Here is a 144,179-nt window from a genome sequence, read left to right as displayed (position 1 = left end):
GAAATACTATGATCTCTGAGACCAAATCCTTACCATGACAGACACATGGTTAGATAAACATTGACTCTGACGTAGAATCGGTAGAAGAACACCGTATATCGGGCTTTTATTTCGCGTATTTGCAATTATCACTTTGTTTGCAGCAGCTATAAAATCGCGAAAATGAAACCCATTGAAAATGTCATTCAATGTATCGCTTTAAACATTCAATATACACTCATGAAGGTAAGCAAATAACTAAAATACAAGTATGTGAACTTTAAACAAAAAACTAAAGGTAAAAATAATGATAATATCTGTATATAGTTTGTGAAGTGTGTTGATCAGATTTGTCAACAGAATATTTGAAACATAATGTATCCCACGTTGGTCATTTTATAAAAAAAAAATCGACGTTTTCAAACATAAAATCAAAATTGAAGGCTGCATCATATTATTCATATGTTAAAACTAATATCAACATATTATCATATCAGGCAATTGTAAAAACAATCAAATCTGTTTTACAAATGTTAAAATCTGATGTAGTGAAACCTGACTAAACCGAATCCTGTATAAACAGAAAACCTGTTTAAACCAAACATGTTCTTAAGCACGGTCATATCAAATTATGTGCTTTGTGAACCTGATAAAACCGAACATTAGCCAAAACCGAACAAAATCTTAAGTCCCGATGCGTTCGGTTTAAACAGGTTTCACTGTATATTGATTAAGAAGAGACAGATGCAGGCAGCATTTTAAAAACTGATTTAATATGAAAATACAGATGATCATGTTTCCAGAATTTTGGCTCGTTAAATGTAATCATCGAGCCAAAGGGTGTCCTTATATTGTGTTAAGCTCATATTGTACATTCGTCAAGTTATTTTTATGATAAAATCCAACAACTTATTGCTACGATTTTAGTTAAGTGTGATTATAATAGAACTTATTAGAAAAAAAGAAATTGTTTTACCAGAATAACAGAAGTCGAATGGATAATTTCGGAAAACTTTCCCCAGTCTGTTTAATCAGAATGTCGCACAAATTTTAGATCAGAGATTTTTAATCCATGTCAGACACTTTGACGTCGCGATGCCTTAGTTAGTTTTACGCTAATTAGCGTGACATATGCGTGACATTCAAAGCAATAGAAAACAAAATATAAAAACAACCATTAAGGAGAGACAGATGAAGATAGCATTAAAAAACTGAGGGGATCGCTCGACCTTCCAAATGATCAATACACATGAAAAAAAACTTTAAAATCTGCCTCTTATTTTAGGTGGAATATGATAAAATATTTGTAAAATAAAATTGAAACGTAGTTAATGATAACATTGGCATAAAAACGAACAAAAAATGTATAAAAAAAATGTTTTCTCTAACCAAAATGTTTATAACAAAAAGTGTTTTATGTACAAAAAAATGCGTTTTACAACTTTTACTGTAGTCGAATTATTACTGTTGTCAGATATGTCAAAATTAATCTTAAGATGACTGTTCACATCATGGTTGATCGTTATACGCCAAATAATTAGTACTTTGTGCGCAGCATCTACTCAAACGGATAACTGCATCTTAACGTCTTCTGATTCCTGCCATAAGTCGATTAAGTAGTTGCTACGGTAGCAGCAACCATTCCTGACGAAGGTTGTTGTTTATTACATGACGTGTTTGAACTGGGGTGTCCTTTCGTGCACTTTACGCCCAATAGTGTCGCATATATGCTTGATATGGATCAAATTTTGGCTTCGATCGAACCAAGGAAGATAAACTGAATTCCATTGGAACAATGGATCTTCCTCCTCGATGATAATTTCCAACTTTGGAATGGTCGGCACTATATTGGATATGGGCAACTGTGTGTCTGTATGAAAGCAAAGGTCCCCGAAATGGTCTTACGGCACGATAACCAGTACTCGAACAGTTTTTGTTTAAAGGCTCCTGTATGGGCATCACTCTCTTTTTAGGATTGTATTGTTTGCAATGGGTTTCCTTCTGGCCAACCTTCATTATGCTTGATTTTCTCTAGCAGATGTTATAGGGTTCCTCTTGATCTCTTGGAAGGTCTTTAAAATCGTTTCTTGCGTGATTTTTATTCTCAAAACGACTTATAGTGGAATGGTGAGGATCAACAATACGTGCAATTGTCCCAACGACATAACTGCTTCTCTCATGCTGATTATCTGTTATCTTGCTGCAGTTATGAGTTGTGAATGACCAACTACATAACTTTATAAACATGGTTATTTAAAGTGTTGAAAACAATGAGGATAAAAACATCTGTTTTATTGTTTACTAGTACAGTAGCTGCATGTGCAGATAAGAACTTATCGAGTCAATATTTATTGATTAAGCTCGGGAGATATTTAAATAATGTTTAGCTTGTTCTATTTCAACACATTATAACACAAATAAATAGAGTGTTTTTTTTTTTAATTTGAATTTCAATTTGGTGTCGCAATACTTTTGTCCATGTGTGTAGTATAAAAGTACAGATAATCATGTGTGTAGAATTTTGGCTCGTTAAATATAATCATCGAGCCAAAAGGGGGCTTATATTGTGTTAAGAACATATTGTACATTTTTCATTTTATTATATTATGATAAAAAATAGTTTTTATTTTAGTGTGATTATAACAGAAACACGGAAAGAGAATTGATAACTTCGGAAAACTTACCCCAGTCGTTTTAAGGATGTCGGACCAAATTGTAGGTCAGTGATTTTAAATCCATGTCAAACACATTGATGGCTTAGTTTTACACTAATTGGCATGACACATGTACAGGAAAACTAATATGTTTGTGTTATATCTTAATAAAGGTTTATTTTATTATACCTCAATAATTGTTTTTCTGTTGAAAAAAAGATTTCAAGATTTCCGCTATTTTACTCCACAGATGTTTTTCCGGTCAATAGTTTAATAAATATATTTCCCGTTCTTTTTCATACACATTTGTCATTGAACAACAATGCCGCCATGACTATTCTGCTTTGATTTGTGAGTTTTGCAATGTGTAACTCTAAAATATCGTATCCGGTATAAATTCTAAATACAAATGTACACATTTTTTAATAGAACCGCGGAAAACACTTACAATATGTTCAAGACACAAAAAGGCGATACAATTTTAGAGTGCTTGACAACGCAAGGGCAAACTAATATAACAATTGCATGAGCAACTCAATTATGTCCACGCCTTTTTTTTAAATCACTGTCAACTTGTGATATAACTTGTGAAATAACTTTATAAAAGAGGAGCGAAATATACCAGAGTGACAGTCAAACTCATAGATAAGCTATGCATATAATAAAGTGACTTTATGAAAGAGGAGCAAACTATACCAGAGTGACAGTCAAACTCATAGATAAGCTATGCATATAATAATTTAAAAATGTAAAGTAGCTTTGTTGTAAAATAACTTTATAACAGAGGACGAAATATACCAGATCAGTGACAGTCAAACTCATAGATAAGCTATGCATATAATAATTTAAAAATGTAAAGGTTTGGATTATACAACGAGCTACCCAATCAAATTATATGTTTTTATTTAAGTTGTAACCAACTTTTAATCATATGAGCAAAACCATACATATATGAATTAAGACCTATAACGTAATAATTGATTGACATTAGTCATCTTTATCAATAGTCCATTTGCCAATTACCGATTTGATTCTGTTATTACACACTTTTTAAACAAATTACTTCCTTCTGTCAATCGTACACTGGTTCCATACCGAACAAAAAGATCCTTCCCCAATGAATTGCAAGGGATGTTTCGGCGGTTTAACTAATCTTTCGTGCAAAATAATTTCAGATGTCAAAAGTATTAGGCTTAGCAACAAATTAATAAAATTAACAGATTTGTAAACCTTAAAGTTTACTCACATTACGCATAGGTAAATTTGCTCTTTCTGCTAGCTCTTCGTTGTAAATAATGTCCCTCATAATGGAGAAAACAAAAAAAAATGGCATTAATTACAGGGTCAAAAACAGGAATTGGCAAATAAAATTGAGAATGGAAATGGGGAATATGCCAAAGAGACAACAACCCGACCATAGAAAAAACAACAACAGCAGAAGGTCACCAACAGGTCTTCAATGTAGCGAGAAATTCCCGCACCCGGAAGCGTCCTTCAGCTGGCCCCTAAACACATATATGCTAGTTCAGTGATAATGAACGCCATACTAATTTCCAAATTGTACACAAGAAACTAAATTTGAAAATAATACAAGACTAACAAAGGCCAGAGGCTCCTGACTTGGGACAGGCGCAAAAATGCGGCGGGGTTAAACATGTTTGTGAGATCTCAACCCTCCCCCTATACCTCTAGCCAATGTAGAAAAGTAAACACATAACAATACGCACATTAAAATTCAGTTCAAGAGAAGTCCGAGTCTGATGTCAGAGGATGTAACCAAAGAAAATAAACAAAATGACAATAATATATAAATAACAACATACTACTAGCAGTTAACTGACATGCCAGCTCCAGACTTCAATTAAACTGACTGAAAGATTATGATTTCATCATATGAACATCAGGCACAATCCTTCCCGTTTGGGGTTTAGTATCATACGATCATAACATATATGAGAAGATCATAACCAATAGCCTATTAACAGATAACAAAATTCTGACTTGTTGAAATTCTCACATTTTATTATCCAGGTACAGATATATGTTTGTGCCAAGCATTACCGGTAGAGATTGGCCTATTCGAAGACGATTGTCTATTAAGAAATGTCTCGTTTTAACATATGAATGTCTTTGTTTTGTTATTATTTGTATTATGTTGTGATTATAATGAGAACTAAAGGAAAAGCTAAAAATGTCTGAGGTCATCATTGCATGAGACCATCTTTATATTTAAAGATTACAATCAGGAAATATTTGTTAAACATGTTTTAACTTGATGAACGGTATAGTGTATTTAGTCATAGTTCTTGACGCTTATAATAACAGCAGTTGAACGTCCTACCGACTTTTACAAGATATGTATGGTTATATATATTGCTTATATTCTTTGTCTCATTTTTTGATACAATAGAATTGATAAAACAACGCACTTCGGTCGTTATAGTTGTCAAAGGTACCAGGATTATAATTCAATACACCAGACGCGCGTTTCGTTGATATAGTGGCACTCAGATCAGAACAGTTATTAAGCCAAACATGTACATAGTTGAAGTGAAAATAGCCATATAATTGATATTCATGTCAACACCGAGGTGTTGACTACTTGGTTGGTGATACACTCCGGTTACGAAACGTCTGCCACCAATGACATCGACCTAGTGGTGCAGATAATTATCAAAGCTACCAGAATTATTATTTAATACGCCAGAAGCGCGTTTCGTCTACATAAGACTCATCAGTGACGCCACTACATTCCAATGGTGCAACATCCATCATGCAAATGTTCAATTGATATTAATCTTCAAAGAAATAAAACTAACAAATGTCAAAATGTTCATACAATATGTGGTCTAACAAAAAAAAAACCGTTATTTTGATTTCTCATTAACTTGAAATAGAAATATGTTGCATCACACGTTAGTATCTTATAAAATAATTTTCGTAGGATTCTAGCATCACCTGCCATTAAAAACTATATCATGGATTATGCATAGATTGAAATCGATATTAACATTCTAAAGCCTCATTCATAACTTACGGGATAGCACAGACGGACGTCTAACAGTTGAAAATAAAATTTGTCCGTTGACAAAAGTTATCTGTTCGGAGTCCGTTGATGTACTGACCAAATCAAATGGACACGTTACGGATGCATAACGAACACACACCCGATAAGCAACGTAGGAGATACCTTGTTCATCCGTTTTATCCGGTACGCTTCCGTTAAGTGTCCGTTTTAAGCGGTTCTCATCCGTTGGATGTACGTTTGACATCCGTTCTGTCCGGTACGTTTCCGTGTCTCGTACGTTACATATCCGGTGTGTGTCCGTTGTGCATTCTTTACGCGTCCGTTTTGTTTGATCAGTACATCAACGGACTCCCAATGGATAACAATTTTGTCAACGGGCATTTGTTATTATCATCCGTCAGGCGTCCGTTCGTGCTCTCCGGTAAGGTGTGACCGAGGCTTTAGGCATCTGTTAGAGTTATCCGTTAATGTGACCGAGGCTTAAGCAATTGGGCAAACAATTGTCAATGAGATCGTACAGTCTTTGGTTTGATATTTTTTTTTAACCTTTGTCTCGTTTTTTAATATATTTGTTGTATAAATCTAATGCATCACATGTTGATCCTCTAATAAAAAAATCTTCGAAGGAGTCTACCATCACCTGTCGTTACAGGCTGCATCATGGAGTATGCGTATGTTGAAATTAATATTAACATTCTAAACCAATTGTACAAACAAATGTCAAAAGGATCGTACAATATTTTGTTTGGTATCGTTTGCCCTGTATATCGTTTTCTAATGTACGTTTCGTAGAAATATAATGCATCACATGTAGTCATTTTATGAGATAAAATTGTCGACAATATCATATGTCACTATCCTATGCTGCGACATAGAAGATTGACATTAAGAGCAATCGTACAAACAAATGTCGTACACTCTTTGGTTCGGTCTTATTCCACCTTTGTCTCGTTTTCTAATATACGTGTAATAGAAATATAATGCATTACTTATTAGTCATTTTATGTTAAAACAAAAACATCCTCAGTTTTGATATCTAATTGTTCGTTTCTTTGTTTAATTGCTGGGGCTTTTTTGTTGCACGTCTGTGTTCTGTTATTTCGTTGTTTACCTGTTGTTTGTTTGACTTTCCCTCTGGTATCTATTCCGCCCCCCTTTTGCCCCTCATAGTTCATGTGTTTCCCTAGATTTTAGTTTGTAAACCGTATTTTTTTCTCTCAATCTATTGATAACTTTTGAACAGCGATATACAGTACTTGCAACCTTTGGCGTTACTGTTTGACGTGAACTTGACTGATCGGTGAATGATCGGTGACGGATGTTTGACTGATCGATGAGTGATCGGTGATCGGTGACCCATAGGATCCGTCAGATAAGTCAAATAACCTATGTGAGAGTTACCCTGACAACTGTCACCGATCGATCAGTAAATTAAATTTATGCACGGATCGGACGGATACGTATATATTTAAAATTCTTATGTAAACCGAACTCCACAGTGTTTACAATCTATGAACGCGGACCTCTACGAAGACACCTTAATTTACACGTTATAATTTGTAATAAAATTAGTTGCAATACAAAAGTCAAAATAGTTTAACAGAATAAGATGCTTAGAGCGTTAAATTGTTTGTGCTGATTAATATTTTCGTATTAAATATTATAAACATCAGAAACATATAATACATAATTGTATTATATGACTCTGTTAACATGAACTTATTTCTACGAAAATGGTTATTGTTGACCGCCATTGGATTTTTGAACTTTTAATAGTTTCGAATAGGTTGTTTTTTCATGAAATTAAAAGAATGTCTAAGAAATGATATTAAAAGTTTGTTCCCATTGTTTAGAATTACCAAAATTAATATTCTTTTTATCAAATTTTGTACTATTTTATTTGCAATCAGTTATCTTTACCATCTTGAGACAAGTCTTCTAATTAGAATTGAGATATAATGAGCAATAAAATACTTAAACTTTTATTTTTGTGGAATAAGAATGCAGTTATTGATTTATTTTGATGCAAATTATTAACCGTCATATGATTTCAGTATTTTTTGTACCATCAGAATTGGCTGTTCTTCATAAATAAAATTGAGAATGGAAACATGCTTACTTTAAGGAAAAAGATATTAAATTTGTGTACGCATTACCTAAAATGCAAATATTTCTTCATTTTACTGAAAATTATTGACCGCCATTGGATTTTGTACTTTTTATAGTTTAGAATAGTTTTTTTGTTCATAAATTTAAAGGAATGTCAGAGAAATCATACTAAAATTTTGTTTGCATTGTTTAAAATAATCAAAATTCTTCTTCTTTTTATCAAAAATGATACATTGTACTATTTTATTTAAAATCAGTTATTTTTACCATCTTCAGACAAGTCTTCTAATCAGAATTCAGATATAATGAGAATTAAAATACTTAAACTTTTATTTTTGTAGAATAAGAATGTAGTTATTGATTTATTTTGATGCATATTATTAACTGTCATATGATTTCAGTACTTTTTGTACATAATGATTGGCTGTTCTTCTTTAAGGAATAAGATATTAAATTTTTGTACGCGTTGCCTAAAATGCAAATATTTCTTCATTTTACTGGAAATTATTGACCGCCATTGGATTTTTGTACTTTTTATAGTTTAGAATAGTTTTTTTTCTCATAAAATTAAAAGAATGGCAGAGAAATCATATTGAAATTTTATTCGCATTGTTAAAAATAACCAAAATGATTCTTCTTTTTATTAAAAATGATACTATTTTATTTGAAATCAGTTATTTTTACCATCTAGAGACAAGTCTTCTAATCAGAATTGAGATATAGTGAGAATTAAAATATTTAAACTTTTATTTTTGTGCAATAAGAATGCAGTTATTGATTTATTTTGATACAAATTATTAACCGTCATATGATTTCAGTACTTTTTGTACATCATGATTGGCTGTTCTTCATAGAATAATCTTACTTTAAGGAAAAAGATATTAAATTTTTGTACGCGTTGCCTAAAATGCAAATATTTCTTCAATTTACTGAAAATTATTGACCGCTATTGGATTTTTGTACTTTTTATATTTAAGAATAGTTTTTTTTCATAAATTATAAGAATATCAGAAAAATCATACTTAAATTTTCATTGATATTGTTCGCATTGTTTAAAATAATCAAAATTATTCTTCTTTTATCAAAAATGATACTATTTTATTTAAAATCAGTTATTTTTACCATCTTGAGACATGTCTTCTAATCAGAATTCAGATATAATGAGAATTAAAATACTTAAACTTTTTTTTTTGTGGAATAAGAATGTAGTTATTGATTTATTTTGATGCATATTATCAGAGACATATATACACAGAGATTGGCAACTCCGTGAAATCCCGTAAAAGATCGCGGCCCGGGATGAGATTCTCGTCGATAAATATTAGAACATGTAATCAAGTCAGGGATGAATAACCTCGATAGATAATCAAGAAAAGCAATGGGAAAATTATTTCAGATCATATTATAATTTCTTTTCTTAAAAAAAAAACTACTTGAAATCGTTATATTCATTTTTATGTATTTATTGAGAAAAATATTTTTTTCTGCATTTCATATAATTTAAAAATTCAAATCTGGTAACGATCAATTGTTATTACAAGAAACTTTTCTTTACCGCATATCTTTGCAATTGTTTGCTCCTTAATTACAAAGTGAAATTATGTGTGTCCGATTTTCCGGTAATTAGTCCTTTTAGAGTTGTGACTGTTGATTCACAGGTGTGCGATTACTCAATTTATTGCCCTCCGATCACCTGAATTTTGCCGGAGGTGAAGTTCTATGTGGATTATTACTTAGTAATTGTTTTTAAAACTAAACAAATTCTGACATATTGTTTTAACCATGACCAGAACTTTATCTTAACAGAAGCACTGGCCAATACTATAGTATTCAATCAGGAAAACAAAAAGTCTTTTAACATGTCAAAAAAAGAAATGAAGCAACTTTTTCATATATAAAAAATATGTAGCCAGTAGAATTTTGTATCGTGAGAAACTGATTTTATATCTGTTTTAATTTAATTTTAATTGTCGATTTGACCTAGAATAAAATTATTTATGGAACCTTTGCATAAATTTGATTTTCCTAAATGCACATACATTATACTGTTGTCGAAATCACTATTTTTGCTGCCATGAAATATTGAATTTGAATCTGTCATTATTTGTAGGTTTTTTTAAGACTTAATATCACAGACTCTGATTAAAAACAATTTGTATCATAAGTACATAAAAATGCCCTGCTGAACTGTAGAATTTTAATGTTTTGTTTCATAGATCACCAGAGTACTACAACATTCTTATCTTTACTCTTTCCTATCGGGTAGTGAAACTTGAGTTTGAAATTAGAAAGATTTAAAATTGTGCACAAGTTTTATCTGATCTTTTGTGGGTTTATGTTGTTCAAGGTAATTTTCGGTGCAGTTATTTTCTTTTCATTTGTTATTTTTTCCTCTGTGTTACATGACCTTGTACTTTTTGTATTGCCCCTTGACATCTCCTGCTTCTGTTTAAACCTTTTCCACCAATATCTTTTATTTAAAACAGATGTCATCTGTTTTAAATAAAATTGTCTCATTCCCGGACTTTGTTATACAGTAATTCATTTTAATATCAGCTTTTTTATAAGCATATAAACTGCTTGGTCTCTTCACACAACTTATGTTTAGGACGGAATGCATCAATAGGTACATACATGTACCAGGTTATGGATATATAAGTACATGTTATCATATGTGCTTTTGACCTTCACAAGAATTCTTAAACATTCATAGATGTGCAAAGAATATTGTTGTCCTTGGGTTGTTGTCTCAATGACATATACCTCACATTTCTGTTTAGTCATAGCATCTGTGCCTTTTCAATTTATTGCAGAAAATATTTTCAAAACAGGAGAGGTGAAATAGTGATCACAGAATGAGGACATGTAAGGCCAATAACAATTAATTGATAGATTTTCATCCCCGCCCGCCCCTCTGAAATCTTCCCGCCCCAATTTTTTTATTTTTGAAAAAATTACGATTTCCGTATTTTGTTCATTTCCGTTACCGGTAACCGTCGATAATTTCGTTTCATGTGAAACTTCCTTTTTCTAATTTGGATTTTCGTTTTTCTTAGAGAATTCTTACTGAATGATTAAGTCGATATATTCTGCTGATATATGATGACAACATCATTTACCGATAATAGAGATTGAATACGAGAAGGGCGTGAAATATTCGGGTTACGAGTAATACGCTGTGTCCAAGAACGCAAATCGCAGTATGTCACAAATGACACAAATGTTTGTGAGAAAAACACCTTGGATTTCTTTTATTTATACAATGACTTTGTGTCAAGAAATTTGGACTGTGAATGAAACCCAAAAGCGTAAGAATCGTGGAACACGTTTGACTGGAATACAGAAATTGACACAAGCATGAGCTTTATAGATTGGTGACCGTATTTTGAGTTCAGAAAATCGACAAACATACACATTTTTAATTTATTAATTTATAGCAAGCTCTTAGATTTAGATTTATCCATGCCTTTCTTTTTTTGTAGAAAAACAGCAAACATCCTCTGTCCCAATACCCACGATAGAGTCATTAAACAACTTTATGTTCTACATTGTAATTATATTTGCATCTTACATATTAAGGACCAACCCTATTATTTCAACTCTGTTTGAGTTTTCATTTTATTCCGTACTTATCGTGCTCGTGTTGCATACCAATGCCTTTGTTTCATTTTATTAGGACAAAAAAAACATTGCTTAGAAAGCAAAATACATTTGATATAGATAGTCCAACTTAAGAGAGCATTTCTCCACATTTCTGTTGTTTACTGTAAAATAGGTTTCTAAAGTGGCAATTACATGTAGAACAGTGGTTGCCAATCAGATATATATATTTACGAATTTGAAAAAGCACCATCAGCATATGGAGATAATGGAGTATATGTGTCTCAATTGATACGTTACTCTAGAGCTAGCTAAAAGTACCTTAATTTTGTTGAACAAGGAATACTGCTTTCTCAAAAGTTGCTAAGACAGGGCTTTGAATCAATCAAATTAAGGTCATTACTCAAGCAATTTTATGGTCGCCATCATGAGCTGATTGGCCATTATGACAAAAGAGTGTCAGAAATGATATCTCAGTGATATTCTTCCTCAATCATAACAACCTTCCATCATTACCGAACTGAACAAAGAAATAACATGATGGGTGCCATATAAGGTGCAGGAAATGCTTACCCTTCCAGAGCACCTGATTTCAATCCTGGTTTTTAGTGGAGTTCGTGTTGTTTCCTAATTATTATTTGTAACTGTTGATGTAAATGTCTTTTGGTTTTATGAGTCTTTGGTTACTCCTTGGTTTTGATTGTTATTGTCTTATACACGATACATTATGGATGTATTTACATGATATAAGCTTATTATTACACTTGCATATATAAAATAACACGTGACAAGAAGGTTTCATATGAAATAAAATTTAAAAAATAAAATCCTCCCACCCGCCCCATCTTTTTCAAAAATTTGGATGAAAATCTATATTAATTTTAGTTGGCCTAAAACTGAAACAGATAAATATAAATAAGCACCATTGACAATTTGTTAAAGGACTGAAACAAACATAGATGGTGACCAATGTGAGCGACTAGTGTACAGTAGTAGAGTGAACATTTCTTGCTTCTTTTTCTACACATTTGGTCATTTCATGTAAACAATTAAATATGTTACTTTCCATGGAGAGGAAGGAATTTGTGAAAAGATATATTTTGCTATTTAGTACTGTCAAGATAGATTACAGGGGTGTTGTAAGATAAATGAACAGTTTCTCTTTTTTTACATTATGCTACCTTTATGCTACAAGGGTAGCATTGTCCATTCTCATGATGTACAAAGATATTATAGAGTGGCCTTCCAATGATAGTCATACATGTAAATCATTGTCTCATTAGCAATCATACTACATCACCATATTGTTATACATGTACATGTACATGTATGTAAAAACTATGTACATGTATACTTTGTAAACATAAAGAAGACAAATGAAGTTGAACACAAGATATTTATTTGCTTGTGTATCCATCTGCACAACTGCCACTGTATTACTTCTGCTTCAAATTCAATAGATTGAATGCAGAGTCTTGTATTTGTTTTTAGTTCAATGGTCTCGCCATCAATTGCACAAAAATCGCATACACATGTACATCAAGTTTGGCATATGAACTACAATAGTATGGTGTTTTTACAGTCAGGATAAGCACATGTAATTTTTTCTCTTACAAAACCATTGTTAAGTATCACATTGATAGTAGTAATCAGTCCACTACATGATAGTGCCGTCACATTTGGATAAAGTCATCACTAATAGTTGTTCCTGTTTGCCAGGGAGTCTTATTTTCAATCAGAGAGACTTGGGAGTCCTACATTCATGTATGATAGTATATCTCTTGTATGCTTCACTGTTAGGTAAATTTGATCAACATCTTTGTTCTTTTAAAACATGCAGGATCCTGTTAAAAAAAAAAGCTGTCAGATACTGAATGTAAATATATATATAAAATTGTAAATGTCATCAGAGTGGTGGAAATAATGAAAAAAACATTATTATACACAAATCCAGTGTCTTGTGAAATTAAATCATGTGATGGGTACAATTTTTCTCTAAAGATGGACAAGTTTATAAACTGTAGCCATGGACAGGGGTCTGTCTTTATATTGAAGAAAATTAACATGGCCGACCGCTTGAGTACTGATTTTTAATTGAAAATTGCATCAGACTATACAGTATGGGTTTTGCTCATTGTTGAAGACCGTACGTAGGGTGACCTATAGTTGTTAATTTCTGTATCTTTTGGTCTCTGGTGGAGTTTTTTCATTGACACATTTTTAAGGCATTTTAATATACCGCTGTAGCTGACTATACAGTATGGGTTTTGTTCATTGTTGAAGACCATACGTAGGGTCACCTATAGTTGTTAATTTCTGTATCTTTTGGTGTCTGGTGGAGTTTTTTCCTTGGCAATCATACCACATTTTTTTTTATATTATAATATTAAAACACAAATTTAAAACTAGTATGTCATAGGAAAGTAATTCATTCGATAAGTACAATGATTCTCTGAAGATGGACAAGTTTATAAACTGTAGCCATTAACATGGGTCTGTCTGTATATTTAAGAATATTAAAATGACCAACAGCTATAATACTGCTTTTAATTGTAAATTGCATCACAGTTGGTGAAAATATGAAAAATACAACTTGTGTACACATATCCAGTATGTCATAGCAATGTTATTCATGTTATTGGTACATTTATTCTCTAAAGATTGACAAGTTTATAATCTGTAGCCATTTACAGGGGTCTCTCTAAATATTGAATAAAATGAATATGGCTGACAGCTATAATACTGATTTTTAATTGTAAATTGCATCAAAGTGGTTGAAAATATGAAAAAAAAACAACCAATATACACAAATCCAGTATGTCATAGGAAAGTAATGCATGTGCTGGGTACAATAATTCTCGGAAGATGGAAAAGTTTATATAGTGTAAACAGACAGGGGTCTCTTTTGATATTGAAGCAAAACACCATGGCCGACAGCTATAATACTGATTTTTAATTGTAAATTGCATCAAAGTGGTTGAAAATATGAAAAAAAACAACCTCTATATCCCAATCCAGTTTGTCATAGGAAAGTAATGCATGTGCTGGGTACAATATTTCTCTGAAGATGGAAAAGTTAATAAAGTGTAAACAGACAGGGGTCTGTCTTGATATTGAAGCCAAAAATATATGTATATATGTCTCTGATATTATTAACTGTCATATGATTTCAGTACTTTTGGTACATAGTGATTGGCTGTTCTTCATAAAATAATCTTACTTTAAGGAAAAAGATATTAAATTTTTGTACGAGTTGCCTAAAATGCAAATATTTCTTCATTTTACTGAAAATTATTGACCGCCATTGGATTTTTGTACTTTTTATAGTTGAGAATAGTTTTTTTTCATAAAATTAAAAGAATGGCAGAGAAATCATACTGAAATTTTATTCACATTGTTAAAAATAACCAAAATTATTCTTATTTTTATTAAAAATGATACTATTTTATTTGAAATCAGTTATTTTTACCATCTAGAGACAAGTTTTCTAATCAGAATTGAGATATAGTGAGAATAACATATTTAAACTTTTATTTTTGTGGAATAAGAATGTAGTTATTGGTTTATTTTGATACAAATTATTAACCATCATATGATTTCAGTACTTTTTGTACATCAGAATTTGCTGTTCTTCATAAAATAAGCTTACTTTTAGGAAAAAGATATAAAATTTTTGTAAGCGTTTCCTAAAATGCAAATATTGTTTCATTTTAACTGAAAATTATTGACCGCCATTGAATTTTTGTACTTTTTATAGTTGAGAATATTTTTTTTTCATAAAATTAAAATTATATCAGAAAAATCATACTAAAATTTTGTTCGCATTGTTTAAAATAATCAAAATTATTCTTCTTTTTATCAAAAAGGATACTATTTTATTTGAAATCAGTTATTTTTACCATCTTGAGACAGGTTTTCTAATCAGAATTCAGATATAATGAGAATTAAAATACTTAAACTTTTATTTTTGTGGAATAAGAATGTGGTTACTGATTTATTTTGATACAAATTATTAACCGTCATATGATTTCAGTATTTTTTGTACATCAGGATTGACTGTTCTTCATAAAATATGCTTACTTTAAGGATAAAGATATTAAATTTTTGTACGCGTTACCTAAAATGCAAATATTTCTTCATTTTACTGAAAATTATTGACCGCCATTGGATTTTGTACTTTTTATAGTTTAAAATAGTTTTTTTGTTCATAAAATTAAAGGAATGTCAGGGAAATCATACTAAAATTTTGTTCGCATTGTTTAAAATAATCAAAAATGATACTATTTTATTTGAAATCAGTTATTTTTACCATCTTGAGACAGGTTTTCTAATCAGAATTCAGATATAATGAGAATTAAAATACTTAAACTTTTATTTTTGTGGAATAAGAATGTAGTTATTGATTTATTTGGATACAAATTATTACTGTCATATGATTTCAGTACTTTTTGTACATCAGGATTGGCTGTTCTTCATAAAATATGCTTTCTTTTAGGAAAAAGATATAAAAAATTTGTACGCGTTTCCTAAAATGCAAATATTGTTTCATTTTACGGAAAATTATTGACCGCCATTAGATTTTTATACTTTTTATAGTTGAGGATAGTTTTTTTTCATATTAAAAATTAAAATAATATAAGAAAAAATTATACTAAAATTTTGTTCGTATTGTTTAAAATAATCAAAATTATTCTTCTTTTTATCAAAAATGATACTATTTTATTTGAAATCAGTTATTTTTACCATTTTGAGACAAGTCTTCTTATCAGAATTCAGATATAATGAGAATTAAAATACTTAAACTTTTATTTTTGTGGAATAAGAATGTAGTTATTGATTTATTTTGATACAAATTATTAAACGTCATACGATTTCAGTACTTTTTGTACATCAGGATTGGCTGTTCTTCATAAAATATGCTTACTTTTAGGAAAAAGATATTAAATTTTTGTACGCGTTTCCTAAAATGCAAATATTGTTTCATTTTACTGAAAATCATTGACCGCCATTGGATTTTTATACTTTTTATAGTTGAGAATAGTTTTTTTATATAAAATTAGAATAATATCAGAAAAATCTTACTAAAATTTTGTTCGCATTGTTTAAAATAATCAAAATTATTCTTATTTTTATAAAAATGATACTATTTTATTTGAAATCAGTTATTTTTACCATCTTCAGACAAGTCTTCTAATCAGAATTGAGATATAATGAAAATTGAAATACTTAAACTTTTGTTTTTGTGGAATAAGAATGTAGTTATTGATTTATTTTAATGCAAATAATAACTGACTTTTTGTACATCATGATTGGCTGTTCTTCATAAAATATGCTTACTCTATGGAAAAAGATATTAAATTTTTGTACGCGTTGCCTAAAATGCAAATATTTCTTCATTTTACTGAAAATTATTGACCGCCATTGGAATTTTGTACTTTTTATAGTTTAGAATAGGTTTTTTTTCATAAAATTGAAAGAATATCACAAACATCATACTAAAATTTTGTTCGCATTGTTTAAAAAAAATCAAAATTATTCTTCTTTTTATCAAAAATGAAACTATTTTATTTGAAATCAGTTATCTTTACCATTTTGAGACAAGTCTTCTAATCAGAATCGAGATATAATGAGAATTAAAATACTTAAACTTTTGTTTTTGTGGAATAAGAATGCAGTTATTGATTTATTTTGATACAAATTATTAACCGTCGTATGATTTCAGTACTTTTTGTACATCATGATTGGCTGTTCTTCATAGAATAATCTAACTTTCAGGAAAAAGATATTAAATTTTTGTATGCGTTGCCTAAAATGCAAATATTTCTTCATTTTACTGAAAATTATTGACTGCCATTGGATTTTTGTACTTTTTATATGTAAGAATAGTTTTTTTTTCATAAAATTAAAATAATATCAGAAAAATCATACTAAAATTTTATTCGCATTGTTTAAAATAATCAAAATTATTCTTATTTTTATCAAAAATGATACTATTTTATTTGAAATCAGTTATTTTTACCATCTTGAGACAAGTCTTCTAATCAGAATTGAGATATAATGAGACTTAAAATACTAAAAATAAATGATTGCATTACTTTTTGTCCATCAGGATTGGTTGTTCTTCATAAATTATGTTTACTTTAAGGAAAGAGATATTACTTTTTTGTACGTGTTGGCAAAAATGCGAATATTTCTTCTGATATTAAGGAATTTAACTTTGTTTTATAGCTAGCGAAATATCTCACCTCTGTGACAGTTGGATTGAATTGCATTATCATGTCACTAACGTGTGAGCAAAACAAAGACATCATAGGTAAAAACATCAAAATTGCGCTACAGCAGTCAACACTATAATGTGATCTTAATTATTATAAAAACAAATAATTGTTTAAACAAACAGTTAATGTGTAAACACAGAATTCACGGACGGTTATATCTGAAAATTTAAATGTCATTTTTTAAGTCTGCAATTAGGTAAACTTCACAAATCTAATTGTAAGTTTTAAAGTTTTTTCCTTGTTTGTTTTGAGATTTAAGAAACTACTTGTTTTTGCTCAATCTTTTGTTTTCTATGTTGGGTCGTGTTTGCTATTATTTGTCTGTTTGTCATCTTTTTTAGTGATGGCGTTGTCAATTTATTTTTCGATCTATGAATTTGACACCAAAGAAAGCAAATTATCACAATTTCGAGGCATAAGCTGTCATTTCAAGGGGAAAACTCAATTTGCATTATTTGTTTCGGAAGTTTTCATTCTTTGTTTAACATCTAGTAAAAGTTTTTTCACGCTAACTTGAACTAGCACAAATCTTGACTTACATCTAGAAATTGACATTGAGGTTCAATTACAAACAAAACCTTACGACAACAGAGAGTATTTCAGATTCCCAATTGAGAACTTTCCATTTCTGTGTAGCAATTATATATATAGTCGAAATCATCACCTCGTACATTTTACGGACGCCATCACGAGTTGGTTGATCGTTATAGAATATTCGTTTCACAAATGATATCGGATATTTTCCTTATACGGTAACTACAAACCCGTTTCCTTTTCACGAATGTGACTTACCAAATTAGATTATTTGCCGGCTAAGTGATAAAAGAGGGACGGAAGGGTCCAGAGGGACAGTCGAACTCATAAATCGAAAATAAACGGCAAAAAATGAAAAAGACAATCAGACAAACAATAGTATACATGACACAACATTGAACACTCAAGAATAAACAACAACCAAAAATTAGGGGATTATCTCAGGTGCTCCTGAAGGGTGAGCAGATCCTGCTCCACATGTGGCACCCGTCGTGTTGCTTATGTTATAACAAATCCGGTAAATAGTCTCATTCGGTAGGTCACATTCATGAAAGGAAAGATGATAGTAGTTACGACGTAAGGAACATATCCGATATCATTTGTGAAACGGTTATTCCATAACGATCAACCAACTCGTGATGATATGAGAAACACGACGGGTGCCACGCGTGGAGTAGGCTCTGCTTACCCTTAAGTAGCACCTGATATCACCCTAAGTTTTTGCTTGGGTTCATGTTGCTCTTTCGCCCCTACTTTACAAGAATATCTTACAAAGGTACTAGTAGCAGTTACATTGGAAAGTTCGGAATAAAAGATGATTTCTTTGAATCTATTTGTAAAATTGTTTGCATGACAGATATTGGACGAGGTAAATAACACCACTGCAAAAGCTATGTGACGGTAAAAGAACTTTACATTCCAGAATTATTACAAGCGAGACCGGAAAACATGTCCGCAGCAGTTCCCTTTACTAGGGGTTCCATCAGATTATTGCAGTAGAACGATTAACATTTGTTTTTAATATTTCATTTAATTTATTTATACATGGTATACATTTTATGCAATAGTAAAAAATACACACATTTGAAAAACAATATATTTGATAATTCAAAATATTTCAAAGTATTCAAAATCAAGTAATCTCAATCTTTTGATTTATTCATCACTTTCAAAACTGCTGAAAAACGATAGTTCTATCGATCGTGTTCTTTCAAATTTCGTTTGGGAACTTACTGTGTTGAATAGTCCACGACTTTTTAGCAACTGTATGGCGTCGATACATTCTGAGTGTAATGCATACATAAGCGCAGTTCGTCCATTTCTATCAACAGACGCTAGTGTTGCATCATGATTCAGTAGAGATTCCATTAGCTGGATTTTCTTTGGTATATCTTCAATATCAACCTTAAGTTTGCTAGCCAACATCAATGGTGTTGCGCCTTTAGAGTTGCAGATATTTACGTTCTGGCCTCCTTGTATTAAAATATTCGCCAGCTTAAACTTTCCTGAATGAATGGCGTTTATCAAACCTCTATCCATGATCGCAGTGTAAGGTAAAAACAATAGAAAACACTACCAATTCACCCGATGAAAGCTCGCGCAATCTTCTTTAATTTTATCTTAGTCTTGTTTTTTCTTATATACTAAAAAAAGTAGGGCATTACACGTTGATCTAAGTGACAACAATCAGTTTAAAATTATCCAAAAGGGCAAATCATCTGATCATTCGTATTACTCTACATTATCTAATGTCAAACACGTATACATGATTAAAGCGAGGCCGACAAAGTATTTGTTTTATACCAGATTGAGATATCAAAGTTTTAATTCAACACTACTTGCAGTCAGACTTATACATAATGATATTATTCTGGAGCAGACAAAACTAAACTGATAACAGGAGTGACCATTGATTTAGTTTTTTCAACCCCATACATGTTACAAGTTACAACTGATCAAAACTTTAGTAACCTAACAAGGTTTTAATCCGATAAATAAGACCTTAATGATTAGTGTAACTGTATATAGAAAATCATCTGGAAAAATGAAATAGAGGGACGACGGGTACCAGAATGTTTGTCAAACTCATAGATTGAAAATAAACATGCTAAAAAACGAAAAAGACAGCAGACATGTAATAGTAAACACGACACAACATAGAAACAAAAGACTAAGCAACAAGAATCCCACCACAAACTGGGGGTGATCTCAGGTAATCCGGAATAGAATGCAGATCCTACTCCATTAGAATCCGTCACTGAATAATTGAATCCGGAATAGAATGCAGATCCTACTCCATTAAAATCCGTCACTGAATAATTGATGCAAATCCTTTTCACAATGTGTATGTATCAGATTAAGAGATTGCCATATTGAATTAAGACTTTTACATACATTTTGACATGAGGAACAAAAAACATTGTGAATTATGTTTTGCCTTATTGTCTTTTAATTTCGTTTTATTCATTTGAAGTCAAAACCAAACCTTATTTGGTATTATAACCCCGTAAGTTTGCTTAGAATTAAGAAGCCATTTTTATTCATTATTTCAAGATAATTTGTTTCACTATAGGTTGCATTTCTGTAAATATTGACAATGCAATTTCCCATAGAAACTCCTTTTACGGCTAAAACTGTACAACTTTTACTATGAAGTTTTGAAAAAAATCTTATCCTACATGTAGAATTGAAAGTTCATATTCACCGCAATCTTTTTCAAAGGTCAAAATATAGGGCTGTGCGGCATATTTTCAACGTGTATATGCCATGAACTTCTCAGATTTAAACTAAAAATAATTTTCTTAACTACCCCTACCTTGGAATGAAAGGTTACCACAGATTTCAATGTAAACAATATGCACATGTTTATTTACTGGTAACAGTCCCAAGTTCTGTCTCTGTGAGATGGAACACAGAGAGCATAACTGGTAACCAGTATGTAAACAAAATTTATGTTCTATAAATATAAAGATCTCCCCAAAAAAGGCGTGTTTTGAGAAACAGCTGTATTTACAAAGTGCAACTTATAGTAACCTATAAAGGTTTCTAAGCATTTATGATGTATTTCGATCATATAGGTGATTTTTAGATCGTTAATTGAGTTAATAGTTATCAAAAGTACCAGGATTATAATTTTATACGTCAGACGCGCGTTTTGTCTACATGAGACTCATCAGTGACGCTCAGATCAAAATAGTTAAAAAGCCAAACAAATACAAAGTTGGAGAGCATTGAAGACCCGAAATTCCAAAAAGTTGTGCCAAATACGGCTAAGGTAATCTACTCCTAGGGTAAGATAATCCTTAGTTTTTCGAAAAATTCACATTTTTGTAAACAGAAAATTTATAAAAATGACCATATAATAGACGTCGTTCATCGTGATCATAAATTTACACAAGAAATAAAGTGATAATTATGAGTTATATGATACCGTCATTTGGGTTAATATAACAATCTTTAATAATTAAGTATCAATAGTTGCACTTAGATAGAGAGTTAATGTATTAATTTGGCATTAATTTCAACATATGCCGGTAAATATGCCTAATATTCCCTTCTATGCAGTGGTATTTGAAATTTTGAATATCCTTTTTTCCCCTTGCGAGCCTCTTCCCGCCAAAATTATTCGATATGACTTAACGTAAAGACAGCACAAACGAGTGTTTGTACATGCATAATTCTCGCGTTACTTTGATGGTATCTACTCATCCTCAAATTATACATAAACATTGTATTTGTAGTATTTGTATGTTTATCCATCTGCTGAGTTAAGCCTTTTTCAATTATTTTTTATAATTCGTTCTTATGTTGTACTGTTATACCGCCTTCTGATGGTTGGGATCCCGCAAATATGATTAACCCCGCCATATTCTCTATATATGTGTTTGTCCCAATTCAGGAGCCTGTTATTCAGTGGTTTGTTTATGTGTTACTAAATTGTGTTTCGTTCATTTTTTTTTACATAAATCATGCCGTTAGTTTTCTGTGAATTGTTTTACATTGTCATTTCGGGGCCTGTTATAGTTGACTATGCGATTTTGGCTTTGCTCATTGTTACGGTGACCTTCTTTTTTTAATTTCTGTGTCATTTTGGTCTCTTTTGCAGAGTTGTCTCATTGGCAATCATACCACATCTTCTCTTTAATATGTTTATGGATAGCGAAGAAAAAAAATCCTTTCAGTTGTTCAGAGTTTCCATCATAATATGTTTGGTGTAATTAAATAGATATATCATCTTTAGGAAAGCAATTGCGAAAAATATCAGTAATGGAATCACATTTCCCTTTTTATCAAATGTATCGTTTTTCGAATATAGAAATATCTATTATACATATCAAATGATTAAAATTTCTAAGCAGCAAATTTGTTGCAGCACTAGTTTACCGAAATAATTTTCTATTCTATTTTTGTAATCATTTAATCATGATAAGGGTAAAAGGGATAGAATAAATTGCAAAAACTACTTCAACACTAGCACATGTTTATGTAGCAATTTTCAAGTCAAAACTTTTATCAGAGGATGCCTATTTACCTCAATCTTGGGATTTTATGCGATATAAAGACTTTTGTATACGTTAAAATCGCTGATTGTTTCATAACAAATATTCAAATATCTTCAAAAAGTGGATGAAGTATAGTCAATTTAAAGTTTTAAAATGTGCACGAATTATTGTCTTATGAACTTACATTAGCCCCTCATACATTTTATGTTTTTTAATGCTGTCTGATTGACATTTTAACACATAGAACTTGTTTTATTCATTTACTTCTTTTAATAGGAGTATTAGTTTTTAACACTTAACATAAAAATTCCTCAAAAAGTTTATAATGTAGCATTCTTTAAGAAAATAATTAGGTCATTTTGTCATCGGATAAATATATTTAGCTGCTTGAAACAAGATACGAAGTGATGATTATCAATTATGTAACGGAAATAATTGGGTACGTAGGGCACCTTTTTTTTTAATTACAAAGCAATTATAGTCGCACACGAGATAAAGCGCTAATAGACATTGGTGTAATTCTTTACCCGTCTTATAGATGGATAGATACTTTTATTATTAAAGTACAACTTGGTACATATACATGAAATACAATAGATTGCAGTTTTAAACATAAACATTCAATAAACATGTATAACATGTATAATTATACCAACCAACCTTTAGAGGCTTATGCCATATGATGCACTGTGATTTATGTACGAATAATTATATGAATACATTTCAAATCTATTAATCAATTTTATATCTGAGGCTTAATTCTTATTAGATACAATGTACTTTCAATATATCAGTTGTGTTTAATAATTAAATGAGAAAATAAGAATGAAAGTAACTTACTAGCTTTTGTTTGATACTGTAAGGGTTGAACATGGATATTTAGGAAGATAAGAGTTGTCTCTCTTTATATGTATTTACATCATATTATGAAAACTAGAATTTGTAATTATAAAAGATAAGAAAAAGAAATTATCACCAAGTTTTGACAAAATTCTGACAGTTGATCTTTATAATAATAATTTATCCCATTTGCTTATAATCATGTATACAGGAATGGCGGTAAAGAGTCAAGAAACCAAGCATAGTCTTACGTTTTATTATTACATTTGCTCGCCGTGATCTAGCCTTTTTATGTTGATGCTGAGTAAAGCAATTACCAATCAATTAATATTTCGACATGTAGTTCTATCTTAAGCAGGTTAAACCATCCCTTCTTTTTGAAAAGAACTAGTTCATTCTTTATATAATATAGGAACATCGTTTTATGTAAGCAATCTTATAATTTTGTTTTATTTTGTATAATATATAGCGATAGTAGTTTACCGATGTTCAACAATCATCCTACTTTGATACTTATAAATAAAGGCAACAGTAGTATAACGCTGTTCAAACTCATAAATCCATGGACAAAAAACAAAATCGGGGTAACAAACTAAAACTGACGGAAACGCATAAATATAGGAGAACAACGACACAACACTACAATGTAACTAACACACACAGAAACGGACCAATCATCAGACAAAATCCCACGAGAATAACAAATATAACATCAAAACCAAATACATGAATTTGGGATAGACAAGTACCGTGACACGTCTTATCGCAATGTCAATTTACACTCAAAAATAAGAGAAAACAAACGAAGCAATGTGTAATTGTAACACACACAGAAACGAACTATAATATAACAATGCAACATTTGTTGGGTCTTTCTGAAAGTGTCTTCAAAAGAACTAATCTGTTATGTAGTAAATAGATAACAAATCACGTGCAACAATTATTTGGTGTGATTATAGATGCATTTTTATAATGGTCAGTAAATACAAGTTCCGGACTAAGCATTCCAACTCGTGCTTTACTTTACTGAAAATCCATTTAATTTATGGAATTTGAAAGAATACTATTTGAACTATAAGTTTCTCAAGATAAAAAATCATGTTCAATATTAATCAGATTACCTTTATCTCATTGTTAGTTGCTTGTTTTTAAATTCAAATATCAAACCATGTATTCTCGTTATTTGTACGTTAGCAAACGATTGATGAGACCCACATCTTCTAAACTAAAACAGTATATTTCGCCATCAAATTCAATCAATAAAAACGATCTCAAGAAAAAAAAACACTAAACGGCTAATGACTTATTATCATAACTTATCAGTGTTGACCTTATATGGACTTACCTATTATTTTTTCGCAATTTTTGTTTATATAGCAAGCTGTTTGATTGTTTCGGTCATTGGCTTTCAAATGTTAACCTATACGCGTTTTTAACGAACTCAATCTAAGGAAGCGCTTTTGAGGAAAGAAATTTAGCAAGTGTTGCCGTGGGTCTTATCAGCTGAGTAGTCGGAATTTCGGTATTGAAATGATTTATTATAAACCATTCTAAAATTGTCTTCCGACAATTTATTAGGAAACTAAATATTCAACTCCCTACGGCACAGTGACGTAAGTTAGATTTGGCTTTTATTTTCAGGTCCTTTTTTTGTAATATCGCTCGCCAACTTTTTCGATACCTTTTTATCCTTGGCTTTCAAATATTTGGTTTTGAGCATTTCTGATGAAGGTTAATGCGGAAAAATTCTTCATACACATATATTTTTATTTTTATTTTAGAACAAACAGCTCAACAGTGTCATTTACACACTCTAAACATAAAAGTTAATGTTCAGCACAACCATTACTAGCTGGATGCCACGGCGCGAAAGTGCGATGTTCAATTCCATTTGATTTCACATAATCGGCGAATTCCTTACTAGTAAATGCGGCTCCATTATCACTAATAATAAGATCACATAATCCATGTGTTGCAAACGTTTGTTGAAGTTTTGCAATCGTAGCTTCGGATGTTGTAGAATTCATAACGTGTATGTCTACCCATTTTGAATACGCATCAACCATAATTAGAAATGATTTGGTCATAGATGGTCCTGCAAAGTCTATGTGTATTCTTGACCACGGATGGCTCGGATATTCCTACGGATGTAACGGCGCTTCTGCTGGTAACTTGCGATTTTCCTGACAACTGTAACAATTAACTACAGTTAATTCCAAGTCATTGTCCATTCCCGGCCATCATATATAGCTTCTTGCTAGACTTTTCATTCTAGTAATCCCTAGATGTCCTTGGTGTAATTCATTTAACATGGCTTCACGTCCTGGTTGTGGTATGATTACTCTTCCTCCCCACAATATGCATCCGTCCTGACTACACAGTTCATTTTTTCTGCTATAATACGGTTTTATGTCTTCACTGGAACATTTTGACGGCCATCCATTCAAAATGTATCTAAGCGTGTCCACTTTTGAATTTGTTTAGCATCAACTGGCGTAATGGCTAAATGTTCCATTAATAATATAGTATCACCTGGCGTTGGTGTCTTTTCAATGTTTGTTTTTAGCGGTAGTCTACTTAGTTCATCCGCATTACCATTCAAACTGCCTTCTTTGTATACAATCGTGTACTCATATGCAGCTAAAGTCAGTTCCTTTGCAATCTCATATGCAGCTAAAGTCGAACCTTTGAATTCGAGATGCGGCCATTGTAGGTATAGGTTTATCTTCTCGAAATAAACCTATGAGCGGCTTATGATCGGTTATGATTGTAACGGGGTGTCCATACAAATATTGATGAAATTTCTTGATACCAAATATTATGGCCAGACTCTCCTTCTCAAGAACGGAATAATTCTTCTCTGCTGATGTAAGTGTTCGAGATGTATAAGCTATTGGTTTGTCGCTGCCGTCGTCCATTTTATGCGAAAGTACGGCGCCTAATCCATATGGTGATGCATCACATGCTAATATTAATTTCTTTTTCGGATCGAAATGTACAAGTACTGATGCGGATTTTAACAGCTGTTTTGACTCTATGAACGCTCTTTCCTGTTCTTTTTCCCAACTCCATTTTGTGTCTTTCTGTAGAAGTACATGTAGAGGCTTTAACAAGTGAGACAAATTCGCTAAGAATCTATTGTAATAGTTCAGCATTCCAAGATAAGCTTTCAGTTTTGTCACGTTTGTCGGACTTGGTGCTTTATCGATCGCCTCAACTTTACTCTCAACTGGATATATTCCGTGTTTGTTTATTTTAAATCCCAAATAAACAACTTCTTCGGCCATGAACACACACTTCTGTTTCTTTAACCGAATTCCGATTCTTTTAAATCTAGACAATACCTCAGAAAGAGTATTAAGATGTTTCTCCCTTGTTTTACCCGTTATCAGTATATCATCTACTCAAACCAAAACATTGGCTATACCTTGAACAACATTTTCAAGTGTTCTTTGGAAATTACCTGGGCTGGACGCTACACCATACGGAAGTCTATTGTATCTGAATAAACCCTTATGCGTGTTTATAGTCACATACCTCTTACTGTCCTCATCAAGTTCAATCTGTTGATATGCTTGGTTTAAATCCAATTTAGTATATTCTTGTCCTCCTCCAAGCGTTGCGTATAAATCCTCTGTTTTAGGAATAGGATAATTATCCAACCTTGAAACGGCATTAACGGTTACCTTGTAGTCACCACAAATTCTAATAGATCCGTTCTCCTTAACTACAGGTACTAGGAGCAGCCCAGTCGGAAAATTCCACTTGCTGAATCTGACCCTCCTTCTCAAGACGTTCAAGTTCCATCTCCACTTTATCCTTCAACGCATACGGCAAAGGGCGAGCCTTGAAATATTTCGGTACGGCACTCTCCTCAACATACATCTTGGCTTTCATGCCTTTTACAGTTCCAAGTTCATCTTTGAAAACCTCCTTATTTGCTTCCAAGATCACATTCAAATCACTTGATTGATTATCACTTCCAACGACGGAGAAAATATCCTTCCAATCCAGTTGGAGTTTGTTCAACCAGTCTCGGCCAAGTAAATTCGGACCTTTACGCTTCACTATCAGTAACGGTAATTTTGCGCTTTCCGTTTTGTAATTGACATTGACGATTGCACGTCCTATTACAGGAATCTGCTCTCCCATGTATGTTCGGAGTTTAGCACTTGTCGGTTCGATTCTGAATTTCGACTTGTATTCCTTGTAAGTATTCTCGCTCATGATAGAAACTGACGCTCCGGTATCTATTTCCATGGCTATTTTACATTCATTTACATTGATTTGCACTGTGTATGCCTCATTAGATTTATTTCCAAAATGAAAAACTGAGTAAACTTCATTTTCACTTCCACTACTTTCATCTTGCTCCATGAAATGAGCACGTGGTTTAAAACGTGATTTAAACTCTCTGTGATTTTCACTTAAATTCCATTGGCAGATTAGTTACGGCATTTCTTTGCGATATGTCTTTTCTTTTTACAACTGTGGCATTTTGCATCCTTAAACCTGCATTCAGCGGCTAAGTGATTTCCTCCACACCGGTAACAATCTCCTTGTTTCGAATTTTCAGAGTTGTTTCTTGTATATGATTTTGAAACTTTGTTGATTTGTTTCTGAAATGTTCCATTTGCCCACTCGCTTGGATGTCCTGTGCATTCTTCTCTGCAGTCTCCATAGCGGTAGCAATTTCCAATGCCTTTGCAAATGTTAAGTTCGGCTCTGCTAACAGCCTCCTCTGTATGCGGTCACTCTTTATCCCGACGACTAACCTGTCACGTAACATCGCGTTTAACGTGTCACCATAATTACAGTGTTCTGTCAGACTTCTTAGTGCTGCAATAAATGTCCTCACCGACTCATCGCTGTGTCTTGTCCTACTGTTAAATTTAAATCTCTGAATGATTTCTGATGGTACTGGATCTCGGTGGTCCTTCACTAGTTTTGTTAAATCGGCCAGTGATTTCGTTCCTGGTTTGGCTGGTGCTAATAAATCCCTTATTAATTTGTAGGTATTCTTCCCACATACACTTAAACATATATCCCTTTTCTGGTCTTCTTCGTCCATCTCATTAGCATTAAAATAATGTTCCATACGTTCTACATATTGTGTCCAATCTTCGGATTCATCAAAAGAGTCTAATTTCCCGTAAGTCGGCATTGTCACTTGTAGAAATTCACATTTATTTTAATATTCAGTTTTTTTCCTCGTCGCCAAAATGTGTAATATATTTGCTATGTAATAATACAATCCAGTTTCTATAACTAATTTATTAACAAGTACATCGTCTGATGGTCAGACTACAGAATGACAACATGTGTATAAGAACTTCAATTGATCTATTTAATTACATGTTTATCTAAGAATGTGCAGACATGTGAGAGTTGCTGATCGGTCAATTATAATTACTGTGACAGTAACAGATGATACGGTAATAAAGTGAGGTGAACTTTATAACACTATATATTACTAGTATATGACATTGTATGTCTGATTTTTTTTAGTTATTTGGGATATATGTTTACACAGTGTTGATTGCTGGATTATGCTATTGTCACACTAGCTTATTGTGTCTGCTTTTAGTTGCTTTACCACTTTTGCATGTAAAACGGAATTTTAAACAACTGTCATAAAATTTGGAGGTTAATCGAGTTATAAAACCAGCCTTAATCCACCATTTTCTTCGGAATGTTTCTTTTTTAATGATTTAAGTTCATCTCTCAGCAAATGCAACATAAAAAAGAAACAGCACATAATTCGAAAATTTATTTGCGTCACATACCTACATACAAATATATTAAATACTACACAAAGTAATTATATATCAAATATTATATGTGTTTTGTCTCTAGTGTATTTTTAAATAACAATATTGAATTGTCTCCGGTGTCATCCTGGTTTGCCCACTTTTGATTATATGCATATGTAAACATAGGGGTAATTGTTGTTTTAACTATTACAGTTTATTTCTGAATAAAAGTCATAATTTTTAACTTTTATTTTACCTGTATTTTTTTTTAAATGATACGATATTCTGCTATAAAATCAATGAAAATGTATAAAAATATTTTTTATTTTAATATTTTGAGCCGGAAAATGTGTAGAATTGTAAAATGTGAACATATACCTGTTATTTTACCTGTATTTTTTAATTAAAGATACTATATTCTGCTATTAACTCAAGATTGATTGATTGATTGATTGTTGGTTTCTTAACGTCCAGTGGCAAATATTTCATGCATATTCAGGACGAGAACAAGTTCACAATAAATACAATAGGTAGGTTGAAACAATAAAGGCCATCTGGGATGATGATCGGGGAAATTTGGACTGCCACTAGAAAATGAGGATATATTGGATTGGGACAGAAATTTTGCCTTGCAACAGGCCACCTACGGACCCCTCAAAGAGTTGTTGCAAGGGTTCTTAACGTGCAAAGAGCGTGGCACTCTCTTTACACGAGGCATCGGATTTAACGTCCCCTTCTGACCGGACGTGACTGCGAACTTGATACATCCCGCACAGCCAAACGGACGCCCCACTTCGGCAAGCGTTTTACTGCCGGTCGGGAGAAGACCAAGTGACCATATTTCTATACCCCAATCACCCTTGGGGGTTATTAACTCAAGAAAAATGTTCAAAGATATTTTTAATTTGATATAGTTTTCGTAGGAAAATGTATTGAAATTGACAAATATAAATAGACAAAAATGTGAAATCCTTTTACAACTTATCAACAAAAAGTCTTATTTGTTGTTGCCTTCTGAAAAATAAGGAATTAAAGATTAATATATATATATTTTTCATTTGAATAAATACACTTTTCTATAATTAATATAAAAAATATCCAATTAATCGTAACAAATAGAATAAAAATGCAACTGCAGCTTAACAAATGCACAATTTGAACAGTAAATCTGTATCTAAACTTAATTGTAGCATTTTCTTATTTTAAAAAAAATCAGCAGCTAAGTAAGGACACATCGTTCAACAACTTCAGTAACAACTATATTCAGAAAAAAAATATGAGACAGTAACCAACAACGCAGCACAGATTATAGTGTTCCCAACTTTATTTAGTGTATTTGTCGAAAGGCACAGAAATGTTGACTACAGTCGTATTATAAAGAAAATTAAGACATCACTTGATTTAAAAGACGAGCAGCAGTATTACCTCTTGTTCCACCCCAACTAGTTGAGGACGTTTTGCATAAAAGTTTAGAAGACATTGGTAAAGCTGACAACATACTTGCTACAACATTATTTACTGATTATGTGGCAGAATTATGGGTTGAAGTATATCGCTTTCTATGGGACATCAAAATTATGATGAGACTCCAACATGCCCATCCTACGAGATCAATGGTTAAATGAAGAAGTACCAGACACTAATAGAAAGAAATATTATCCAGAGTATATAGCAGGAGGAGCCCGCCCACCAAAAAGAAGATACAGAGTAATAAACACTAGATTTCAACTACTGAAAGACAGATACCGACAAGGACATATTACACTATTCTGACATAGCATCCCATCGTGAAGTATTGTAATTAGTGACTTTTTAAATATAATGTTTTGTGACTTTTGAAATACATATAAAATATACTATTTCCCTTTATTATACATACAGTGCCCATGGTGCTCCATATTACTTATCTTATCAGAGTGCTTTATTTATTCCCTATGTAATGCACAATTATGTTTTCAATAAAAAATAATTTGTATTGCAGTATTTATATCATGAAAATCATTCTTTATCCTAATCTTTATTTATATTTTTATCTTGTTGAATGAACGACGGCAGTCTTCCGGGGTCACCTCGATATCTAATTAGATAGCGTGTAGACTGAAAAACACACGAAATACTGATACATGTTATCAAGCCAATGCATTGTAAAATGTTTATTCTAATATGACGTCCTTATTACGCTTTGTAAACAAAGCCGTGTTCTAATGAGCACAACATATGTTTGACACATGCGCACAAACTTACTGTTTAAATTAACGTTATTTCCATCGTTATCCTTTAAAATATATACATTTAGGCAGCTAACATAAACTTTTATAATATATTTTTATTAAGCAACATATATTTATCCTGCTCGTAGTTTTTAAACTTATCAAATATGAAATGCAATGCACAAAGTCCTCGAGGAGGAAACGGGAACAGCCAAACATTTTTACGGTAATTTCGTACGCTTCGACATAAAAATACTGTATTTGTCCTATTAGAATCGAAATAATTCCTTCATGTCATGCTCTATTCTCATTTTAACATGGGTAGGCATTATATTTGACCACATTTTACACCTCGCTAACGCTCAGTGTAAAATATCGACAAATATAATGCCTACCCATGTTAAAATGAGCATAGAGCATGACATGAAGGAATTATTTCTTAATTTTAGTTTTTTAATACTTAAGATACACTGTTTAGTATGTAATAAATAAAATATGGGAAACTGGGTCAAATCGGTACACATGAATTTTACAGCTTATGCAGTTATAATTTTGATTCACAAGTAGTTGGCCCATAGTTAAAACAAGATATCATTTATAAAAAAAAAAACAATAATGTTCCAACTAAAGTTTTAATTCAATGTTGCATTAAGATTTTCCATTCACCCAATCAGTTACCGATTTATCTTGAAATAAAGGATACCAAAGATACAGCGAAGACTATTATTATCGTGGCTTACATTTCCATTCTCAATTTTATCACATCATGGAAATTGACAATGAGTGTCGCTTCAGAACGAAACATTACGACATAAGATAGGATTTCAGCTTCTTTTGATCTTTTCATTTCTATTGAGCAAAATTCCAACAGCATATGGAGTATTTAATTCTAATTGTATTTTAAAGTTTGTACTTTCACTCATATGATTTTTCTGATATAGGTTTGCTGCTTACAATAAAGCTTTCAAAACAAGGATTAGACGTTGTGAAATTGAAGTCACCCTTTTATAATTCTTATATGATTTGCATATCTATAAATACTTGAATTGGATTGGTCAATTAGAATTTTTCTCTAAGTTTACACTTCGATAAACCATGTTTCCGAAACAACTTTTGTAACCTATTCATACGCGATACACAAGCTTGCAGTGATCCCGGGATTTTCAGCAAATTGAGATTAAAAAACAATTGCATAACAGTTGTGATTATTCTAGTGCATATATAACAAAAAAAGAAATAAATTTATTGCACTAAAGCTTCGAAAATGTACAAAAATTAAATTTAATAAAATTCCGCGAAATTTCATGAAGGATTTGGCGAATTTACGTCATGGCAAAAAACGACGTCATACGAATGGAAATTTTCAAGGTAAAGATTATTTCGTTACGTGTACGCTTCAAATTCGGATAAAATTTAATTAAAATGAAGTTTATGAGGTAGGTGCTGTTTCATTTAAGATTCTGTTGTATTTATCGGACATTTATGGTTTTTAGGAAGTCAAGATGGCGGCGTACTCATTAGTTACGACTTGCCATTGTGCTTTTGATGGTAAATATATATAGTAGCCATCAACAACAAAAAAATGTTTGGCTGAAGAATTAAAATGTGTTTAATCCTATAGAAAATGTCACGTTATGATATCTGTTTCACAGGTGGCGACGGATATACTTCAATTATCACAACAACAATCCGATTGTCTTTTCTTCGAATTAAACTTATACCGGGATTGTACTTTAGTGAGCAAAATAACGGATGTCATATGTGTGTAGCAAACCTCTATCAGGGAAATCATCAATAGTGGAATGCAAACTTTGAAAAACGTACCTCAAGTTTAATACACGTATATCATTTGTATATAGCTACCTGTTATAAATTTTCTCTGCCTTCATTCGCATATATTTGCTACGATTAAACGTCGTGTTATGTTGGCTTTACAACCATTTAGTCACACACTTACCTTGTGAATTTTTTTTTCTGAGAAATTTCAAGATGATTTCATGTATACATGATTTTGTCCATGTTTGATATAGCATATGCTATTGCTACCAGTTTACCGATACTATTTATCCGAGTGACATACGGCAAGAATGTATGGCATATTTCAAATTAATCATTTTGTTCTTTAGGAGGCCACCATTTAATTGTCGAAAGTTGGAGTAGTGTAGGAGAAATTTAAAAATGAATACCTGCATGTGCAAAAGACAGGATACAATATTATAATACACAATATTACAATACGATTAAAAATAGCAATTGTGCTATTTTTTTATTCAATGTTATGTGAATAAATGATGCAAAAGAAATGAGTCATTGTCAGTGAAAGTTTATACCGGGTGAATAATAATAAAAGAATGAGACCCTTATGCTTGAACTCTCATAATATGTCTCCTTTAAATATGATTTGAATGTTAAAATTAGGTTGGTCTCGACATTAAATTAACAACACGATGGGTGTCAAGTGGGGAGCAGGACCTTCTTACCCTTCTCAAACACACGGCCTTATCCCAGTTTTTTTGTACGGTTCGTGTTGCTGAGTGTTCAGTTTTCTATGACGTATTTAAGGGATAATTTAATTAAGATAAATACACGTCATCAGGGAACGCCCATTTTTTTAGGGGGAGACTTTCTATAACACTGAAGTCCTGTGCTTCTCTGATTGGAAGGTCATGTTTGTTATAAATATTGTTTGATAGATTAATCAAAGCTAAAGTTTACAAAAATAAAAAATGAATGCTGAAAGCTCTTTTTCTAACTACATGGTTGAAACGTAATAGGTTCAGTATAGGAATTTAAAAGTGCTAATCTATAGAGTTTGTAAACAAAGCAATGTGGATTCTCCAAAATGCCGCATTACCCTATGTTTTTGTTGATCCTAAAAATGGGGTTTCGTTTGTACTTTAATGAATGATATGTGAAAGCTTCCGATTTCTAAAGCTAAAAAAGGTATTTCAAGGCATGGATTTGCATTAAAGTCAATAGGAGATTTTTTACTGAATTTACCCCTCTATATTGTGGTGTGTCGTTTGGTCAGTTCGTCTCTTGCTATACTTTCAGTTCGTATTTGATCTATAAGAGATTGATTATCCTTTGGTATATTTTGCTTCTGTCTCTTTCATTTCAAACAAAAATTGTTAGTATCATCAATCAGTCGCATCATGCCTTCAGTGAACACGTAAATATAGAATATTATCAATTTATACAATTAATTACAATGGGCTGCAGCTGTGATATGCCATACATATACATAATAAACTTTAACAAACAATTAATAATATAGGAGATGGTCTGGTACGGGGTCCTTAATTTTTTTCTTTCATTTTTATACCTTTTTTCTCATTGTTTTGTAAATCATTCTCGATCTTTCTTTATATATTTTGTACATTATGCTCTTTACTTTATATATTTTGTACATTATGCTCTTTTCTTTATATATATATTTTGTACATTATGCTCTTTACTTTATATATTTTGTACATTATGCTCTTTACTTTATATATTTTGTACATTATGCTCTTTGCTTTATATATTTTGTACATTATGCTCTTTTCTTTATATATATATTTTGTACATTATGCTCTTTACTTTATATATTTTGTACATTATGCTCTTTTCTTTATATATTTTGTACATTATGCTCTTTACTTCATATATATTTTGTACATTATGCTCTTTTCTTTATATATTTTGTACATTATGCTTTTTTCTTTATATATTTTGTACATTATGCTCTTTACTTTATATATTTTGTACATTATGCTCTTTACTTTATATATTTTGTACATTATGTTCTTTTCTTTATATATTTTGTACATTATGCACTTTTCTTTATATATTTTTTCTTTATATATTTTGTACATTATGCTCTTTTCTTTATATATTTTTTCTTTATATATTTTGTACATTATGCTCTTTTCTTTATATATTTTGTGCATTATGCTCTTTTCTTTATTTATTTTGTACATTATGCTCTTTTCTTTATATATTTTGTACATAATGCTCTTTTCTTTATATATTTTGTACATTATGGTCTTTTCTTTAAATATTTTGTACATTATGCTCTTTTCTTTATAAATTTTTTCTTTATATATTTTGTACATTATGCTCTTTTCTTTATATATTTTGTGCATTATGCTCTTTTCTTTATATATTTTGTACATTATGCTCTTTACTTTATATATTTTGTACATTATACTCTTTTCTTTATATATTTTGTACATTATGCTCTTTACTTTATATGTCAGCAACACATTGTTTTCTTTCATTTAAAGTTTTTTTGTCTTTTTATGTCTATTATTTATTTTTAACATTTTTTGCTGCATGTTTTCGTCATTTCTACGTATTCTGTAAACCTCATCCAGACCCTCGTTTTAGTTGCTACTGGTCATCTGTAACATCTGGTTTTAAAAATAAATATATAATGCATAAATTGTTCTTGTTCCTATCAATTGTTTAGGGTTGCTTCTTCATATACAAGGTATGTAAGATTTAATTTATAAATACTTTATTTCCGTACAAAAGGAGAGAAAATATTTAAAATGCTATCTTTGCTGTCTTGAAGATATTGACTGCAAAACATAAATTTATTTCTCAGTCAATAACGGTAAAATGGAAAACCAATTTTCGAATCTTTTCGCTGGATGCTATCTAATTTATAGGAGAGACGTATATCTAATGTATTTTTGACAAAGTTTTCAATTGATGTCTGAAATAAGGTTGTGGCGATTTACTGATTGATCAAGATAAGCTGTTCAAAATTTTGACCATTTCAGATTATTCATCTAAAACTCGTCAAACGTATGTTTCAGAATAACTTTAGCATGATTTCAAGAACCATCATGATATCTTCACACAATGTTTTGTTCATTCAGTAACGTATGTAGTACCGTGTATCGAAGACATTTTAATTAGTGATCGACTTACACTATGCGTTTTTGGTAAGGTGTTTTTGTTCATGTGTTTGTAAAATGAAAATAACTACTATATATGGTATATGTTTCGCCATTATTTACTTTCTATGTTTGGTTTATAGATATAAGAAGATGTGATTTGAGTGGCATTGAGAAAACTCTCTGATTTATTTATGTTTTTTTGTTATTTGAATACGTTTATTCTTGTTCGTTGCGTTATGTTATAGGCAAACCACCATGGGTCTTAAGTTAACAGTGTGTGTGTTAGTGTTCGTGGTATATGCAGCACATGGTAAGATAAATTTTATATACTTTACAAATAATTTTTGTACCATACAGTTCTAATTGATATTGACGATTCGTTGCTGAACGAAATTAAGTATCATAAACGTACGTGATTTGTTAAGAATATGACAAATGATTTTAAGGTTGAGAGTTTGAACACTGCATATGCAGGTGCAGCGATCGACTGTAATCTTAATTGACCAGGAGTGTACCTTTTCCTGCCGAAAGTCTGTAGTTCTTTCTTGGCACTCCAGCTTCTTCTGTCAATAAAAATGTGCTGCCATGATACAACCAAAAGTGTTAACACTCCAGCTCCTTCTGTCAAAACAAATGTGCTGCCACGATACAACCAAAAGTGTTAATAGTGGCATTAAACAACACTCAATCAATCAATCAATTCATAAAATGCGAGTATGGTCTCACTATAAATAAATATGTTTAAACTAAATGGAGATATAAAATGGAAAGGAGTAGCTGGAGTATCTTCGTACTATTGTAAAATTGTGAGCTGGTCAAAATAATTTAATTATTTGAAATGCAAGTTGTAAATACCAATACACAAAAGGTACATTGATGAATGCAAATTAAAAAAAATTAAAAATATAAATAAATGGTATATTACCGTAAACTCTCCAGCAGAGTCAAATGGAGTTATTTACTGTAGTAATTAATATTTATATGTCACCATGCGGCCTTCGACAAACCAATACCTCATGGTAAGATATGAAAAATCCCGATATGACAGGTGCTCTTCGTTATATTATTTCAGTTGGAGCTAGTCGGTCAGCTAAAGATGACAAACAGAGGTATCGTGCACTTCGTAATCATGATTTATATATTATTTAAGTTGAAGCTGTTTGATCTTCGTAATTCATAATGTATATATTATTTAAGTTGAGTATGTTCGGTCAGCTAAAAATGACGAACAGAGGTGCTCTTTGTAATACATGATTTATATATTATTTAAGTTGAAGCTGTATATTGTCTTCGTAATTCATGATATATATATTATTTAAGTTGAAGCTGGTCGATCAGGTAAAAAACACGGACAAAGGTTTTGTCATTACTACGATGTAGACGAGTATGCTCCGTCACGTAACACATGGGAGAAAGCCAGGAAACATTGTCAAAGAAAAGGGGGAGATTTGGTACAGATTAGTAGCCCTAATGAAGATTACCGTGTCAACAAAATGCTGGAAGACGTCATAAACAGTAACGTATTATTTACCTTGCTATTTATTATAACAATGGACTTGGAATATAGAGAATAAATTGCTAAACAAATTAAGTGAAATACAGAAACGACGGAACCCCATCCACAACCTCATACATTGTTCTGGTACTATCTTAAACGATTTGAGCTTGAAGCTGTTGAAATGACATCCAGGTTCTGCTATTTAATCGAATCATTTAATTTAAGATTTATATCACAGTAATATGACATGGTTATAAATACCTCTACTTGGGACTTATTTCATTTTATTTACTACTTCGTGTCACAGGTACTTGTGAATATGGATAGTCGACCTTGCTATGGATAGAAACAAGTGCCTGTGCTTCGTGTCCAGTCTATTGGTAAAGATCCGTACATATTTTCTTCTGCAAAAAAAAAATACCATTAATAACCTTTATTTGGTGATCTGAATACATTACACGTCATATGTCTTCAACATAATACAGAAGATGCTTCATGAAAGAAAATTGTGAACACGATTCGATTGAACAGTGAAGAATGTTCACTCCTCTTAATTTTGAATTTTTTCCAGATTTTCGGAATCTTAGTGTTTTATCGATGGATTGCCATTAAAAGAAATCCCAATTAACAACTTCTTTTTATAATTTTATAACATTGCTTAAAAAAGTTATATTTTAAATTGCTATAATATCCTTGTTTTTTCATATTATTTTCAAAGAAAAGTGTGCCAGTGTTAAATGTATGAAAAGTGTAGAGAGAATTATTTCTCGCCAAATTTTCAGTGGCTTATATATCTCGAAAATAAGCACACAGATCTTCAGTTTTTTCTGCTTTTTTAGTACCTTTTTTCTACTATCAATTTATAACATTCCTTTAAAAACCTTATTATTTTGAAACAGAGTAGGCTAGCGAACATCTTTAATAGCAAAACTTGGATGTACATTCATTATCTATTTTCAGAAGGAAATGGAGATGGATGGTACATTGGAGCCAAATATGTAAACGGAGAATGGCGAATGGCAGATGGATCTCCAATGTGGTACACTAATTTCCCTAAATACGTCCAAGAAGCCTTTATAATGTCAGACTCTCCATCTGACACAGCACGTATTACAAATTTCGCTGCCATATTTTATGACGTCACAGCGAATGGTTATGAAACGTACAACTGGGGCTACGTTTCACCTAGGGACAGAAGTAAATTAGGAACAATCTGTGAAATAAAGAAATGTTAAATATGAAATAAAGATTATAAAAAGTAATCTTTATGCTTATAGTTCTTATCTTATTCTTTTAAAAAGACCGTCTAGCATCTTGCATTGCTCATCGAACCAAATAAAAATGTTATGCATGTCCATTCAATCAGGATCATTTTTTTTTTCATGTCCTATCGAATTAAGCTGATTACCGGGTTTGTAACAAACATTAGCAACACAACGGTGCCTCGTGTGGAGCAGGATCTGCCGCTAACCCTTCTGGAACACCAGAGATCACCCCCAGTGTTCGTGTTGCTCAGTCTTTAGTTTTATGTGTTGTGTTTTGTTTACTATTGTTTATTTTTTTCAATGTTTAGCCATGTCATTGTCAGATTACTTTCGACTTAAAAGTTTGAATATGCCTTTTGTATCTTTCGCCTTTATTTTATTAAGTAATGGAAAGGTAATGTATCAGATTGGCCATTAACAGCAGCATGCATGTGCACATTGATAAAAAAGAAGTTACAAACTAGAATGTTATACAGTACTCATCACCTATTTCATTTAGGTCTCATACATAACACTTCGGGTTCTTTAATTTATTTTCTATGAATTCTATGGCATATGCCCGATGGGCTGACAGTGAAAGTCACAATTTTAAATGAGTTCTATGCCATCTGCCCGATGGGCTGACAGTGAAAGTCACAATTTTAATTTACTAGTACATAAAACATACATTAGATATGGGGATAGAAGCGATTGGTGATGCACAAAAGAACCCGGTCTTAAATATTCTACTAGAATAACAAATTCAGGAGACAATGCTTAATTACGTTGCTCTTTAAGTCTAAGTTTTCCACAGTTTTTTTTATCCAATCCCAAGGAAAACTACAGTGGAATCTATCTAGATTTCATGCTGATTTATCTCTAAGTATTGGATTGGATATCTAACTTTTACAAAATAGCGTTTTCCTGCGCTGGCAAAACTATCAGACATTGTGTAGACTTTTCTCTCAGAAGAAGTATTCACAATGATGTAAATAAACTGCAAATCATTAAACGTCTGAAAAGGACTATCTTATATATGTAATCGACTGTACTAATTTCTACTCGGGCAGACTCATTTGGCCTGAATTTTACTCGATATTGCTTGAGCCCTATTGAAATCTTAAAACATATACTCGACTGATTTGTACTTGATCCAATGCTACGTAGCTGCTAGCAATATCTATGTAACAACTAGTTTATAGCTACACGTTCAATAGTCAAAATCTACGTAGCATTACGTAGCTGCTACGATATTGACCACGGCCCTGATGTCTTTTTCAAACATATATATAATGTCGGGTATAGCAAAGGGTGCCTTGTTTCTATATTCCAGTCAACATTTATTGTTCACTGTCAAATTATATATGTTTTGTATCTTTATTTTTATACTTTGATTGTAGAATAGAATTACATCAAATTGATATTAAATTATATCAAAATTGAATTTATTGTCAGCATAGTGTTAATTCGCAAATTGAACCAAGCTTGCTTCTATCTCGTGGTGACATATAACCCAAGTTATACGTTTCATACCCATGCGCACTGACGTCATAGAATATAGCAGCGTAGTTGGTTATTCGTTGTACAGATGTCGTGTAGAGGCTCTGTATGGATTCAGTTTGAACATGATATTTTGGAAAGTTGGTATACCACATTGGAGATCCGTCTGCCATTCTCCATTCTCCGTTTATATATTTTGCTCCTATATACCACCCATCTCCAGTCTTCTCTAAAATAAAAAGTTTAAATAGTGACTGTGTGGTATGGGCTTTGCTCATTGTTGAAGGCTGCAAGTGACCTATAGTTGTTTATTTCTGTGTCATTTGGTCTATTGTGCAGAGTTGTCTCATTGGCAATCATACCACATCTTCTTATTTTTTCAATATAAAAAAGAAGATTTGGTATGATTGCCAATGAGACAACTACCAACCAGAGACCATAGAAGTTATCAACTATAAGTCACCGTACGGCCTTCAACAATGAGTAAAACTGAAATCGCATAGTCAGCTATAAATGACCCCGAAATAACAAATGTAAAACAATTCCAACGAGAAAACTAACGGTCTGATTTATGTGACAAACATACAATGAAAGAATTACAAATAATATATACAGCAACACACGAATACCACTGAATTAAAGGTTCCTGATCTGGAATAGGCACATACGCAATATATTTGTATATTTTATAAACTTTAAGTTGGTCTGAAATTCCATTTCACAAATTCCTTAATTTTTGTAAGCTCTTAGAAGTTAATGTATTCATCTTGTTTTGACCAATTTAACGTGAATTCATGCTATAGGGATCCGGCATAAACTATTTATTTAAAAAAAAAATGTATATGTTGCCTTTTAAAAATTTCTTTATTATTTTGATGATTCGTTTTAATAATTAGATAAACAAATGTGCATGTTTTACAACTAGGCTACATCCGTCAGTCGTACAAACACCAGTATTGTTAAAAAAAATTAGGCTGGTATATAATTAATGTTATGTTGATGTTTGTTTAAATTGATTTGTTATTGAGACACATAAAACAAATGACAAATGTTATTGAAAGTCTAAAGATGCATATCGACGGTAATAACATTAACGGTACCAATTTTCCTGCACCAGATGCACATTTCGACAATACATGTCTCTTCAATGATGCTCGTGGCCAAAATATTTGAAATCCGAAGCTTATATAAAATATGAAGAGCTACAATTCAAAAGGTCCAAAAAATAAAGCCAAATTCGTGTAAAAAATAATTTCTAACATTTTGTAACAGCAAATTTGAATAACACAAAACAAATCCGTATTTTCATGCCAGTACTAAATGACGAAGTAAGATAGCATTATATATATACTTTATTTTGTTAGTTTAAAAGGGGTCAAATCTGATTAAAATACATATCATGTGTCCAAGCTTTTCTTTCGAGTATCTGAGAACGCTCCGGCCATTCAAATTTCTGTTTTAAACAACCATCTGGGATTCTCTTGTTTTGTTGAATTGATACACACCTTTAAAAATGTGAAAGCTGTAATGTCATTGGCTGGTGTAATAATAACCAGAATAAAAAGTAAAACGGAGTGTTGTCATATCATTGTAAGCATAGCTCGAACACGTGGTCTGTCTTTTAACCAGATAGAAAATAATCTTCAGTTAGAGAAAAAATAATTGCCTCCTTACTGTTTTTCACATCCTCCAGAAACTTTTGGATACGATGATCCTCTCTTGGGTTGTCTATCATGACCAAGTCACCGCCATTTGATTGACAGTACTCTCGGGCTTTTTCCCATGTGTCGCGAGAAGAAGAATACTCAACTACATCGTAAAAATGACAAGGACTCTTGGCGTATACCTCCACTGAAAAGATGACATAGTTTATTATTCATCCATGTTTTATATGATGCTTTAGTTAGAGCATTTTATTCAGTCATTACTAAACAACAAAAAAACAACTTACTAAATTAACAAAACACGAGTTTTGTAATTGCTTTTAAAAAAATCTAAAATATGATACAAGTTCAATTTTAAAAATAAAAATTAACATTCATTGTCTTTTGATAATAAGTTATATTACACAAGTTTGTGTTATGTGTTTTAATTGGCTGTAAGAGGTCGAATTTAAGCTATCAACTTCACAAATCAATCTGGCATTGCTTACAATATATATACTATCTTAAAAGTGAATAAAACAATCGGTTAAAAGGACTTGCACCACCTAGCCTTAACATTCAGGATAGTACATGTAGTAATATATTCATTTAATTATAATACCGTGTTAATGAAAAAAATGAAATAGTGCAAAAAGGTGTTGGCTATTGGTGTAGAAATTCTCTGGTGAGCCAAAGTTTGTGTGACGCCATATGTTGGCAGTTTTTTCAACGAATCTTTTGTAGTGAAAACCCAGAACCCAAAAAGTGTACTATATTCGCACATTTAATTAAATGATAAAACTATTTTAACAAATACGACTTACCATATAGCAATACCGCAAATGGAAAGACAAAAAACTGAAGATTCATAGTCTTTCGTCTGTAAAATCTAAATAAAAACTAACAAACAAACAAATATTTTATTTGCCTGAAAGCTTCTGAGTTTTAGTTCCAGATTTTTGTGGGGATAGTATTGTTCAACTTTCAATTTACTGTGCAGATTTGTTTTTTCTACTTTCTTTTCTTCTTTTTTTTTTTATTGTTGAACTTTTTTGTATTTTTTCTTTTTTCTTTCACGGTGTACGGAAGGCTCAAAGTGTCCGATTGAATTTAAGTGTGTACATACTAATTATTAAAAATATCATTGACACTTATTTCTTCTGTACCAAATAAGTACCTACGTGTTTTTGTATGTACCCGTGTGTAGGTATTCGATATATTTAAACAAAACCAAAGTTATTACTAATAAAAATGATATAAATACGTGTAATAAAAATTATAACAATTACCTACATGCAATATTCACCATATATATGCATACCTGGTTATTTGCTTGATGAATGATCTATACTAGCTGTCTATTTATATATATTGGTATCCGATTGTCATTAAATTGTCAACAAATAAAATGTAATTTGGTGTCTCTTGCAGCTGTTTATATCTTGTGCAATGGAAAACTCCCTTCAACGGTTTTTCCCCAATAATATGAAATAGAGTATTAAATACGCTAGTATGGTACTTGGTTAAGAGTGGCGTATTTGGTATAACAAGATTTAGTATCTATAAATGAAGAAATTTCACATTGTGGATTCTTCAAATTTAAACTTAATTTAGTACTAGACTATTTTAAGACATTGTTAGAAAAATACATCTCTCACTATTTTTATCTTTTAAATCAGAGAAAAGAACATTTCTTATTAGAAAAATGTTTTATATTGGACAATCCCGTTATCAAAGTAACAGATAACCATATCTGAACTTACATATGCCTAGAATTTCTATTTGTTTTAACTGACTATATGTAACTGTCTGTTTGTGACAACATGTACTGTCTGGTGAATTTTTAATTGTATATATTTGAATAAAATTTTATCAAGAGAAAAACAAGCGCATCGGACTACAAACGCAAAGATTCCTGGTTCGATCCCCGTTCCATGAAGACAATTTCAGGGACTGAATTTTCGGCTCTCCCTTGGCACCATTTGCGACTATGGTATTGATGATAGTCCATCGGAAGGGGACGGTAAATGGCTGACCCGTGTTAAGAGAGGGCAATGTCTCTTGTAAGTACATGTAAAAGACACCAAGCATGTAGAATTCGGAACAGGAGCAGGCTATAAAACCGCTATAAGACGGCATTAGTCGCACCAGCAAAGTGGAAAGGGATTGATGTAAGTTGTAATTTAACGTGTTTCCCAATTCACTATCACTAAAAATGTTTAAAAAACAAACTTTATTTACGTAAACGATGATCCAGTGCATAAATTTAAGTAACTTAGGAGGTGACTTATTTTTCATACATAAGGTACACGCCTTTAGGGAATTCATATCATCACTGTAGCATATGAATTCAATTTATCAAATACGAAAAGAGCCTGGTTCAACATGCTAAATGACCCTGTCAATATGATTAAAATTTTCATAAATTCATGAAACATATTGAAATTACTGTCCAAGGTTACGAGAGGGTCACATGTAACCCACATATTTTTTATTTATAGATTAGGGACGAGTAAGACCCCGACCTATTGTATAAACAAATGTCTATTGTTAAACACTATGTCTTTTCGTTATTTTCAATTGATTTTTTATGACGTATATATGTATTCCGCTTCTACATTTACTGCTGTCTTGTTGAAGTATACGCCACATCCCATTTGATTGCTTTTTCGATGACATACACAACAAACCTCATTCGATTGCTTTCTTGATGACATATACAACCCATCTCATTTGATTGCTTTCTCATTGACGTTTGCCAAACAATTTGATTGCTTTCTCGTTGACGTATGCACCCACTCTCATTTGATTGCTGTCTCGTTGACGTTTACATCAAATCTCGTTTGATTGCTGTTTTGTTGGCGTTTACACCAAATCCTATTTGATTGTTGAATTGTTGACGTATACATCAAATCCCATTTGATTGCTATCTCTTTGATGTATAAACCAAATCTCATTTGATTGCTGTCTTGTTGACGTATACACCAAATATCATGTAATTGCTTCCTCGTCGGAGTATAAACCAACTCTCATTTGATTGCTGTCTCGTTGACGTTTACACCAAATCTCGTTTGATTGCTGTCTTGTTGGCGTTTACACCAAATCTCATTTGATTGTTGAATTGTTGACGTATACATCAAATCTCATTTGATTGCTATCTCTTTGATGTATACACCAAATCTCATTTGATTGCTGTCTTGTTGACGTATACACCAAATATCATGTAATTGCTTCCTCGTCGAAGTATAAACCAACTCTCATTTGATTTCTGTCTCGTTGACGATTACACCAAATCTCGTTTGATTGCTGTCTTGTTGGCGTTTACATCAAATCTCATTTGATTGTTGAATTGTTGACGTATACATCAAATCTCATTTGATTGCTATCTCTTTGATGTATACACCAAATCTCATTTGATTGCTTTCTCGTTGACGTATACACCAAATCTCATTTGATTGCTTACTCGTTGATGTATTCCCCGATTCTCATTTGATTGCTTTCTTGTTGATGTATTCATCGACTTTCAATTGATTGCTGTCTTGTTGGCGTTTACACCAAATCTCATTTGATTGTTGTCTCATTGACGTATACACCAACTCTCGTTTGATTGCTTTTTCGTTGACATATACACCAACTCTCTTTTGATTGCTTTCTCGTTGACTTATACACCCAATCTCATTTGATTGCTGTCTCATTTACGTACATACCACATCGCATTCATTACTTCCTCGTTGACGTATACCCCTCATCTGCTTTGGTTGCTTTCTGTTTGACGTATACACCACACCTTCTTTTATTGCTGTCTCGTTGACATATACACCACACCTTCTTTTATTGCTGTCTCGTTGACATATACATCACACCTTCTTTTATTGCTGTCTCGTTGACATATACACCACACCTTCTTTTATTGCTGTCTCGTTGACGTGTACACCACACCTTCTTGTATTGCCGTCTCGTTGACGTATCCACCGCACCTTCTTTTATTGCCGTCTCGTTGACATATACTCCAGACCTTCTTTTATTGCTGTCTCGTTGAAGTATACACCACACCTTGTTTTGAAGATACTTTGAACGACAAAATTTCTTCCTATGTGACTTTAACATTTTCTGACGCCAAACACGCGAAACAATGAATGTGTTTTTTTAATTTGATAGATGCTTTTTGTGCTTTTTTTGTAAATGTTTGTTTGTTTTGATATTGTAACACAGTGATGATTGTTGTAACCATATTTTGACTTTTTTAACGGATTATGTCTGTTTTGTTCACATATCGTTGTAAAAATAACAGGTACATTAAATCATATCATAAACAATGTTTTCACTATTTTTCAAGTTGCGTTAATCTATTTGACCGGTCAATAGTTTCTATTTGCTCTCGATGAAATTATTTGAACTAAAACTAAACTAAAACGTCATATACACTGTATCATGAAAACTATGCCAGAAATGGTGATGAAAGATGATTTTTTACATAGGGAGTCAATTTGGAATAACATCTTTACTGTCGCAGGAAAAATGGGACACCAATATATCGTCGACTTGGGTGAAGAATAAGTCACCATAAAGCACAAAGACCACCGTGTAGAACGTCACATGCGGGGTGTCGGCTATGTTTGACATGGGGTGGCAATTTTGAAGCGACGAAAAAGTAACAAGGTAAGTTCAAGCATCAAAATTTCTTATTTTTTGAACTCTCAGTACCATATAATGTTTTGCACGGAAAGAACCGCAACATAATCTATTTCCTGAAAGCAGAAGCAGTCGTTTTCAGCGCTCAGTTTTCTCAAACACCTCGCCCTAGTTTTCCGTGTTGCAGATTTTGAGGCTTTATATGCAAATTTCGGTATAAATAACTACTTTACACAGCTACCCTCCGTATGATTTATATAGAATTGTATTCCTCTCATTGACTTATACCAAATACCAGTTTCTTAGTTAAAATTAATTGGTTTTAAAACTGTTATTCATCAAAATATAAAGTGTCGCTCGGGGTGTCAGATTTTGCGTCGCAAGGGGTAGAGGCTTGTCATAAAAAAAATACATATTTGCATGTAAATTAGTCTTCATATGATACATTTTATTATAAACACATCTACTTTACCATAACAAAACAAGGATTTTTCATTTTGCCTATTTATGGTCTTATAAAATATATGCTTTTGATTTCATACACATCTACTTTACCATGACAAAATAGGGGTTTTTCATTTTGCCTGTTTTTGGTCTTATAAAACATGTGCTTTTGATTTCATTCATCGTAAAAAAAAGGGCATCATATCATATCATAGTCAGAGTAGACCTTCAAAGTAGATATGATATGATTTTTTTTTGTTACACATCTATCATATCATATCTACTTTGAAGGTCTACTCTGACTATGATATGATATGATATGATAGATGTGTAACAGAAAACGGATAGTTCTAGGTTGCATTTCTGTAAATATTGACAATGCAATTTCCCATAGGAACTCCTTTTACGGCTAAAACTGTACCACTTTTACTATGAAGTTTTGAAAAAAATCTTATCCTAGAATTGAAAGTTCATATGCACCACAATTTTTTTCAAAGGTCAAAATATAGGGCTGTGCGGCATATTTTCAACGTTTATATGACCTGAACTTCTCAGAGTTTAAACTTACACTAATTTTCTTAACTACCCCTACCTCGAATGAAAGGTTACCACAGATTTCAATGTAAACAATATGCACGTGTTTATTTACTGGTAACATTCCCAAGTTCTGTCTCTGTGATATGGAACACAGAGAGCATAACTGGGAACCAGTATGTAAACAAAATCAATTTTCTATGAATATTCAATTACTCCCCAAAAAGAGGCGTGTTTTGAGAAACAGCTGTATTTACAAAGTGCAACCTATACAGACATTTATTCAAATAGAAAACTCTCTAAAATCAGTTTTTCTCACATTAATACTCATTTATCGGAATTAAAGTCTTAAAGAAATCACTGTGTATACTCTAAGTTTTTCTTTACTATACATTTTATACCCCCTCCCCTGTTTCAATTTTTTAAAGAACTTGAAAACAAGACTTTAATTATTGCCAGCTTACCCTATTTGCATATTTTCAGATAAAAATGCCTAGAACCTGTTAAAAACTGTTTTGATAACATATTGAAAGCATATCAGAATATCATAAATGTAATGTTTAGCAGTCAATCATTACAACATTCAAGATTATATAAAGTATCCAATCCAGCCTCTATCTCCAGTCCACATCTTACTGTATGCCTATTTGTCAATTAAAGAACACATTTTCTGCCTCAAATGGTCAATTTAGAATTCTTGTCACAACAGTATCATCTTTAACCATATATCTGACACAATTTAGCTACTATACATACTAGAAGTGTTCAAACAAAGCCATATTTGCAATAGTTGTATGTATGCAGATACCAGTCTGAGATATAAATTCACTTAAAATGTTGTAGAGATGACTGCTAACATTTGATTTTTGCATAACTTCCAAGCATAGTTATTGTTTTCTATATCAAGAACTTTAAAAACATAAAATCATAGCATTTACAAGTTAAATTATTTGTTTTATGACCCAGGGGGTAGGCAATTTTCTATGTTTCTTGCTCCTGGGGCCTCAAATTTCCTAAATAATTCTGCTGTTTCTAGCAATTTGGAATATTTAGTACATATTCAGGATAGAACACACTATTGTAAGTTTTCTTGAGATATTTTTGTTTTTCTAGCTTGTATTTATTATGCCGTGGTGACAAAAAAGCAGATTCAGGTGTTGCGGCTTACTTTTGGGTTATCAAAAGGACACAAATACCCCATAAATAATATTCAGGAAGGATCTATGAGTTTCAATGACTGCGAAGAGTAAATATAAGAACTTCTTAACAATTAAACTTACAAATATGCAAATATTATGATTTAATTTTGTATCCAGGACTTTAAGTAAACTATGCATACTGTAAACTGTGAATTTATGCTGAGTCATCATATTTAAGGCCCAGGATTCTATCAATCTTCATTAAATATTTATAAAACTTCTTATTTGACTTAGTTTCTTCAAAATCTGTGAAATAAACCAAATTTGGTTAAATTCTGAATGTTCCCTTTTTCACCCTATCTAGCTATGCGATTACGAACGAAATAACTGTCTTGCATCATTTTAGATGAACCTGGTGATGAACTATGATGCATTTTGGCTGGTGGAGGCTTCGGGCATATCTTATATTGAGGACTATTTTGTGATTTTCTACCATGTTTTGGTTTATTGAGCCATAGCCTTGACTTTTTTTTACCATGATAGTGACTGAAAAGGAAAAGAAATCGTTTACCAGCTTGAAAACTAAATATTTTGAGCCATTTTTTACTATGAATGAAATCAAAAGCACATGTTTTAAAGGACCAAAAACAGGCAAAATGAAAAATCCTTATTTTGTCATGGTTAAGTAGATGTGTTTATAATAAAATGTATCATATGAAGACTAATTTACATGCAAATATGTATTTTTTTATGACAAGCCTCTACCCCTTGCGACGCAAAATCTGACACCCCGAGCGACACTTTATATTTTGATGAATAACAGTTTTAAAACCAATTAATTTTAACTAAGAAACTGGTATTTGGTATAAGTCAATGAGAGGAATACAATTCTATATAAATCATACGGAGGGTAGCTGTGTAAAGTAGTTATTTATACCGAAATTTGCATATAAAGCCTCAAAATCTGCAACACGGAAAACTAGGGCGAGGTGTTTGAGAAAACTGAGCACTGAAAACGACTGCTTCTGCTTTCAGGAAATAGATTATGTTGCGGTTCTTTCCGTGCAAAACATTATATGGTACTGAGAGTTCTAAAAATAAGAAATTTTGATGCTTGAACTTACCTTGTTACTTTTTCGTCGCTTCAAAATTGCCACCCCATGTCAAACATAGCCGACACCCCGCATGTGGCGTTCTACACGGTGAAGACTAGTCGTGGCAATATGTGTGGGCCATTTCTGCATTAACTGAGTCGAGTCGTCCAATTTTAATATACTTTATTATATAAATCTGCAGCGATGACGTTAGTCTTCCGCCCTCCTGGGTGTAATATTCACCAGTGACTAACTCGAATAGTCAAGTTATATTAGTATATATATATGGTTAATATTGCTGCGCTTTGAGTTCATGCATAACTCATGCCATTTGAATATAAATATATATCAATTAGATAATTATTAAGAATAGCTTTAACTTTCTATTGTACTAACTTAAATATTCCGGTCCTACTCAAAAGCGCCCGGGAGCGCCCGAGAGCGCCCGGGAAAAGAAATAGCGCAAAAGCGCCCGGGGAAGAAAAATATTCAGCTATGTATATATAGATTATTTCAAAATACGCAGCGCAAAACTATTGTCGTCAAACGTCAAGAACATGAATATGAAATATGAATATGATATGAATGTGAAACATATAACACTGAAAACACAACTAACATAAAATGCTTAATAATGAAACAAAATAGATATATATCCGGTGACATTACGAATATAGTAGTTTTCATTGAAATCCTAGCACAAAGACAAGTTTTCCTAATCTTAGATTTGAAAAATAAATTACTTTTTTTCTAATTGGACACTGGCGATGTGGGAATGAATTAGAAATAGCATGATATATCTTTACATCAAATTTCATTGCAAAACTAGTAAAGGAAAACGCCAGTGATTCGTTAAAAAATTATAAGGTCTAACAGCAATTTCCGGACAAACTTTCACCGCATAATTCGATTTTTTGACACCATGACTTATGCAGTTTGGATTAAAGAATTTTGCCATCAAATCAGTCATTATAATATTTGCACTGAGTGCACACACAGTTGTTTCTTTATTTTCTTAAATTGTTTTACAAATAAAACTATAATTCTTTTCTCTACCAAAGTTAATAAGGAAATTGATCTATTTTCAACTTGAATTTGTTTGCACATATTCAAATTATGCACACCAACTGTACATTTTTTTTAAAAATTAATGAGCCAATTTTCACACTAGAATTTAATATGCATATATATATATATAGATGTATACATATATTAGGTGCACAACAACTGCGTGTGTAAAAATAATTGGGTTCCTTTATATAATTTTGGAGTTTTTGCTTTTCAGTCAAAAATCGGGAGGTGACAGACGGGCGGACGGAAACTGTTATCAACGCGGGCGCTAATAAGATGTAATTTTTCAGTAAATTCGAGTAGGTCTACTCTCAGATGGATGTTTTTTGTCTTAAAAGTCTTTTGGTATTTTTTGTGTTTTCATGTGTTTTGTGTTGTCCTAATGAGGGAAGCGTTTTCAGCCGATTTTCATAGTTTTTCCGAAGTATGTTGTGCTGTTACATTCTCTGTGTGTCTGTCCTACGTTGTCAGGGGCGTAGCTAGGCAATTTTGATGTGTACGCAATGCCGGAGGGGGTCTGGAGGCCGCTCAAGGTCCCCAGAAGCTCTGGGGTAAACGGTGCAAAATCCTGCATTCTCGCAATTTCCGAGGACTTAAAATGACCTCACAGAAATCTCACTTTCAGGAGAAACAAGTCAACTTTGGAAATAAATAATCAAAGAAACCTGTACTGTTGGCTTAACATTTTTTTTTCTTATGTGTAGTGGGTTAAAATAGCTTGATTAGGTATATTATATTTGTTACCTAATCATGCTGAACCCACTTTACATTAGAAAACAAACTAATTTCTAAGCCAACACTGTGCAACTTAAATGGTATTTTTTTTATTGAGAAAATACATAAATAAAAATTCGAATCACATATCTTTATGTTTTATTTTATGAGTGAACAAGCAGTGTTTTCAGCTTTTTTCTCTCAAAGTTAATTCTGAAAAATCCATGCCAATTTCCTTTTTTTTTACTACTAAAGATGTCACAAACTGTGTCTGCTTTAAAAAAAAATCCCGGTATATGTTCAAAAGACCGAGTCCAGATAAACGATTCGTTTTCATTGTATTTCTCAAGGAGGTCGTCACTCTTCTCGTGGTACTAAAAGACCGCTCTGTCGTTGCCGTCGAGACAGGCATACATGCAAGTACGTTAAATATCTGAAAGATTCCCGGGTATAAATTTTATTTCATCAGTTATTTTGGAATCTTCAGAAAAGATGTCAGAGTAAGGAAGCATAGAAGATGTGACAATTGTGTTTTGACACCCAGAGAACTCAGCCATTTTAAATTGTTTTCATCAGCAACAGAATCACGATGCTGGTTTCAAACTGTAAAGGGAAGACTAGTTTTCGGAACGGAATATAGCTACAAAGTGATCAATGAAGTATTTGTATAATTTTTTTTATTAACTTCATTACTTAAGTTTTATTCTTACTAGATTTACCATATTTTTATTTTTGTGAAATTTTCGATGTGTACGCAACTGCGTTTTTGCGTACGGGTTGCTACGCGCCTGGTTGTGAGTCTGTTATTCCTTGTCTTATTTTATCATCATATAATTTCAAACACCTTAGTTGCATGTAAGAAGAAGAACGATTTCATTTTACAAAAGGTTTTATAAAAAAAAAATCAAAACTGAGACATATCTGAAAAATCACACACAAAATTCATGAACTTATATTCTAGGGCCCTGGAGGGGTTAACAGACAAACAAGTACTTTTCCAGTGATCTGTTTGGACTGGGAACAGTATATCGGTATATCTAAGATAACCATGTCTCTGATAGGCTAATTAACTATATGTTCCGAGTCTGGATTAGAAAGATTTATACTAAGATGCTAAAATATGCTCAGCCGGCATTAGTTACTGTTAGAGATCACAAAAGACGGTTTATTATATATGATGCATATGTTTGTAATGAAAGGTTACTGAACAGATATTTCATGTTAAGGAGGGGTATTTGCGAAAAATACCAATCGAGAGAATGTTAAATTTCGCGAGCCGTAAGGCGAGGGAAATTTGTTCTCAAGACTGGTATTTTTACCCTTCAAGAACATGCTATATATCTGTTTAATTACACCGAATGTTAACGTTCAAAAACGCAATGATGATCTTGACGACGTTACAAATACCACGGGAGAGAGGGTAAAAAAGGCATATATTTTTGAATATACCCCGGCGGCGTTAAAAAATGAACGATATTCATTTGATAACTGTAAATTGGTGAAAAATACACTGGCGGTCAACCAATCAAAATCCAGGATTCTTACATGTAAAAATATAATTTCTGGGAATGGAAGAACAATAGAAATGTAAATTTGATTATTCCCGCCAAATTTTTATTGGAAAGGGGAGGTAATTTTATAAAGTGAAAGTTGACATCCGATCATGTGCTTTTGTATTGTAGATTATGATAACAAACAGTTGTTGGAATCGTCAACCTGGAAGTCCACGTGAAATGTCGGAAACTACATAAAACATGGTAGTCATTTCATAAAAGGTAAAAGCTCGAGGATAAAAGACTCTGCAACAGTGTAAAATAGCTCCTACAAACATTTTGATAGCCGGATTTTGATTGTAGATCTACTTTCATTTCTGTTTTTAAATATTTTTATCACGTTCTTTTATATGGGAAATTTCTGTTACCTTGAACTTTCGTGATTTGATACTAACTATAGAAAGTCCCTGGGGAAATTAACAACAACTTGAAATGAAATAATTATTGTTTCTACCGAGATAAATCATTAAATTGTGTTTATGAACAGGGATGGAAATTGTAGCTATATAGCTGTATAGTATAGTATGAGGATACTTTGAACTGCCTTTATGTTATTGCCCAATATACTTATACCACTTAACAGACATTTAAACATTTTAAGCAATTTTTATCTCACCTTAGTCCTTATTCAGTCATTCCCAAAAAATGGGTACAATTACAAAATTTCAGTGTCGCCGGCAAATAACCACAAAATGCAAGCTTAACATATGTCACAGATAATCTTTTTCGTGTTCTAAGTGATTAACATGTATACTGAAATAAAATTATATTCTTTTGTGATGTATATCGTAAATATATTTGTGTGATTTTCTATTCAATATACGGAAATCCCACGAATTCCGAATGTCGCCAAGAAAAACTTCAAATATCGGTGTGAATTAAAATACTTTATTTCATCTAAATCATGATTAGATTTGCTTTTTTTATTTGACATTATATTGATTTTTATCCACAAAAATATTTTAGAATCAAAAGTTATAATATACACTTTGATTTACCCATTAAACCAATGTCGCCGATAAACGTATAACCTACCGTAACGTATCTTTAGATACAGTCCAAACATATTTATATGATTGGAAATCATGCCCAAAGTGACTTTAAGCAAAGTTGATACATCAAATTTTAAAATCCTGCCTTTAACTTTTATTGCAATGAAACGAAAAATCAAAAAAAATCTTCTCTTTCTCTTTTTTTCGATTGTCGCATATAAGAATCCAACCTACGTAACGCGTATTTTGGAACGCACTAACCAAGAACAAATCAAAATGGTGATTATTTCATTGAAAGCACCCATAAAGCTTCTCAATAATCAGTTTTGAGAAAGCAACTCAACAATATTGTTACATATTTCCATGTATAATGTAAATAAAACTAACCTCCGTTTAAATAACCTCCCTGACGCAGTTATTTACAGTTAAGTTGTCAGACTTTTTTATCAGTATCAGCGGCTGCCGACACTGCCGAAAGTAATTTTTGTAGCAGACATCATTTATTATAAAGAAAACAGACAAACAAAATACAGATTTTGAGAAAAAAAATGTTGTTTTGAGAAAGGTAGGTTAACTTGTTTTTTCCCTATTATGTGAGCAACATTATAACGTTTAATAAACGTTATATCAGCCATTTTCTTAGATTTAAAATAGTCTACAACACAACTTGTGCAATTACGACGACAATCATAACTTTAACAGCGGTTTATGGCAAACATTTTCAAGATTATTTAGGATTCATCAATGTAACGGAGGTTATGCAAATAAAAAAAATTCTAAAGATGCATGTAAACACGATCATACCAATTGAAATTCTTGTACATTGTTATAGATACCAAATCAGTTCATCAATTATCACTAATAAAAATCAAAAGGTGATGTCAATCATAGACGACATCATTGATTTACGTTACGGAGGATAGAAATTTAAGGAAAAAAAGTTTTTTTTCTCTAACAGGACTTTACTCTTTTTAGATAACGATTTACTAAGAAAAATGTTTAATTTTGTTGTCTTGTTTGTCATTTAATTCCAATATTTACATTCATTTATATGTTTGCTGTTGGTAAGAACTGGAATTGTCCGTTATGAAGGTTTTAAATGTCGTTACGGAGGATAGAAATTTTTGAAATGAAACTATTTTGACTCCAAAACTTCATAGTTGAGTATAATACATACATTATGGTGTGAAGGAAGATGACATTATCTGTATAGAGCTAATAAAATTAAGTTAAACAGTATTCGGTTTAGGTAAAACATATTTTTGAGTGAAAGTTCATGAATCATTACGGAGATTTTGACAAGAACAAGTCCATTTGACTAAAAAGAAACATATAACTTGATAGAAAACAGTTTTTTAGTTTGTAATGTCAATAAATTGTTTAGAAAAGCTAGCATTAAAGAGTTAAGTGTTACTATGTATCAGCATTCAGATACTGGTTTGATATCAACCTCCGTAACAAAGATGGGAGTGTGGATTAATACAAGCATAAAAAATACATACAAGTGATTCAAAACATAAATAATAGGGTTATTCCTGGAAAGCTGTATTATGACCAAGAAATCCACAGTCTAAAACTAGGAGACTGATATGAGGATTCGGTCACAACTAAATGTTAAACCTAAATAACCATGCACCATAAACTAGCAGTAATACACAGAAGATTAATTTCACTTAGTATATAATTTATTTCCAAGACTGGAACTTGCCACCAAGCCTGTGACTTCCAAACTTATGTCTTACAATGATTTTACAATATATGAGAATTAAACAATTAGCTAAGATCAATTATTACATAATGTGTTGACAAATATAAACAAGTTATTATCCAGATAAAGAAAGATAAATAATTAAAACAACTCTTTTAGCAATGTCTGTAATTTAAGAAGGATAAAGGATTAAGCCCTGAGGCATTATTGTCACTTTGATTATAAAATGTCCATTATCAATTAGAAATATATTAACTTATTGTTTAGGTAGAATATATAATATAAAACATAATTAATGATAAATTCTTTGAGTCTCAAACATTAGCATTAAAAACCTAAACACATCTGAAAGTCATTTTAACTCTGTCATAGTATTATGAAACTAAAATATTATACAGCATAACATTTCATTAGTTTAAATCTATTACTAAATAAGTTGTGAAAACTACTTATTTGAATTATTTTTTAAACACTATATTAATTCAGACCTTAAAATTGGTATTTACTTTCAATATATACAGAATAATACGTATAAATCAGTTTGCTATGGTGGTAAATGTAACCCATTTCACATGAGCCTGGATTTAAATCTTGTGTTTTTCTCTAATGCAATTTTTAAGATGACTTTATACAACAGTAACCTCCAATACGTTCATACTTACCTTGTCTTACAAAAAATGCTAAAACTAGAAAACAACTAAAGTGGTGTAAGTAAAAATTAAAAAAATGACAGACTAGATATAGACACAGAAGAAAACAACACTCTCTCTGTGCTCATTTGAAATCTATTTTTTAACAGTGTCTACATTGGAATTGTACCCATTTTTTGGGAATGACTGTATTTATAATACTTGAATATTCAAATGGGAAATGTGTCAAAGAGACAACAGTCAACAATTATTACAACCTGTATCTGTATCTGTATGTTACATAGTGCAGGATCCATTTGCAGATATATGTGCACTGGAAGGAGAGCGGGTTGGTTAGTCTAACTGTTGAAGGGCAGCTGTGAAACCCTCAACTGTCTTTTGACATGCAATTTCCTCGTCCAGATGGTTCCACTCCACTATCTATACTATTAAACAAGAGGACCTCATTTTGTGTGTCACTTCTCTTCCTCCTACAAGAAATCAATCATCATCAATCAACCCCCCCCCCCCTTTTTAAAATGGCTGGATCTGCGCCTGCTAGGCACCATACATGGTCGCATGTGTCATCCATTCTCATGACTATTCAGTTTAAGTTATTTTGGGGGAAAAACGAAAATAATGGCGTCTGTCATCAATCTGACTTTTAAGTCAGACATGACTTCCGTTTTTGACATTGAGAATAAATTGTATGATAGATAAAAAAAAATAAATAAGCCAATCATGGCCTTGTCCATATTGTGGTTTTTAGATCGTAAGAACCACTACTATTATACCTCGGTTTAAACCTACACATAATTTTCATAAGTACTCGGACGGGGACAGGACAATTATTTTTGCATTTATCTGCATGTATACTATCATTAATATACTACTTTAATGTATAGAGTAGAGACTCTCTTTATAATATAGCAGTGATCGCCATGGAGAAGAAACTGATAATTAATAAATTAAATACATGTTAATATTTATAATAAATATAGATACGTATGTTCATAGTATACAGAAACACGAAAATAATGGAATATAACAGAATATAACAGAAAACAAAATAATAACGGACTTTGAAAAAAAGGGAGAGGGCTTAAACATATTGTCCTGTCTCGATGTTATGTCCTATATGACTTTTGATATCATTACAAAAATTCATTCTAAATAATTAACATACTTTCAACCAAGTGTAAAATGCCAGGCGATTTCGCTTTTAAGTCAAGCAGGACCGGTTTCAAACTTGCACATAAATTTCAAAAGAGTACTCGGGGGACAGGACAATAATTATCGCGTTGATAGAGACTCCCTGTGTAATATAGCAGTGCTCGCCTAGGAGAAGAATCTTGAATTTGATAGTTAATAGCAAAAACACTTTATTCAATGTATATGTGTGTTCATAGTATACAAATACGCGAAAATAAGGGAATTTAACAGAAAAAATAATAACAGACTTTGGAAGCAAGGGAGAGAGAGGGCTTCAACTGTTTCCAATTTAGTACCTATGAATTTTGATACCTTTTTTTTCATATTTTTATGAAATTCTCCAGACAGGAAATCTTTTACACAAATTCTCCCTACAACAGTTTTCATACCTATAACCAAGCTCTAAATACCTGCGATTTCGTGGGTGTGTTCTAGTTGTTTTTGAAAAAAAGTGTTCTTTCGAATGTCTGTTTTGCAGTCTATCAATTTGTACGATCTACTATTTTTGGTTTCTTGTCTTTCTACAATGTTTATGTAATGAAAGTCACTAAAGTTTTTTGCCTTGACTTGGCGTTTGTTTCTGATCTCTTGCAGGTAATTACAAATGTAGTTGGGTCAATAGCCAGCACCAATCCCTCAACTACTTTGTAGAACATAGTCAGCCTCTGATGTTTCCCTCGTTCTTGGAGAGGTGGTAGTTTCAGCTTAGAAAGCATATTGTGACACACCCGGTGTCTCTGGATTTATAATCGTGCAGGATGAAACGTGCTCCTCTTTTCTGTGTTCTTTCTATTTTTTCTATTTCCCTGATGGTGAATGGGTCCCAGATGGCAGCACCATCATGACCATATTCTAGTATGGATCTTACCATGGCTAAGTAGGCAAGTTTTTTGCACTCTTGGGGGCACTGGTGTAAGTTTCTTCTCAGGAACCCTAGTGTACAACTTGCCTTGCTTGTTGTTTTCCCTATGTGGCTGGTCCATTTTAGGTCATCAGATATATTAAGACCCATGCAAGGATTTGTTTGTGCCTGTTTTAGTATGTGGTTGTCTAGTTGGTAGAAGTGTGTTGATTTTTGTTTCAAGCTCATTACATTTTTTTGCTTTAAATCTCATCCCCCAATTAAGTGTCCATACTTCCATAGCTTTTAGATCTTCTTGGAGAGTTTGATGGTCTTTTGTGTTGTTAATCTGTCGATAGAGTAGTCAGTCGTCTGCAAATAAACGAACTTGAGCTTTTACTCTTTTCCGGGAGAGTGCCTGTGTCAATTGATTTTTGAAAGATGGCGGAGATACAGGTACTAGGTGCGAGTTCTTCTGCACATGTTTTAAGGACAGTGTTTGGTATTCTGTCTGGATTTACATTTTTCAATAATTTGTATACTCCTTCTGATGTTATATGCCCAATTTTGAATTCATGTAAGGAAAAGGTGTTGTTAATTAAATTAATAACCCCACCAAAAAAACAGAAAGAAAACAGTCCAAGCACCACATTGGGCCTTCAACAAAGCAAGAAAATCCCTGAAGTGCAGGCTTCAGGTATGCATGAATACTCAGTTCTGACTATGTACTTTATATAACATTATCATGATCATGATGATAATCAGTTGATTAAAAAGAAGCATTGTGTATTCTTTTTTTATTTTATTTATTTCAATTATTTTGACTGTGGTTAATATTGTTGCAATTGTTGACCTGTATTTACATGTCTTCAGTGGCAGATCAAGAATTTTTCTTAAAAAAGAGGGGGGACAACTGACTGACCTAAAAAGGGGGATCCAGTCATGATTCAGTGATTACCTATATTTTCTTATTTTTCCCACAAAAAATCAGGAGGGGGAGGACACCCCTGGCAGGCACACCCCCTTGGTCAGCCTATGCTCTTTTAATTTTAATAATGTCAATGGCTTACATTTTTGATTCATTGACAAATATACTCCCACATCTTTTAAATATTATCAGCTGGATTACATGTCATAAGTTTCTTAATGAGATAAGATAAAAATGTATTTTAAGGTACAATGTATAAGTAACTAGTAAATAAAACACTGTGTAACAGTATACAACATAAAAGTATTTATTTAGATCCTAGAGCTACTTCCTCAATGCATACACTTAATAATCTGATAATAAACAAAACAAAAACAAACAAAGATTTGTATAACACACAATGTAAGGAAAAGGTGTTTTGTTAATAACTCGGAATAAATGTGGATTATTAACTTTTATTAATACTGTACAGAAATTAAGACGTTTTAGTAAGTTATAAATGATCTCACATTCAAGTTTATATATTAATATGCATTTCTTTAGCATGTTTAGAAGAATAATGTACATCATGTACATAAAAGAAAGAAGAACTATTAATAGATATTCTCAATCTAGGATTAATTGAAAAAGATATTTGAATTTACTAATCATTCTTAAATAATATATTTGTGAAATTAAAAAAGTTTACTCTGACAAATTCTGATTGACTTCTATAGCCTCCTTTGTATTCATGGTTAACATCACGTCACAGTTACATTGAACCTAAAGGTATACTTCATGTAAAGAGATTATTTAAAAAAATATATTCCATAAATCAAATTTGTTGGCTAACATTACCATGAACCCATAATTGACATGCATTGGGCCACCATTTTGTATTGCTTATATATATGAGGCTCTAAATCATTTATCAAGTAGATAATTGATTTAGTAGAAACAACAACATAATTCTCCCAATAACATTTTTGATTATTTTTCATTGCAAATCACATTGATTAATTTCAGAAAGCAGTTATGTCTGGAAGAAAATTAGTGGAAGATGACGATGGCATACACTTTTTGAACAGTTTTGTTGACCTGCTGTTGGTTATTGGTCTTGATGACAATTCTGGTCTTATCCCATATGACGGGAAGGTAACTTATTCATGTTATTATTGTTTCATCTAACAAGGGGAAGAATTCGAAGATATTCTATAATATTGAAAGTATAAAATTCTCCTGAGTTCCTTAGCTTAAATCTGTCACATTTATCTTTTCTGTTTTGAAATTATGACTAATTTTGCCAGTTTGTCATGTTTACTAATGTTTAAAATTTTTCAATATATTTTTAAACCAATATGAAGAAGAAAAAAGACAACATTTGCAATTGGAAGTTAATAGTTTATGGATTGAAATCTTTGATTTTTTATTAGTTTTTATGTTCATGTACTGGTATATGAAAAAAAAGAGATTTTGGATAATTGTTGACATTTTAGCAACTGAACAACACAAAAAATACATATATAAATGAGTCAATATCTATAAATAGTGTTGTTAAAGACTATGAAAATGACATACACAGTCATGACATTGTATAATATTATATTTGTGCTTTAGGAAGAAGAAAGTATTACATTGGAAGATTTATTCCTCATACAATATGAACCACAAGTTCTATCCGCAGCTTCGTCAAAAGTTATGATGCATTTCTTCCCTCATGCACGACAAGATTTAGACTATCCAAGAATAAGACGGCAGCCAAAAGATGACTACATCTATAAACGCACTGCATTGAGGAGCATAGATAATTTAACACAATCTAGATTTCATAAGACTGTTAACGTGTCAAGACACACTGCTCCAGTTAGTGTAAGTCGTCACATGTCTATCAGAGGCACGACTATAAAGAAAAACAAGATGACCACTTCTGTCCCAGAATTCCCTGTTTCAGAGGAAGTCATTAAAAGTATAACAACATTTTGTTATCCAGGTAATTTTTTACCCTGAAGATATTACGATTTCATTTAGCTAGTTTACTGTTACTATGGTTATAAGTGTTTAATACTGAATTCTACAACCTTTTGTTCTTTTCACATTGGAGGAACGATTCATTGACCTGTATATAACACGCAATAGGAATACTATAAGCAAAACTTATTTTCAGTAAAAGTCAAAATTTTGATGGAGTACTTAGGTTTGGCTACAATTAAAAGTTGTATGGTTAGGACCGATTTTGGCCTAAAATTTCAGGTTCATCTGACGAAAGATTTTGACCACTTTTTAAACGCTTAAGTGTCTATTTCATTTGAATCAATTAGTTTATGTGAAAGATTTTAACTGATTTAGTCATTAAAAACGACCCGATTCAAGCTCAAATATGAAAAATCTACCAAATATGCCGAAAAATGTCACTTTTCAGATGGTTTTTGTCAAAAATGAAAGTGGCCGCATCCGTGTTCATCCTTAATCTTTATATATGTTATGTATTAGGATAAAATACAACTGACATTTCAATATTAAGGATGAACACGAATGCGGCCACTTTCGTTTTAAAGGAAAACTGTCTAAAATTTAACTAAAATGATAGAATTGTGAAGATTTCAGTAATTTAGCATGACTTTGTGGTGCTAGTACCCGATATATGTGCATTGTATTGTCAAAAACAGCCCATATTTATGTAGCAGAAGCATTCTACTGTCCAATAAATAACTAAAAGTTTACATTTTAACAATTTTGTAAAACTGCTATATTTTGGGGCCAAAAAGGGGTCTTTCTGGACCTACTCCTTTCTTGAACACTATTCGTATTTAAAAAAAAAAAGAAACCACAGTCTACAAAACATTGCATAGATGACTTAAGGAGTAACACACCTCAACAAAAACAAGGGGGGAGGGGTCTCAAGTAATTTTGGAAAGTTAGTATTCCTGCTTCAGAAGTTATTAACTATAGTTTTGTACATGACAAGCTCAAATTCACTCACATGTCTCACTCATGATCACCCTCATCAAGGTATCAAAATATTAAACAATTTTCATCTTTTGATCAGCAATAGCCAACAAAAAAATGCACCCATTGCTGAATAAGCAGTAATTTTTATTTGTATTCCAGATGGTATGAAGGTGTTTCCAGAGAAACGAGAGAATTTTGTCCATTTCCTTGTTTTGACAGATATAATGGGGAATAAGACCTATGCCACATGTCTGACTTTTAACAGAAGATTTATCATAGAAAAGGTTTGTAATGTCAGACTTAGGTCCATATAACTAACATTTGTCTAAGCGCATTTCTAAATACAAATGTTGGGATATAAGAAAGCCTTTATTTATTTCTGTTTGGTGTGGCAATTTGGAAAATTTCAGTTAAATACAAAAAATATATATCTGGCAGGGAACAAGCCTTGGAAAAGATGAGTTCAAATTTGAGCAGTGAGTTACTTACCATCCTTGACTTGAGTTAGGCCCATATTTAACTTGGAAAATTGCAAAGCTTGAGCAGGGGCATTTAATGCGTCTTTGCATAAATTCTTCTTTTATTGTACATTTTTTTCATGATTTAATTATCAAAACTGTTTTTAGATAAAAGATTTATGTTCAAGATCTATACAAAAGTTACAAACTGAAATTTAATGTATGGCAGAACAAAAATGTCTTTCTATGTCTTGGGTTTCCACCTCAAGAAAAAAAATGTAGGTCAGTAGCTAAGGTTTCATGATTTTGCTGGTGATTTTTTGTTTAAAAAGATGAGTGTAAGCATGGTAAGGAGAGACTATAGATCTATCTTATCGTGGTGCACTTTATCTACCAGAATGCAAGTTATTCTAGCCAGAACTTTATCAAGTATAGAATAAACCTTGAAGAATGTAACTATGCAAGAAAATGGTGTAATGACTTTGTCTTGCCATGACAGAGTCAAATAGCCAGACTTATGTATGTGGTGCAGCCAGTGTTAGCAGCGTATTAGTTTGTGATAAGAACAGTTTAAGGGGAATCACCAGTGGTAGGGCAATGATATATGGTATGCAGTTTTATAAGCATAGGCACATCTCATTTTGTCTGGAGGTTATTTGGCACTCCCCTCAGTCATGGTCTATTGACTCTAAAACTTTTGCTTACTGTACATGTATTAGTTTTTGATTTGTTTATAGTTTATGGGGAATCACTAGTGGTAGCTATAGCTATATATATTTCTCTAATTCTATGGAAATTTATCCCTTTCCAAAACCATAGTATAAAAAAAAAATAATCAACGTGTGATTGCAGGTGATCTCAAAATATCATTGGATAATTTAAGGGTCAAATACTTATCAAAGGTACCAGGATTATAAACCTTTTTAGCTAACTAGATGAATCAAAATATGCTAACAGGGTTGAGTTCAATATTGTAGCAGCTTCCTAGCCACTACGTAGCTGCTATCAATATCTTTGTAGCAACTAGTCTATAGCTACACGTTCAATAGTCAAAATCTATGTACCACTACGTAGCTGCTACAATATTGAACTCAATCCATGTGTTAATGAAAATTTTCGTTTAACAAAAAGAGAAAATTTATTTTTTAATCATTAGAGAAACAGATTCTTACATTGTTACTCCATGTACTCGTGGATTATCAGATTTATCCAATCTGGATGGTTAAATTATGAATTTTAAAGTCCTTGCCAAGGCTCGGACTTTAAAATTGATAATTTAACTATCTCGATTGGATAAATCCGATAATCCACTGGTATCAATGTAAGAATCTATATTTAAAGGTCAATTATATTTGATATGTAGGTGTATTAACATTGGCACATCTTATTTCCATGGAAATTGTTTGACCCATGTACCTTAATTCATGGTTTGTTGACTTTGAATGTTTTGCATAATTTACATCTCAAATTACTGTAAATTCAGAAATTATTGCATGCATCAATTATTGAGAGTTTTGTAGAATAGACTAAAACGCAAGATTATTTAATGCGATTTCAAGAAAATCTGCATACAGTTATAAGCAGCATATATACCATTCATTCACATTAGGCCGAGAAAAAAAAAATCCGTGTTTCCGGTAACCCGACCGACCCTATTTTTTTAGCCCCGACCCTAACTTTTTTATTGGATCTTCCAAAAAAAAAAAAAAAAAATTTTATCAACCGACCCTGTTTTTGACACAGGCTTCTGATAGATGACATAATATTTTTTCTCTCTTGCTTCCTCTTGCATAGAAAGCCAGTAAAACATTTTATTAATGTCAAAAGGTATTCCAAATAGGTTAAAATCCAAGAAATTTGCACAGCAGGTGCTTCAAAAACATTGCAAATGGCACACTTCCGGTTTTTGAAACTAATTACGGATCCGGACTTGGAAAAAACATGATAATTTTCCGGATTTCATTTACGATGTCAAAAAAAAAAAAAAAAAAAAAAAAAAAGAATTCCGACCTACCGACCCTATTTTTCAAAATGATGTTACCGGAAACACATATCTTTTTTTTTAGGCCTTATCATATTAAAAAAAACTGGCAATAATTTCTGTCTTTGCCATGGTGTTGTCAGTTTATTTTCAACTTATGTTATGAGTTTGAATATTACTTTGTTATATTATGCTGTAAACTTTGATCAACTGATAGAACTATTTCTTTGATTTACAATTTTGTAGGGAGAAAAGTCAAAGATATGGATGAACCTTGACACCAGTTCAGATGACCTTGAGAAACAACAAGTTCGATGTTATATACCACACTGCTGTGTACTCATATCAAAGTTTCCATATTTTACTGTAATGAAAGATGCATTATCATAGTGAGTATATATAGATTAGAAGATGTGGTATGAGAGACAACTCTCCATCCAAGTCACAATGTATAAAAAGTCAAAAAAAATATTGGTCAAAGTATGGCCTTCAACAAGAAACCTTGGCTCACAACGAACAGCATGATATAAAGGGCAACAAAATGACTAGTGTAAAACCATTCAAACTTCATACATTTACAGTAAACATATTGAAAGGTGATTAAGAACTCTTGAGGGTATTCTCATTTAACAGTTTTTCATTTTACAAAGGAATGAACTTCAACCTTTTCGTCACATTTTTCACAGAACCTACTGAACAAATGACTCCATATTTATTTAAAAGTTTAAAATGAAAAGAGTATTAGTTAAGGAACAAAATAAGCTAAAAATATTGATAGGTTATCATGGTTATAGTGCTTCTTTCCAAGATATTTGAGTTTTAAAAGATGGTGGGAAAAGGCTGACTCTGACTTTTGACCTTATATTTGGATTGGTATTGTTTGGGTCTCAAAGAAAAGAAGTCTAGAATCTTAAATTTTGGTAAACATGGTAAATGACTTTTATTAGCAATTGAAGTCTTTCATGAAAAGAAAAATGGGTGTTATGGGGCAAAATATTTTACCCTGTATCGTAGGGAAATAAGATCATAGTTATAGGAGTCGGAACATCTGACACCAATTCCTAAACCTTACACAAGTACACCCGTAAGTCATGACTCTTTTCTCTTGATTGTAGCATGGTATCTCGGATGGAGGCTGATCCAGAAGAAATGTACAGCCATATAAAAGATATAACCCATACACTGACCATGACTCCTATTCCACTTGCTGGAAGATTGGCATTGGTATTGTTTTAGCTACTGTTAAATCAGATATTATTGCGATGTTTTTTTTATTGCAAAACTGCAATAAGGTTAAAATCGCAATAATTGATACTCACTTTTAGACATTTTTTTTATGAATTAAACAGGACTTTTTTCAATATCGCAAAAATTTTAAATCTCATTTTAGTTCCAAATGACAAAATCACAATAATAAATACATGCAATAATTGTATTTGCATGGACATTTTTCAATGTTTTCTTCCTGAAAAAGTCTATTGATAGTTGATACAGTGGTTCATGAATTTACAAATCTTTTTTGCTTCAGAATTTGAATACTTTTTTTTGTAGGAAGTTGAGATTGAAGGAGAATCTTTATTTTTGTACCCACCAGAGAAACCCGATAAACCTGTCATAGATATACCTCTTCATTTAGTCTTCCTGTGTTTCAATAGCAACGAGATTTTGAAAATTCTTTCTGCCATTTTATTGGAGGAGAGGATAGTGTTCATATCATCAAGTTATGCCCTGCTGACTACCATTATGCAGGTAAATATTAAAAAAAAACCAAATGTCTCTCCCATTTAATTGTAGAATTACATTAAAATTTGATTCATAGTTGCCATAAGAAGTTGCATCATGACGTGAAAAAAATGTAGAAAGAAATTCTTGCAGATTAGATCAAGAGCTTTTATGGTAAATATTGGCATCAAAATTAATCAGATTTAAAAAAAAAAGTATATATTAAATACGAAAATGGTTTCACAATTACTTTTCTCTATAATTTAGAGACTGCTAAGTTTTATTTTTACAATTACTGCTGTATGTTCTATTTTATACATCCGTCTGTATAATTATGTCAATTAGTCATTTGATTACTCAAATTTGCTTAAACAGATTCTCATTAAAATTTTAGCAGAATATAAGGATTGACAGAAAACTCTTACTTTTGAATTTGAAAATTTATTGGGTCATCATTTCAGAGTTGCAGGACTTTATATGTCAGATTTAAGGCCTTGTTCACAGTACACACTTAACTTGAATTTATTTTAAAGCACAATTTAAAAGAGAACTTCCTTTACATTATGAATTTTAATTTATCTGTCATTCCAGATAGAGTTATGGGACTTTTATATTCCAGATAGAGTTATGGGACTTTTATTAATATAAAATTCATGATATTAGGCAATATTTATATACCTTAGGATATTCCTAATTCTGGTGAAGCTGTTTATTAGTTATCTTACGTTGTCAGATTGCCTGTCTTATAGATGTCTTTTATATTTAGAAAATAATTAATATATGAATTGCATTTTCAGAGTTTTCTATACTTTATTCTACCCTTTGAATGGAGGTATTCCTTTGTCCCTATCCTGACCATAGAAGCATTGGAACTGTTAGAAGCACCAGGGACGTTTATGATGGGATGCCATAAAATACACAGAAAAGAAGTTGAACAGGTTTGATCAGTATAAATATTTAAAAAGGGTCATTTTTTTTTTTAAGGCAAATGATTTTCTACAAAAACAGGTTGAAAATTCTTCTCTTTTCTAGAGTTTGACATTTGATATATCTCAATGTTCTATAATTTTTTATTTTGAAAAGTAGATAAGACTCACACTTAAAGAATGGTCAGTCCAATGATTAGAAAACACTTTACTCTGGAATATCTATAAACATGCTAGTTTCCCAAATCCACAAAAATTGGTACCCACAAAAATAAATGATCACAGTTTGCAAATTTTCTGAAAAAAAGTATTTGAGTTGCAGAGACCTTTTGGAAGTCCTATCTTAAACCTCCCATGTCCGTTATAACTTAAATTTTTGAATGTGTATTTTCAGATAGAGGGTGTTGTTGTGGTAGATATAGATGAAGGATCAGTGGCTGTTAACCCTGTTATAGAAATGACAACAAACCAGTCCGATAGTATAGAAAGTTTGATTGACATACCTGAAATACCAGATGAAGCTGCCAAGTTATTTTCTAAAGTCTGTAAGAGGGCGCTGTATCAGCATGACTTAGTAGAGTTACAAAGGTAATTTTCTAAGTTCTGTAAGTGGGCACTGTATCAGCACGACTTAGTAGAGTAACAAAGGTAATTTTCTAAGTTCTGTAAGTGGGCGCTGTATCAGCACGACTCAAAAGAGCTACATTTTTATCTTGAGCTTTCGCCACCATTTGGCTTCCTTTGTCGTCCGTGGTCTCTGTCGTCGTCTGTCCATTTTCAAACATCTTTTCGTCTGAAACAACTGAACCAATTTCAACCAAACATAAGGTGAATGATCCTTAGGGTATCTAGAATAAAGTTTGTGTTTTATTTTCTGTTTCTTATAAAAGCATGGCCGCCATGGCTAAAAATAGTACATAGTGGTAAAATGCAGTTTTTGGCTTACATCTCAAAAACGAAAGCATTTAGAGCAAATCTGACATGGGATATAAGTGTTCATTAGTTCAAGTTCTATCAGCCCTGAAATTTTCAGATGAATCTAACAACCCATTGTTGGGTTGCTGCCACTAAGTTGATAATTTTAAGGAAATTTTGCAGTTTTTGGTTATCATCTTGAATATTATTAATGATAAAGATAAACTGTAAACAACAAAAATTTTCAGCTAAGTAAGATCTCAAAAATTATAATAAACTTTGTTTGATTTCATCAAGAATTTAATTCTTAAAAGGTTCTTTGATATGCTGAATCTAACCAAAAAAAAAAACTACGATGAAATTACACACTTAAACTCTTAAAAACGAAAGATAAATGCCAAAAAATCAAGGTGAGCAATTCAGGCTCTTGAGAGCCTCTTGTTTTTACAAAGATAATTAGGGAGCATCACCAGTTATAGTCAGTAAACAAAAACTACAAAGCAACAGATTCCTTACCTTAAGGGCATACAATATAGTTACAGGGGAGGTAATGACGTTGCTAACGTAAAATGTTACTTTCACGACGTCAAATTATGACATATGGACCATAATTTGGTATTCGGCCTTTGGTTTCTTTTTGTATCCTTTTTAGCTCACCTGGCCTAAAAGGCCAAGTGAGCTTTTCTCATCACTTGGCGTCCGGCATCCGGCGTCGTTAACTTTTACAAAAATCTTCTCCTCTGAAACTACTGGGCCAAATTAAACCAAACTTAACTACAATCATCATAGGGGTATCTAGCTATATATAGTTTAAAAAATGTGTCTGGTGACCCGACCAACCATCCAAGATGGCCGCCATGGCTAAAAATAGAACATAGGGGTAAAATGCAGTTTTTGGCTTATAACTCACAAATCAAAGCATTTAGAGCAAATCTAAAGGGGTAAAATTGTTCATCAGGTCAAGATCTATCTGCCCTGAAATTTTCAGATGAATCGGACATTCTGTTGTTGGGTTGCTGCCCCTGAAATGGTAATTTTAAGGAAATTTTGCTGTTTTTGGTTATTATCTTGAATATTATTATAGATAGAGATAAACTGTAAACAGCAATAATGTTCAGCAAAGTAAGATCTACAAATAAGTCAACACTGAGGCAACAGATTCCTTACCTTAACCTTAATAACAGTCGTCTACGCTGAGGCAACAGATTCCTTACCTTAACCTTAATAACAGTCGTCTACGCTGAGGCAACAGATTCCTTACCTTAACCTTAATAACAGTCGTCTACGCTGAGGCAACAGATTCCTTACCTTAACCTTAATAACAGTCGTCTACGCTGAGGCAACAGATTCCTTACCTTAACCTTAACAACAGTCGTCTACGCTGAGGCAACAGATTCCTTACCTTAACCTTAACAACAGTCGTCTACGCTGAGGCAACAGATTCCTCACCTTAACCTTAACAACAGTTGTCTACGCTGAGGCAACAGATTCCTTACCTTAACCTTAACAACAGTCGTCTATGCTGATGCAACAGATTCAATAGACTATTTTTACCAACTTTTGACTACAGTAATGGACAGAGTGTATGATTTTTTGACAGGTTACCTACTCTGTGGTAGGGTATTCTAGTACTCAGTCAAGTAAGGGCAACTAAAAGAAGGAAAATCAAGCTTACAATTGGTCCAAAGGTCAAGGTGTGATAAGTATCAGAGAACGGTCCCAATTTTTGGTCAAATTAAAGACCATGTGCCATAAATTATATTACTATATTACAAATGGTGTACGATTCTACTGTTTTCATTGGATATTACGATCACATGTTTCAAAGGTTATTTTACTTATTCGAAGCCGTGTTTCTATTTTTAAGTATACTGATGCTATGTTTCTATTTATATGTATGTAGGACGCTAAAGTGTGATAGGTACGCTAAAATACGATGGTCACACTAAGGTGTGATGGTCTACGCTAAAGTGCCATGCTTCCATACGCTAAAGTCAGATGGTCCGCGAATATATAGACGTTAGAAACGTAGTTTGATAATGGCGTTAACAGTCATTTATGCACACCAAAAATGAACATGCCGGAAGATAGATTAGGAATATTTGATTATCAACTATGACTTACTAGTAATTGATTTAAACTTAACCGTTTTTTGTCCGCTTAAGCACAATGTTTTATTTTTTTTCGAGTGCTGGAAGAAGGACTACAGTCAACCATTTTACTATATGAATACAAAATAGTATACGTAAACTTATCCTGTTTCTATTTGAAGCAAACGGATACACTCCAATCATTGTTTATGTGGCAGTTTACTTTGCGATCCCCATTTAAATGCTGTCGATTTTAGTGAAAAGTAACATCGATAAAATAGAGATACATATTTTCATGCGTGAATGATAAATTGTCTGCTAAAACATTAGTTCATACTGTACATTGTATGAAAATAAAACATGTATTTGTACTCGCTATAAAAAAGCTCGGCGAACATTGCCTTCTCTCGCATCTAAAATTAAAACTTATACAAATAGATGTTGCATAATCCGACAATAAACAGATTTTGGATTTTTGATTTTTCAATGACAACTGTAAGGGAGGCTGTAAAATTAGGGTGAATGGCAATCTACACTAATTATCCAAATATCGAATCGCTCTGTATTGTTAAAAAATCATTTTACATGAAATATGATATTTTGCGACACATAAATTACCTTTTTAGCAATTATTATGTGGTGGGTCTTCTAAATTTAGAACCAGTCAATTAAGCATACCGGTAAACTATATTAGCATACTAGCTTTTGCAAATAGACTATTTTTTAAACTTCATGTTTTAATCTTTCGAATCTTAGCCCTTTGGTCCATCGCATTTTAGCTTGATATACCATCGTACTTAAGCGAACAGACAACCGTCACAATGTAACGTGAGACACCATTGTGTAACGTGTTTGGCTTATGAACTATATGTTCGTATCCCTTTTCACAGAATCTGAGACACTCCAATATCAATCTTTTAATTAACTCAAAAACCCAACTACAACTTGGAGGCTTTACTTAAAACTACAAGACCAACTTTGAAACTTAATAAAGAAATAACACTATTTACACAAATAACTTTGTATCAAAAAGTAGTCTGAAAACTAGAACCTCAATTTATCCTTGATCCTTTCACTGACTCCGAGGTCCCAACTGATTTGACAAACAATTATATTAAACTTAAGAATAAGCTTCAAAAATCCTAGGTTCCGGAAACACCTAGTTCTGAGACACCCAGTCTCTGAGACAACTAGTCCCTGAAGCACCTAGTTCCTGAGACAACTAGTTTTGAAGCACCTAGTCTCCGGAGCACCTAAGTCACCAGATTATTACAAGCTATCTGTTCGAGGGACTGCGACCATTCCCGAGGGAAATTACAGTATCGGAACAACCCGGTAGCTTGCAACAATCGTAAAGACTTCAAAAACCGCTTGCTTCAAAACCACAAGCTTTCAACTCAAACTAGGTTTACAAACTTTCCTTTTAAACTACTTTATTGGCTGGTATTCACTTTCCGATGTTCATCCGTCGACGGCCAATTAATAAATGAGCCACTTGCAATGAATCGGTGTCTTTATATACCAAGAGCGCGGACCTCGAAGAGAGCACCCTAGCAACAATTAACGCGTCTCATAACAACCAAGGATAAAAGACTGATTTTATATGTATTATTCGTTAACGCATTGTTCAAACGGGTAATTTATTATGGATAACAATTCAACGATAAATTACAAATATTGTCTTATGTCTAAACTGCATTTTTGTCACATTACCCACGCCTCCGATTTCATGCGTCCTCGCATGACTAACATACTTTATTTTCTATTATAACGTCTGTAATTTTGAGCGTTACTGCCAAAGAATAAGTTTAAAATGTCTATAACAAATTTTGCCTCTGCAGCGGCCCCAAGGAGCCTACTCTTAACGAAATCTGCAGGAGGGGTCTTTTACATGCACAGGGCATGACATGTTCCTGTACATGGGGCCTCGGATTTAACGTCCCCGTCCGACGGACTCTACATATATATCTATATATTTTTTTTCTCTTTGCTGAGTGTATTTCAACAGACCTCAACAGTTACAATAACAATAACATTTTATAAAAAACAACAACCAAACATTGCTATCTCAATAACCAATTAAAACTCAACAAAATATAGAAAATTCTTCCTGAACTGTGTGTTTTAATTCTTTATTATTTCCAATATATCTATTAACAGTTTCGAGAAATTTCAAAAGATCAAGTGATTTTTCATTTCTTGGAGCCACAAATTTCAATGGTCCTGACGGCCTTATTGTGCTCCTCGTTTTAAGACACATTTTATTAACAGTCTCCACATCTGTTTTGGGCTCTCTAACAACTTTTTCTTGTATCAGACTGTTTTCGTCATTATTGGCCAAGTTCTTCAACTCTACAAGATCTGACATCTCTTTTCCACTGTCGTGTGTTTCATCTTGATCTTTTGGTAGCTCAAAGTTTTCAGCACCATTACCCTGGTGACACCTTGTCATATGACGTCTATGATATGCTGTCTTTTTATACCGTCTGTTACACTGGTAGCATATCAACTTGCTCTTCTCGTGATCTTTATTTATAATTATAATACCAACTTCTGGCTTTGGTATAACAGGTTTTTTTATGTTTCTAGACACCATTACTTCACTAGTAGGAGGCAGTTTTATAGTTGTTGCAACATCTACCCTGTAGCAGCCTATCTGACCTTCAAAATGTAAACGGTTCTCTCTTCCGTTTACCCAAATGCTACCATTAGTAATATTTATTACACAATTTTGGCTTCTTTGAAAGTCTATTCCCAATATACCATCTACGTTTAGGTCTGCTACTACAGCAATGTTTGAACAAACATGTCCATTTAAGTCAATGTCAATTATAGTTTTCCCAAACAGAATTAAGGGAGAACCATTTGCAGTCAGTATCTCTCTGTCCATTGTTGACAGAACCTGAGATTTCATACTGTCAAACATCTTTTTTGAAATAAGGGATACTGTCGCCCCTGTGTCTATAAGCATCTTTGCTTTACAACCATTGACCTTAGCCTCTATAAACATACCAGCCTCATTTGCTAATTTGTTAACTCCTATTACACCGTTCTGTTTTTCATGTGAAACTTCGGGTAGGTTTTGGGAGTTTGAACGTTCCCTTTTCACACTACTTTCGGGACAATCTTTTTTGAAATGTCCAAATTTTCCACAGTTGAAACATCCACGTTTCTTACGATTCTGAAATTGTGAATTACCTTTAAAAGGAAACCACCCTTTTCCCTCAGTTTGTTGCAAAGCTTTTACTTCTTGCTGCAGATCAGTCAAAGCTGTCTGCATGTTTTTAAGTAGCTCTACTGTTTTCTCGCTAGTGTCAGTGGTGTCTACATCTGTATTTGTAGCTCTTAAATAACCTTTCCCTTCCTCCCGCTTTATTTCAGCCTTATTGAAAGCTTCTAGTTCAACAGCGTGCCGAACTGCGTCATTCAGGTCGGCAGGTCTAGCTTGTTTAATTCTAAGTCTCATGTCCACACTCATGAGCCCGTCTACAAATTGCTCTTTAGCTAGAGTTTCCCTAACGTCATTTGGGGCTGTTGGATATGAAAGGTTCGCCAAGCGTCTTATGTCCTGACCTAATTCCGGAAGGCTTTCTGAAGCCTTTTGGCGACGCTCCCGTAATTGTGTTCGGTACAATTCCGTTTGATTGGCAGGCGAAAATCTCTCTTCAAGAGACCTGACAAGCTCTTTAAAATCTTGTCTTTTATCTGTGGGTAGATTTCCTAGTACCCCCTGGGCCTGTCCTCTCAATGAGACTGCCAAATATAAACCCTTTTCTGTATCTGTCCACCCATTTATACTTGAACAAGCATCGAAATGAGATTTGTAATCTATCCATGAGCCCTGCCCATCAAACGTAGCGGGTTTTATAATATTTTTGTTTTTGTTGTCTCCCCTATATGCACCTAATTTGTCTTGTGGTTTTTGCAGATTTTTCTTTCGTCTCTCAGTGACAAAATTTGTCTCAAGAACAGAATCTGAATAAGTTCTCATTTCTGGTGTTAATTTTACAGAATCTGGAATATCTTTATTATGTATTTCAGGCCGTGGCATAACTTTGGTCTTAGCCCCTGGCCCTACCCCATCGTGTGTATTTTGGAGTATGTTGCTGCCCGTACCAAAGTAGGGGTCTGGAATTCTAGCAGAAGCAATTCCAGAGTCAGATTGTCTTGGACGTGTTGCTTGACTAATAGGAGTTGACTGTGCAAAGTCTGGGACATTTTCAAAACTCTTAGATCTTAAGCACTCTATTTCCTTGTTTAATTTATCTAACTCTCTGGTCAAATTTCTTGTTTCGACACTGTAAGGGTCATACAACATTTTATCTTCTCTGTATGTTCGGGACATATTTTGAAGAATAAATTAAACAATTTTCCAAAAATATTTTATTAAACAATTTGACAATCAATATATTTACAAAACAGTGTGTTGCTTCTTGCAATTAAGAACGAATAGGAAATAATGACAATAAAACAATGTGATTATTTACATATAATATTGAAGTTTCTCAGATCCCACCGCTGCTAACCAATTTTGTAACGTGTTTGGCTTATGAACTATATGTTCGTATCCGTTTTCACAGAATCTGAGACACTCCAATATCAATCTTTTAATTAACTCAAAAACCCAACTACAACTTGGAGGCTTTACTTAAAACTACAAGACCAACTTTGAAACTTAATAAAGAAATAACACTATTTACACAAATAACTTTGTATCAAAAAGTAGTCTGAAAACTAGAACCTCAATTTATCCTTGATCCTTTCACTGACTCCGAGGTCCCAACTGATTTGACAAACAATTATATTAAACTTAAGAATAAGCTTCAAAAATCCTAGGTTCCGGAAACACCTAGTTCTGAGACACCCAGTCTCTGAGACAACTAGTCCCTGAAGCACCTAGTTCCTGAGACAACTAGTTTTGAAGCACCTAGTCTCCGGAGCACCTAAGTCACCAGATTATTACAAGCTATCTGTTCGAGGGACTGCGACCATTCCCGAGGGAAATTACAGTATCGGAACAACCCGGTAGCTTGCAACAATCGTAAAGACTTCAAAAACCGCTTGCTTCAAAACCACAAGCTTTCAACTCAAACTAGGTTTACAAACTTTCCTTTTAAACTACTTTATTGGCTGGTATTCACTTTCCGATGTTCATCCGTCGACGGCCAATTAATAAATGAGCCACTTGCAATGAATCGGTGTCTTTATATACCAAGAGCGCGGACCTCGAAGAGAGCACCCTAGCAACAATTAACGCGTCTCATAACAACCAAGGATAAAAGACTGATTTTATATGTATTATTCGTTAACGCATTGTTCAAACGGGTAATTTATTATGGATAACAATTCAACGATAAATTACAAATATTGTCTTATGTCTAAACTGCATTTTTGTCACAATTGTACTTTAGGGTAGACCATCACACTTAAGCGTGACAATCGCACTTTAGAGTCCTACATGTATATTGATGGTCAATATAAAAAAATCTTGTTAAATTTTGATTTATGACGTCACACATAAAAACCAAGGAGGAAGCGCCCCTAGCAGACAAAAAGAAAATTTGCAAGTTTATCAGGAGATTTCAAGAATTTTATGTTAAATGCAGAAGCTAAAAATACAAACTAGAGGCTCTCAAGAGCCTGTGTCGCTCACCTTGGTCTTATGCATATTAAACAATGGACACAGATAAATTCATAACAAAATTGTGTTTTGATGAGGGTGATGTGTTTGAAGATCTTACTTTACTGAACATTCTTGTTGCTACAATTATCTCTATCTATAATAAACTTGGCCCAGAAATTACAGTGGAAAATATTTTCTTAAAATCTACAAAAATTTATGAAAAATGTAAAAAATTGACTATAAAGGGCAATAACTCCTAAAGGGGTTAACTGACCATATCGGTCGCATTGACTTATTTGTAAATCTTACTTTGCTGAACATTATTGCTGTTTACTGTTTATCTCTATCTATAATATTATTCAAGATAATAACCAAAAACAGCAAAATTTCCTTAAAGTTACCAATTCAGGGGCAGCAACCCAACAACTGGTTGTTCGATTCATCTGAAATTTTCAGGGCAGATAGATTTTGACCTGATAAACAATTTAACCCCATGTCAGATTTGCTCTAAATGCTTTAATTTTTCACCGGATTTTTGTGACAAAAATGTCGGTTATTGATTTGGGGATGTACGGCGGGCGGCCGGGCGGGCGGCAATCAAATGTTGTCCGTGCATTAACTCATGAACTGTTCAACCAAAGCTTTTAAAATTTTAATATGTTTTAGTTATAAGCCAAAAACTGCATTTTACCCCTATGTTCTATTTTTAGCCATGGCGGCCATCTTGGTTGGTTGACCAGGTCACCAGACACAATTTTTAACTAGATACCCCAATGATGATTGTGGCCAAGTTTGGTTTAATTTAGCCCAGTAGTTTCAGAGGAGAAGATTTTTGTAAAAGTTAATGACGACAGACGACAACGCCGGACGACGCCGGACGCAAAGTGATGAGAAAAGCTCACTTGGTCCTTTGGGCCAGGTGAGCTAAAAAGCTAAAACAACAAGCTATGTCAATAACATGTTAAAACTCTTTCTCAAAATACACTTTGAAAATACACAGAAAGAACATTGAACACCATTTTCCTAATACATTAATTACATATTTATGTAATATATAAATTAAGGACTTTCACTCAGTCAATACGTTATATAAAAATTTGGACCTGTAAGATTATATTGACACTCTGACTTTGTCTTCATTCAATATAATCTGAGCATGTCCATATTTAGTGTATTGACCTCGTCAAAAGTCCATAATTGATAATTATTTATGAAGTCTGAAACCTATATTTTTGTAAATTCAATAGTTTTGTCAACTTTGACTGATTTAATTCATGTTTTGTTGTATTAAACATCTCCAAATTTGCCAAATGAGTAGAAAATGGCAGTTTTAAAAAAAAAATCTGCATTTTAAACTATATATATGAACATACATACAGCCCACAATCATATTCATACCTATATGTCTCCTTGGATTTAAATTTTGATTTTCAATTTCTTCATGGTTAAAGAAAATTTAAAATGTGAAAAAGTTCAAGGTTTAAAAGTCATGTGTTGACTGATAAGAGAAAAATTCTGAGAAGCCTGAAAAGAAAAGGCAAGATTAATGATGTCGAATGAAATAATTTTTTTTCCAATAATGAATTTTATTTTTGCCAAAACTTTATTTTTTACAAAATGCAATAATGGCCACCCATTAGCAGAAACCATGTCTCAATCATTACAATAAATGAATGGAACACACAGAACAAGGCATATAAAAATCAGAGATAAATACTGTCACAAATCAGACAATCTCAAATGTAACTTGAATAACAGCCTGTGTCATTGTATGCTGACATCAAAAGTATTTTCATTTTAAGAATTTTATTTTACTTCTAAACAGGCCAGTGTGCTTTGACATCAGAAAAAGAAGAAAGATGGAGAAAATGAAAGTACAACAGCTGAACTCAAGTATCACTGCTGGATGTTTGGAACTCATGGTTAATTTATATAGGTACATTTGTAACTATTGTTAGTACAACAGCTGAACTCAAGTATCACTGCTGGATGTTTGGAACTCGGGGTTAATTTATATAGGTAACTATTGTTAGTACAACAGCTGAACTCAAGTATCACTGCTGGATGTTTGGAACTCATGGTTAATTTATATAGGTAACTATTGTTAGTACAACAGCTGAACTCAAGTATCACTGCTGGATGTTTGGAACTCATGGTTAATTTATATATGTAACTATTGTTAGTACAACAGCTGAACTCAAGTATCACTGCTGGATGTTTGGAACTCATGGTTAATTTATATAGGTAACTATTGTTATTACAACAGCTGAACTCAAGTATCACTGCTGGATGTTTGGAACTCATGGTTAATTTATATATGTAACTATTGTTAGTACAACAGCTGAACTCAAGTATCACTGCTGGATGTTTGGAACTCATGGTTAATTTATATAGGTAACTATTGTTGTAAATACCATATAATAGACAGGCAAGAACTACAGGCTATCGATCGATGACACAAAAACAGTACATGCGCAGCAAAATTTTTTATCCATATAATTACAAGAAGTAAACACTTTAATTAGTTAATTGATCTACATGCATATGTGTGTTGTTGGTAAAAAAAACATAACCTAGCTATTGACCCCTGCAAGGCATGGACAGGCAACAATAACCAATATTTTTTTTAATGATGGCCTAGACAATTGTGGGGAAAGAAGGGGAGGTAGTGTTGATTACATATTTTTTGGTGGAAGAAGACTAAGTCTTCTGAAGGCCTATGGTGCCGACACAAAATCATTGAGCCTCTGTATGCCGCATTCATTTCTGTGTATTACAATTTCATAACAACTTCTGATTCCTGACACCGATTTTTACACATGATTAAGCATCTGAATCATTTAATTTGTAAACTAGGATTGAAAAACAATCACTATTGTAAATATGTACCCTTTTATTTATGTAAATTATTAGATTTCATCTCATCTACATGAACATTATTTGTTTACTTGTAACCGAATGTTTTTACTGTAGATATTTATAGTACGCATGCATGAATTTGGTATCGGGACAACTCGCCCTGTTTACATGTTCGCCCTTGGTCTGTTGGTCCTGAGTTCTTTCGCCCGTATGGTATGTTCGCCCTGTGTTCATTCTCTTTACTCTTATCAAGGACGTTTTATAATACGTCCTTACATTTATTAAAAAATATTAATATTAATGGTATCGTTAAAAAACTCTAAAACACGATTTAGTGAAAACCATCTGTTCCTTATTTTGTTCCCAAGTTAAGACAATCGTGTTCAGCCAATCAAATTCTGTGTTTCTCATGACCTATTAATAGGCGAATCAAAAACGTTTTCTGTGAAGATTATTTTAACATGCTAGATTTTGAACTTGTGTTGTTTTCATCTAGTTGTAAAATGTGAATTTTCATCTGCAATCGTTCTTACACAGCTTTTAGGATAAAGCATAGCTGATTGACAAAATTCAAGGATGCAGTACTAACATAAGGATAATAAATAGTATTTTTTTCCACTAATTTATTGACATAATACTTGTTCAGTTGTTGTAACATATTTTATTTTTGTATTCAATTAAATCATGTAAAGGACAATGTACTATTCTTATTTCACAAAGACCCAACAAACATGTTCATCTTTTCTACCGATTCAATAACTAGAATCATGCAAACAGACTTAAGAAAAAGGCATGTAATATAATCATACAAATATGAAACTTTTTCTAGACAATCCAGATCGTGCAAAATACTTCGCTAAAAATTGTAACCTTTAAAATTGTTGTCGCGCACTAAAGACCCCCATGTGAACTTTCAAAGTTGGCGGGTATGTAACAAGTCTTACTATTTTTATGCCCCATTTATGGGCATTATGTTTTCTGGTTTGTCTGTCAGTCCTGCTTCAGATTAAAGTTTATGGTCGAGGTAGTTTTTGATGAAGTCGAAATCCAATTAACTTGAAACTTAGTACACATGTGTTCCTTATGATATGATCTTTCTAATTTCACTGCCAAATTAAAGATTTTACCTAATTTTCACAGTCCACTGAACATAGAAAATGATTGTACAGATGGGTAATCCATGTACTTATTACACATTCTTGTTTGAAGAAAAAAAACCCTGTCATAACGATAATGAAACAAAGCAGGCTGGGTTAGTGGGGCTGCTTTTATGGTAATTCAAGTTACCTTTTATTCACCTTCTTCCACCTCAGAGCTATCAGCTCTTTGATTTACATAAGTAACAATTTATGAATATTGAAAGGAAGCAGTTTTATTATTTATGACCATACTTTTTTTCTCTTCTGTAGAGGTGTTATGTCAGAAATCCGATTAGAACATCAGAGATTTAACAAGCAAGCTTTCCTGGACAGCATACAGGGCCTAGATAAAAAGTTTTATGAAAGAGTAAGTAACTTGCTGTTAGTTGGTATAGGTGTAACAAATTTTGGGTGCATATGACACTGTAAATTTCTCAATTTTTGGATGAATTTATTGTTGCAATTGTTGAAAAATGGATTAAAATGCCAGGTTAAAGTATGGAGAAGACTTCATAAGTATGATTTTCTTGTGTGTACTCCATTTTTTTTAATTCAGCAAATAGTCTGCCCGATTGGTGAAAAAATTGCTCAAATAATGAGGAAAGCACAATTTTTTGCATGATGGTACAGTTTTGTGTACTGAGCAATATTATCTATGGACCTGCCCTCAAAATTCAATATGGCGGCTTATTTCAAGATGGCTGCCGTACATTCTAAAATATTTTCCAGTATTGCACAAACCACAGTGGATTTGATGCTGGAAGCACAAAATTTTCATATTTGAATGACTTGATGTACTTAGCAAGATTTTGTTTTGATCTCTCTTTGAAATACAAAATGGCGGCTATTTTCAAAATGGCCGCCTTGAAAAATAAGAAAATATTCATTATTGATCAGAATTGACCTGAATTTAAGCAATTTATTGATGTAAAATGTGATTAGTATCTGTCCCAGTTCTGCCCCTTTTGATTTTGCCTTGCTTGTCATTTTATACACAAAGTAGTAGCTTTCATTAAAGGCTGCACTATTTGTTGTCTTGGGTCACAAATAAAAGCTGTGATTTGGGATTCATCTGCCTTAAGATTTTATTCAGTGCCTATCTTATTTCTTGGGTCACAATATTTTGCAACTTGTGATATTATACTGTGAATTGAGAATCATTTAAACACATATCAGTGAAATGGTAGGAATTGAGGACAACAAGGACAAGAACATTGAAATGGCAGAAACTGAATAATTCATGGAAAAGGAGAAACCCACAGCTGAAGACTCTTTAACAGAGGGCAGTTTAGAAATTACTATTTAACAATTGTACCATGAATTTTTAGCACATAGAAAATCAAATGCTCAAAGAACAGCTGAGATTTACCGCAATAGAAAACAGAGCGAAGCGCGGATTGATAAAATATGTGCTGGTAACGATTCAAGCTGAACAGAAAGAGGCAATGAATATTATAACGAACAGATGGGAACAATATCTCAGCAACTGCAGCAGTCTGAATACAGGATAGACCACAAGGCTAGTGGTAATTGCTTGGTGGAATTGATGGTTAGACCAAAAAAAAATATTCAATGTTGTGGTGAAACAGATGGACAAGCTGACAAAAACTGAGGAAGGAGATTTTAAAAGAGCATTTGAACAGCAGGGTATCTGGCATCTGTTGTAAATGAATAAGGGGAGAATCAAAATAAAGAAGTTAACATTCCTGCAATGGACACATCATCTAAGGCAAAATTTTACTTTAGCCAGTACAACACAAGTTTACCAAAAGTACACAAGAAAATCCATGTCTTTCCCCAATTGTAGTTCGCATGAACCATCAACCGCGCCAACTCTGTTGAAGGTGTCTTTACCTTAAGTCAAAAGTCATATGTCATGGCCCTTGGCCCTGCATGAGACAGTTCAAATTATTTAACAACAATCTCCATTTAAGAACATACTATAAACCTCTAGTACTAGGATACCAGCTTATGTGTTTTCTTACGCACACTTACCATCTACTATGAGTCAATAATATTTGGTTCTGGGCAGCACATCATTATAGAAACAATTGGCTCCAAGTGTATTCTATCAAGTTTTTACAATGCTAAATACAGTGCCTACTTACGGTATCATCCCCATCGAGTTCATGGCAAATCCCACATTTATCATTCAAATTATGACAACCTCGTCAGCTCTTGGAGCTCTAACAGGCTTCCAATAACAGCAAGCTGACTCTACTGACCGATCCAGGAAAGGGCAGAGGAAACAAAAAGAGTGTGGCAACAGCTCTTATTCAGACTCATTGTAGAGAGAATATACCCGATGGCAATAAAATCTCGGTGCAAGGGACCGAAGCCAAAGCCCAAAGCTCCATAAAATCCAAAAACTCAATTGAAGAGGATCCTTGAATTTGGAGGCGTTCATTTATTAATTTTGAACGAACTGTCGATAGATGACAATGTGAAAACAGGAAAAATGTGTGTAGGCCCCAGATTGCCAGGCCAATGTTGGCTTTGAGTACGCTCGCAAAGTAAACACAGATAATGATATCCAAGGCCTTAAAAAAAGCATTCATTTAGAGCAGCGCTTCAGCAAGAAAGACGATCAAACAATATTGGAACCGAAGCATTCCTCCGAGGGTGTTAAGACAATGATTTTTAAGGCATGTAATAGAGAGGAACTCAGAAACATTCAACAAGTCTTTAAAACAATTGAAAACCTCCATAGCAAACCAGATGGCGATATGTGGATCAAAAAGTGCCAATTATGACCATCGACAAGTCTACTTTGCTGATGGCGTAGTATCACCGACTGATAAAGGAAATATGAGCAGTCTTTTTTATAATGAGGTGCATAACCTCATATAAATTGCCACAAAACTAGCTGATGTTATGCTTTCAACTAAGCATAACCGTGGATTGGCCGATCAATATAACCTCGGTTCTTCTGATCAAATAATCATGGAAGATTCAATGGAAGATCAACAGTTCAATGGAAGATCCCCTGATCAATATACACGTTAACGATCTCCCGAGCAATACAAATGCGGAAGATCGCCAGATAGAAATACACCCAAGCTTAATGTCTATCAACCATCAACACCCCCTTTTAGCTAGAGATCATAAAGTCCCTAAAGAAAACAGTTACATCTCCACGGATAAACTCCAGAAATCACGGTCACCTTCACCAGGATACGAAGCAAATCAAAGTGCAACTCATACAATGAAGTTTTTAAACAGCAAAATGTCGGGTCAGTAGGCCAAGGCACGATTCCAAAGTCTATTGGCCATGAAACATCAACTCATCACAAAATCAAACAAAGTCCCACGGCCTAGTCCGATATTGTCATCAGACGAACCATTTGGAAGAGCGTAGCAGTACGAGGTACTATACATGACCAGAATGTGAGCATGATTGTGGACACTGCTGCAATGATAACATTAGTAAATGAGAAATTAATTTGGGTTTGAGTTAACAGCTTGTTATTGGGAAGATTATTAAAAACGACTCGACACTAATAGAGTAAACATACAATGGGATGTGTGCAAAGAGCCATAAACAGATGAAGACCTGTTGGTGACCTTCTGCTGTTGTTTTTTCTATGGTCGGGTTGTTGTCTCTTTGATACATTCCCCGTTTCCATTCTCAATTTTAGATGTTATACTTACGGCAAGGCTTCCATAACAGTCATATATTCCGGTCATTTGTTTAATGTCCGGTAAAAGTCTGGCTGGGCAAAGCATGAAACGGTCATATACTTTTTAGTTTTCAAGGCTTTTTCGGTCATTTTTACATAATTCACGATCTTTTTGACCCACACTTTTGCCTTGAACACTTTTGCCTTTAACATCAAGACATTTCCGGTCATAAATGTGACATGATGATTAATTACTATCAAAACAACACCTACTTCAATACTTTCTAATTTTAATCAAGGGGTCTTACTGAACCTACTCCTTTGCTGAGTTGAAATCTCGTTTAAAAGACTTACGCTTGATATTTTGGACACACTGAGCTCAGTGATAAACCTGAGTACTCCCGAAATTACCATCAACAATAAAGGGATAAATGCGGCATTTGTTAACAGTGGAAACGAGATTTCAACTCAGCAAATGAGTAGGTTCAGTAAGACCCCTTTTTGGCCCCAAAATATAGCAGTTTTACAAAGTTGTTAAAATGTAAACTTTTAGTTATTTATTGGACAGTAGAATGCTTCTGCTACATAAATATGGGCTGTTTTTGACATAACAATGCACATATATCGGGTACTAGCACCATAAAGTCATGCTAATTTACTGAAATCTTCACAATTCTAGCATTTTAGTTAAATTGTAGACAGTTTTCCTTTAAAACGAAAGTGGCCGCATTCGTGTTCATCCTTAATATTGAAATGTAAGTTGTATTTTATGATAATACATAATATATATAAAGGTTGAGGATGAACACAGATGTGGCCACTTTCGTTTTTGACAAAAACCATCTGAAAAGTGAGATTTTTTGGCATATTTGGTAGATTTTTCATATATGAGCTTGAATCAGATCGTTTTTAATTACTAAATCAGTTCAAATCTTTCACATAAACTAATTGATTCAAATGAAATAGACACTTAAGTGTTTAAAAAGTGGTCAAAATCTTTCGTCAGATGAACCTGAAATTTGAGGCCAAAATCGGTCCTTACCAGACCTACTCCTTTGCATAAAACGAACCATCACAGTTCTGCCAAACTCAAAAATGACTGTTACCTTTAAAACTAATAAAAGTGCTGACCTGGAGTGCATTATAGGACCATGCTCGCTGAATAGTTGCGAAACCAATTCGCACGTAGTTGGAAAAGGAAGTTGTTGCCCCTTAACAGTTTTAAATGATGGCAATCGTCTAATCCGCCTGAAGAAACCTATTGATTACATAGAATAATTTGAAGATGTAGTGTAAACGGCAGATGAAAACGCGATAAGTGACGTAAGACATGGCATTGAAGAGACACGAGACAAGGTGCCCTCGGCACTGCCTCAAAGTTCAGATGAGTTACCATTACCTTAGCTTTATTTGGTAAAATGTTTAAGAATTTTGGTCCTCAATGCTCTTCAACTTCATACTTTATTTGGCCTTTTCAACTTTTTGGGATTCGAGCGTCACTGATGAGTCTTTTGCAGACGAAACACGCGTCTGGCATATATACAAAATTGTCCTGGTATCTGTGATGAGTTTATCTGCTATTCCACCACATTTTACCGACCTATATTAACGTTCAGTTGACTCTTTTCAACCTATTTCATTCCAACCATTAAAACTGAAAGCGTTTAAAGAACAATTACAATAACATGTACCATATTGATTAACATTTTGAATTTCACTATTTGTTTTTGTATATGCAGTCATATTTGCAAAAATACATGTGTTTGTGTTATAGAAATAATCAAATTATTTTTTTTATATTTTAAAATTAATTGTTAACAAATTCAAGAACATGAAGTCCATTTTTATACGCCCGTCAAAATTTTGACGGGATGTATTATGGTATACAAATGTCCGGTGTCCGTCCGTCTGTCCGTCGTACCGTCTGTCTGTCCGTTCGTCCGTCTGTCCGTCTATCCGGCGTAAACATGTCGCACCGTAACTTGAGAACGACTTATCCAAATTTCATGAAACTTAATATAGTTGTTTCTTATGATGGTCAAATGATCTGTATACTTTTTGGTGAAAATAAGATTTAAACTTTTTGAGTTACGGCACTTTGTAACTAAAACAGGGGTGTGTTTTTTTTCACATGTCGCACCGTATCTCAAAAACGTTTCTTGATTATTGCTTAAAACTTTACACACTTCTTAGTTACATTAATCTTAATATCTGTATACTTTTTGGTGATGATTCAAAATTTCATTTTTGAGTTTTTGAGTATTTTGTAAAAAAGGGGGAGGGTTTTTTTACATGTCGCACCGTATCTCAAAAACGATTTATGATTATTGCTTAAAACTTTACACACTTTTTTGTTATATTAATCTAAAGATCTGTATACTTTTTGGTGATGATTCAAAATTTCATTTTTGAGTTTTTGAGTATTTTGTAAAAAAGGGGGAGGGTTTTTTTACATGTCGCACCGTATCTCAAAAACGATTTATGATTATTGCTTAAAACTTTACACACTTTTTTGTTATATTAATCTAAAGATCTGTATACTTTTTGGTGATGATTCAAAATTTCATTTTTGAGTTATTGAGTATTTTGTAAAAAAGGGGGAGGGTTTTTTTACATGTCGTGCTGTATCTCAAAAACGATTTATGATTATTGCTTAAAACTTTACACGCTTCTTTGTTATATTAATCTAAAGATCTGTATACTTTTTGGTGATGACTCAAAAATTTATTTTTGAGTTATTGAGTATTTTGTAAAAAAGGGGAGGTTTTTTTTACATGTCGCGCCGTATCTCAAAAACAATTTATGATTATTGCTTGAAACTGTACACACTTCTTTGTTATACTAATTTAAAGATCTGTATACTTTTTGGTTTGATTCAATATTTTATTTTAGTGATATTTGTAAAAAAAAAAACAGGGTGGGGGGGTTTCACATGTCCCGCCGTGTCTCAAAAACAATAAATGGTTATTGCTTAAAACTTCCTCAGAAACTATTTATGATTATTGCATAAAACTTCCACACAAGACGTCGGGCGTATCATGCGCTCATGGCGCAGCTGTTTATTAAAGAATCATTACTTTAATTTCCAAAACAAAATAGAATACCTTGAGGACTATCTTAATATTTATACCTTTTTTCCGCCATCTTGAATATGGTAGCCCAATTGGATTTTTCAGAGTGGGTCCATAGCTGAAATCAAAGGGTATACTGTATAACCAAGAACTACTATGCAAAGTTTCAAGATTTCCACATCAATAGAGCAATTCTGCTCTATTTCTGCACCAATCTGCCGGACTAAAATAAGTTATGTTTAAACTAAACTTTAACTTTGTACAATAGGTATCTAAATGGCAATTAAACCACATTTTCAATAGTTAAAATCTTTCAGTAAAAACAAAGTAAAATATTTATTAGTTCTAAAAATATACAACAATAATTGATTATAATTATATTCTGTAAAATAAAATGTACATACCTGTTTAATTATAACAAAATGACAAGATATAATACAACAACAATAATATGAATGAAGGAGGTTTGATCAGGCCACTTTTTGGCCACTTCAGTTCAAAAATATAGAAATATGAGAAATATACCAAATAAAATTATAGTGACATTATGTGTGACCTTTCTTCACTATTTTTTTTTAAAATAAAGTAATGTTTAGTTTTCAATATAATTAACATAATTTTGAAAGATGATTTATAGGTTAACTATTTTTAGAATTTCAAAGGCCAGACAATGACACTCATCATTCCTCCACTTTTATTAAATATGACTACAGGGGATTTACCAGTATATTGAAGTGAAAATTCACAAATTATCAATACATTTATTATAAATTTGTATCTAATGGCTATACTTCTATGTGGCAACCAATGTTAACAAAATACTCCACAAGTCAGACAACCTTATCAGACAGTCAGAGATATAACTCTATAGGGTTACAGAAAATAACTTGCGTGTGTTATTTCAGATACTTTTCCTTAAATTTTCTAAATCTGTAATAACATATGTTTGTTATTTGTAAAATTATTTAATCTATAGTGGACTCTAAGGAACTATTGAGACTTTGCACAGAAACTAAATGCGTAGCCTTGATAATTAATTTTTAAATTGTATTAATACATTTTTGATTAACCATGGTAAATCAATGAGACAAGGTTATTAAGGAATTAACTTAGCTGTAATAACAAGGCTTAGTTATTGAAGGAATGTAACTTATTATATAAGACACTTGGGAATTACTGAGAAATTTGTGCAGAACCTCATTACATGCTCTGGTCATTATTTCTTAAAATAAATTAAAACACATTGTAATTAAGCATGATGTATGTCTGAGCAAATGCTTTGAATTGATATAGAGAAGCTGTGATAACACCCTTTAGTTATTACAGGCATATTTTTTCTGTAATAACATATAGGTGTACTCAGGGTTTCCCCTGGGTCAATTATTTTTTTCGCCACCTCTTTCGCCAAAACAATATATTTTTCGCCACTTTATTATTTTTTTCGCCCAGTAACATAACTATATTTTTCGTTTAAAATTCACCTTTTTTTCTTACCCCCCCCTCCCCCCCACCCTTTCCCTTAAATAAGGTGATTTTGCCCCATTGTGTCTATGATTATTCTGTCAAATTTATTTAAGAGTCTACATTTAATGAATAAACTTTAAAACAACAGATTTTGTTCTTAACATAAAAGGGGAAAATATTCATTGTATTTTAAACAACTTTTCTAAATGAGGGGGCCACTATACTTTTAATAATAAAGAAGATATAAGTCCTGGAATACAACAAAATTAATGGACATGTTTTGATTATATGATACCAGTATAGTTCGTAGGGAAAGTTTCTTTAAAAGAAAAATATTGATGTGCCCTTTTGTACTTAGAAGTGGTTTTTACAACAAAATAAAAGGTTTTATCACATGATATTTTGATCCCTCATTTCATGTGAAGCCATAACATTGAAGGGCTACTCTCATTCGAGGGGTTGTTTCCAACCTTTTGGATAGATTTCTTCATAACGACAGTTTTCTTTTCTTGACCATCCTAAATGAAAAAGTTGAGACGTAAAACTATGCTTGAAACACGCGTGTCACTCAAACGACTTTAAAGTAGTCTCCCTAATCAATTACCTATATTAAAGTCAAAGGATAATTAGAGTTTTAAATCGGAGATTTTTCTTGCTTTTGAAAATTTTTCGTCACAACAACAGCTTTCTTTTCTAAACTATCTTTAAAAGGAGAGGAGACGTCAAAAGTTTGCTTCAAACACGTGCGTCGCAAAGTGGTAAATAAATTATGTATGTGACATTTAGCGGAAGCCATCTAACCATATCATTTTGTCAAACAATTCAATCAACACCTTTATTAATTAGTCCTTTGTTGTCGATAGCTATAAAATGCAATCAGCTGATTATTGATTTTCTGTCCAAATCTTAATGAGGTCAAGTTGAATTCCGAGTATTGCCTGATCGGGTAAAGTCTGAGAAACTCGAAAAAAGTAAATAAACAAGATGGAGGAAAATAAATCGTTCTATATATTTCTTTCGCCAAATTCTTTCGCAAATGACGAATTTTTATCGCCACAATTATTTTTTTTTTCTCGCAAATTGCGAAAATGGCGACCGTCAGCGGAAACCCTGGGTGTACTATCCAAAATTAGAATACTATGAATTGTTACATCTTTCAATAGTTAAGTATACTCAAAGACAATAGTAATATCAATAGAGCTTGTATACATTTTAACTTAACTTATGATGTATATTGTCCCTTTGAATAATGTAACATACCTATGTTATCACAGTTCTTTGATTTTTTAGTCCACAATAACAGATGTATGTTATTTTCCTGTAAACACCTATAGAGTTATATCCCTGACTGTCAGAGTTCAGACAGTTTGCATGCAGCACTTGATAAATTATACATATCTATCTGTGCAGCAAGATAAAAATAATGTCTTGCTCTTTCTTTCTCGCCTAACATCTGAAAAGCTATTCCCAGTGAAATTAAATGATTACAATAAAATAAAGTATCTGCTATTGTTTCTGTTTCTGATAACTTATTTACACAATCTAGACATGATCTATAGTCCTGTAGATGGTAACAACATAGAAAATGGAGAAAATGTGCAAATGATATGGAATAATGTAAAATAATGCAGCAAAATAGTCCCATAATGGTATTACAGAACTGAAATTCCTTTGGGATGTCTGATGAACTTGAAATCATGTTACTAAATTTAAAAAATGGAGATGGCAATGTCTTCAATAATGAAAAAAACTTCAGTTTCCTTGTCTGTTTCAGTGTAATTTTTGAAAAAAATGATTCACCTGCACATTTTGACAAACTGTAATTTATAATATCTTTTGATATTAAATAATTTTTGCGAACATAGAAGAAAAGAGCCAATTTCAGCCACCCTGATATTGCATCTGAATTTACACCAACCAACAACTGGCTGAGCTCATATTTGTAGTTTTTGTAGTGCATTTTATTGTTTGGGTTATTTATATGGGATAGTGCAATAGGTATTAATTGAAATGTAGTTGCAGTTGATTTTCTAAAGATACATCGAGATAATTCTGATTTACAATGATGTAGCAAAGTATTGAAAATTGTTAGAATGCTTGTAAAAGGCATATGCACAATGTAGACTTTCTCATTTATCAATCTCATTATTGAATTATTTTCACCAACTGAACTTGTTATTTCACATGGAAATCTTTTGTAATTATGCAAAGTCTGGGATGATGAGAAAATCTGAACTCCTACTTGATAGGAATTTTTTAAGATGTTCATTAATATGTTCCTGTTTTTGTTGTTGAATCTTTGGTAGAACAAGTTATTTTCAGGAATAAAATAATGTAACAATGTTGAATATTCTAAACAGTATAGTAACCTTTGTAAACAGGCCATAAAACAGGGTATAATATTGTCTGGTCTCCAGACTGAGGTTTCAGTTTCTTCTGAAATCCAAAACATAAGGGTTTTCAGAAAGTATGAACACAATAAACCTTTTATATGTTCATTTCTATCGATTATTTCTTTCAATAATATTTTTAATAAAGCATAGCATAGTAACTGGGTATGACTAAAAGAATATATGAGCACTTTTTCTGCTATGGAAAATGATATTCGCCACTGAAGATTCTCAATTATAGATCCCTTGTAGCCTACTGGAACAAATAAAACGCCAAGCGAAGTTATTTTAGAAATAAGTTCAGGTGTAGGCCATAATGAACGTGATCTAGAGATCCATGGTTGTGCTTGAGAGACCCACTGATCAGCTTTAAGGCATATTGCTATATCAATTTCGTCATCAAAGTCTGAGATGCAGGGACCATGAATTTTAGTGAAAGGTCCCGGAAGAGAACATACAAAATTCAGGTTATTTAATTTAAATAGCTCACTTGATAGTAGGTTCTCTCCTCTGTAATGTTGTAGATTTTGTTTAGTTAAATATGGTGTAGTAGCATAATTGTCACGAAAGCGTAGATGTGTAAAACAAGGAGGTGTGTCATCAGTATCCATGACAAACACTGTCCTCCCATTCCTGACACAATCGTTTTCTGATTCGTATACTGCATAAAATTGCATTATGTGCATAACATCAAAATCACTACCATGAAGATCTAGTCCCTCCGCCTTACTTCCACTGCTTATTTGAAATTGGAGTTTGTTGACCCAACAGTTAATGAAGTCATCACTTAAAAAATTCAGCCGTCTAGCTTTCACTACATCTTCTGTTCCAATCATCTGACACAAATATTTATAAAAATGTAACGATTTTATTTTACTGTGAGACATAATTGTCGATTTTGTAGGAATTCCTTATCCTCTTTTCTTGTTAAGGTTTCTGGACTTTACTATATTATTGTCCAGGTGGTCTTTTATCTATTATTGTCTGGTTAATGGTTCTGTTTTATCATCTAGTCTTTTATCCTTCCAAATGTTTATGTTGATTTTTCCTTGAATAAATAAACACTTGTATATTTTATTTATTAGTATAGAACCACCATTGTGGGCCTGGTCAGAAAGCAAATAGTACAAGAAAAGTAGTATATTGTTAACGAAGTAGTCCTATATGTACATGATGTATAGCTGTAGCTTTTTCAATCAGTAAAATATATGTTTATTTTTTGTATCAAATAAAAGTTTTAGGACTGTGTAGATCTTTTGTTAAAAGTTTTGGATAATTAAAAAAGATATAGGAAATTAAAATATGAGGATATATGATGCCTTGTTCCTTTTACTATCAAACTTCATAGTTGGGTTGGCATTTTGTTTTATTATATCTACTGGATCTGACAAAGTTTCAAGTGTAAGGTTGTGCCTTTAGTAAGGGAAAAGCTGTAGAGCACAAAAACACATAAAAAAACTGGCTGTCAAATCACAAACAATTTCTCTCTGTTGCAATTTTGATTAATATTTGTTATGTTTTGTTTTTCATATCATGATATTTTTAGAATACTGGTAATTTGAATTGAGAAAAGTATTATTAGAAAATTTATCTAAAAAGAAGGCATTTCTACTAGGGTTCTACTTACAGGGTGTTACAGGATGAATTTTTCTCTTAAAGAAGAAATAAGTAACTGGAATCAGAAAAGTCCCATAGTTTCAGTATAGTATCATGTCATAACTATAATTAAATAATTAGTATTGACATGCACTATCTATTATACTAAATAATGAGGTCCAATTTGTCAGCCGTCATGGGGTAAAAACGACAAATCAAAGAACTAAACTTTATATATAGATATATATTATAGGACAATGGTGCTGATTAATAATACATCACTCCAGACCCTTTTGTTGTCCACATAATTTATATTGCCAATAATTACCAAATTCTGGGTCGAATCCGATACTGGTACCAAAAGTATATTCACCTGTCACCTATTACTTTATCTGTACGTTCCTCATCTGACAGGGGCACCACCATACGGTGTAGTAGGATTTTGTTATATACGGGTCATAACCATAGGATTGACACTACTAAATTTAATCATTGTCACATTGTTCCCTATTGTAGTATTTTAATGTATGACTTTCTAAGATGACAATAAGAAGACTAAAAATCTGGATGTAATTAAGGCGTATAGGTACAGTTATCAATTTGTTAGCCGCATGACGTAAAACAACGAATCCAAGAATTCAACTTTATTTATAACTAATAAAGGACAATGCTGTTGTTCAAAGAATACTCCATTCTAGGCCTTTTACCAATAATTAAAAAGTTCCAGGTCAACAGGTTCAAACAGAAAGATTTTGAAAGCAGAGAAAACTGTGCATCTTATAATTGGCATGACTTTATCAGATAAGACGCAGAGTTATATACTTAAATTCAGTCATGGACCCGCGATATCACGGGTGTGTTCTAGTTTATATTAAAAAAAAAACCACTAGATGTGGTATGCTTAACAATGTGATAACTATCAACTAAATTGAAAGTTCTTTTTATTTTGTTGGCTTAAATAAATTTGAAAATGTCAATTGGAATTTCATAAATATATGCTGGACAATATACTATGTAATAAAATTGTGTAATTCAAATTGTTGTTTGCCTCTTTTTAAAAGAATATCTGATTGAAAAAAATAAATAAACTGAGATAGTTTTCTCCATTTTTTTTGCGCATAATTTCTATTGACAAAAAACAAACATGTTATATATACAGAATTTTTATGATAAGCTTATATTTAGTATATGGGTTAAGTAACTATGATGTCTTCATGGTCTTAGACAATTTCGAAAGTAAGTGCCGATTGAATAATTTTTTGAGCTTCCCTTGGAAATACTAAATGAATCAGAAATTGCTCTCTCAAGTCTTCAACTGTCTTAGTTAGATAAGTCTAAAACGGTAAATTAAAGAAACTAAAAAAAATAATAATTATTGCATAGACAAAACAGATAATATTAATATTTGCAACGCTTGGACATACATGACATAATGGAACTCATTTCTTTTATACAATTTCAATTTCCAAGAAAAATATTAATGATTAAAGAAAATTTTAGTTAAAGATGAGTAAGCAAGTTATAATTAACACGTAACCTCTTTCTTTGACAAGACTCACTCTGAACATGATCATCCTTTATAGTTCTAATGTATCAACCTACTATCTTAATATAAGCACAAGAGATAATCCCTCATTGTGGTTCAAGGACCGTATAAAAATGCAATTTGATAATCAGTTGTATAACTTGACAAAGTCGTCCTGAATGTTATGTTTGATTGATAAAAATAAATTGCTAAAGATGTTTTTGGTAAAAATATTTCCTACATCCTTTAAGACATTTCCAGGTATATTTCATTCATTTAATTAAAATTTTCCTCAATTTCTTAGAAAAACAGTAAATGAAATAATAAAAATAAATTGTTAAAGATGTTTTTGGTAAAAATATTTCCTACATCCTTTATGAAATTTCCAGGTATATTTCATTCTTTTAATTAAAATTTTCCTCAATTTCTTAGAAAAACAGTTAATGAAATATTTAGTTAAGTTTAATTAGTTTATATATAATGAAGACTGGCTTATATGCGTGCATTGCTTTGGGCATTGCATAATACAGAAATAAAGAATATTATGACAGAGTTGATTGATATGAAACTTAGCCAAATCTCTCACAAAAAAAGACTATTGAAAAGCAAAGTTAACACATCAATAAACTTTGCTAGATAATCTTTTCTACACATAATTCTTAAAACAAGCATAGTTTTTTTTTTTTAACTTTGATGTTAATTTATAATAGAGATCATTAATTAAGACAAGATCTCTTGGAAATTTTTGGTTCTTTAAAAACCAGCAGTGGCATTGCCCCAATTGTGTAAATAGTTATCATAGTCAAATAGCCTTATTATTAGTGAATATTTCTTTTCTTTGATTTGTTTTATAATAAATATCAGTCTACAATAATAATTGATTCACACTTATTTTAACATGTTAAAGTAATGAATTTTATAAACCCCAATTATAATAACAATCAGTGTGCTGACATGAATTGTCATTGATATGGTTATATTTATAAATTTACTGTTTACAAAATTTTGAATTTTTTGAAATACTAAGGCTTTTCTACCTCAGGCATAGATTACCTTAGCTGTATTTGGCAAAACTTTTAGGAATTTTGGTCCTCAATGCTCTTCAACTTCGTACTTTATTTGGCCTTTTCAACTTTTTTTCGGATTCGAGCGTCACTGATGAGTCTTTTGTAGACGAAACGCGCGTCTGGTGTATATACTAATTTTAGTCCTGGTATCTGTGATGAGTTTATTTAAGATAATATGCTCCTACAATACAGAAGATAAAGAAAGGAATGTCTCCTCAAACATTTTAAAGTTTGTCGATACTTAATATCCTTATTGTTGTTTTTCAGTCCTCTAAAAATTGAAATAGATCATTTGAGTTTAAATTATCAGCATGCAAAAGTTAATAATTACCATTACCTCTTTATTTGGCAAGTCGTTTATCTAAGTTCCTTGTATTAACCCTCTATATTAATCAGCACAGGAGATAAAGCCCTCTGTCTGGTTTAAGGAATAGTATAAAAATTAAATTTGATAATCAGTTTTTATATAGAACTTGACAAACTTTTCCTGAATGTTATACTAGATAGAAACCCTACTTTTTCAAAAATATTCAGTTAATATTTCCTATTTGTTTAGGAAATTTTCTGGTATATTTTATTCATTAAAGAGATAAATACCTCTGGCAGGTTAAAGGGCCAGTATCAACATGCAATTTGATAATTGGTTCTTTTATATAACTTGACATACTCTTGAATGCTATGCTAGATTGATAAAACATTTGTTGAAAATATTTAGTTAATATTTCCTACTTCCTTCAGGAAAATTCCTGGTTAATTCCACCTTATAATGCTTACAGTATGTAACAAATGCTAGATTTTGATTGAATGAGAAAAAAAAAACTTTTTCAAGGATTTTCTAGATATTGAGATTTTCTTTTCTCTTTCAGTGTATTTGGCATTAGGGATTTCAATGTGCTAGGGTATTTGCTAGCAAAAACCACAGCAGATGGGAAATACCATGTCTGAAATAACACAACTTTCGAAAAAAACTCTCAACTTTTTCGTTGAGATGGATTATTATAAGAAAGAGCATTAGTCAAATAAACAAATATAATATGCTTACTTTTGGATATTTGCCAAAAATACCCCTTTAAGTATGATATAAGGTATAATATTTTCATTCTTATGTGAACAGATATATCATGCTATAGATGGGGGAAAAAAATACCAGTCAAGGGACTGAAATTTCCTGAGCCATTAGGTGAAAACCTCTTGACTTTTTGTTGACTACCCCTCCATAATATGATATATCTGTTTAATTACACTGAATAGATTTTTATTGAAACTCTCTCTACTGGCTAGTGCATGTGGTGAAGGGAATGCATAATTTTGAGGAAAAGTATAGAGATTGTCATAATACTGCGGGAATTATACATGTACTTATACCCATTGGAGCTGTCTTTATGTTATGTCATATTCGAATAATTTAATGGCAGAAAGAGGCTTGCGAGAGTAAACAAAAATATCCAAAATGGCAAATACCACGGCATAAAGGGGAATTTGAGGCAATTTCACCGGCAGTGCTGAAAAACTTGCAAAATTGTTTGAAATGAGGAAAAGAGATTAGAATATGTGAAAAATACACTGGCTACCAACCAATCAAAATCCTGCATTCTTAAACATATTATAAAAGGTGTTATTAGATACAGAATTTCCCTCAATATCTAAGAAAAAAAGTAATGGGTACTGTACTGACATGATTTATAAACTAATATTCAAAAATTCCCTGTTCATAGAATAAGAAATTATAAATTATTAAAAAAAAATCAATTTGCAACTTCTTCTTGCCCTTGGAAATATTACCATATTTTGATTTGAATATTTTAAGGCCCCATTTTAAAAAAAATAGCTCCTAATATTTTAAGCTTTTAAACATTTCTGGCTTCATATATTTCTAGGTTTGAACTTTTTTTATATGTTGGTTTGGTATGGTCATTTGGTTAAGTTAGCATACTTTTAAGAGAGTTATCTCTCTTTAACCAGTCTTTGGGTTATGCAGATTGCAGATTGCATTTTGTAATTGAATTGTATATTAGTTTGATTTGTTCTCTTGATTTATTGTTACCAAAGATACATGTGTTGAAAAATAGAACTTTATTAACCCTTTCAACGCTACACAAAAAAATAGAAAAATGGCTGCTGCTGCTGCATTTTTTTTGTGTTCATTCATTAACAGTATGTTCCTTTTCAGACTGCTGTATCTTTGTTATTATAAGAGATACAGAAAAAGTTATTGCATGAAAAATAGGAGAGTATGAACTGTAATGTTAGGCAGTTATTTCAGTAAAATTTTTATCAGGTTACCTGCATTTTCAGGTAATTAACAGTTAAAAGGTGTAATTTGTTTCATTTGTGTTGAATTTTGAATAAAAACTACTTTTCGTCTTCATCTATTTTGTTTTTTTTATCTGCCATATAATAAAGAAGACACCAATTGCTCGATTCCGTAGCGTATTGCACCATACACAATGTATTATGTAATCATGGAACAAATCGGTGGCTCCGTCCTCAAAATTTTCAGTCAACCTCCGTTTTCCCCCCTTTTTCTACGTCTCGTAATGATCGATCAAATCATATTTCCCACACGAATTGAATGTAATAAACACATTGAGATAACAAGAAACCTTTTAACTAATCCTTGTCATCAGTTTCGCCATAGAAATGCTGAAATATTTCCATATTTACAGCTTCGTTTCCGATTTCCGCCATTTGCATTTGTCAAAATATTTGTTTTTATTTTCCTTCAATTTTCCTTCTACTGCATGATTTTACAATAAAAATTGCCGGGATTTCAAGCGCAAATGAGACCTTGCATATCCTCGATTCATACAAGGAAAAATTAGAGAGGACCCGAATGAAAACCGAATGGTTTAAGAGTCCTTATGAAAAATCCGTTGTCATCGTGGCATATGCCGCGAATAGCAGTGGCGGACGGCGTATGTCATCGCGGCATATGCCGTGTATAGCGTTGAAAGGGTTAACTTGAAGAGTAATTAAATTATTTATGCCAAAGTAAAGCATAAAACATTGCAGATGAAGATAGATCAAGAACATGATTTCAGATGCATGGACATTATAAAGTGTTTTTACCATTCATTATATATATTTTTGTTGTATTTATTAGGCATTGAATACAGACATGTTTAAGATTTTCCTGAAAGATAGAATGTCGCAGAAACAGGACTACTGGTCACAGCTGGAAGTGTTAACTAGACCACAAGTTAAAAAAGCCGGGGGAACAGATAAACTGGCTAACAGGTAAAACAATCATCTTATAGTCAGCAGGTCAAAAAAATCTGTTTAAATGATCTTATAAATGGTGGTACTGATCATAGCATAAGTACAATAATATCAGTTTCTTATGATTAAAGGACATGTGGGGATGATCATCAATAAACCAACAACCCAACAAAAAATAAACACCAGAAGACAACAGAATGCTTGCATCATACAGTCTGTTTTATTTCAAATATTTGTTAGATTTTTCTGTATACATGCCTATTGAAAATTTATACTTTTAAATTCATGAGAAATTTACCTTTACCCACGAAATACACAAAAACTGGTATACCATAAACAATAATTCAATGCACAGTGTTACATATTCCTATAGTATGACTAATTATTGAATACACCTTATTATTCATTATAGGAGAGCTCAGCTAAAGAAACAGGTATCAGTCACGTTCTTACCAGGTTTACTGACAAGGAAAGAAACAAAGATCTTCAAGTTACCACGGATACAACGCAGCTTAAGAACATACATAATCAATACAATAGATCAGCTATCTGATTGTTGGCAGGTAAATAACTAAAGATCAGATATACACATTTTTTACCCTTTTTTTTGTTTTGGGCAAAGAATAAAGAAGATAGAGAGAAACTGTATACAGATATAAATATCAGCCTTTCAAATCAACATAAAAAAGAGATTTTTGTCAGGGAGTATTCTATTTTAGTTTTGGAGCCTCTGGCTTTTAATAGTCTTGTATGATTTTTTATTTTAGTTTCTTGTGTATAATTTTTGAGTTTAGTATGACGTCCATTATCACTACTAGTATACATATTTTTTAAGGGGCCAGCTGAAGGACACCTATGGGTGTGGGAGTTTCTCGCTACATTGAAGACCCATTGGTGGCCCTCGGCTGTTATCTGATCTATGGTCGGGTTGTTGTCACTTTGACACATTCCCCATTTTCTTTCTCTATTGTAGTCTTTAACTTAGGAAAGTATCCATTTACTTAGTAGTGCACAGACCTAAGTGAACAACACATACTCTTTAGAGCCTCTAGTTTTGATAGCCTTATTCATATGTATCATTTCCAGAAATGACAATCATTGATACTGTTTGTTCATTTTTAAAAGAATGGCAGTAATGAATGCAAACATTTCTTAATTTACAGTGTTTGAAAATAATTGTTTCTGAAAAGTAATGACCTTCAAAATAATTGTTTCTGAAAAGTAATGACCTTCAAAATAATTGTTTCAGAAAAGTAATGACCTTCAAGATCGTGCCTCTTACCTGTATTTACGAGGAGCATTTTACTTAGCTGATCATAAGGCTGTAGAGGCTCTAGGTGATTTAACCAGACTGGCAGAAATAGATATATCCTTAGTACCAGAATTGTAAGTTGTATTCAGTCAAATTTGGTGGTTATAAAAAATTATGTTTTTGACCTGTAGATTCGATGGTTTGTCAATCTGTCCCGCTTCAGGCTAAAGATTTTGGTCAAGGTACTATTTGATGAAGTTGAGGTCCAATTAACTTGAAACCTCGTGCACATTTTGTCCTATGATATGATATTTTTAGTTTTACTGCCATATATAAAGTTTTGACCCCAATATTATGGTCCACTGTCCACTGAAATAAAAAAGATTGTGCGAGTCAAGCATCTGTGAACTATATACATTATTTCAAATAGACAGGAAAATATGACTAAATTTCATTTTAAACCAAAATAAATCATGAAAAAGATGATGTCATGAAGACATGACAAAATTATGTCTATGAGCTGATAAACAAAACACTGTCAGCCAATCAGAAGACTTGTTTCATCTAAAATTAAATTAATTTCAGAATGGTAAAGCAAGCCTACCAGAAGATACCTGAGGATGAAAAGTATGAGATTTTAATGAGACCAGGGATACAGCATCTCTCTGAACTGTTACATCTGGAGAGTGATGGGAACCAGTCACCAAAAGTACATCATAAGTTTGAGGAACCAGTCAAACTTCCTGATCATGATCTCAGTTAGTAGTTTGTAGCATTTAGAGAAATATGATAGAAAGTGTTATGAAAAAATGTTTGTGAATATATATATATACTAATTGCTTAGGTAGGAAAAATAAAATAAAAAAGCTACAAAAAAAATTCAAGATAAAGTTGAAATTTCTTCACTTTAATATCATTACAGTAAACTATATTTAATTTTGATATTTTGATTGATCAGTCATAGGTTTAATATTTTTGAAAGTGTTTTGAAGATTTTTTCCTGATCTGATTTTTCATATTTATTTTGAAGAATTTTCATAGTTTGTGTATACGATTAGATTTTAAATGATTTTCTGATTCATATTAATGTTTAGACTTTTAACAATTTTTCGCTATCATATTGTTAGTTTATTCTAAATTGTTTTGATTTTAAAGGAGAATTCTATAACTTATGTAATTATGAGACAAAATATAATTTCTATTATTTGTTTGTATGATATATATATATCAATGAGACAGAATTGTATTTTTTTAGATTTTGAAGAATTTAGAAGATTTGTGACTATGTTGGAGATGACACAAGATATGGAGACTGTGATGAGACTCTTCCAAGCTTTAGAACTTAACCAACATAATGGATGTAAGTATAAACAAACCATTATTCCTATCATACAGATTTCCAGTGGTTTTCCCTTTTGAATGGTTTTACACTATTCCTTTTTTGGGGCCCTTTATAGCTTACTGTTTGTTGTGAGCCAAGGCTCTGTGTTGAAGACTACTTTGACCTTTAACCCTTTCGCTGATGAGTCCCGGTTTACCGGGATTCATGCTTCAGACAGCTGACAATGAGCCACGTTTAGCCAGATTTGAATACCTGTTTTATATTTCCCGCTAAAAACAGTGCAAACATTAGTTATCTTTCTTTGTTGAATACATTTTTTTGAAAGAATATGGAAGAATTGAAGCCAAACTAGTATACTTACTTGACATAAAACGTTGTTTCATGTACAAAACACTTGGAATGGACATCGTTCAGTGTAAGGAATTTGTACAGCCTCATTAAATTTTTCCAAATTTTGCCGGTTTGGGTAAAAAAATTACAATTTGGGGTCAGAGAGCAGAATTTTGAGAATTTCACCTAGATAATGCGGATAATTTGCAAATTTGAATATTTTATAAAGAAAAAATTATCAAAACATGAACAAAACTGTGAACATGGTGTTAGTGAATGAAATAAAGACACAAATAACTACAAAAAAGTTTTTATTGACATTTATTATAAAGATCTCCCACTTGAGTAATAGTAGCCAGGGAACCCATCGTCTCAGCATAGCTTCTGTCTGGGCAGCTATCGGTGAAAGGGTTAAGTAATAGTAGCCTGCAGGGAAGCCATCGTCTCAGTGTAGCTTCTGTCTGGGCAGCTATCGGTGAAAGGGTTAAGTAATAGTAGCCTGCAGGGAAGCCATCGTCTCAGTGTAGCTTCTGTCTGGGCAGCTATCGGTGAAAGGGTTAAGTAATAGTAGCCTGCAGGGAAGCCATCGTCTCAGTGTAGCTTCTGTCTGGGCAGCTATCGGTGAAAGGGTTAAGTAATAGTAGCCTGCAGGGAAGCCATCGTCTCAGTGTAGCTTCTGTCTGGGCAGCTATCTGTGAAAGGGTTAAGTAATAGTAGCCTGCAGGGAAGCCATCGTCTCAGTGTAGCTTCTGTCTGGGCAGCTATCGGTGAAAGGGTTAAGTAATAGTAGCCTGCAGGGAAGCCATCGTCTCAGTGTAGCTTCTGTCTGGGCAGCTATCGGTGAAAGGGTTAAGTAATAGTAGCCTGCAGGGAAGCCATCGTCTCAGTGTAGCTTCTGTCTGGGCAGCTATCGGTGAAAGGGTTAAGTAATAGTAGCCTGCAGGGAAGCCATCATCTCAGTGTAGCTTCTGTCTGGGCAGCTATCGGTGAAAGGGTTAAGTAATAGTAGCCTGCAGGGAAGCCATCGTCTCAGAGTAGCTTCTGTCTGGGCAGCTATCGGTGAAAGGGTTAAGTAATAGTAGCCTGCAGGGAAGCCATCGTCTCAGTGTAGCTTCTGTCTGGGCAGCTATCGGTGAAAGGGTTAAGTAATAGTAGCCTGCAGGGAAGCCATCGTCTCAGTGTAGCTTCTGTCTGGGCAGCTATCGGTGAAAGGGTTAAGTAATAGTAGCCTGCAGGGAAGCCATCGTCTCAGACTAGCTTCTGTCGGGGCAGCTATCGGTGAAAGGGTTAAGTAATAGTAGCCTGCAGGGAAGCCATCGTCTCAGACTAGCTTCTGACGGGGCAGCTATCGGTGAAAGGGTTAAGTAATAGTAGCCTGCAGGGAAGCCATCGTCTCAGAGTAGCATCTGTCTGGGCAGCTATCGGTTAAAGGGTTAAGTAATAGTAGCCTGCAGGGAAGCCATTGTCTCAGTGTAGCTTCTGTCAGGGCAGCTATCGGTGAAAGGGTTAAGTAATAGTAGCCTGCAGGGAAGCCATCGTCTCAGACTAGCTTCTGTCGAGGCAGCTATCGGTGAAAGGGTTAAGTAATAGTAGCCTGCAGGGAAGCCATCGTCTCAGACTAGCTTCTGTCGGGGCAGCCATCGGTGAAAGGGTTAAGTAATAGTAGCCTGCAGGGAAGCCATCATCTCAGAGTAGCTTCTGTCGGGGCAGCTATCGGTGAAAGGGTTAAGTAATAGTAGCCTGCAGGGAAGCCATCGTCTCAGAGTAGCTTCTGTCTGGGCAGCTATCGGTGAAAGGGTTAAGTAATAGTAGCCTGCAGGGAAGCCATCGTCTCAGAGGAGCTTCTGTCTGGGCAGCTATCGGTGAAAGGGTTAAGTAATAGTAGCCTGCAGGGAAGCCATCGTCTCAGAGTAGCTTCTGTCTGGGCAGCTATCGGTGAAAGGGTTAATGGTTTACTTTTACAAATTGTGATTGTGATAGAGAGTTGTCTCATTGGCACTCCTAACACCATCTTATCACTATTTCATGTACATTCAAGAAATTTTATTTCCTAACAAGACAATCTATTACCAATTGGAGTTGGAATCTTGAAACATAATTATGGTCGTTACCTAAACAATTTACAAATTGTTGAAAAATGATCAGAGTATTTTCTTCAGTTAAGGCATTTTTTTAAAAATAGATGTGTACTGTAATTAAGAAAGATTGATGTACCACTGTTCATTTTGATAACTGAATTGCTCCAATTTTCAAAATTTGTATATTATACTGTGGATTCATTAATACTCGTTGGATACCAATTTCCATGGTTTCTTGGGAACAGGAGAACCACGAAATTCAAATGTTCCAAGAAGAACATATTTTCAATAGGCTTTGTATTGTAGAGATTGGCATAACCACGAAATCAAATATCCACGAATATGCAAGTTTTCAGCAATCCACAAAAATTGATACCCACGAAAATAAATGAATCCACAGTACCCCGCTTTAAAATTGTGGGGTATACTATTTTACCTCTGTCTGTTGGTTTGCCGTCTGTTGGCCAGTCCATCTGTTAGTCCCAAGAATATTTTTCATCTCATCTTTCTCAGGAACTACAATACTGGTACAGTCGATTCCACTTAATTGCATACCGCTTAATAGCATAATTCGGTTAATTGCATACTTTTCTCCTGCACAAAACCATTTCCCATTCATCTAATGTTAAATTGTCCGGTTATATGCATAGCCTTACAAGTGGCATTTCGGTTAATTGCATAGAAAATAATCGCCAGCTAGATATGCTTAGTTAAAACTGACAAGATTTTTGACCGGAAGCGGCAATTTGGTAAGTATATTTTTCTTGAATGCATCATTATTTTCGTTATTATTTCACATTTACTTCTGTGTTATTTAAATAAAGTTTTAAAACAGTTTCTTTCGTGTTTATATGATTATAAAAAAGTCCTCGATGTGTATACAGGTAAAGTTTCCCATATTCTATTTTAAGCCTCGAGATCATAAAAATGTCAATCAGCTGATTGTTGTAAAAACACTACCATTTTATGATCTTCTATTTCCAAAGGTGTTAATTATTGATTCGGTTTCAAACATTGTTCATAGATTACATTTTTGGTGAATTTTTAAAACATTAACGCCTGCTAATTATCGATCATTATCCAATGGGTTAATCTCGTAATTCGGCTAGGGGCGATCTACATTTATGTTAAATATTATAGGACATTTATATATGGTTGAAGAATTTTATAAATCAATCTTTCATTTTTAATATTTTTTTAAAAGAACATTTACTTCCAATTATTATATTTTCTAACTTTCAACACTCGTGTCCAGCAAATAACCCGTACAGGGCCCCATTACCTGTTTTAACTGCTTTGCATATATGAAAGTAACGAGGTCAAAGTAACAGTGTTACATCACACTGCAATCGGTAAATGCTGCATATCAAAGGCAGTTCATTACACATTTATTGTTTAAAATGATTATAAACTGTGTACCATTGTTAAACAGTTTATTTTAATCAAAGCGTAACAATGTAATGTGTACATCCGGGTCAAAGAAACAAATCTATTTTTAGAACAATTTTATTTTCGTATCACAGGTAAAGGAAAAGTCGGTACATAAATAAACTAAAAACAAAATGTGTTTATAAACTTTATTGAAAGAATGCACAATGAAATAAAATGTATGACACTAGACAAATAACTTTTATTAGAATAAATAAGCATTCCATATGTTGTAAGTGGATTATGGACGTTCATCTTTCTTCAGGGATTTCCTTTACTGATCTGCACTACCGATGTTATTTGACTCCGTAATTGGCATTTCGGATATAAGCATACTCCGCTTTATTGCATAATTTCGTCTGACAAATAGGCTATGCAAATAACCGGAATGTACTGTATACAAATTTCTGAAATTTGGTTTCAGGATTTAAACAAGTAACCTACAATGTGTGTGGCTGCTAGAAAAAATGAAGATAGCCCAAACATTCATGTTGTCATTTATTATATAATTTTAGATGATAAAGTGGACATTGGAACATTTGAGACATTTAATCATTGTTATCAAGAGAATCTGGAGCACTGTCTGAGGGTGGAGGAATCCATTTTAGATCATGAAGAATATGTACTGAAGTTGTCTTTACTCTGTAAGACTGATTTGGGGTCTGGTAGAATTGTACTTACTAATAAAAGGTAATATATATTCCATGTTATCACTATATTTTACGAAATTTTCTTTTGATCTGACTGACAAAATATTTCCTTTCTGAGCACAGTAGAGTGATATCAAAGATTATCGCTAGAAAGTAAGGGCACACATGCTGTTTTCTATGTAGATGTCAGCGTGGTAATAGGTAAAATAGTGATATACATGATCATTGGTCATCTTTAAGCTTGATTGCTTTTCTCACTTTCGCTGTACCTACTCAAGTGAGAAAATCAATCTCTTTGAAATGATCAAAGATCATCTATGATTATATACTTAAGAAATAATCATTTGGTGTAATCATGGGTGCAAATATTTAAAACTACTAGGGGATGTATTGAGCGCAGACATTAAAGCCCATTTTAGCGCCATATTTATCCATTCACCTGTATTTTCAATAGCCCTAATATATATTTGCTCAAAACTCTTTTAAACTGAATTTTAATTCACTCTTATCTGAAACAATAGTGTAATATCACAACATAGAAAGACACGCTATAAAATATCAATTGAAATGTCTTCACTCAATCAAAAGACAAATTAACACAAATGAACATACGCTGAAGAAATAAATTTGATCTATGACTCAATGTAAATACGAAATCAATAAAAAAAGGGGTTAGATGTTAAACACTTTCAGTTCATTTAGTTCATTTATATGTTTTGGAGTTAAGTATAACGGTCATTTTCACTGAACTAGTACACATTTTTATTGAGGGGACAGCTGAGGCCCATCTGGGGTGTGTGATTTTCATCCTGGATTGAAGACCCATTGAATGGTGACCTTTGGCTGTTATCTGCTCTTTGGTCAGGTTGTTGTCTGTTTGACATATTCTCGAATTTCAATTCTAGGTTTTATTGCCATTTCTAAACACTGTAATCCACATTACTGGCACCAATTGCATTGTTATTATTTTCAGGTTATTGTTTATGAAGGATGGTTCAATGGAGTGCACAGAAGTTACAAAGATTAGAGATATTGTCCTAATTGAACAGAAACAACTTAAGTCGTTCTTTAAAACAATAGATGTGCTGAGGATTCACAAAAAAGGTTTGTTGTTTCTTTAACATTATTCAAAATATGAAAATAAAGAATGTGAAACAAAATAAAATCAGAACAAGAATGAAAAATTAAAGTAAAAAAAAAATCAATTGTTACATTTAATGTAAAAAAGAGGATGTGGATTGATAGCCAATGCAATGAGACAACTCTCCACAAGAGACCAAATGACACAGAAATTAACCATCTATAGGTTACTGTACAGCCTTCAACAATGAGCACAGCCTTCTACAATGAGCACAGCCTTCTACATTGAGCAAAGCCCATACCACATAGTCAGCTATTAAAGTCCCCCAAATGACAAATGTAAAACAATTCAACTGAAAAAAACTAATGGCCTATTTCATGTACAAAAGAATAAACGAGAAATAAATATGTAAGGCATCAACAAACCACAACCACTGAATTACTTAGGACAGGTACATGCATAAAGTATGTGGTGAGTTAAACATGTTAGCGGGATACCAACCCTTCCCCTAACCTGGGACAGTTCTATAAACATGTACAACCAATGCTTTATGTTTCAACTTTAGTCAAAATTTGTTTTCAAGATGATGCAAAGTTCACCGCCTGGTTGAAGGATGAAAGAGATCATTGGTTTATACTGCTACAAGAATTATGGGCTGGTAAGGTCGTTTCTATGGGAACCAAGGACATCATGGCTGCCAACAAAGCTGCCAATAATGTACAACTTGTTGATGCTTTCCTGAAAAGGTATGTTTTAGATCACTGGATCTCTATTTCTTTGACATTTGATGTCATGGCAGGGAATGATATACCTATATATGGCGTATTAAAAGATATTTTAGGAGGAACTGCAATTTTCAGCATTCATTCTAATATGTCAATTTATTTTTTTAATTTTTCAAGGGCAAACATTATGTAAAAGTAAATGTAAAAAAATATTGATTATTTTTAGATTTATTTTGTTTTAAAGACTAAGCTGTTGAATACAAGCACTAAAAATGTTAAGCTTGATTTTTAAAATTTTAAAAGACGAGGCAAGGTCTGGGCAAATCTTGTAATCATTACAAAAATATGTAGTACTGTAGTCATTCATAGAAAGTATCTAAAGTGACTCACAAAGGGAGGTGAATTAAAAGAGGTGCTGAAAAAAACCAATTCTGACATCATCTGTATGCAGGATCACAGCAAATTGTTTCAGACTTCAGTGTAGAGTGATCATTCTTGTGAGAAGTTTAATAAAAAAAAAAATGGCAGATACAAGTGTAGTAAATTTAAAGGTTGCTTATAATCCTGGAGAATAAGTAAGTTGGTGATACAGTTTTAATGAAAACACTTAGGAGTCGTACACTGGCAAAATAATGTTCATCAATAAAAAAAAAACCACCCAAATAATTGTAGTGATTGCATGATTTACACAATATATTTTGTTTCAGTTCTCAGGACCAAGACACAACTCACCATGACAATCCTATGCAGGCTGTGACAGAACTCTGTTTTTACACACGTTACATGAAGGAGAAAAGACATGAACTTCCACGAGAAACACTAGAGACATTGGTCAATAGGATTGACCCTTGTTCTGGAGAAAGTCTCAGACAAACTGTCCAATCATTATTGTACACTCCTGGTGGTAAGTAACTAAGCATTATACGTTTGGAGAAAGGGTGTGAAAACTAAATTTTACAGGAAACATTCACTAAATTTCACTTCAATGACTCTCAAAGCAACTGTTACAAGCACATCATACATGTACATAAAGGTCTGTATTTGTTTGTATGTGGCTTAAATCTGAAACATCTGAATGTCATTTACAAGGGCTTCATTTTTCCTGAGATACCAATTTTTTCAATCATCTGGCCTAAAAGGGCCAAGTGAGCTATTCTCATCATATAGCGTACAAGGTTCGTTGTCATCGTCAGTCTTCGTCAGTCATTGTCGTTCGTAAACTTTTACAAAAATCTTCTTGTTTAAAAAAATGTATCAAATAGATAACTCTGCCAATCAAACAAGATGGCAGTCATTGGGGTAAAATGCAGTGTTTGGCTTATATCTCTGAAACTAAAGCATTTTGAGCAAATCTAAATTGTAGCTTCATTGATGAGTCCTAATTGTCTTTTATAGACAAAATGCATATACAGTGTAAAAGATTATAAGCCTGGTATCTTTGATGAGTTTTTAACTGATGTCTCACATTATCTTTCAGATCCCCAACAGCATGTTTTACCAAGACTCTGGTGTGGTATGGGAGATGGAAAAATCAAAATATTTGATGCAATGGCATGGAACTTAGAATCACACTTTATACAGACTAAAACTGCTGTGGTAAATACCTATGTCAAATATTATAAGGTGTGATATGATTGCTAATAAGACAATACACCTTATTGCTATTTGTCTACGATTCTTTGACAACACACAGGTTCCCGTAATTGTTTTACTTCATAATACAAAATATCTGATGCCACAATGAAAAAGTGATTATTGTATGACGTAACAATTTCGAGCAAGACCAATTCAGGGATCAGCAGGGATTAACAATTAGGTGTATTGTCCACCAGAGACCAAACAACATAGAAATCAACAATTAAAGGCATACCTGCTAACCCACCCATTTTAAGTGGGAGTCTCCCTCGCAAACAAAGAAATTCTGGAAATCTACCAATTACTGGTCGACTCCTGGGAGGGAGTATAGAATATCCAGCGTTCAGATAATTTGACCTGGAATAAGCCATGTTCATAATTCTCTTGCTTTTTCATAACTTTCAATAGAAATAGATAAACAATAAACATTTATAGGTCACTGTACAACATTTAAGAATGAACAAAACCTGTACAGCATAGAAAGCTATAAAAGGCCCATGTTGCATTTTCCCAAGAATTTAGTAAACTTTGAATTAAAGGATTTATTGTTTATTTTATTTGGGTTGTTTAAGTCTTAAAAAAGTGTCAACCATCACCTCACCCCCATGCAACTAATTTTTGAACAGCTCTAAGTAAAATTCATTATTCTATTGTAGATGTGTCTTGCTGATGTTGGTGGGAGACAGATTTGGGCAGGGTCTTATTATATCTACATCATTGATGTACAAACCCTGAGATGTAACAGAGCTCCACTGACAGACCATGCTGACTCAGTCGTCAGTATTGTTGTTGTTAATGATGGCAGGTAAGGGGAAGTAACTTTCTATCATGTCTTCGGTTAATCTGAATGACAATATTAATTGTGACGTCAGTTTTGTTAAGGTTGTTGATGAAATGAAAAGTAAGGAGACTCAGATTTTTATTGTATTGTATTCTATTTTAAGTTTGATGAAAGAAAATAACTGCTTTGTTGTGTTTCAATTTTAAGTTATTTACCCTTGGAGGTAACATATATAGAAATCGACCTTATGCAAATAAATATCCAAACATCTGTTAACTAATTTTGGGTTGACAAAAAATTCTATGCAAAGTCTGTAACTGTTTGAAAATTGACACAATATACAAATATCCTCAAATCAGCATTTGAATGTCACAAAATCAATCAAAGTATTAGCAATGTACATGTACATACGTGCACTTGCATTAGGTCGATTTCTATCCGACGCAGGTCATATATTACTATTTGCATAATTTGAAAAAAATCCAATTTTGATGATTTTGCTAGTCTCACAAAAGTTCAGAGAAAAACAGTTGGTGTCTGGCTCAGAAAAGTAACATGCAGTACTTGATAAACAAATCAAAATAGCATATATATACCTAAATTTTTATAGGAGTTATGGAACTTTGACCCTTGCTTTTTAGTATTCTAACAATGCCACAACTTTTCAAGACCTTTTAACAGAAAGTTTTCATACTGTACCACCATTTCAATGCAATTTTGAAATTACCAATATTATCAGGTGGTCAAATACACATGATGGCACTTAATCCTACCACACCTAGTTTTATGCTACCTAAACCTCTCACAAGTCTAACATTCCTTATATTATATTTTATAGAATATAACATATAATATTTATCTTTGGCTATATATTAATCAGACATTTAATATTTTTAGATATGTATACACAGCTAGTGCTGACGGTGACATCCTGAAGTGGGATGTTCAGACAATTACAGTCGTAGATAAATGTCGGGACAAAATCAAAGATCTGAGAAGACTCAAATTCTATAATGGTTTCTTATGGTGTGGTATGTGGCTTATCATTGATAAATTTAAATGAATGGAGAATACTGTAAATTCCAAGATTACTGTGTACGTTCCTAATTGCAGTTTTAGAGAAGCAAAAACAAAAGTGATATCTAGGTTAATCGCTATTTTGTGCATTTTTCTTTTGATCTTTTTTTTGTGATAATTTTTCATATTATGCTACTCCCTTTAGATGGAAAATTATCGCTAGAAACTAAGGAGGCACGTGGCATTACTATCGAAATTGACATGAAATTGACAATGTCGTTATAGGTAAAATAGCGATAAACAGATTATCATTGGTCATCTCAACTCAATTGGGGTTCTTGCTTTCGCTGTACTGGGTCAAGTGAGAAAATCAATCTCGTTGAGATGATCTATGATAATCTATAAATAAAGAATCGACAAGGTGACACTTGATATTAGCTGATTCTCTTTTTAAGATTTTAGCTTGTAATTTAAAATACTATAACATGTATTAAGGTGCCAAAAGAAATCCAACATCATGTTCTCAAAATGCAAAATTTCTGTTCAGAAGTATTGTTGATATCTAAGCAATATCCTGTCATCATGATTAGGAAATAAGATTACCAAGTCCTTGGCTATGAAAATTACACAGATTCCACTGGAAATATTTTGTTTCATAGATAAATAGTAATTGATATTATGATTATAGGAACGAAGGTTGCTGTATACAGGATCGACTTGAGTGGGAACTTGTTACAGAAATATCCACTTATTCAGAGTAAAGCTGTCAAGGCTGGTGAAGTATCGCCAGAAATTGATAGTTTCCATATAAGTGAAAGTGGAGAGGTAATTTTAACTTATAGCCAAGATTTATTAGGTGAGATTATATGACCTGAGGTCAAATGCAAGTTGGTTATAACATCCCTTGGTTATTGTTCACAATTTGAAACTTTTCAAAACCTTTGCCTTCAGATCAATCATTTTAATAGGGACTTTTCATTTTGAAATTTCTCTGTGTTAGATATTTTTTTTATTTTACTTTTTGCTACCGTAATAAAATGTGTTTCAGTAATGCCATCCACCAAATTCTAAACAAAATTCTTATCATCAATTCTTGTTCTTTTATATGTCCAATGAGTCAGTTATTAACATTTACAAAATGTAAATTAGTGGACAAAAAAAATTACAGGCCAGTATTGAATGTTAATAATTTTCTCTTGTTCTTTTATGCTAAGGACTGTTAAGTTCCTGAATGTGTATTGGTGTGATATCTATACTATTAAACGAGAAGACCTCATTTTGTGTTTCACTTCTCTTCCCTCCACAATAAATTAATCATCATGCCTTTGTGATCTATAGGTAACATATGCATAGTCGCATTTGTCATCCATTCTTATGATTATTCAGATTGAGTTATTTTGGGAGAAAAATGACAAAAAAGGTGTCCGGATATTGTTTCTGTCATCAGACTGACTTTTAAGACTTCCGGTTTTAAACACTCACAAGAACAACCAATCGAATCACAGATTACAAAAATGAAAAATAAATATGCCAATCAGAGTGTTCTCCATATCATGGTTTTTAGTTCGCAAGAACCACAACTATTATACCTCCTTAGAGACAATTATTTTTCGCGTTTATCCACGTAAACTGCGATTATACTACTTAAATATATAGAGACTATTTGTATTTTGTCTACTAATTTCTTTAAAATATTTACTATTTAAGGGGTCATACCAGTTGCATATATATTGAAATAAGTAAAACATGTGGAAACAAGAATATGTCCATAGTATACGGATGCCACATCGGCACTATCATTTTCTATGTTCAGTGGACCATGAAATTAGGTAAAATCTCTAATTTGGCATTAAAATTAGAAAGATCATATCATAGGAAACATATTTACTTAGTTTCGAGTTGATTGAATTTCAACTTCAGCGGAAACTAACTCAACAAAAACTAAGCTGAAGTGGGATGGACATACGTACGAACGAAAACAGACTAGAAAACATAATGCCCATAATGGGGCATAAACATTTATTGTTGAAAGTGAAAGTAGTGATTTGGCCAAAATGAAAGTAGAGTAGAGATTAGAGGAAGGCAGGACTTTTAGGACATCGGGATCGGGTGTTTTTAAGCTCTGGATTTCGGGATTGTTCCTAACAGAATCAGGGAATATTTTTTTCGAATTTCGGGATATGAATTTCGCTAAATACCCACCTCGGGATTTCATGTTTTTAACCCTGGGATTTCGGGATCAGGGCCCCTCTGACCAACCCTCAAGTTAGCCTTAGTCCTTCATACAAGATTCAAATCCTACCATTGGCATGTTAATAGGGCTCACAAATTTTATTAGAATAATAATGGTCTATTAGCAGTTTCATTTATTTCATATTTGAAGCGGTGCAAATTTTTAATTTAATTTGACTTTTACCAAAAAATGCATTGTAGCAAAGGGGAAGAATAATTGTGGTATAAGGCCAGAAACACGAAAACAATTGAATTTAACAGAAAGGAAACAAATAACAGACTTTGGAAAAAAGGGAGAGGGCTTTTGATACCTTATATGAAATTCTCCAGACATAATATCTTTTACAAAAATTCATCCTACAACAGTTTACAAGTTGTATATGCCCGCCATTTCGCGGGTGTGTTCTAGTATATTTGATCCTTGATGTCAAAGTTTAAATGAGATTTTTAGTTCCCGAATGTGAATTAATCTTCTGTAAAAACATTTAATTTTAAAAAAATTTTTAGTTCATTTATATGTTTTGGAGTTTAGTATGAAGTCCATGAACTAGTACATTTTTAGCTCACCTGGCCCAAAGGGCCAAGTGAGCTTTTCTCATCACTTGGCGTCCGGCGTCCGTTGTCGTTAACTTTTACAAAAATCTTCTCCTCTAAAACTACTGGGCCAAATTTAACAAAACTTGGTCACAATCATCATTAGGGTATCTAGTTTAAAAAAATGTGTTTGGTTACCCGGCCAACCAACCAAGATGGCCGCCATGGCTAAAAATAGAACATAGGGGTTAAATGCTGTTTTTGGCTTTTAACTCTGAAACCGAAGCATTTAGAGCAAATCTGACAGGGAAGGTAAATTGTTTATTAAGTCAAGATCTATCTGCCCTGAAATTTTCAGACGAATCGGACAACCGGTTGTTGGGTTGCTGCCCCTGAATTGGCAATTTTAAGGAAATTTTGCCGTTTTATGGTTATTATCTTGAATATTATTATAGATAGAGATAAACTGTGAACAGCAATAATGTTCAGCAAAGTAAGATTTACAAATAAGTCAACAGGTCCAAAATGGTCAGTTGACCCCTTTAGGAGTTATTGCCCTTTTATAGTCAATTTTTAACCATTTTTTGTAAATCTTAGTTATCTTTTACAAAAATCTTCTCCTCTGAAACTACTTGGCCAAATTTAACAAAATATGGCCAAAATCATAATTAGGGTATCTAGTTTAAAAATTGTGTCCGGTGACCCGGCCAACCAACCAAGATGGCTGCCATGGCTAAAAATAGAACATAGAGGTAAAATGCAGTTTTGGGCTTATAACTTAAAAACCAAAGCATTTAGAGCAAATCTGACAGTGGGAGAAATTGTTTATCAAGTCCAGATCTATCTGCTCTAAAATGTTCAGATTAATTGGACAACTGGTTGTTAGGTTGCTGCCCCTGAATTGGTAATTTTAAGGAAATTTTGCTGTTTTTGGTTATTATCTTGAATACTATTATAGATAGAGATAACCTGTAAACAGCAATAATGTTCAGAAAAGTAAGATTTACAAATAAGTCAACATGACTGAAATGGTCAATTGACCCCCTAAGGAGTTATGTCCTTTATAGTCAATTTTTAAAAATTTTCATAAAATTTGTAAATTTTTACTAACATTTTCCACTGAAACTACTTGGCCAAGTATATTATAGATAGAGATAATTGTAAGCACCAAGAATGTTCAGTAAAGTAAGATGTACAAACACATCACCATTATCTAACCATTATCTAACACTATTATCTAATTATTTCCATTTGTATACATTCTCCGCCTATTTTATTCGGCCATATTGAATCTCGTCGTGACGTCATGAGAATCAAGAAAAGATAACTCTTGTAGGAAAACACGTGTTGGTTTGTTAATGTTGTCTTTTATTTTATTTTCATGACTTTTTGAATGAAAGTACGTTAAATAAAGATTAAATACTAATGGAAATAATTTTTTTTTTTCAAGCTATTTAAATATGTCATATGAATTAATGTTGTAAAGTCTTGAAAACACTCGATTCTCGCTTAGAAATAAGTAAACAAACCAACACGTGTTTTTCTAAAAGAGTTATCTGTTCTTGTTTTTCATAGGCGTTCCTCACCTCCAACATAGGAGATCGAGGATATTTGAGTTAACTTTTCTTGTTTCTCGTGACGTCATGGAAATAATTAGATAATAGTGTGAAGGAAATGAATATTCAAACATAAATAGGTACGTCATATCCTAGAAAAATATCTAACGAAACGAACTATATATATTGACAAGTTTTGCATGGATTATAAACAAAATTTTTTTGAGAAATAAGTGCGACCTGAACCTGGGTCGCAATTCCGAACGTTTTGAAATAGGAAAAATCCGTAGCTCTATGGTCCGCAAATAGTCAAAAAATAACATAAGGACCTAAGAGCTACGGTTCCGCAGCTACCCTATGATATGATTCTAATTTAAATGCCAAATTAGAGATTTTACCCCATTTCTGTTTCAGGGTCAACTGAACATAGAAAATGATAGTGCGGATGGGGCATCAGTGTACTATGGACAAATTCTTGTTCATTAATGTTTTAGTACCAACTCAATTAAAAAGAAAGCTATCTTTTCCTTCTGTGATTTTAGATATGGGCTGGCTATAGACAGTCTGGTATTATATTGATATCTTTTCCTTCTGTGATTATAGATATGGGCTGGCTATAGACGGTCTGGTATTATATTGATATGGGACAGTACACAAGGGACACTAAAAGAAATAATAGATATACCCAAATGTGAAGGAATTAGTTCTATTGTACAACAGGAACACAAGGTTTGTTAGAATGCTAAATGTACTTTAGGGAAAATATCCTTTATTTTATAACTTCATACAGATCATTATGTAACACATCAACAGCACAAGGCGTTTACTTCAAAGTATGTTAAGAAAACTGTTCTGTCTTCATAACACTCGTTAATAGTACTAGAATCAAAGCAGAAGAATTTCAAAATCAACTAAAAAGTTGAAAAACATTTAAATCCCAATATTTTCTAAATGTTGTGTCTGGCTTATGAAACCGCTAAATTTAAATTTCATCTCCAAACATCATGAACATAAAACAATGATGTTATTAAAAAGAGATATTTAAAACAGACCTTTGGTGCCAAAAAAAATAAGGAACATTCATAAAGCAGTGTTATTTTTTATTTTTTTTTGTGTTTAATTTATGTGCATTTTCATTTTGTCAGTCCTGATTTAATTGTAGTAAATAGGTCTGAAGAAAACACTAAAAACATTGAGTTAAAGAACATAGAGGATACTTAATGCTTAGTTTGTGTTATCTCTGGTTATCATCAGACTGTAAAGTTCATAAGTCAGATTGAAATTAGTGTATATTCTTCATGAACAAAATGTACAGTAGGTATAAAAACATATACTTTAATTTTGAACAGTATATTTAATAGAAAAATAATAAATGCAGTCACAGTCAATGCAGATTCTAATGCAACAACGTTTGTAACGTTCATTTTGATTGGATAACTTCACTTTCTTACATGGCATCAATTGACAATTGATGCTATGGGACGTACACGCAAGCGCAGACGGCATATGACAGATTTTTATTACATGTTTTAACGTTATTTTCTGTCAGTTTCATTAGAATGGAGATAACAATATTGTTATCGCGTCGCCAGTAAACTTAATTTGCGACTATCAAATCCCCAATTGATGCCATCAGAGCTTAAAATACAATACAGTTATCTCCTAATTTTAAAATGAAAGGAATAATTACCAAAACAAGTCATTGTAAATTCAGACATAATTACCTGCCTTTTTGTTGTGATTTTTGACGAATGGACAAAAATCTGAAATTATTTATTTTGATATCAGAAAAATTTGCATACAGAGTTGTTACTATTGTGAAACACCCAGTAACATATATAATAAGCATTAACAAAAATAAATCTAACAATATTGTCTGAATTTACAGTAATATTTCATGTATTTATATGCATATGAAGAAACTGCAAAACTTTGAAATATATGAGTATCCGTAACAAATGTATGTTTCCTTATAGGTTTGGGTAGGGAGCAAAGATGGTATCATACATATTATCAATACGGAAACAAGAAAAGTAGTCAAACGTCTTCAGGCACACGATGATGCAGTCAGGGCTTTGTGTTGTGCACAAAACAGATACATTATTAGTGGTGCAGGAAGTCGGGATGGGCGAATTGCAATGTGGAGTTCTACAGACACGAAGACAGCCTCAGGAAAATTTATACTTGATGAATAAATACATATTTCGTCCTTCATTTACGATATAATATTATCTAGTCAAGAAATGAGCTGTGTCTGTTAGAAATAAATTTTAAGCAAATGCATCTGTGGACCTACATGTATATCGGTTTGAAAAAATCTTATGCAAAGAGTGTTACGTGATGAATATTAAGTGTTGATTTGAAGAACCCTCTGAAATGGACCAAAATTCATGTTAAAATTTGTGTTCTGCAAGAATCTATAAAATATTTTGGGATGCTATGAATAACAAAGAAGCTAAATTCATTCAAGTATGGACATCACAATATGGCAATTAATTACATAACAAATAATTATGTCATAATGAAATTATCACAATTTGAAAGATTAATCTTTCTTCTTTCTTTTGGTACCTCATTTATAAAATTTGAAGAAAGATGAGTGGAATTACAACAGTTTAAATGTCTGATTGGGGATGAAAAATCTTTGTACTGTGCTACCTTAATTGGATATCAATGATGGTATTACCAAGAACATATGTCAATAACCGTGATGTCATAATGAAAAAGCTTTAATCAAAATCTACATTATACCAGTTTGTTGCTGAGTTTAATTTCAGCTGCTTATGGGTATTTTAATTTCTACCATGTGATATATATTTGAAGGCGCACTGTGATTTGTTCAACCAAGTAAAATATGATTTTTGGATGGTGAAGAAATCTTCATATATCCACAAACTAAGGGAAATTAATGTTATATTCCACCGCATATACTTTTTAAACATGACAATGATTGACATATTGTTTTTCTTATCCTTGCTTTTATAACTCAACATGACATAAAAGTTGATAAACAGCATAGGTCAAAGTTCATGATTTGTTTCATGACAAGTTTTTATCAGTTTAGTCTTATTTAAAAAATAATTGTGAAAATGATGATGACTCAACTGTATATACTTACCATTTTTATTGTCCAATGTGGTCAGATGGGAATATGATAGTGAAAGCAGAATTATAAGTTTTGTCCAATGTCACATGGGATAGCCTCAACCAATTCTATGGAATGTTGATTTTGCAATCAATACAATTGAATGATATATTATGTGAAATGTGTTCTTTAAAGGTGCTATACATTTCAATATACATGAACATACTCAAACAAATGTGAGTCTATTTTGACAGTCTTCTTGATTTAACACTTGCCCTAGGCTTATGGATCAGGCCAGTAAAAAGTCTGTTGAGGTCAGTAAAGTTTTCATTATATAAGTAACAATGCAGTAGGAAAAAGTTATTGGGACTGTTTAATTGTCAAATATAATGTTTACATGGAGAAATGATACAGCATGTTTTCAGTGTGAATTCAAAAATGTTTTTTTAACCTTTCACACTAAAGACTAAGGTAAGTTCTGTTCAGGAACATATATATATAGACATCGTGATCATATTGTTGAAATACATCTGTTATCTGAAATATCTAACATTTGTTCATTTTATTGTTATTTTTGGGGTGATGTTGTACCCTTTTAGACTGGTTATAAATTATATTTTGTAGTGTACTGTATCATAATTATATGATCCTTCACCCCATAAGATTTATCGTTGGCTATTATTCAGTCATTTTATAAATAAATATATATATATATATATTAGATATACTGTTAAATCTTTAGCTTCAGCAAGATAATACTCCCCACCAAGATGATAGTAGTAATCTAGATTATCAAATTTTACAAAAAAAAGATTATTTTACATTCGTTTTCATTTTGTTATTTTTAATTGAACATTTGCTTACATTGTTGGAAGCATATATTAATGTTTTTTGTTAAGTCTTTAGTTTTTAAAGGGAACGTTCCAGAGTAAAATATGAAAATAAATATAAAACACTGCAAATTTATGTCAGTCATATTCCAGGCCTAAGTATTCCCTTGATATTTGCAAATAAAATAAGAACATTTCAGTATAAACCCTTAACTTCAAATTTTGATGATTGTGTTTTAAAATTAAATTATTTCGATTTTTAAAATTTGTAACCTACCAGACGGTTCCAGCATCAGTAACATAAACTATTGTCTGGTTTCTGTACATTGAAGCTTTTACAGAGTTCAAAGTAACATGGTTTCGTCATCCATGTTTATCTTAGAAAAAAAATTGTGTCACAGAAATCTTAGTAAATCACTAATAAAAAATATTGCCAAAAAACCTTCAAATTCAGAAATTATTTGAAGGTTTATTATTGCAAAATTTGCAACATAACAGATGTAAAAAAAGATAAAACTCGCATTTTATATTTTGATAAAATGATGTTTTTCCATTATTTCCTGAAATCAGAAATATCTAACTCACATGTGTGTTCAATTAACATGTATGTTATGCATGTATGCTATTTTTAACATTTAATTTAGAATTGCAAATAATTAACCGGATAATAAAATTATCAGTTCATATAACTTAATTTCTTTTATATGTATTATAATACTATGTCCACTTTTACTTTAAGGGTCCAAACCCTTATAAACCAATTCTAATCTTTCCTTATCCCTAAGTCTTACAGTATCCCATATAATGTACCATGTCCCAACACAAGCATTAACTCTAACATAGAACATCCTCCAACCTAATCATATCCATAAATGAACCTTAACCCTAAAACATAAGGACCATGGGCTCCTTCCTTTTAAGGGAAAACAAATTTTGCTTATATAGGGAATCAATGGAGCATGACTGGAGCTTAGGTCAGTCAATGGCCCCCCTTATAAAAAGTTCTGGATCCGCCACTGCCTTAGGTAATAAAATACAGATAAAAATAGCACATTTATATGTTAGTGTAAACATATTTTAATAGTTAAATCCAGGTTAAGTATTGTACACAAATTAGCATTAATACAAGTGAATAATTTATAGGATCCAGAAACAAGCTGTTAGCTTATATTAATACATTTCCTATGATATTATTTAGGGTTTCAGTTGTTGATTATTTCTTCTCTCTATATTGTTTTAATACACATGAAAATGTTGCATCATATCATAAGAGAAAATTTTAGATTTTTATTTGACTTAAAATTATGTAATTTGTTTTGTTGTAAATCTATGTAATCATGTTATATTTAGAAAATATAGTTTGTTAATGATTTTTAATGATGTAAATGTATATAATTTTTTTTTTGAACCTGTTACTTATTAATGCAAATTTATTACTAATTTATGTAAACTTGTTTTTAATTTATGCAAATTTATTACTAACGTATGCAATTTTATTACAAATTTATTCAAATTTTTAATAATTTAATATGCCTTTAATATTGTTGTTTTGATAAGACTTTACACTTGTTACATGTATATTTCCTTGGATTTTACATTGATTTGTAATAATTTGTTATTTATGGAAAGCCAAAATTACATATTTGTTTTGAATTGGTATTAAATAATGTATCAAAAATATGAATTCCATATACATTGGGTATTGTAGATAAATTTTATGTTTATACCCCTGCTCTGTCCATTAGTCTTTCTTATCTCATTTTTCTCTGTAACAACAATTCATTATTTGTTATATGGCTTCATTTTAAGGTTGTACCTAACACCTTGACTAAATTTAATTTGGCTTGTTTAATTTTCATAAACTTTTGACAAAACCTTTACATTGACCCTTTGACTAAAATATAAAAATTTCATAAAATTTGAACCAGACACGTTATCGGAAACAAATGGTTGGATAAATATCAGTTTGACTAACACTAATTTTGATCATTGAAAAGCTTAATATTTCCTTAACAATACAATGTCATTAAAACGTTTAGTTGATTTTACAGAGTTATCTCCCTGTATTGTTAGGTACCACCTTAATTTTTATAATGCCTTCGTCCTATAGTATATTCCAAAATTTGTTTCTGTTCGGTAATTGTAGTTTTCCATATGAGCCTTATACACAATGCTTTTTACCACAAAACACTGATCAAGTTCATTAGTGTGTGGCATCACATTAACAGTTCTCCAGTTATTTCTCGTCATATCATTATAAACAAGTGCGAGCATCATTGTTTTTCCACAATCTCAACATTTGCTGTTGTTAAATAAGACTAGTTGCAGCACAATAAATAAGTTGGGTTAAAAAATGGCTTTTTGGATCATAGATTTATTCTTATGAGGAAACTCCAATTATACAAGGAGGATGGTCATATATAGCTTTTTAAAAAGGCTCATCTCAGCAATGTATGTAAAAATCATTATTAAGTTTCATGTAAAAGTAAAATAAAAAAATCCTTATAACCGAGCAAAATTCAAAACCAATTTCTCTAAACAAATGGCAAAATCATAAGCTCAAACACATCATACCAATGGATAACAAGTGTTATATTCCTTACTTGGTACAGGCATTTTCTTATGTATAAAATGGCGGATTTAACCTATTTCTAAAGCTTACTAAACCTCTTACTTGTCTGACAGTCACAAACAATTCCATTTTATTGACAGCAATGTGTGAACAAAACAAGCAGACATAATAGGTACAAATGTCATAGATAGGGGTACAGCATTCAAAACTGTGTTATAATTTTAATCACTATAAAATCAAACAAATATATATCAAAAACAGCTAGATATAACAACCAAATCTATACCAACCTCAGATCATGCTTAGGACTTTTATGATCTCTTAAACATGTCATTATTTTATGCCTTGAAGCACACTGCATTGAAACTTAGTAATGTAAGGGTTGTCTTTTAGAGAAAAATACCTATCTTTCTGAAAGAAAGTAACTTCATATAGGAAATATATAAGTGAAAGTGGTTTAAAAAAAATTAAAGTATTGAACAATATGTTCTTCTCTACAAAGTAAGGCACACAAAACTCTTGAGTAGACATAGACATAAACCATTTGAAAATATAACACATTCTTCAAAAAAGACATTAATTTTATTATCTTTCAAATATTTAAGAATTGAATGCTTCTTTTTTGTAAAAGCGTTGCTTGAAGTACATTTTGTATGAAGCAAAGAGAAGTGCATCTTCGAAAAATATAGGCAGGGTCAACGTTTTTACAACCCTATGAAACTACTTAAAGAAGCATTTAATACCTATAATTACATTTTTGGCTAGGATCAAGATAACACAATTTTTATCAAGTTTTTCTTTTATTTACCTGTGCACTTAATTGTAGAAGCTCCTGTCATTTTGAAATTTATATTCATTTTGAAATGAAGATAAATTTCAAAATGACGTGAGATTGCTGTTAACCAATCAAAATAACGTTTCATGATGAAACATACATGTAATATAATTAGTGTTGTCAAATCGTACACTTTTGCCTAACTGGTTACTCGGATAATCGTTTGACCGATTAACCGGTTAACCGGTAGTTTGAGTTGGTGCTTGTAGTACCCTACACTTAGATATAAGATGAGGTATGATAGTCAATTTGACAACCTTTCATTGTCTTCATTCAAGTCATAAATTTACGCTTTTAGAATTGAAGTTTGTCCTCTGGCATTATAAGGCTTGTTTGTGAGGATTTCTGGCGAAGTTTGAATTTTAATAACCAACTACACCGTATCAACAAAAGCGTTTGTACCAACTTTAGATTGAAAAATAAAAAAAAGACTTTTTGATCTCTTAGAATTGAATATGTCTGAAACTGATTATTCTTTCCTTTTAACTTGTTGTCTCCGAAAATGATGTGGAGTGTTTCAGTTTGAATGATTAATTATAAAACAGAAGATGTGGTATGATTGCCAATGAGACAATTCTCCACAAGAGATCAAAATGACATAGAAATTAACAACTATAGGTCACCGTACGGCCTGTTTCTTTACTTTGTTTGCATGTTACTCGTACTATCATGGATACATTGAGTACATTCACATTGGTTTGCATTTCACAATTTTTGAGTTAGCATTTCGTTCAAAGTAAGATTAAGCCTTGCACGACGGAGGTTGCACATTAGATGTAGGTTTACACAATATTAGATCAGAAATGAAATAATGAAGTAAATCGTAAAATTTAATCGCATTACTGATTTAGAGTTACTGTTAAAAAAACATATATACTAATTATGTTTCTTTAAGATCCTGCCCCGAGCTGAGAAACAAGATCTAATTAATTTTATGTTTATATGATTAACAATAGCAATCAATTTACTGAACAATTGATCTGTCAAATTAATTACCAAGACGACAATTTTTAAATAAAACCTAACTATTTAATGATTTCAATACAAATTTATATCAAATCTATCAAAATTGAAAAAAGTCCGGTTAACCGGTTAGCGTTTTTGGTATTCGGTATTCGGTCGTTTGACCGGTTAACCGGTTAACCGGTTAACCGTTGACAACACTCAATATAATATATATATGTACATTACCATTAAGTTTATCTTGTCATTATAATATTGTTAAAATGCCAATTCTATGCGCAATGCAGCTATGTTTATATAATATTTGTTTTAATTTTAAGAATTGTTTGTATTATTAATATTTCTATTTGTAACATATCATGTAGGTACTGGTACCTTTTAACAAATTATCTGAAAAATACATTTCTTATATAAATTTTTACTTGTATATTTTAAGGTAAAGACTTTTTTTTACTTTTTTACTTAAGAAAAAGGGTTTTATAAATATAAAACGTTCTTTATAGTTATTTTATATAGGGATGTTATGCATATGGAAAAGTATTTAAATTTTTACACCAAACAAACTGTTTTAAATTTGAAATTGTTTCTTCATTTGAAAATGCCTGTACCAATACAAGTCAGGAATATGACAGTTGTCGTCCATTTGTTTGATGTGTTTTGTCATTTGATTTTGCCATGTGATTAGGGACTTTCCGATTGAATTTTCCTCAGAGTTCTGTTTTTTTGTGATTTTACTTTTTAAAAAAAATGTTTTCATTGGTTTGTATTTAAAAATGTCTAAATTAAAAAAAAAAAAATTCTCACTTATCTATTGAAACGCTCTTTACATTTATTCTATATAGGGATGATATGTATGCATGGTATATCAGTCAGGGGCATTACTTAAACAAGTAACAATTAAAATTACCTATTCAAGTAATGTTGAAAACGAGGCTATTTTAAATATTACTTATATAAGTAACTTTTCTGAATACTATTTTTATAGGTGTCTAATAATACAGATTTTACTAGGTTTAACAATTTTTCACAGTCATCTGGTTATTTTTCCCCTGACATATTAAATCTAATCCTTCTGAAACACTAATTAACTTTCTGACGCGCTTATCTTTCATACCACCGCTTCTTGGTCAAAGATTGGTATCTTGGGACAATTAAATTCTCATTTTCCTCCAAAGTCTTGAAGGTAGACTGATATAAATAGATAGATACTTGTGAATTGATTAAGTCTTGAAGTTATTTATAATTTGTAACCCAAACCAAGTACACATGTTCCTTAAAGTCATAAGAAACCTCAAATCAAAAAAAAAAATAATGCATATGATTTTAATAACTCAATGGATAGTTTTCATTATAAAACTTATGTACATATACTTTTTTCTGAAGAAAATTCTTTAATTTATATTCATATTTAGAAGAAGTTTACTTTATTTGAATAGCTTCCTTCCAGCAAGCAATTCACCCGAGATATTTTCCGTATGCAAGGTGACCTCAGTGTGACCCATCTCGTAAAAATCCGGTGACCACAATACGCATGGATGTCCTTAAAATAAACTTATTATCTGAATTTACATGTTAAACACGTGCTCAATTTCCATGCTTTTTTGTTTATTTTTCGTCAATTGTTGACAAACAGGTGACAATCGTTAAACTTCGGCTTCAAGACACGAACTTTAATTACCTGCCATATATTCACAACAACACTGACCGATTGAAAAAAAAATTGACAATTATACGAAATTAACACGAAAAAAATGATAAATTCGAGCACAGAAGACTAAGTTTATGATGTTTGTATGCATTGGTTCAAGAATTGGAAGAACGTTATTTTTCACCGGTCACTCGTTTCTTATGACTTTAAATAAGTTTTAATACTAATTTTATTAAAAATATATCAAGTAACTTATTCAAGTAATAATTTTGTCATAATTTTTAAAGTAACCCTTCAACTCTATAATCCTTTCAAATATAATAAATTCTTAACTTTATGATATAAAATTATGTAAAAACTCATCAAAACTACATTTAGTCTATGTTTTATTGAAATTTAAAATTACTTATATAAAATTACTTATATAAGTAACTTTAAAAAAATTACTTGTTTAAGTTATGCCCCTGACTGTATATGGTAAAACAAACTGTTTTAAAAAATGTGTTCCTATGATTTGTATTTGAAAAAGTCTTAATTTAAAAAGTTTAATGCTTAATTTTTTTTCTCACATTTCTATTGGTATTAAACTAACAGCTTGGAAATATTCATTATTTGATATGGATATCAGTCTCAAAAGAGGAGATCAAATATCTGTTCATTTCTTATTCTTCTTTCTTTCATTGTAAAAAGTCTATATTTGGAAATTAATTTCAAGCATTCTTAGATTATTGTACTGATGTACTTTTGTTTAATGTTATGTTTTTTTTTTAGGGAAGATCAATTAGGCATTTATAAGGCTTACATGAACATTTTATATAAATAAGGCAGTTAGTTTTCTCGATTGAATTGTTAAAATTGTTATTTTAGGGCCTTTTATAGTTGACTATGCGGTATGGGCTTTGCTTATGGTTGAAAGCCGTACGGTGACTATTATATTGGTGAATTTCTGTGTCATTTTGGTCTCTTGTGGACAGATGTCTTATTGGCAATCATACCACATCGTTTTTATATGTATTTAACAACAAACCGATGATCCATTTTAAGATAAATTTCATTAGGAACACAATGCTACCTAATTTAATGTAATGATTAAGTTAATATTTGTAGTATATTATATAAATGTTAATAAAATAAAAGTTAAATTCAGTCATTGTTGTTATGGTTTTATATACAGACATATAAACAGATGGAGCCTGTTAGAAAATGATAACATCTTTAAATGGTTAACAACCACATTGAATTTCCCCTATAAGTCTAGTAATTCAGTTTTATCCTGTCCATCTGTAATTCAGTGAAATTTCACCAAACATTTCATTGCATTTAAGATACATCACGAAAGTAAACTGATCTAATGCTCACCACTTTTTAGCTCACCTGGCCCGAAGGGCCAAGTGAGCTTTTCTCATCACTTGGCGTCCAGCGTCCGTCGTCGTCCGTCGTCCTGCGTCCGTCGTCGTTAACTTTTACAAAAATTTTCTCCTCTGAAACTGCTCGGCCAAATTTAACCAAACATGGCCAAAATCATTATTAGGGTATCTAGTTTAAAAATTGTGTCCGGTGACCCGACCAACCAACCAAGATGGCCGCCATAGCTAAAAATAGAACATAGGGGTGAAATGTAGATTTTGGCTTATAACTCTGAATCCGCAGCCTTTAGAGCAAATCTGACAAGGGTTAAAATTGTTAATCAGGTCAAGATCTATCTGCCCTGAAATTTTCAGATGAATCGGACAACCCGTTGATAGGTTACTGCCCCTGAATTGGAAATTTTAAGGAAATTTTGCTGTTTTTGGTTATTGAATATTATCATAGATAGAGATAAATTGTAAACAGCAAAAATGTTCAATAAAGTAAGGTCTACAAATAAGTCAACAGGACCAAAATGGTCTGTTGACCTCTTTAGGAGTTATTGCCCTTTATAGTCAATTTTTAACCATTTTTCGTAAATCTTAGTCATCTTTTACAAAAATCTTCTCCTCTTAAACTACCGAGCCAAATTAAACCAAACTTGGCCATAATCATCATTGGGGTATCTAGTTTAAAAATTGTGTCCGGTGACCTGACCAACCAACCAAGGTGGCCGCCATGGCTAAAAATAGAACATAGGGGTGAAATGTAGATTTTGGCTTATAACTCTGAATCCGCAGCCTTTAGAGCAAATCTGACAAGGGTTAAAATTGTTAATCAGGTCAAGATCTATCTGCCCTGAAATTTTCAGATGAATCGGACAACCCGTTGATAGGTTACTGCCCCTGAATTGGAAATTTTAAGGAAATTTTGCTGTTTTTGGTTATTGAATATTATCATAGATAGAGATAAATTGTAAACAGCAAAAATGTTCAATAAAGTAAGGTCTACAAATAAGTCAACAGGACCAAAATGGTCTGTTGACCTCTTTAGGAGTTATTGCCCTTTATAGTCAATTTTTAACCATTTTTCGTAAATCTTAGTCATCTTTTACAAAAATCTTCTCCTCTTAAACTACCGAGCCAAATTAAACCAAACTTGGCCATAATCATCATTGGGGTATCTAGTTTAAAAATTGTGTCCGGTGACCTGACCAACCAACCAAGGTGGCCGCCATGGCTAAAAATAGAACATAGGGGTAAAATGCAGTTTTTGGCTTTTAACTCAAAAACCAAAGCATTTAGAGCAAATCTGACATCGGGTAAAATTGTTTATCAGGTCAAGATCTATCTGCCCTGAAATTTTGAGATGAATTGGACAACCCGTTGATAGGTTGCTGCCCCTGAGTTGGTAATTTTAATGAAATTTTGCTGTTTTTGGTTATTAGCTTGAATATTATTATAGATAGAGATAAACTGTATACAGCAAAAATGTTCAGCAAAGTAAGATCTACAAATAAGTCAACAGGATCAAAATGGTCTGTTGATCCCTTTAGGAGTTATTGCCCTTTATAGTCAATTTTTAACCATTTTTCGCAAATCTTCGTTATCTTTTACAAAAATCTTCTCTGAAACTACTGGGCCAAATTAAACCAAACTTGGCCACAATCATCATTGGGGTATCTAGTTTAAAAATTGTGTCCGGTGACCCGACCAACCAACCAAGATGGCCGCCATGGCTAAAAATAGAACATAGGGGTGAAATGTAGATTTTGGCTTATAACTCTGAATCCGCAGCCTTTAGAGCAAATCTGACAAGGGTTAAAATTGTTTATCAGGTCAAGATCTATCTGCCCTGAAATTTTCAGACGAATCTGACAACCCGTTGTTGGGTTGCTGCCCATGAATTGGTAATTTTAAGGAAATTTTGCTGTTTTTGGTTATTACAGTATCTTGATTATTATAGATAGAGATAAACTGTAAACATCAATAATGTTCAGCAAAGTAAGATCTACAAATAAGTCAACATGACGGAAATGGTCAATTGACCCCTAAGGAGTTATTGTCCTTTATAGTCAATTTTTAAAAAATTTCATAAGATTTGTAAATTTTGACTAACATTTTCCACTGAAACTACTGGGCCAAGTTCATTATAGATAGAGATAATTGTAAGCAGCAAGAATGTTCAGTAAAGTAAGAAACACAAACACAAATACAAACACATCACTATCACCAAAACACAATTTTGTCATGAATCCATCTGCTTCCTTTGTTTAATATTCACATAGACCAAGGTGAGCGACACAGGCTCTTTAGAGCCTCTAGTTTTACAAGCTTTAGTAAATAGTTATTATTCACCAGGATAATAATTTAATATACCTGACGCGCGTTTCTTCTTCATAAGACTTATCAGTGACGCTCAGATCATAATAGTTATAAAGCCAAACAATTACAAAGTTGATGAGCATTTAGGACCTAAAATTAAAAAAAGTTGTGCCATATACGACTAAGGTAATCTATGTCTAGGATAAGGAAATCCTTAGTTTTTCGAAAAAATCATAGTTTTGTAAACAGAAAATGTATAAAAATGACCATATAATTGATATTTATGTCAACACAAAAGTGCTGAGTTCTGAGCTGGTGATACCCTCGGGGACGAAACGTCCACCAGCAGTGGCATCGACCCTGTGGTGTAAAAATTTAACAAAGGTACAAGGATTATAATTGAATGCACCAGACACGCGTTTCGTCTACATAAGACTCATATAGTAACCGATTAACTTTAAGTATCTGAACTATTTCATAGATCCACCAAATAAAAAAGAATGGTGCACGTTGTTACATATTTGTTTTGTTATTGATTAAAATATTGGTACACTGTTGCCAACTGTATCCCCATTTTTTTCATTTATACCTACATGTATTATGCCTGTTTGTTTTATGCACACATCGTTGTCAATATAATGAAATTTTATGCGACTGTAATACAAGTGAGAGGTATGACTAGCTGTAAAACCAGGGTTAATCCACAATTTTGGAGATGATAAAATGACTGTACCAGGTCAGGAATATGACAGTTAGTATCGATTCAATTGATGTGTTTGAGGTTTTCGATTTTGTCATTGATAATCGACTTTCCGTTTGAATTTTCCTCAGAGAGTGATATTTTTGTGAATTTACTTTTATCGATTATCTTAACACGTGGTAGGCCTAGACTAGTGATCTTTCAGAGGAATCAAGTGATCTCAGGTCTTAAATACTTTTAGTATAAAGAACCTACTTCCATTGGTCTATACAAATACAAATGTCAACATTTAAAACTTGTTAGCTATAAATGTGTTTTATGAATTAATTTCAATCGTTCATCATCAATTTCTTCATCTGTTGAAACCTTTATGATTTTCCTCAACAACGTGTTTTTATAAAGGGAAATAACACCACTAATAACCGTGTATTGAATTAAGCCCCGCCTAGTAACCTGATAAGGAATAGGCACAGTCTCACCGTGATTGCTTTTAACCAATCATATTCCTAGAAATGTATAGGAGGTAGGATAAAAAATGATATTTCCATTTTAACATTAATAAAATTGAGAATGGAAATGGGAAATGTGCCAAAGAGACAACAACCCGACCATAGAAAAAAATAACAGCAGAACGTCACCAACAGGTCTTCAATGTAGCGAAAAATTCCCGCACCCGGAGGCGTCCTTCAGCTGGCCCCTAAACAAATATATACCAGTTCAGTGATAATGAACGCCATACTAATTTCCGAATTGTACACAAGAAACTAAAATTAAAATAATACAAGACTAAAAAAGGCCAGAGGCTCCTGACTTGGGACAGGCGCAAAAATGCGGCGGGGTTAAACATGTTTGTGAGATCTCAACCCTCCCCCTATACCTCTAGCAAATGTAGAAAAGTAAACGCATAACAATACGCACATTGAAATTCAGTTCAAGAGAAGTCCGAGTCTGATGTCAGAAGATGTAACCAAAGAAAATAAACAAAATGCCAATAATACATAAATAACAACAGACTACTAGCAGTTAACTGATATGCCAGCTCCAGACTTCAATTAAACTGACTGAAAGATTATGATTTCATCATATGAACATCAGGCACAATCCTTCCCGTTAGGGGTTTAGTATCATACCATCATAACATATATGAGAAGAACATAACCCGTGTCATGCCAACAACTATTATATATACGTTGTGTTGGATAATCTGGTATTAAGTAGGTCTCCATCAGCATTATTATAGAAATAACACTGTACACCGTTGAAAGGACGAAAAGTTATCAAAGGTACTAGGATTATAATTTAGTACGCCAGAAAACACCCCTTTCATATGATTAATTATTAAGTTAAATTATATAGATAATCAACCGTGTTTTTCAAACATGTCACAATTGTAGTTAAATAGATAACTTACACAAATCAGCACAGTAACAGCATATCTTTATTAGGAGTAAATCAACTTCAATAACCTTCAAAATTGCAACAAACAAGAGTTTATTAGATTTAGATATCAAGAAATGTTAGATATTCAAATTTTGTTGTTAAACTACATTGTTAAGCTTTCACGTTACCCTGTCAACCTGTGTCCTTGTTGACATATACATCATATTATACACTAAGTATGACGATGAATCAATAATGCATTCACTGTAATTAAATAACTATAATTGACTAATCGACATACATAGTGTAATGCCGTATGTTTGTTGTTAGTATCATCAAGATAAAAGTATCACAATTTAAAAGAAAAGAAGATTCAAGAAATATTTCACCAAGATATGATTTTAAAACAATCAAATTCAACAATAGCTGCCATCTAATTTAGACTTTCTTATTTTAGCGGTACTATATACTCCATTATCACATTGCAAAGCTTCTTCATAGCACTGATAGGCTGCATCTTAGCACCCGATATCTCATAGCATAATCCAAGAATTGTTATTGAATTAGATAAGTCTTTTAAATCAATAAAACATTTATGTTTCACTGTTAAATATAAATCTCGTAAAGACGTTTGTCTATTTAACATTTCACCAAGATGATGATAGCATAGAAATCTAAGACAGTGTGACATTACAACAGGCGGTATGTTTATTTCTTGTGTTTCAACCTCCAACTGTAGTTCTTCTGGTATTAAAGATGAATTCGTACAGTACCTGACATTTCTTATTATAGCCATTTTCATCCTGTCATTTAATGTCATTGAAGAATGAATATTTTGTCTGTATATAATTCTTTGCCCACAACTGGGTTCACTACATCTAAATATCATATCAGGTGAACATCTAGACATAACATAATCCAGGAGTTTGAGTGTTACATTGTATTGTCCCGTGACATAATAAAACGACGCGTATAACAACCAACCCGATACAGCATCTGTCTTGATTCCGTCCTGTAAATGTTTATGATAATGTTTGTGTATGTTGTACGTGCTAACTATTGTGTTTGGCGGTGGTAGTAGTAGTTGTGCTACATGTTGACTGATGTCGGCATAATGATGTTTGCATACATCAATAATAAATGTAGACGATTCTGACGTTAGTAAAGATTAAGCAAATTCAAGTCTTTTATACCAAATTGAAAGGTCCTTTGAACACTCCTTATACAATTCCTCAATAATTCTGTAAAATAGGAAGTCTAACATAATGGACAATGATTCACTATGTGTACTTAATAAACGGTGATTTTCATTTTCAGGTTTAAATAAACCAGTTATCAACCCATCAATCCCTCCTAACTTGATACTCTCAAGTACAACTAAAAGAATCTTATTGTTACTCTGATTGATCTTTTCTAGGAACATATTGTGTTCAGGTATAAAGTAATTCGGACAATATGAAATTTTCACCCATGATATTATCTAATGAAGACAAAGAAAAAAACAATAATACAATTGAGATAATTGAAATGTGTCAATATCCAACTCCTCTGAGACAAACTACAAGAAGATTGATTTCTTCGTGTGCACGTGCAACAATAATCCGGCTTGCCGATAATACCACAATAGACAAAATACCCAACTAACCATTGGTTGTAAAATTCCAATCATGAAACTTGGATAAATATTTACGACGCTAGACTTCAATTTTGTCCACATAGCAGTCATCTTTGACGCTTTGGTCAGAACGATTGTTTCAATAAATAGCGGAAGATGGTTTTTCATGAACGATAGTCACTATAAGGTATCCTTGATATGAAAATAAGGAGATCCAGTACGTTTGACCATGATAAAATCATCTACAAAAGTTCAAATTAAGTGGTTGGATCAATTATAGGTATGCGTTAGGCCTTCAACAATGGAAAAAATAACATATTGTGCAGTTAGATATGAAATATACGAAACAATTCAATTGAATAAAATAACTGCCTAATGTATCACAAAACAATTGATGAAAATAGATATGTCAGATATGGACCAACGACAACCACTAAACCAAAAGCCCCTGCCTTGGGAAAAGAACATGAAGAATTTGTCGGGGTTAATCATGTTTGAAGGGCCGATCTCCCCAAACCTTTACAAGTTGTATATATACCTACACAAAATAAAACAAAAATAAAAGTATGCAAAATCGATTTTCGACGTTTATATTTCTTAACTTTATATATAGAGCAATCTTTCTGTCAAAATAAAGATTTGCACTATAATCCAATATTATACTTTTGCCTAGCATGCACCTCTATTTTGATTAGTTTGTACTGAGATTGACATTAAGTCATTCTCCTTCAAAAGAAATTAAAAAATATATTTCGAGTAATAAACATTTTAAAAATTATTTGTTTTGTCCATGCAATTCATCCATCCACTGGTTTTCGGTTGTAAAAATAACCGAATGTGAATTATACCAGTGTGTCTTGCTATACAGCAGCACGGCATGTAGCATATATAGTAGACCAGGGTCTAGCGTACTAAATTATTATCCTGATAACTATTACTGTTACAACCGGAGTACCTGAGTGCAACCCTTTTGTTTAGAAATATTTCTCTTTTAGCCGACATTATAGAGGGGGCAAGGGGTTTAACTGTTATGCTGATATGGGGCAATTTAATTCTTTGTTATCTGTTATTCTAAAAATATATTTGCTGTTAGCTGTTATTGTCTTATTCATTGTTAGCTGTTATTGGACTATTAGGTTTTTTGTTATCTGTTATTGTGATAATATATTTGCTGTTAACTGTTATTGAAAATTGGAATGTTAGATTTTGTTTTTGACAGCCCATATTCGGTAGAAATTGAAGATTTTTGGACATTGGGATCTACCACTGGTAATATGGTGGTCCTGTATTCGGTGAAGGATCTAATTAATATATACCCATCACAGATCAACACATAAACATATTAATATCAGTGAGATCCAGAACAATTCCAGTGTATCTTAAGATTATCCCTTGTAATAAAATCCATTTTTTTATGAACATGTAGCTTGCTGTTCGATGTGAGCCAAAGCTCCGTGTTGAAGGCTGTTTTTTTATACCTTCAATGGTTTACTTTTATAAATTGTTACTTGGATGGAGAGTTGTCTCGTTGGCACTCATACCACATCTACCAAATCTTCCAACACTATTTATTTAGTTTTTTTTGTATGGGAATAAATTAATGTTCCTTGTTTCCCGTACGTACATATTAAATTCGAGCATTTCTTAATATGACAAAAAGGAAAATATATGGCCAAGGATATTTGATGAGGATCTCAATTAAGAACTACATGGAGGTCTTTACTACCAGTTAACATTTTATATAATAAAGTACACAGACTCAGATCTGTGATTCTTTTCAAAGCAGAACCAACTACATTGTACAATGAAAGTTCAACCCATGTACTAGGTTCCAAAGCTGCACATAACTCATTTCAAACAAAGATTTATTTCGTCTTTAAGCCATTGTTCCACTACTAAAATATGTATTCTACAAGTTTACTTGTACACTTGGTACACTCAAAAACCTGATAAAAAGTTGTTTAAATAAGACCTTTTAAAATAGTGGAATAATTGGAGTGTCAAAATTATTTTGAAGTACTTGATAAATTACATGCCTATAATTTGTGCTTTTGATTTTTCTACCCTATATACCACTGCGCCTCGTAGTCTTATTAAGAAAACAAAATCACACACCTCATGCATTGAACTTGCATTTAAAAAAAATCAGAATGCAAATATATATATTCAAACTCTTTCAGGTCATTTTTTTAGTAATAACAAACAAAAGAGCTATGTCAATGGGACCTGCTTTGATACCATAACTGCCTTTTATTTTTTTTACTAGATATCATTTTTGTCTGCTATGGAGTATGCGTATATTTTCAAGCTATCAGAATTACTATGGAAAATAACTGTGCACCACTTATTGCGGACCTGTTTCTGTATTGTTACGAGTTACAATTAATGAAAAAAAAATCAGCAATTGAAGGGATTGTGCTCGATTTTCACATGATGGAGACATAATCTTTCAATCAATCCAGGACCTGACTTACTTTAATATTTTATTTACTGTTATCTGTTTTTGTCCATTTTAATTCCTTGTTATCTGTTATAAGCCAAATCAATTTGCTGTTATGCTGTTATTGGGACCCCCTTGCCCCCTCATTATAAATCTGTATAATTAATTTTGTAGCTTTTTTCTGGTCATGTTCATGTCTATTTGCCAATTCCCTTTCGTGGTCATGTTGCTGTCAATTTGTAATTTTTTCCTTCGGTTATGATGTTGTCTTTTTATCATTACCCTTTTTGTCTTCGTGTTGTCTGTTTCTCGTTTTCTTAATGATCGTGGTGTTTTTGCTGACTTTGGCCAATTGTTTAAGATTCATATATTGAAATGTTTACCATTGCTAAGGCAGTTTATTGATTCATTTTATATCAAAACCTAGAAGCCACGTGTTATCGTCTAGAGATTGAGATATTGACAAAGCAAAGTGATTACCTTTGTAACAGTCTGTACAGTTCTCTAAGTATTCCAGATATTCTTTTGAAGATTTGTCTGGATATCTAAGATTTATTATCCACTGTTCCTGTCTTTTTCTTCTTTCCAAACAAGATTTATACATTTGTTCAAATTGTCTGATCGTTAGCCTAAAAACATCATTTGAGATAATCATCCCTCCATCGAAAGATTGGATAAGTAATGGTGTATATTTACGCTTTCCACGATACGGAAAACGTTTGACACCGTAAAGTTCCCAGAACGTGATTTTCCTCATGCTAAATGAATTTCCATTGTCATGCTTTGTTTGGTTTGTTGCGTTTCCGTTCATTCTCACTGTAAGAAAGTAATGAATACATAAATCAATAAATTATTATATTTTGACCTTTGAAATAAAATGTGCAGTAGTGGTGCAAACGAGCTTTCCATTCTCTGATACATTTTTTATTCGAAACTTCATAGTAAAGGTGGTATAGTTTTAGCCGTAAAAGGAGTTCATTTGACAAAATTTACTGTTTGCAATAGCATTAATTGTTCTAAATAATAAGGATGTTCCCCAAGCATAAAAACATAGCCGTATTTGACACAACCTTTTTCAACTTTTGATCTTCAGTGCTGTACATCTTTGAACTTTTTTTCACTTTCGATCTTTTATATCTGGGCGTCACTGGTGAGTCTCGTGTGGACGAGGCGGGTTTTTGGCGAATTGAATTTTAAACCTGATGCTTTTTGTTATCTATTGATTATGTGTTTCTTTGTCTAATACGTTCTCCTTTTTATTTGTATTGTAGTCCTGTAATATTATGTTGTCATTTCAATGTTATATTTAACATTGCCATTAAAGTGCGAGGTTTGGCATGCCACAAAACCAGGTTCAACCCACCATTTTTTCCTTTAAAAATGTCCTGTACCAAGTCAGGAATATGGCCATTGTTATATTATTATTCGTTTCTGTGTGTGTTAAATTATAACGTTGCGTCGTTTGTTTTCTCTTATTTTTGAGTGTAAATTTACATTGCGATAAGACGTGTCACGGTACTTGTCTAGTCCAAATTCATGTATTTGGTTTTGATGTTATATTTGTTATTCTCGTGGGATTTCGTTTGATGCTTGGTCCGTTTCTGTGTGTATTACATTTTAGTGTTGTGTCGTTGTTCTCCTCTTATATTTAATGCGTTTCCCTCGGTTTTAGTTTGCTACCCCGATTTTGTTTTTTGTCCATGAATTTATGAGTTTTGAACATACTGTTGCCTTTATTCATATAAGAAATTGCCTTGGATTGTCTATATTTTCATTAATTCAATCTATATACGGTAAGCAAAGGAAAAGTTATATGAATATATCATGAAGATTTATCAATCATTGGCATTACAATGATGACTCAACATAATTTCATAGTATGCATAGTTTACCTAACGCCATGTATGCAAAGTAAATTTATTGTATATCCTCATTTGTAATTTATGTTGTTAAGCAGTGCGAATATGTTCTCTTCGCAGTCATGTAAACTCATAGATTGTTGTTGCATATTGTTGTTTGGGTGTTTCGTCCTGTAAAAACACAAAGGTTAACCGTATTTTTCTTTTGATACGGGCATAAAAAAATTACAAGCAAAATATACAAAAAATACACCAATAAAGCTAACAATAGTGTGTTCTATTTTGAGTTAATTTGCAAATTTGAGGCTCCATGGACGAAAAAGGAGAAAAATCCTTAACCCGTTCGTCATAAAAGAGATATTTGAGCCCGTAAAGGCTAAAATTTTATTATTTAAAGGTCTTTAGCATATAAAACAATCACTGTGCTTTGAATGTATAGAAAACACAGATACCAGCAGCCAATTCAATAAATGTGAAATCATATACTAGTATTAGACTGGTAACTTCAGACTTACATTTTTTTGCAAATATGATTTTGTTTAAACACTTCCAGTTATATATTAGCCAAATTATGTTATAGAAAGAGATAATATAATAGTGACAAAAACTCTTTACTGACCATTTAAGGAAAAATTCTGAACTTTTAAAGATAAAAGGCATACAGTAAGATGTGGATTGGAGACAAAGGCAGGATTATAAACGTTGTATAATCTTAAATGTCGTAATGATTATCTACTAAACTTAACGTTTCATTATTTTTAAATGATTTCAGTGTGTTATCAGAAAAGTTTCATATAGGTTCCGTATATTTTATGTAAGACAACATACACGTAGGGTAGCTGACATTAATTTAAGTCTTGTTTTCAAATTAAAAAACAAAATGAAACAGATGTGGGGGTTTAAAATGTACTGTTAAAGAAAAGTTAGTAAAATGCAGTGATTTCTTTGAGGCTACTATATGATTAAAACGAATAAAAATTGTTGTGAAAAATCGTTTTCTAAGAGTTTTCTTTTTAAATACAGCTGTTTCACACACCATGACTCCTTTAGGTAGATATATTATCCATAGATGCACTGATATGTTTACGTACTGGTTCCAAATATGATTTCTATGTTTCATCTCAAAAGAACATTACTTGGGGAGGGGGGAAGTTACCAGTATAAATGAAAAATAAAACGGAAGCGTTGAATTCCAAGGGAGACCAAAAGGGAAGGTAGGGGTAGTACAGGATTTAAGTCCAAGTTTAAACTATTAAACTCAGGGCAAATACATGTTGAAAATATGCCGCACAGTCATATATTTTGACCTTTGAAAACATAGTAGTGCTAATGAGTTTCTCATTTGAATTGTTTTACATTGTCCTTTCGGAGCCTTTTATAGCTGATTATGCGGTATGGGCTTTGCTCATTGTTGAAGGTCGTACGGTGACCTATAGTTATTATTTCTGTGTCATTTTGGTCTCTTGTGGAGAGTTGTTCCATTGGCAGTAATACCACATCTTTTTATATTAAGTTACAACTGTACAGTAATTTGACTGATCATATGAAAGATGAAACGCAGAAGTTATTTCTTCGATACATGTTTATCCTGGGGACCTTTCGAACGGCAATGTGTGCAAACTTAGCATGAAAAAGAAAAAGGATGCAATTTCATATTAACCTATCTTGATCAAGATACTGTTTCTACATTCGTTAAGTTCATACAGCATGATGACAAATATAAACAGATCACATTTATCTGTTTGTATGTCTTTGTAAAGGTGCTATATTCAATAACATTGGTGCTTTCAAAACTGTATGAACAATATTAAGTAATTGAGGTATTACATTTAAGAAATTTGAAAGTTTGTTTTACGAAAACATGTATTCGGGGAACATGTTGGAAGAAAGTCAACCAGCATTAAAACACACAAGATATTTGTAGATTTACATCGAGTATTCGTTCATATTTAAGGATTTTTGTTTAGAGATGAACTGACAGAAAGGCTTCTGGCAAATAGCATGAATATATATATATTCCTATATTCGATGATATTTTATTATGATACAATAACATCTATTGCAGAAAGCAATAATTGTATTGTTACTTCCGCAAAATAATAAGTCGGCATAACATTTTTTATGTTTTGATCTAATAGTTTTCGATGATCACATGAATACAATTGAGAAAAAAATGAGTCATATGTCAAAGAGACAACAACCCGACCAAAGAACAAAAAAACTACCCGAAGGCCACCAAAGGGTCTTCAATGAAGCGAGAATATCGCGCGACCGGGGGCAGGGTCATATGTATATATACTTTTTATACGCTATATAAATGCGATTAATGTAAATCGATAAAGAAGAGACGAATAAAAGTAAGAAATAAACACTTAATAGGTGTGAACACCAAAAGATGCAACACCTGGTGTGACGACAGGATAAGCATCTCCTGTTATGCATGCTTAACCAAATACATACAAATATATTTTACCTTTTTACACTTGGACGCTGAACAAATACTAGTTATTAAAAGTTAGTGTAAAGGGAAACTGAAACAAGGAAAAAAACTTCCTGATAAAATTCTTTGAAATACTTGTATTGTATTCACATCAAAATAAGGATTGGCGGTCACTTATCTAAAGTGTTAAACACTTGGTATAAATAAGATTACAAGGAAATTGAAACACAACGAAAATGATTCATAATTCGAAATCTGAAATTTTATTATATACATATCAAATGGTCTTTCTATCCATACATAGCCCATCAGTTAAATCATCACTTGTTCAAAAGTAATCAATCGTGAATAGGACAAGAATAGTACATGTTGAGATTAGAAGCTTATTTGTTTATGTAAAGATCTACATCAGTGAAAACATATTGCTACTGACATGACTAAGTTGAAATAAAAATACACTCTTTACGTCAATTCATTAAATTCGTATACATTGTTAATTTAAGTTGATTTGTAAAGGCATACACCAAATAAGGTAGCATGTGACCGGTCACTTAATTTCTGTTTCTAAGATTTTCTTTACAAATGCATTTTTAGCTGCATCTCTAATCATAGATTTATGACACTTTTCCAGAATTTCTTGAAAGTTCAATTAAAGGTAATTTGACAAAAAGACAAAAACACTTCTTTATACGAAGATTGTTAAGTTGGTATTCTAAAAACATATTTTTGTTGTTTTTTAAAACAAAAGGATCGAACATTAAGCAGCATAAGTGTAAACACTTGAATAATAGTTAAAAAGAAAACGAAACTCAGTCTTAGTGATTTTAGTTAGAAAGCTTACTCGCTTTTCTGGTCTGTTGTACAATTGTTACTAGTGTTTTTATCTCGCATGAATTTTATAAAAAAAATATGGTACCTAAAATGTTTCAGCATAGTTTCTTAATTTGCATTGCTGGCTCGTTTATTATAAATATTTTAACGTGCTTTCAAAAAAACTATTATGGCTATCTACAATTGTATTCAATATGTGGTATTCATACTTATTTTATTTAAATTTTCAAGCAACTGATACGTCTTTGATCGACAAAACACGAATTTAACATATAACACGCTTGGCAGATTTTGTAGTTTTACAAAAAATGTTAATATACTTAAATAATTGTAATTTAAAAATAAAAGACAAAAAAGGGGCGAAAGACACCAGATATACATTCGTATCACCAGTCGAAAATAAACTGAAATCACCATGGTTAAAAAAAAAAAGAAAAAGACCAACATACATACATTATTTCACTGAACACAACAGGAAAACCAAATAGTGAATAATATGACCCCCGCCAAAACTGGAAGTATTCTCATGTGCTCACGAAGGGTAAGCACATCCTGCTCTACATGGGACGCCTGTCAAAGTGCGCATGTTAGTACACACCAAGTATTAAGTCTATTTCGGTAAGTCACAATCGGGAAAAGAGACAGGATTGTTGTAACAACATAATGAACAAATCCGTTATCATCTGTAAAACAAATACGTCACCACTTACAATATCATAACAACTGGGATATATATAAACGTCGTATACAGGCACTACTGGAATGTTGCTACATAGAAATGGAAAAATCTTAATTAGGAAGCTGAAGTAATCTCATTGTCGTAGAGTTTTGTTTTCAACAAAGCTCGATGTCAATTTCTAGATGGAAGTGAAGATAGGTAGCAGACTTAAATGTATCTGTTGTGTCCTTTATTTGAGGTTTGATGGGATAGATGTGTTTAACATAGTAACAACATTCATCATCTTCATAGCGGAAAGTGAAGATAACGGATACTGTTAACTTTGTTTCCGTCTTCCTAATAAATTCCTTGTATTAGGTCAGCCTCATATAATTAAACAAACAAGTCGGAGAGAAGATGTAAAAAATTTGTCCCCATACGAATACCGATTGTTTGTTCAAATACACTTCCTCCAAATGAAAAAAATATGTTGTTTATCAAGCTTAAGAAATCAAGCATCCTGATAATGTCAGTTTTAGAACTTTGTTGTTTGAATTAAGTGAATTTGTTCGAAATAGGAATTATTCCTCCCTAAAACTAGTTATTTGTTTTTACGTTGGCAATCCATTTTTATGAAACCAAGCTGGACCAACTCTTCCAAATTGTATTTTAGTTTGGAAACAATAATACTTGTGTAAAGTGTAGAAAAGTCAAATGTTTAAATATTATTGCAAGGTGACAAAATCTATGGCCATTGTTATATTATTGTTCGTTTCTGTGTGTGTTACATTTTAACGTTGCGTCGTTTGTTTTCTCTTATTTTTAAGTGTAAATTCACATTACGATAAGACGTGACACGGTACTTGTCTATCCCAAATTCATGTATTTGGTTTTGATGTTATATTTGTTATTCTCGTGGGATTTTGTCTGATGCTTGGTCCGTTTCTGTGTGTGTTACATATTAGTGTTGTGTCGTTGTTCTCCTCTTATATATAATGCGTTTCCCTCGGTTTTAGTTTGTTACCCCGATTTTGTTTTTTGTCCATGGATTTATGAGTTTTGAACAGCGGTATACTACTGTTGCCTTTATGTATATACTCTTTGAATGTTTTAGTAACCACATCTGATTCACGTCACCACAATAATAGGTTTTTCACATAGCCTTGATAGTAGATACATTGATGGCACACTTGGAGGACTTCTTCAATTTTTTGGAAATTAAAAAGAAACATAGAACTGACCTATGCCTATCCATATTTTCTCTTCATATAACTCGTATTACATGTATCCAAATCTGTACATCCTCAGTCAAATGGATAGAAAAAAGGGGGATATGAAAAATTACCAAATTCTATATTATGAATTTTCAAAGTTTAGATTTAACTTTTATCCATTATCAAAGTACACGTTAAAGTCAACATGGCTCTCATCGAAAGATAAGTAGGATTGCAATTTCATCAGCTTTGAACAGTCAAAAGTATACTTTATGTATATTAAAAAGGCAAATACAAAATTATCAAAAACATTTGACTTGACAAAAAACGGCGCGTACCACATATAATCGGCTACTTTTAAAAAGTACAAACGAAAACAATATGCCATGATCTGTTTCATGAATATTCAAAAGGCATCAGCAACACAATAAAAGACTTATACAAGAGACCCCTTCATAAAGAAAAACAGTCATCAATAATATTTGATAGAGCAATAAATTGCGCCTGCATGGATACTTCATCTCCATCAAAACGGACTGGAAGATTTGACAACATTAATTGACAATTCAATAAACGACTCTTATCATGTTCGGCAGAAACATCTGTGATAAGACAAAAACAATAAATAGAGCATGCTTCATGATAATGGGAAAAACGGAGGACTAATAAAAAATACAAGACTTATCTGATATACTTCATGATTATTGAAAAGGGCCAAATAAGATATCCAAATTTGTTGACTGTGAATTAAAAAAGACGACTTTCACCACCACATGTATTTTCATTCTCTTTGATTTTGTTTTAATGAATTATCAGTATTTAGTTCTAATATAATCTTAAAGCAATCCTAATTCTATCTCACTTTTGAATTAAAGTTTTTCATGTGTGACGTCATGCTGTTTCTAAATTTCATAAATTTAAATGTGGCGTAACGTTTGCCTTTTCGCCATCGTATGTGACGTCATTTTTTTTAATTGCATTGACGCCTGGACTGATTCGGGTGTGTCTCTGCTGTATTGAACTTAGCATCATGAATTCGGGTTTAGTTTTCTGTAATAAGTTTATAATTCAGTTTAATTATGTATATATCTTTAATATTCATTTGTTAAAATTTACTGTTTGCAATAGCATGAATCGTTCTATATAATAATGGCGTTCTTATCCCGGGCATTAAAACTATGCCGTATTTGGCAAAACCTTTTCAACTTTTGATCTTCAGTGCTGTACAACTTTGTACTTTTTTCACTTTCGATCTTTTATATCTGGGCGTTATGTATTCGGGTTTAGTTTTCTGTATTTAGTTAATACTTCAGTTTCATTATGTATATCTCTTTCATATTCATTTGATAAAATTTACTGTTTGCAATAGCATGAATTGTTCTATATAATAAGAATGTTCTTATCCCGGGCATACAAACAATGCCGTATTTGGCAAAACCTTTTCAACTTTTGATCTTCAGTGCTGTACAACTTTGTACTTTTTTCACTTTCAAACTTTTATATCTGGGCGTCACTGGTGAGTCTTGTGTGGACAAGACGCGTTTTTGGCATATTGAATTTTAAACCTGATGCCTTTTGTTATCTATTCATCATGTTTTTCTTTGTCTAATGTGTTCACCTATTTTTTTGTATTGTAGTCCTGTAATATTATGTTGTCATTTCAATGTTATATTTTACTTTGCCATTAAAGTGCGAGGTTTGGCATGCCATAAAACCAGGTTCAACCCACCACTTTTATTCCCCTTTAAAAGTGTCCTGTACCAAGTCAGGAAGATGGCCATTGTTATAAAATTGTTCGTTTCTGTGTGTGTTGCATTTTAACGTTGAGTCGTTTGTGTTTTCTCTTATTTTTGAGATATTGAGATAAGACGTGGCACGGTACTTGTCTATCCCAAATTCACGTATTTGGTTTTGCTGTTATATTTGTTATTCTCGTGGTGTTTTGTCTGTTGCTTGGTCCGTTTCGGTGTTGTGTCGTTGTTCTCCTCTTATATTTAATGCGTTTCCCTCGGTTTTAGTTTGTTACCCCGATTTTGTTTTTTGTCCATGGATTTATGAGTTTTGAACAGCGGTATACTACTGTTGCCTTTATTTACTTCAGCTGTATTTGGAAAAATTTAAAGGAATTTTGGTCCTCAATGGTCTTCAATTTCGTACTTTATTTGTTTTTTTTTTTACCATTTTTTTATTCGAGCGTCACTGATGAGTCTTTTGTAGACGAAACGCGCGTCCGGCGTAAATAAAACATTTCAATCCTGGTATCAATGATTAGTTTATTCATTGATTGTGAAAAATTAAAGTATTTTTTACATATCAATTGACGGGGACTTTATAATATACATGATATATGGCAGATAATTTTCCCACCGATCATATATGTTTAAGCTACATCATTTAACCTCTTTCGGCAACACTCCATACCAACTTGTAAAAAAAGACCCAGCCCCTACCC

The 144,179-nt window shown here is 32.4% G+C and overlaps 3 protein-coding genes across 3 annotated transcripts; 2 read left to right on the top strand and 1 right to left on the bottom strand.

Moving 5' to 3' along the window:
* Positions 1–28,049: 28,049 nt before the first annotated feature.
* On the bottom strand, positions 28,050–28,688 carry LOC139499342 (uncharacterized). The gene has a single exon (XM_071288011.1). The coding sequence runs from the start codon at positions 28,686–28,688 to the stop codon at positions 28,050–28,052; it is 639 nt and encodes a 212-aa protein (XP_071144112.1).
* A 7,246-nt stretch (positions 28,689–35,934) lies between these two features.
* On the top strand, positions 35,935–39,142 carry LOC139499188 (uncharacterized). The gene is made up of 4 exons (XM_071287868.1): positions 35,935–35,961; positions 36,622–36,686; positions 37,697–37,891; positions 38,835–39,142. Exons 2-4 carry the CDS (start codon positions 36,632–36,634, stop codon positions 39,107–39,109), a joined length of 525 nt encoding a protein of 174 aa, XP_071143969.1. The 5' UTR covers positions 35,935–35,961; positions 36,622–36,631; the 3' UTR covers positions 39,110–39,142.
* Positions 39,143–53,537: 14,395 nt separating this feature from the next.
* Positions 53,538–117,330, top strand: LOC139499520 (DENN domain-containing protein 3-like). Its single transcript, XM_071288229.1, has 26 exons — positions 53,538–53,664; positions 60,671–60,886; positions 61,349–61,721; positions 62,840–62,964; positions 65,366–65,508; positions 66,235–66,343; positions 66,671–66,868; positions 67,639–67,779; positions 68,162–68,355; positions 78,221–78,331; positions 80,664–80,760; positions 98,230–98,363; positions 98,758–98,908; positions 99,595–99,731; positions 100,183–100,355; positions 100,853–100,957; positions 105,291–105,465; positions 106,399–106,529; positions 107,090–107,252; positions 107,939–108,135; positions 108,709–108,827; positions 109,523–109,671; positions 110,545–110,678; positions 111,353–111,489; positions 115,590–115,715; positions 116,963–117,330. Exons 2-26 carry the CDS (start codon positions 60,767–60,769, stop codon positions 117,179–117,181), a joined length of 3,861 nt encoding a protein of 1,286 aa, XP_071144330.1. The 5' UTR covers positions 53,538–53,664; positions 60,671–60,766; the 3' UTR covers positions 117,182–117,330.
* The last annotated feature ends 26,849 nt before the right edge of the window (positions 117,331–144,179 follow it).

The sequence above is a fragment of the Mytilus edulis genome, chromosome 12, assembly GCF_963676685.1.
Source record: "Mytilus edulis chromosome 12, xbMytEdul2.2, whole genome shotgun sequence".
NCBI lineage: Eukaryota > Metazoa > Mollusca > Bivalvia > Mytilida > Mytilidae > Mytilus > Mytilus edulis.
Note: the sequence above shows the minus strand (reverse complement) of the source record. Positions and strands in the feature narration are given on the sequence as shown.

Bases quoted from the DNA above. Each gene is read 5' to 3' on its own strand.
- LOC139499342 (XM_071288011.1), bottom strand. From the start codon at position 28,688: ATGCCGACTTACGGGAAATTAGACTCTTTTGATGAATCCGAAGATTGG.
- LOC139499188 (XM_071287868.1), top strand. From the start codon at position 36,632: ATGGGTCTTAAGTTAACAGTGTGTGTGTTAGTGTTCGTGGTATATGCA. The intron at 36,687-37,696 runs GTAAGATAAATT...ATATTATTTAAG, and splicing joins CGTGGTATATGCAGCACATG to TTGAAGCTGGTCGATCAGGT. The intron at 37,892-38,834 runs GTAACGTATTAT...ATCTATTTTCAG, and splicing joins GCTGGAAGACGTCATAAACA to AAGGAAATGGAGATGGATGG.
- LOC139499520 (XM_071288229.1), top strand. From the start codon at position 60,767: ATGTCTGGAAGAAAATTAGTGGAAGATGACGATGGCATACACTTTTTG. The intron at 100,958-105,290 runs GTAAGTATAAAC...ATATAATTTTAG, and splicing joins ACTTAACCAACATAATGGAT to ATGATAAAGTGGACATTGGA. The intron at 105,466-106,398 runs GTAATATATATT...TATTATTTTCAG, and splicing joins ATTGTACTTACTAATAAAAG to GTTATTGTTTATGAAGGATG.